This window comes from Pseudorca crassidens, chromosome 3 (genome assembly GCF_039906515.1).
Source record: "Pseudorca crassidens isolate mPseCra1 chromosome 3, mPseCra1.hap1, whole genome shotgun sequence".
NCBI classification, from domain to species: Eukaryota; Metazoa; Chordata; class Mammalia; order Artiodactyla; family Delphinidae; genus Pseudorca; species Pseudorca crassidens.
In genome coordinates, this window is record NC_090298.1 from 104698675 (window position 1) to 104816155 (window position 117481).

At 41.5% G+C, this 117481-nt stretch overlaps 3 protein-coding genes and 2 pseudogenes across 6 annotated transcripts; 4 read left to right on the forward strand and 1 right to left on the reverse strand.

The window, feature by feature from the left end:
• Positions 1-2277: 2277 nt before the first annotated feature.
• On the reverse strand, positions 2278-47689 carry ALDH7A1 (aldehyde dehydrogenase 7 family member A1). Of its 4 annotated transcripts, none has more exons than XM_067731604.1 (18): positions 47594-47689; positions 37410-37463; positions 36797-36862; positions 30253-30333; positions 29803-29926; positions 27049-27181; positions 25297-25341; positions 21597-21674; positions 19311-19408; positions 16803-16844; positions 14783-14877; positions 12733-12817; positions 11497-11603; positions 8990-9106; positions 7797-7894; positions 7103-7176; positions 4166-4241; positions 2278-2550 (listed from the first exon to the last, which is right to left on the reverse strand). In XM_067731604.1, exons 3-18 carry the CDS (start codon positions 36854-36856, stop codon positions 2496-2498), a joined length of 1368 nt encoding a protein of 455 aa, XP_067587705.1. In that variant the 5' UTR covers positions 36857-36862; positions 37410-37463; positions 47594-47689; the 3' UTR covers positions 2278-2495. The 4 variants fall into 4 exon arrangements, 3 of the variants coding, with proteins under 3 accessions (XP_067587705.1, XP_067587703.1, XP_067587704.1); XM_067731602.1 differs by lacking the exon at positions 47594-47689 and adding an exon at positions 38748-38978; XR_010942080.1 differs by lacking the exon at positions 47594-47689 and adding an exon at positions 38748-38979 and having other exon boundaries at positions 2487-2550; positions 7768-7894.
• Positions 40753-41242, forward strand: LOC137221615 (large ribosomal subunit protein uL14-like; annotated as a pseudogene).
• Positions 46765-61850, forward strand: PHAX (phosphorylated adaptor for RNA export). The gene is made up of 5 exons (XM_067731606.1): positions 46765-47408; positions 49261-49874; positions 52188-52308; positions 54933-55016; positions 60590-61850. The coding sequence occupies exons 1-5, from the start codon at positions 47313-47315 to the stop codon at positions 60857-60859; spliced, it is 1185 nt and encodes a 394-aa protein (XP_067587707.1). The 5' UTR covers positions 46765-47312; the 3' UTR covers positions 60860-61850.
• Positions 61851-62223: 373 nt separating this feature from the next.
• SPMIP10 (sperm microtubule inner protein 10) lies at positions 62224-67707 on the forward strand. Its single transcript, XM_067731607.1, has 3 exons — positions 62224-63468; positions 64049-64157; positions 66965-67707. The coding sequence occupies exons 1-3, from the start codon at positions 63383-63385 to the stop codon at positions 67172-67174; spliced, it is 405 nt and encodes a 134-aa protein (XP_067587708.1). The 5' UTR covers positions 62224-63382; the 3' UTR covers positions 67175-67707.
• A 4807-nt stretch (positions 67708-72514) lies between these two features.
• Positions 72515-72951, forward strand: LOC137220787 (large ribosomal subunit protein uL24-like; annotated as a pseudogene).
• Positions 72952-117481: the final 44530 nt, after the last annotated feature.

Sequence of the window (117481 nt, forward strand, 5' to 3'; positions counted from 1 at the left end):
TAACCAGCAGTACAGGACTCCCAGCACCTTAAATCACATGGCCAGCAATAACACACACAAATGTAAATTTTAACTTCTGTGGTTAAAAATACTAATAAGTAACTTTCATTAAGTCAGTAAAAAACAGAGGGACATGTAAGGCCAAAATTTTTTAATAAACATCATGACAAAAAATGTCCTTGTTGCTAGAAACATTTGTAGAAAACTTGTGAATTAGTTTCAATGAAAGCTTTCAGAATCAGTTTAACTTGACTTCCATACCTAAGATTAGAGTTGCCGGTCCCCCTCTCACCAGTGTACTAGAGATTATTCCATATTGGCCACCATGGCATGGCTTTAGCAAATACACAGGAGGATGGAGAGCCTCCTCATTGGAGAGAATACATACCTGATTGGAGAGAAATTATAAATGTAAAAATTGAAAAAACACCAACACAGCTCGTGTTTTGAAATACTTGTTAAAAAATAATATGCTTGGAAAAAACAGGATATAAAAAAATATTTCAATCGAAATTAATCTCTATTTCACAAAATGAAAATAGCCAATTACTACATGGTTTCTAAAAACGTTTTAAATAGTGCTTTACTATTTTCTTCAGACATTATTATAGACACTAAAGACAGGGCTACAATACCTAACATTGTGATGTACAAAGAAAAACCACAGCAAGGTTTTTTTAAACAAATGACCAAACTGCGTAATTTTCTTAGGCAACTGCTTGTATTAACCTTGTATTGATACACATATACTTTTAATCTATTTTGTACTTCAACACATGGAAGGAAACTTGGCACAATCCTTTCATGAGATATTTAAAGATCACAATCCTTTCATGAGATATTTAAAGAGTCCCTAGTTGAATAAGGGGAAGCTCACAAGTGTGCAGTTTGTGTGTGCTGGGGAGAGGGGTGGTGGAAAGGGGGTTAGGAAGCCTAGGATTCCAAGCACCTGATTCTCCGACATCATTTTTTTGTTGGTTTGAATTTTTAATCAAAGTTATACATTCTCTTGATTTAAAGTCAAATAGCTCTATAAGACTTGTTATGGAAGATAATCCCTCCTGTCTCCATGCCCCACCCCCCATTTACCCTCTCCTGAAGCAATGATATTTTCAGAATTTAGCTCCCTATCTTTTAAAAGCCTATGTTTCTATTTCTTGCTTTTGTAATTTTAGGCATTATTGATTTTCCACTACAGAACATAAACTGCCTGCATCTCTGACCTACCTCAAACCCTGAACTTTTCCTGCCAACATGCTCTCAGAAGGCCTATCGTCCATGTTTGGCTTAATATTCAAGGTTGACAACAGCATACCTGGGTGAACACTAGTCACAGCTGGGCCATGGAACATGTTATACCTTTCCTTCCCTGATAGATTTATAATTGCTTGGTTTTTTCATTTGCTTGCTTCTCTGCCATAACTCAACCCCAAATTCTTTGCCAGGTGTCTACATCTCTCCATATATCTTGACACATCAGGTCATCTACAGATGTCATCTTCTTGCAAGTCTTCTGTCCCAGTCCAGTCTGGCAGGAGTCGACGGGGTGGTGGCTGCTACCCATCAGGGGGGTGAAGGCTGCCAGGAAGACAGAACTGCAGGAGCCAGCGTGAGCTCGACAGGGCCCTGGGCTGAATCACTCCAGTAGCTCCCGGGCAGCTTCTGAAGAGAAGGAAGTGGACTCCCAGGAAAGAAAAAGTGAACTATGCCGAGTCCACTGCGAACACATGCTGCTACACACTTGGTTATTCTGATAACAAACCTAAGGGCAACTAAGGAAGCCTAACAGCTAAAGAAGACGGTCTGAGGTTGCATAAGAAATCCAGATGTGCTCTGCATAGAATTCCACACAGTCGTCCGCAGGTGCAGGTTCTAGGTAGGGCAGGAGCAAAATCTCCATCCACCCCCCAAATTTCTTCTGTGGTGACACAAGCCATCCTGAGCGAGAAGCTGTGATAATGATGAATGCCCTCAGACATCTTAAACAGCAAGTCGTTCCACAGGGATACTGTGCTACGCTCCTCCATAAACAAGGGACACTCCCTTCAATCACACCCTTTCCAACACCTGCTGAGGAGGGTGACATGAATCAATACTTGCTACCGATTTCTTTACTTGCTCAGGAGACGTTCCTGCACCTCCTGACAAGGCTTCTATTTTTTCCCCTATTATGTTCTGTACTTTTCCAATTCCTACCATGGCATGCATTATATTTTTCTAAATTATAAAAATAATGCTAAAGTTTAAAAAAATCAGTAACTACTAGTAACATAAAAATCCATCGAATCTATCTTTTATTACTTAAGGCTATGTCATGAAAATTTTTATTTTTTAAAAAAGTCTCTTGATTTAGGCTTCAGAAGCATAAGGGATTAACCACTGTCAAATTCAAAATGATCCATTGATTCAAGGCAAATAGTAATTTTCTTCGTCTTCTTCAGAAGAAAGAGATGCAACAATGCCTGAAACACTTGAAATGTCAATTGAAAGCAACTTTACTGAAACTTGATTCCTTGGGCCAAAGGCAGGTCCTTACTGTAGTTGATGGTACTAAGGGGGGGGGGAAAATGAACAAAATTAAATGGATAGTATACACGTAATAGAGGAAATTTTATGCCATTAAAAAAATGTGTCTGATCTGCATATATTAACAAGGTCAAATATTCAAGTTATAAGTTAATGAAGAAAAAAATTAGGATACAAAAAAACATTAGTATAGATCCAGTTTTATAAAAGGAAAAATACGAGAAATACAAAATTCTGGAAAGACACACAGCATATGTGTTAGTAACGGTTTTCAGGGCACAAGAATATGGGGATTATAACTTCATCTTCTTTATGTCTCTCAATAACTTGTACTGAATTAGGAGGAAAAATACAGATATTCCCATTCTGATAGAAATAAAATAAAACTATAATAATTTGGAAAATAAAAGATTCCCTCTTAGTCAGTCATCTGGCTTTTCTCCTGAGAGGAAGTGTCTCCGTCTGATGGATACCAAAAAGGCTGCAGCTACATGCTTGGTCCCCTAGATCTCAAGTACACAAGAAAAGTAAAAGGAACATAACTGACTTCAACAAATGGGAATCAGACAAAGAGCATGCATGTGTCTGAGAGTAAGCAAGCCACAGCCAAAGCAACTCAGAAACTCCTGATACATACTTGAAATTTGCTAGGAGTAGATCTTAAGCTCGCTCGCTCTCTCTCGCTCTCTCGCTCTCACTCTGACTCTCACACACACACACACACACACACACACACACTGTTGTGAGGTAAAGGATGTGCTAACTTGATTGTGGGAATCTTTTCACAATGTATGTGTATGTCAAATCATCATGCTGCACACTTTAAATATATTACGATTTAATTTGTCAATTATACCTCAATAAAGCTGGAGGGGAAAAAAAAATTCCTAACAGACATGAAGTTGCTGAGGAGACAATGAGCGAAGGTGTAGGAAACCCCCCTCCCCGAGAGGTTCCAGAGCCAGTGAGAAGCAGTAAATGAGACAGACGGTGTCCTGGGTTCCTCACCCTGTGCTCTTTCTACAACCTAACACGACATGGGCCTGACCCCACACACCATTTTACTGCTCTTGGATAAAGTGATTTCTACCCAAGAGGGAGGGAAAACAGAAAACAAATAAAAAGCAGCTCCTAGCCAGAACGTCCCAGCAACAGGTTCCCTTGCCAGCTACCCTTGGGCTGGGTGAACGTGCTAATCCACTTTCAAAGCTTGTGCTCACTATTCCCAGAGCTGTATCCCCCAGCTCGCTAGCCAGGCCCGCAGCCCACCTGCCCACTTCCATGTCCTACTGCCCTGGCAGCCTGCAGGGGTGGTAACTGTACCCAAGGAAAAAAACTGAAAGGACAGCCTCTTCCACGTTCTCCTGCTGGTTGACCCCAATTGTCCTGCTCCTGTGCTGTCTCTAGACAGGAACCACTACCGAGACGGTTTCACAGTCAGGCGCTGGGCACTAGCTGAAGCTGGAAAGATGGGTAGGAAAATAATAGCACCAAATAGATGCTCTGGGAGGGGAGAGCTGTGGAGTGTTAGAAACATAAAATCAAGAGAAACTGCACGAACAGAACAGACAGTAGGAGACTGTGGAAGCACATTCCAGAGGCTGTAAAGTCAAACCATTTTCCCAAAGCCTTTCCTTACCAAGTAGATCTTCTCATGTACTGTTTCCAGGCATCACTACCAGACTCCCTGCCACCGCCAGTGTGCTTCTCTCCTCCTAGAGAAATACACAAGCAGCTCATGAATCTTGCGCAGTGCCTCTGTGTGGGCTCCTACTCAGGATCACAGAAATGAAGACATCAGGAGACCAGAGCCACCTGACCAACAGGTAGCCAGAGTATCCCCTCTGCAAACAAATAGATAAAAGACAGAGACCAAACCAAATGGGAAAAAGGGAACTAGGTTGGAAAATAAAGTAAAAGGAATTAACCAAAAAAACAGAAATGTCAGGAAGCACCTTAAAAAAAAAACTTACCATTAGACCAAGGTGTTAAGAGTGGAAACCTCTGAATAGTGGAAATGTAATTTTATTTTCCCATTTATGCTTATCTGTATATTATTTTCTACATTATACATAAACTGATTTTATAATAAAAATGTTTAAATGTCATATTATTTTTAAAAGTTACAAAAAGGATAATGATTCCATAAAACAAGAAAAGGGTACTGTTTAAAAGCGTGCCTTCAAAGCACACTTAGTATCGTTTTTAGTAAGAGCAGAGGAGAAAAAAACAATAGAAGTGTTTTGAAGAAAAGTTTGAGGAAATCTCCCCAAAAGACTAACGAGATGGAAAATAAGAGGGGAAAAAATAACACAATTAGATAATTCTTCAACAGATAACATTCAAATACTAGTTCTAGAAATTAAAATACAGAAAAGTCAAAGGGAAAAAATTGTCAAAGAAACACTATCAAAACAAAATAAAACTATCAAAAACTTCCCAGAACTAAAAACTGTGAGTCCCAATGTTAAGGCCAATTACTGGCCCATTGACTGTCCAACAAAAATGTTTACCAAGATCTCCATTGAGGCATATTACTGAAGAATTTCAGAACATCAGACATAAATAACAGACCCCAAATTTTTTGAAATGGGGGAAAAAAAGACCAGAAATCAAAGTGGATTGGGCTTTTCAACCACAGTAATGGAAACCAGAAGACAAGTAAGTTATAGCTTCCAAAGGCTGAGAAAAACTTACAATCTGTGCAGAAAAGACATAGCAGGTCTGCTTACAATGTTGCTGGCATCTGGAAACTTGTAGGCTAAACAGTCCCCTACACTGTCTCATTGAGCAAACAATGTGGTTTATGTTAAATACCTGCTTTCCTCAGGGAGTCTGGAATTTGGGTGCTTAGGCAGAGGTTGCCTGTGTGACCGACCCCCAATAAAAGCCTTGGGTACTGAGTCTCTATGCTTTGCTGGTAGACAATGTTTCACATATGTTGTCACAATCCGATGAGGGAAGAATTAAGCACATCTTCTGTGACTACACTGGGAGAAGACTTAGGAGCCACTTAGTATCTCATTTTCTCTAGACCTCACCCTGTGCAATAACGGCTCACAGGAAAAGAGAGGGAGGGTTCAAGAAAGTTAATCTATGATAACAAAGGGTCAGTACATAATGTCTAAAGTTGTGAAAGAGCAGTTAAAGCACATTACTTAGAAAAACTGAAGTAAATTCAAAGGTCAATTTCCTTTTTCCTTCAGTAAGAATCTCAAAGTAGCTGCCTCCGGGAAAGGAGGAGGAAAAGCAAAGTATGGGGCAGAACTGCTTTTTCCATTAATGAGACTTTTTAAAAACTTTAGAAATGAACTGTAAAGGCTGAAATAAAAGAATCAATTGGAGAGAGAAGGCATGGGCGGCAAACAGGGATTGAGGGCCTACAGAAGGAGCAGACACTCACTTAATAGTGGAGCACAGAGATAAACGGCTAAGCTGAAATCAGGAACGTTTATCAATGTCTGTACGCTGGATAGTAATTGCCCTCTGCTTTAAAATGCATAAAAGAATGCTTCAAAAAAAATGCTTCTAATTATTTAAATTTTACAGGTATTAATGTATGTTTGTTTTACTTCTCTGTGTGTGTATATATATATAAATAATGCAATCTGTTTTTACTATATTTTGGATAATTTTTAATAAGTTAATACATGATTGTTGGGAAGGCCTCTTTAAAAAAAAAAAAAAAAAAAAAAACTTTTACTATTAGTACTAAGTTTAAGCATCAAGAGCCCCAGGCTCATTAAGAGAAAAGAGGAGCTGGGCCTAATGAAAAGAAACAACTCAATATTTTATCTAAGATAAAAGATAATGTATAATATTTACTATGCCCACTTTGCAAATAAAACCCAGAAATTTTCATGTGAAATTTTCTGGCTTTGAAGCAGAGGTTCTTAATCTTTTTGGGGTCTTCAAGCGTCTCCCAAGAAAACAGATGCCATTTCAGGAGTTCACATAATTCAGCTGAAGGGCCCCTGTTCTAACATGATGCTGCATCTGAGAATAAAATGTAGGACCTTGGACAATAACGCTGAATATAGAGTATAAGCTCTCTCGAGCATATCAGACCAGATAAGACTATTATTTCAGTGTCTTGGTCAAACTTTTCTAAAAGACTAGTGCTTTTTCTTTGCCACCTGTTATGGACTAAATTGTGTTCCCCTGCCCCAATTTCATAGGTTGAAGCCCCAACCTCCAATTCCTTAGAACGTGGCTAGCTGTATTTGGCAACAGGGCCCTTAAGGAGGCAATTAAGGTTAAATGAAGTCATAAAGGTGGGGTTTTAAGCCAATAAGACTAATGTCCTTATAAGAAGATAAAGAGACACCAGGGATGTACGTGCACAGAGAACAGGCCATGCAAGGACACAGGAGGAAGACGGCCATCTACAAGCCAGAAGAGAGGCCTCAGGAAAAACCAAACCTGCCAACACCTTGATTTTGGACTTCCAGCCTCCAAGAATGTGAGAAAACACATTTCTATTGTTTGAGCCACCCAGTCTGGTATTTTGTTATGGCAGCCCCGGCAGACTAATAAACTGGCCAACATGAAAAAGGAGAAAGGATTCTCTACGTACCAAATGCACCTCCAATCTCAGCCCCACTCGTTGGAATGTTGACGTTTACAATGCCACAGTCTGATCCTTTGGGGCTGTGTGTAAAAAGGGAGGCAAAGTGAAAGCAAAATATGTGAAAGTTAAAAATAAATAAATAAATAAAAAGGAAAAACACACACACACACACAAAACAAATTTACAGAAATGAATAAATAATCCAAACAAAACCTCTAAGACTCTCAATGCTAAACAATAAATAAATAAATAAAATAGGGGACTTCCCTGGTGGCGCAGCGGTTAAGAATCCGCCTGCCAGTGCAGGGGACATGGGTTCGATCCTTGGTCCAGGAAGATCCCACATGCCACGGAGCAACTAAGCCCGTGCACCACAACTACTGAGGCTACGCTCTAGAGTCCACGAGCCACAACTACTGAGCCCACGTGCGCCTAGAGCCCATGCTCCGCAACAAGAGAAGCCACCGCAATGAAAAGCCCATGCACCACAACCGCTATGAAGGGTAGCCCCCGCGCACTGCAACCAGAGAAAGCCCACGTGCAGCAACGAAGACCCAACGCAGCCAAAATTTAAAAATATAAATAAATAAATTTATTTAAAAAAATATTTTCACCTATGATGGTTTCATTTTCTTTTTTTATAGTCCATTCACCACATAAATCAGACTTACGTAAGTTTTCAAAATAGACAAAGTTATACCCAAGCCAGCGAAAGATTCTGCCCAAATCCTTGGTAAAGATGCTACTTGAAAGTCCCTGTTTTACTTCATTATTCCATGCAAAGACCTCGTCTTCATTCTAAAAGGACAGGCATTGGAAGCTGTTAGATGATACACACTGTTCTGGTCCAAACTGACTAATAGTAAACTCATTTCTGGTAAATTTCACTCATTTCGTGAAATTTACCAGTATAATTTTAGTGCACAAAAGGAAACTAAGGAGTCAACATCTTCCTAATTCTGTTTATCTTGTACAGTGCTTTGTGGGATTTTCCCCTTACCTGAACTTTGAGAAAAACATGAGTACATTCTTCCATTCAAGCCACTACGTATAAGAGCTGTTATTTACTGAGCTCTTACTATGTGCAACACACTGACCTAGGCACTGAGCATGCATTTATACATTTAATCCTCACCCAATGACACAGGCTCTGTATTATCCCTAATGTACAGATTAGGCAAGAGAGGCTAAATGACTTGCTCAGGAACTCACAGTCAAACACACAGACACAAGACAAAACATGAAATTACACTCTGTAGTCACATTATGTGAAACAATAATAGACAACTTAAAGCAAGATTGTAATTAGTGCAATCATATAATTGCAACAAAGTATAAATCTCATCATCCTTCAACTGTTAATCATGGCACAGCCAAGCCTTGATTCAATCTCTAGACATCTGCTGGCATGGTAGGGCCTGTCACGGGCTGGGAAGGAGACCCTCTAGTTACCTTTATCTGTTAAAACCTCCACAGCCTGTCCTCTGATACAAGTTGTAATTGTATGTCTACAAATTGCCCTTGTATCTTCTCATTTTGTCCACTGATACTTAGCACTCAGACTATCAAACTACCTCGTCCCTTTGGTGCAGAAGCTGACTTCATAGTCTATCAACACAGCTGATACAGGTAATGAGGGCAATGTTCTCCATAAATTTCAATGTTGGCCCTCTACTTGTCTTAATTCCCCTGGCAGCTAGCTTATGCTCTATTGTTGAAAGTGTTCATCTCATCATAGTTTGTCCTTAACCTTCAAATCTTTACTAATCGGAGTGACTTTCTAAAACCTCCCTAAAGGCCGACTGAAATTTAATATACCTTTATTTTCTCCTAGTCTTCTCACTTGTTTCAATGTTGAACTAGAGAAAAGAGAGAAGGAATCCAGTTTTTTACCTTGAATTTAAAGACATAAAGAATTGGGGCAAAAGTCTCTGTGTGTACAATGGACGCATTGTGGTCAAGGCCTGTCACAATTGTCGGTTCTACATAATTTCCCGGGCGATCCATAACCTGCAGTAGAGAAAGGAAATAAAAACAAGAGCATTTTGTTTTCTGGTTCCTGAAGTCAGAGGATACAATCTTTGTTTATAATTTTGAGAAAAAAAAAATAAACACCATTTATAAGTGAATTATTTCTCCAAAATAACCTCCCATCGTGAATGAAATTTTTCTCTGCCCCTTATTGGTTCTAACTTAGTTGGTTAGAAAAAAAATAGAATAAAGGAGTCAAGGATAGAGAGCTGTGCCGTGCATCATGACCAAGTTACAGGGAAAAAACGCTGGTGGTTATTTTTAACTTCACATAATTTTAAAAGAGGTAATCTATACCTGTTCTGTTACAAACTGTATTGTGCCCATACCCACACCCCCAAATTCTTATGTTGAAGCCTTAAACCCACCCCACTCCCATTACGACTAAATTTGGAGACAGAACCTTTAAGGAGGTAAAGTTAAATGAGGTCATGTGGGTGAGGCCCTAATCAGATAGAAATAATTCCTCATAAGAAGAGGAAGAGACACCAGGGACCTCCTCTCTCCAGGCAGGGAGGAAAGGCCATGTGAGGACATGGAGAGAAGGTGGCCGTCTGCAAGCCTGGGACAGAGGCCTCACCAGGAAGGATCAACCCGGCCAGCACCGTGATTTGGGACTCAGCTTCCAGAACTGTGAGACAAATTTGTTGTTTAAGCCACCCAGTCTGTGATATTTTGCTATGGCAGCCCTAGCAAACTAACATATTAATACAGAAATCAAAAGCTCTAAAAGGGTACACTATAGACACTCTCCTAACTAACCTCCACATAACCAAATTACTAGTTCATCTCCACTTAACTTCTATAAAATATTCTGATGCCTGCAGCAAGCTGCTTGGCTGGGGGTCAGCTCTCCAGGGTGACTGAGTAATTCTGCTCTCACCCTCTGAGCTGTACGTTTACCAAGAGTCATCTGTATTTACTCCCAACCCTGTATGTGGCGACTGTATTTGTTATTACAATACCATATTGCATTATGTAACTTAAGTAAATATTACACAAAGGGGAAAAAAGAGCTTCTAAACTTCTAAAGATTAAGTTAAATATTACACAAAGGGGAAAAAAGAGCTTCTAACTTCTAAAGATTAAGTTAAAATGCTTAAAAAAACTCAAGGTAAGTAACAAAAAGTACACATACACATCTCTATCCAATGAGATGTGGGTATGTCAACGTTGAGAGACTAGGGAGAAGGATTCTGCTTCTCAGAGAGCTTTGCCAAGAGACTCAGTTTTCAGTGATTTTTAAAGAAGTGAAAATAAATTGTAGATAATAAATTATATGTATAGCTTATTCAAGGATGAAGACAATTCCTATCATACACGAAGAAAACGCCTTGAATCTACATCTCAAGAATCAAACAAATATAGTGTGAAATGAAATTCATATTTTATGGGTAGACAAGAAAAATTTAAACATCAAAAACTTTCTCTGCCCTATGGCCTCCTCTCTCCCCTCAACTGTGCACTGTGTATCTGTATCATGCATCAACCAAACCTCCCCATTGGCAGAAATACCTGCTCAACCATAAACAGCAACATTCTCCTAGCACTACCAAGACAACTCCTTAAAAGACAACATTCCTTATATTGTAAGGGGCCATGATGATGCTTAGATGCTTAGATCTAGATTGTGTAAACTGTCAAAGATACGTCATTCAATGTACAGCCCTCTGTCTAAAAAACCTATATAACTGCCTTGACTTCTAACAGGTAGAACGGTTCTCGGAGCTTTCTGAGGTGCTGTTCCCGGGTTATAATCCTCGATTTGGCTCAAATAAAAATTTCCATTTCTTTCTTAAATCAACTAATTTTTCATCGACAATAGTAATATGTGTTAAAAATGCTTTTGGTATTTTTTTTTTTTGATTCCCTGCCTTAAATGACTTAATAATCACTACTAAATGTGGATTTTTGCAGTATGCGGGCCTCTCACCGCTGCGGCCTCTCCCGTTGCGGAGCACAGGCTCAGCGGCCATGGCCCACAGTGTGGGATCCTCCTGGACCGGGGCACGAACCCACGTCCCATGCATCGGCAGGCGGACCCTCAACCACTGCACCACCAGGGAAGCCCTATATGCGGATTTTAAATTGCACTAAATACAGTCTTCCATACCATGAAAAAGAGGTCTCCCTTCCATACAAATTCCCAGGGACTCAATTCATAGGCAACCCTGGCTCTGAGTTGTGTCTTTCCAGAAATTTTCCATTCACGTTACATTGTCATTCTTTAAAATATGTATTTCCCCGTTATAAAAGGGATGGAGAAAAGAAAAGTGGCAGTCAGGCACCCTTCATCAATTTACCCAGAGCCCTGCTTGTGCGAAAGGAAAAGAAAGAACCTGTCACTCCTGATCTCAAGTTGTCATTACCTTGCCACCATAGACCACGGTGCCACCTTCTTTCTTTGCTTCCTCCACTGCTCCAAGAAACATGCTCACTGCCTGTTTGGTGTGGAGTGGCCCATAGAGAACATTAGCTGGAAAGAAAAAGGAATGCTCTTCATTTCACCCTAACTGGCATCATTTTATAATTAAACAGCTTTCCCAATGAACAGACCAATCCCTTCATATATACCCTCAGTTGAGAGCAGGAGTCAGCAACCTTTCTCTGCAAAGAGCCGGACAGTAACTATTTAATACTTTGCATGTCATGTGGTCTCTGCCACGACCACTCAATTCCGCCAATGTAGTGCAAAAGCAGCCACAGAAGATATGCACAAAAGAAGGTATGGCTGGGTCCTCATAAGCTTTCTATACAGAAGCACGGAGGGCCAAATCTAGGGAAAGAGCTATCAATTCATCAGAGTCCTGCAGTAAAAATATAGGCTCTGCTTATTACAGGGTGATCATTCTCTAAGAACCTCACAGAACCAGCAGTCGGTGAACAATTTAAGGGGAAGAGGCTGATGCTCCCTCTGTATGGCTGTCAGAAACCAGAGCATTAAAGGTGACCGTGAGACAGAGTAAGAAGGAAGATATAGGTAGGCCTCAGTGAGGAGGTGGGAAGGACTGGGCAAAGAGCAGTTCCAGCAGGGCAGAGCCTGGAATGTCCAGAGCACTGAAAGAAGGTTGGAGAAGCTGGAGCTCCGGGAGCAATGGGGCAAATGGCGCACAGCGGGTCCAGAAGGGGACGCAGCCGGGGTCAAATCACAAAAGACTGTGAGCTTGCAAAAAGGGTCTTAAAAGGCATCCAAGTTTTAGTCAAACAGTGATGAGTGTTTTTAGCAAGAGAGTGAATTATTTAATTACATGTTTAAAAATTACTTTGGTTATGGTGGAAGACAGAAGTGGAAGCAGAAAAGTCAGGCAGGTGACTTGCAACCTTGCACGAGGGAGGATGGTGGTATCTGGAAGGAGGGAAGTGAAGAGGGAAAAGCTTCTCAAACTCATCCCATCTCAATACCATCTCCCAAGCTCACCCACCGGCCCACGTCAAGCACTGAGATCCTAAACTAGGAGCAGACGTGTCACCCCAAATGCAAAATACACTGCTTTGTAGTCCCTCGGGCCTCTCAGGAAAGGGAAAAAAATAAAAGTAGAAAATCAGAAACTCTTATAACACCATCTGTCAAAAAGAAACATCTTTGGAATCAACCAGATACTCACAGTCCCATGGGTTCCCAACACGGATCTGTGCATAGGCCTTTTTAAGTCTATTAACAACTTCATCATGAATGCTTTCATGTAAAAACTAAATGAAAAAGAAACAGTCAAGGGATTAGTACATATAAATGAACTATTAAATAGCACAAATAAATGTACGAAATTGTTAAAAATGCACAATTTTTTTTCCCCCAGCCTTTTTTTTTTTTTTTTTTTTTTGGCCGTGGTGCACAGCTTGTAGGTCTTAGTTCCCCAACCAGGAATTGAACCTGCACCCTCAGCAGTGAAAGCGCGGAGTCCTAACCACTGGACAAGCAGGGAATTCCCTCAATTTTTCTTAACAGTACTGATTTATACAGTTGACCCTTGAACAACATGGGTTTGAACTGCACGGGTCCACCTATATAAAAATATTTTTCGACAGTAAATGTTACAGGACTACATGGTTCCCAATTGGTTGGATCTGCAGATTTGGAAGAACCATGGATACAGAGGGCCAATGATAAATCACAGAGAGGTCCATAGTACTGGAATGGATTTTTCTGTACAGCACTACAGTCCCTACAAAAATTGATTTGGGTTATGACTAACAGGATCCTCCAATATTTGACACTAAATATAAAGCATGGCTATGTATATTTGCTCCAGAACACAAAGGAAAAATAAAGGTTGACCAAATAAAGAAATGCTTGACTTTAATGTAATTTCATAGTTTACCACGTAATTAAGATTATAATCTTTTGGAGTACCCCCATTTCCTTCTTAGCCTTAAGGTAATAAATGTTTAAGGTGAACAAATTCAATAAATTGTAAATACTTTACAAACATCGTAGCTTAGATATTCTATCGTAGTAGGCAGACAAGGTACTTTATTAACTGGTATAAGATGATGCCTTTAGAAAGTGCAGGCTCTGGGTTTCTGCCGGTTAAATCCGCAGAGCAACATTTAAATAAACAAATAAATAGAAAAAAGAAAAAAGTGCAGTAAGAGAACGTTAGAACTATCCCTGTAAAACAAGCAAGTTCATACCGCAATTCATACCACGTCAACTGAGTAATATAAAAAGAAAGGAAAGATATTCATTGTAAAATACAGGAAAAAGTGAATATGAAAAGTTATGGCAAAGGTAAAGGCTTAATTTCCCTATATTTTTTATCTATTCTAATTAATTTAGATTATGTCAACCTTATAAAGAATTCGTTCATACTCATTGTGGGTAAGAGGAAAAACCCAAAGCCAATTCCTCCATAATTCAATTGTAAACTGTTTATTTTTTTTATAATTACAGGAGGAAAACTCAACAATAATAATTTAAAAAGGCAATTGTAGCCAAATTTTCTACCTAATCAAAACTGGTTTGGCCCAGTTTTTCAATAGTATGAGTCATGAAAATCAAGGTTGTACCTCATACAAAAACATTTTAAAATCCAGCTCAAATCTAAGTGTGGAGATTAAACTTCCCGAACACTGAAGCGAAACCACTCTCCTCACATGCTCTTAATATTAATGTGTCCTATATATATCCATGCAGACTTATACACTTATATAGAGAACACACATATATTTACTTTCCAATAAACTACGTCACATCAAGTCAAATCTAAGACTTGACCTATAAGCCAAAATTTTTTAATTTTTAAAAATATTTTACTACTTAAAATGTTTTTACATGACAACTAAGACTGTCTACCTTTTAGCAAATAGTTGTGAATTTTTCAAATGTTTATCTTGTTTTATTCTCTAAGTGACAAGGGACTTTGTCCACATTGTTCTAGGTGTAGGACTGAAAGCAGGTCTCATCACCCACGTCCAACTCCAGTCAATGAGGACTGGACCACGTTCAGCTTGGGGAGGTAAGGCAGAGTCCCTCGCTGACCAGCAGCATCTGCCAGGAGCACAGAACAGAGCAGCAGGGCCACGTGCTTGCCAACCACATCCAGGGAATACACGTTTCTAGCAGTGTTTCTACTACACCTCCTTAACAGTACAATGTGTTGAAAAGCAGCACTGGAAGAGGAGGACACTCTCATGTGCCCACGCAGAAACACTCACCAGGCGCCTCGCAGTGGTACACCTCTGGCCGGCTGTCCCCACGGCTGCAAAGAGAGCTGAGGGAACGACTAAGCTGAGGTCCGAATCCTCAAAAGCTTAGGGAAGCAGAAACACATCCATCAGTGTTGTGAGGTAGGCAGACAAGGTACTTTACTAACTGGTATAAGATGATGCCTTTAGAAAGCGCAGTGAGAGAACGCCAGAACTATCCTTGTAAAATAAGCAAGTTCATACCGCAGAGGCAACTTTTCTCCCAAAGAAAATGATATGAGAAGAGAGCAATGAGCTCCCCCTCCTCTGACCTCTTCATCTTTCACCTCTCTGAAGTTTCTGGTGCTGACTGAGCCTTCTCTGCACTTTCATGTGGTCTCTTCTCTAAAAGCACCACTGTCTTTGTCAGTCTTACTTGCCTCCAGTCTCAACCCCACCACCCATTTAGATGGCAGCTTCCCTGGGCCCATAGAGAAGTCAGTGGGATCCTTCTGATTTATTACCGCCATCAAACCAAGCTCTCCAACAACCTCTGCACCCTCATCTGCATCAGTCCATTCCCTAAAATGCCTCTTGTTCTCCCTGCTACAGAAGCTTTTTCAAATGTCTCAAACCCCTCCAGCCCTTTAGTCCTGCTCCAGATGACTTCACCCTTTACTTCGAGGAAAATCTCAAAGTGATCACACACAAGGCCCTTTCCTGCTTCCTCTGCATCTCTGAAGAGATCAGTGCAAAATCACTTTCAGACTGCTCTCTACTTTTGTCTATTCCTTCCTGCTCCTCTTCTGCCCTCCAAAGAAAAAACTAGCATAGTCTTTACAAGGTTACCCGTCCATCGATCCATTGTATTACTTATAATTCCTTCCTTTCTATCCCTTCCAGAAACTTACAGTCCCAATTCCCTCTTACATCTTCAATTTTCCCCTGTCCAGTCTAAGAGCATTCTCAGACTAGCATGATGGTTAAGAAGGTGGATTACACAACCAAACAGACCGAAGCTCTTATCCATCACCACCACTTTTTCATCGTGTTATTTTAACTTTTTAAGCCTCAGTTTCCTTATCCATAAAATGGGATAACATTATCTGGGGTACTAACGGACGATAGTAAGGAGTTTTAGGAAGAGAGCTATGCTCTGGGGTCTGATTGCGAGGATACAAATGCTGGCTCAGGCACATAATCATTTTAAGCCTCAGGGTGTAACCTTCAAATGAGATTAATAAAGGTATCTACCTCATGGGATTACTGTAGGGATTAAATGACATATTGCACATGAAAAAACTGAGCACAGTGCCTGACACATACCCACTGATCAATAAACGCTAACTATATTTTCTAATCAACTCTCTTTTACGAAATCAGAAGTTCATCTAAAACAAACCCCTCACCATATAATTTTTATATTTCTGGTGTACCCCACAAACACATAAGCACTTAAACATGATGATAATGATGGCAATATACAATTAGCAAGTTTTTAGCATAAAATTCATGATTCTATGAAGTCTCAACCAACTGATGTTCATCATATTATCCAGAAGTTAGGCTGGTAGACTATTTCCTTTTGTGTCAAACCAGTGAAAAAGTGAATTAAATAATCTCCAAGACTATAGGTAAATGATAAAATGCCTTAAGGAAGTGTTCCTTCCCAATGTAAAAGCACTCAATACCCCACTGAAGACGAACTAATGTTTTTGGAAACAGCAGGTCACATAGAGTTACTTACTTATTTATTCTAGAGAAACATGTGGCCAGTTTTCAAAAAACAGAAGGAAAACAAGAAACAATGACACATTAGAAACTCTCATACACAGATTCTAAGCCCCAGGTAACATTTTCCAAACATGAACGCCTTTCCCTCCTAGTTATCTCTGCAAACCATGTGTCCTGTCTCACAAGGAAAGTTCCTAAGCATGGGACACACAACATAAAAGGGATGAGTTCTTACACAAGTTCTATACATACAGGATGGCTACTGAAGATATTCTAAATAGAAATCACGCAAACAAAGAAGAAAAGGCAGCCTTACCTATAATTGCATTGTTTCCTCCAAGTTCTAATAAACTTCTCCCTTTAACATATATAAACACAAATTAATTCCTATTTCATTGTTTAATGCACACAGCTACACGGCCTCAAATCATAGCCTATCCCAATTGTTTTAATTTATTTTCTGATTTAAAACAGCATGACAAAAAAAAAAAAAAAAAAACAGCATGACAATAAATAAACTGTAACTCTTAAAAAATTTTCAAGGGAAAAAAAAAGCATGAGCATCGCATCAATGTCTAGATTCCTGATTTTAATAATTGTATCATGGTTATATGATTGAATGTCCTTGTTCTTAGGAAGTACACAAAACACATTTAGTGGTAAAGGAATACAATGTCTTCAATTTTCTCAAAAGGTTCAAAAATATGCTCTCACAATATGTGTGTGTGTGTGTGTGTGTGTGTGTGTGTGTGTGTGTGTGTGTGTGTGTGTGTGTGTGTGTTGGTAGAGAGAAAGTGATTTTAAAAATGGTACAATTGGTAAAACTCATTAAAGGGAATATGGGAATTCCTTGAGTTAGTCTTGGAATTTCTCTAAGTTTAAAATTATATCCCCCAAAACTCCAGTTAGTATAAAATGGTGCAGTCACTTTGGAAAATTGTATGACAATTTCCCAATACAGTATAACCATAAGATCTGACAATTCCATCTGTACCTTCCATATCCTTCCAATTCTCTATGTGCTCCCTAACCATGTTCAAAACCACCAACCCCCTCCAGGAAAAGCACCTACAACTTAAGACAGGCAGATGCATCATTTAAAAATTGTAATCCTACTAATGGTACTACTTATAAGAGAACTACAAACTACCGCTTTGAGTTAAAAGGAGGCATAGGGAGAAGGACAGTATCTTCTAGTGGGAGAAGCAGGATTAACGATCTTAAGCACCACTGCACATACTTACTGGACATTTGTTTATCTTTGAAGAAATCATCTAATCAAATGCTTGCCCATTTTTTAATTGGGTTGTCTTTTATATTACTGAATTGTAAGAATTCTTTATGTATTCTAGACATAAATCCCTTATCAGATAAAGGATTTCTAAATATTTTCTCCCATTCTATAGGTTGTTCTTTTCACTTTTTTTTTTTTTTTGGGGGGGGGTACGCGGGCCTCTCACCGCTGCGGCCCCTCCCGCCGCGGAGCACAGGCTCCCGACGCGCAGGCCCAGCGGCCATGGCTCATGGGCCCAGCCGCTCTGTGGCATGTGGGATCCTCCCAGACCGGGGCACGAACCTGCGTCCCCTGCATCGGCAGGCGGACTGTCAACCACTGCGCCACCAGGGAAGCCCTCTTTTCACTTTTTTGATGGTGTGCCCTTTTTAAGTTTTTTTTTTTTTTTTTTAATGTGGACCATTTTTAAAGTCTTTATTGAATTTGTTACAATATTGCTTCTGTTTTATGTTTTGGTTTTTTGGCTGCGACGCATGTGGGATCTAAGCTCCCCGACCAGGGATCAAACCCGTGCCCCCTGCATTGGAAGGCGAAGTCTCAACCGCTGGACCGCCAGTGAAGTCCTGATCTTTTGAAACAGCTCTTCATTTCTACAAAGAAGCCAAGTGACATTTTGAAAGGGATTGCATTCAATCTGCAAATCACTTGGACAGTACTGATCTTGGGCAGTAATAATATTAAATTGTTTCCAAACAGTGAAAATGGGAGGTATTTACATTTATTTAGGTCTTTTAAAGTTTCTTGCAATGATGCTTTGTGGTACTCTGTGTGAAAGACTTATACTTCTTTTGTTAAATTTATTCCTAAGAATTTTATTCTTTCTGATGCTACTGTAAATGAAAGTTTTATGAATTTCATTTTCAGATTGCTCGTTGTTAATGTATAGAAATACAATTGATTTTTGTATCCTGCAACCTTGCCAACCATGTTTATTAGCTCTAATAGTTTGTAAACTTCCTTTATAAAAGCAATGCCCATATAGCAAAATAGCTGACAGATTAACTATTCGAATCTCACCTTATGCTAGGGTTAGTCTAAATCAGCAAAATAGGCAAAAATTGACCATAAATATTATCCCAGAAAACCTCTTTAATGAGCCATAAAGTAGAGCATACAAAGCTATGTCTTACAGCCCTTTTCAGTCATATATGCATGAAACAGAAATGAGAGAAAAACAGATGTAAGTCTTCTACACAACATTCATTCCAGGTCCTGTACTCTCACTGGTCCTGTTTAAATGTCAGTTTTCTTTTTTATTTGCCAAACCAGTCTGATAGAAATTGATAAGTACATTTGATATGATTCTACTATGGTCATTTAGGGAGGGAATGACATCCTTTTCCAAATTATGCTATTAAATCTGCTATCTCCCTAATATTAAGCCACTATTAACTGTACCCTTCCTTTCACTTGGACATTCAAATAAACACAGCTGGTGCCTCCATGGAAAGAGACAAGGAAAAAAACCCAACCTTTATTTCATATCCATACCTGAGGGAATTAAAAGCTCGATATAAAGCCAACACTTACCAAACCTCTCCTGCACCATAAGAGCCACTTGTTTTCCCACCCGAGTGCTCCCAGTGAAGGACAGCAGGTTCATTCGCTCATCTTTGGCCATGGCTGTGCTGCAAGGGGAAGAGACACGGTCACCCAAGCAGAGAAACCCAGCAATGGTGGCACTCGACGGTGCCAAGCCAGAAAATTCTGAAACCCCTGTCATGGAAAGACGTCAGTGAAAGACACAAGGATCGAAGCAGAAACTAACACACCATTGTAAGGCAATTATACTCCAATAAAGATGTTAAAAAAAAAAAAAAAAGACACAAGGATCTATCCCAAGGGAGCAAGGGAAGGTCTTCATGAAAATGATTTTCACAAGGAGAACCATACAGCAGAACAGACTAACCCGTTCTGGGAGCTCTCCGTAAACAGAAATCACCACAAGGATGTTGTTAAGGAAGATATTCCTTCTTGTACTGATGGGTGACTGGACAATACAACCGTAGCAGTTCCTCGACGAGCACCCCAGTTATTTTGCAGTCTCTTAAAACTGATTCCTAAAAGTTTAGGGACTTCCCCGGTGGTCCAGTAGTAAAGAAGCCGCCTTCCAATGCAGGGGATGTATGTGGGTTCAATCCTTGGTTGGGGAACTAAGATCCCACATGCCGCGGGGCAACTAAGCCCACGTGCCACAACTACTAAGCTCGTGTGCCTCAACGAGAAAGCCCATGTGCCACAACTACAGAGCCCACACGCTACAACTAGAGTGAGAACACTGCACGCCACAACTAGAGAGAATCCATGTGCCGCGATGAACAGCCTGCATGCCGTGACGAAGACCCAATGCGGCCAAAGATAAAAAATAAATTTTTAAAAAATACGCAAAAAAAGAAGACAATTTTAAAGACTGTAGGGAAATATCCTAAGTATCCTTCTTGGAAGCTGACTCAGAAAGGCTGTGCTATTTCCAGTTTCTAAGGAATGCAGACCAGACACTACTGATCTGAACCTTCTTGCTCATAGTGCAGGGTTTCAAAGGGCTTGGTGTGGGCCAAGCAAGGCAGCCACAGCATCAGACCAATGCAGGGCTGGAACTGTGTGATCAGACAGTGCATGTGGGCTTCCCAGGTCAGCCCAGCACATGTGAGCACTGACACTCAAGGGGGTTGCTGTGTAAAGCCCTTCTGCACACATTATTGTTATTATCTGAGCTATTCCAAGGCCAACGTGAAGGACTGCATGCCCAAAGTACAAGAAAAGAGCGGGTCAAAGGATAGACTATTTGTTTTAAATGACAATTTAGATAACACTTCACTATGCACTCTTTATGTGGGAGTTGTATTTTCTAAATAAAATTTTCTCACTTACCTAAAAAAAAGGAGTCATGTATTACAACTTTTTGAGACTGCCCATGAAGTACAATAGTGTGGTCAAAGTGCTAGAGGGGGACTAACACGTTCATCACACCTGTAAGGGTTCTAAGACCTGACTCCTATGAAACGCCATCTAATCAGTCAAGGCTACTAGAACCAGCTTCACCATGGTTCAGAGACAGTACAGTCCGTTCCAGCTGAAAAGATGCTATAACATTCTGCCAAGTGAAAGCAGCCGGATATAAAGGCCACATGATTCCATTTACCTGAAGCACCCCGAAGAGGCAAACCAACAGGCGTGAAGTCGATGAGGGGCTGCCAGGGGAAGGGGAGGGGGAAATGACTGCTAATGGGTACCAGGTCCCTTTGGGGGTAACAAAAATGTCTGGAATGAGGTAATGGGGATGGTTGCACAACACTGTGACTTACTATTCTAAAAACCACTGAATTGTACATTTTTAAGGAGAGAACTTTATGGTATGTGAATTACATGATGATTTTTAAAAAACAATAAATTAGAAGCTGTGTCTCCAGGGTTCCCTTTTTTGGTCAGCTGAAGAACCCAGAGAAGAGGCTAGGTCCTTGGTGGGGAGTGAGAAACCAGAGCACAATTCCACAGCTTTGCTTTGTAAGTGAGCACGTTGATAAATCAAGCGTTAGGAAGCCATGGGCTGCACAGTGGTACGGCAGGGTGTTATTTTAGGATATAAACACCTTACAGTAGTAGCTCTGGGCAATGAAAAAGACAGTTCTCACTCATCCTCCAACAGACGCTACACAGTAATGAAGTAAAGCCCAATGAGATCCGTAACAATAATGATTCCAAAAAACCACTCACCTCCTGAGCTATACCGAGTTTCGAAATTCTAGTAAAGATGATTCTAGTTGATCAACCCAAGCCCTTCAGCAGAAAGACACTCCGGGCCTACTATTGACCTACCCAATATCCGCTCCACCACAAGTCAAGGAACAAATCGCACCAGGCAGCTTGTTGTCCTCCAGAACCTTGGCTATTATCCTAGGGGAAAAAAGCAATTACTAAGGAAGGGAGTGATTTAATTTCTTACCATTTTTTGAAAAATGACAATAAATTCCAACTACGTGACTACTTTCTTTTTTCAACTTTCTCTCCCATCCCTCAAATATCTAGGCCTAGATTTCTCCTCACATACTACAAATGAGGTTTTCAAACACTTAAAAAGCAGGACTCTTTTTTTTTTTTCCTAAAAGAAACTTAAGAAGAAGACATGTGGGCTTCCCTGGTGGCGCAGTGGTTGGGAGTCCGCCTGCCGATGCAGGGGACACGGGTTCGTGCCCCGGTCCGGGAAGATCCCACATGCCGTGGAGCGGCTGGGCCCGTGAGCCATGGCCGCTGAGCTTGCGCGTCCGGAGCCTGTGCTCCGCAACGGGAGAGGCCACAACAGTGAGAGGCCCGCATACCGCAAAAAAAAAAAAAAGACGACGACATGCGAAATAAACAAAACACCTAAAGCACTGGTCAGGAAGTTCAAGTGATCACTGTTCTCAAGTATTTTCTGCCAAACTCTGAAGACATATCTGGTTCAAGATGGTAGCCTGATTGCAGGGCTTGTTTTGGCTTCTCACCACAAATCCACTAAAATGATGTTAAAGAAATAAAAAGGGAAATATGGAATAAAACCCACAAAGATGAAGAAAATGAAAGATAGCTCCCATTAGCAAATGAGAGGTTTTGACGCATCTCTCCCAAGCACAGCCAGCCAGAGAAGTGGTAAAGGGTGAAAAGGGAAAGAGGTTCGCCAAATCTAGACAGTATGCTGAGAAGACAGAGCAGAAGGCACTGGACCTGCCTGCAGAACCCCAGAGAAGTTCAGGACTAGTTTCCACTGGCTTCGCGCCAACCTCTTAGTCAGGAAATTGTGCCCTCCAGGCTAAAGTAAGGTGGACAAGCACAGCTTTTTCTCAATTAGTCTGCTTACAACTTAGGCTGTTAGAGTCAAAATGAGAAACACAGTTCAATGCTACTTAAATCTGATTTTAAGTTGTAAAAAATGGCTCCAGTAATTCTGATTTCTCTGGAACAGGGTTCTTTCATTGATTTTGAGCTTCCTGAGGAGCATGGGCCTAAATGGAGCAAAAGTTCTTTCGATCAATCATCCCAAGCTACTGGCTACGTTCTAATTTGCTTAACTTAAATTTCAAAAGGATCCAAATTCTGTACCCACTTCCATAAAAAAGATACCATTGTCATACCTAAGTAAATTCTCCAATTGTCCCCCAAAATGTCCTTTACAGCAGTTTTCTTTCCTCCACCCAATCAAGGACCACATACTGCCGTTGTCATGTCTGAGAGCAGGGGTCAGGCTGTACAATTCTCTCCAGGGACTCAGGGTGTATCTATTATCTGTACAAGTAGCTGACTGCTCCTGAAGGGCAGGTATTTTGCTTTGGCCTGTGGGTAAAGGTTAACCAAAACCTCTTCCCCTAATGCATGAGAATCTGACCTTGGGTTAACTCTTTAGTTTTGCTCCTCAAGTTACCTGATAAATGCCAGAGTATCAACAATGCTACCTAGACAGTATGGCTCATGGTAAAGATGACCCCTGACTGGTCAACTCAATCTAAACTGGAATAACGACCTGAGAACTACAACTGGAAACCTCATGCTTTTGCCCTTCTCTGAGCGCAGTGACTCCTATAACTGTATGTCCCTGGTGGGTGGTTGAAAGCCACGTGGATAGAATTGTTACAAGACATTTTAGCTCCTGTGGGGCATTAGGCTTTTAAGCCAGGGCAACCTCCACACCTGTCCAGTATAGATCTCATCTCCTTTGCCCTGAATAAACTGCTACAAAGACACTGAATCAAGAGGAATACCTGATGCTATCCTCCTAGCAAACTATGTTCCTGTCCTATATCCTTCTGAACATATAGAGGTACAATATGTGGTCATTTTATGAGTCTCAATATTAGCTGAATTTTAAAAACTCCCAGTGGACGTTGCAGCACCCTTGGTTAATTCCAGCACAATTTAGCATCATTTTACTTATTGTCTTACATTACAAAATCAGAGAATATTCTCAATTACCTAAAAAAAATCATCCATGTTCCTATGAACACCTCAAACCCTTCAAAGGTTTAATAAAGCAAATATTTAAAAGCACAAGGCAAAAATAACTTAGAACGAATATCAAAATTAATAATAATTTAACCAGCTACTAGTAACAATTGGCAAGTCAGTTTACTATGTCCACATTAATTTTTTTTTTTAAGGATTTTTTTTTTTTTTTTTTTGCGGTACGCGGGCCTCTCACTGTTGTGGCCTCTCCCATTGCGGAGCACAGGCTCTGGACGTGCAGGCTCAGTGGCCATGGCTCACGGGCCCAGCCGCTCCGCGGCATGTGGGATCTTCCCGGACCGGGGCACGAACCCGTGTCCCCTGCACTGGCAGGCGGACTCTCAACCACTGCGCCACCAGGGAAGCCCAAGGATTATTTTTAAAAATTGCCTGGGGAATCTCATCATTTTTATGTGCTTTGTATGTCAGTGTTCTTAATATTTAATTTGAACAACATTGCCTTGAAAGATATTGTTTTCTCAATATCACATATTCCTTTCAAGTAAACACTTAATACACGCTACTCTTTTTTTAGCCGACTTTTCACTTCCTAAGCCAGTGTTCCTAAAATGACCTTCCAACATTAAGGACCCTCTTATGTATAGAATCCATCACAAACTCTCTACCAACAATTCTTTAAATCAGAGAATGTAGACCACACAAATGATGGAACATCAAGGGCCCACTGTCACCCTACATGGGAAGGCACTCTCTTCTATACATTCTCTAAATTCTGGAATGATAAATTAGTAACACTGATTTTATGACCTAATCAGAGTTGTCATGTTTCCAAATAGGAATAAATAAAACAGTAATTTTTTTAACCGAAAGATGAAATACATTTTACATAGTGTCAGAAGAATCAGTGGAATAATATAATAACCCTTTCTTTCTGCTTTGCTAACTGTCTATTAAACAAAAGCAGTAAAAGTATCAGGTGAGTAGAAATCAAGACCATTAACATGCTGAATAGTTGTAGCATAAAGCCCCTAAACTGCAAGACTATTTCCTCTCTACTGGATTTGTTTTTATTTTGCAAGTGACAAAAAAAAAAAAATGTTTTAAGAGTTCAAGTTCAGGCTTCCCTGGTGGCGCAGTGGTTGAGAGTCCGCCTGCCGATGCAGGGGACACGGGTTCGTGCCCCGGTCCAGGAAGATCCCACATGCCGCGGAGCGGCTGGGCCTGTGAGCCATGGCCGCTGAGCCTGCGCGTCCAGAGCCTGTGCTCCGCAACGGGAGAGGCCACAACAGTGAGAGGCCCGCGTACCGGAAAATAAAAAGAAATAAAAAAAAAAAGAGTTCAAGTTCAACATTTATATCAGTATCTGGCATGTTTCCCAAGACTTAAATGTATAGCTCTGAAAAAGCTCTGTAAACGGCCTAACGATACAAAAATGTTATTACAACCAAAGAAGAAAGAGTTTATCCAAACTCCATGCTAAAATAAATATGACACTTTCATGTCATATTAAAAATTCAGTGCCTATCAATCACCCTTTTAAGATTCTTCCATACCCAGAGAGAACAAAGTCATACATACTTACTTTGTGACAGCTACACTAATGAGGGAAGTTGTTGGAGCTCCTTTCCTTATAAGGGTAAAAAAACAAAACAAAAAAAAGGCAGTTTAATTTGGTGGAAATCATAAATACCTTTTATTTTCAAGCAGAAGTCTTTGTGAGAAAAAGTTCTCTCCAATTAAGCAACTAAGCCTAGTAACTAAAAGAGAAATCTATCCTTCAGCTTGGTGCCTCTGGGACCTAAGGAACTAGAAAACTTTTATAAATAGAAAAATGGCACCAAGCAATTCTGAACCTGCCTGCTGCACTGATCACAGGAACTGTTACATTAACCTCTGCCAATTAAGGAAACTGAGTAAAACAGAAAATCAATCAACATGAACTTTCACTGGAAGGCTCAGAGGGCTGAGGAAGACTATACAACTAGCCTTTGGTAACATGGTGCCAGATCATTAATCCTCCCAACTATGCCCTTGCTTTCATACAGTCTTTGAATACCTTCAACTGAAAACAACACTAAGATCAGTACATATTAGCGGGACAGACAGAAAAGGAGCAAAGACAATTCTCCTGGTTTTCCCATCTAAGTTCCTCCATTGAACAGGAAAGCTAAAAACAAGCAACCGTTTTGTCATCTATAAATACTGACATTGTCCCAGCTAATTTTTTACTATCACAAATTTTATAGCGATGTAACATTTAATGCATCAATGGGAATATGGCCAAGTGCCTCAGAATCACTTTGGAATTCACTATCAAATTTTATTGAGTTGAAAAAAAGAATCGAATTTTTAAAAGAAGGTTGTGACGTATCACGAGTTATTTTTTTCCCTCCTATTTGTTCACTTAGTTTTCTGTTTGTTAGTATAGTATAATAAAGACTATCTGGTTTTCACTCCCAGTTTTCTAGCATACCCTGTTATCAACACCCCTTGGAATTTCCCGAGTGAGAGAAGTGTCTTTGTTATGCTAATTAGGTGACTAGTGGGCCCGCCCCCAAGATAGCGTCAGGATGGGTGCTGGTCATTGTTCACCAGAAAGATCAACCATGGGGAGGGGAGGAGGGATGAAGACTAAAGTTCAATCACTTGTACAATGATTTACTCAGTCGTGCCAACGTACTAAAACCCCCATAAAAATTCTGGACTCCAAAGCTCAGTGGAGCCTCCTGGTTGGGAAGGCGACGTGTCCTCCCCTCACAGGGAGAGAGCAGGGAAGCTCTGAGTCTGGGACCTTTCTAGACCATGCCCTATATGTATCCTTTAAAATAAAACTGCAATCATTAAATATTGCACTCTCTTGAGTTTTGTAGGCCATTCTAATGAATTACTGAAACCAATGGTTCACAGGAACCTCCAGCTTTGTAGATGGCTGGTCAGAACTACAGATGTCCCGGGGACTGGGAACATCTGCAGCTTGCATCTGAAGTAGGGGCAGTATTGTGGAAGACTGAGCCCTTAAACAGGTGGAGCCTGACACTGAGTACAGATAGTGTCAGAATTGAATTACAGTACACCTGCTTGGGGTGGAAATAACTGGAAGGAACAGGGGACAAGGCTGTGTCAAAAAAAAGGAGGTCAAAAAAAATAAATTTTACCAATGGTAAAATTTGTAATAATTAAAAATCAGCATTTCACAACTACCAGGTGTGACTTAGCTATGTTACTTGAAAGAGTAGTAGAAAACATTTCAATACATTTGCAATACTTTCAGTAGTACTTGAAAATAGCTAATTTTACTATCTAACTACTGGATAAGAAAATGAGCCGTTCTTACCAAAGGCAGGCATTCCCACAGATCATGGCGATGGCGTTGTTCCAGCCATACACCGCCACAGGGAAGTTGAACGCAGTTATGATTCCAACCAGGCCTACAGGATTCCACTGTTCAATGAGCGCATGGCCAGGTCCTGAGGAGAGGGAAAGCATGCAACATGCTTAAGCATGTTAATTTCATGCCTGTCAAGGTAATAAGAACAAAGTCTGCAATCTTTCATTTTCAGAACAAAGGTGCACCACACCAGGTGGCGACTCCAGATGCCTTGCAGCGGATCACTTAAACAGCTGTGGGATGTTGGTACATTAATGAGCATACAACAAAAGCTGTTATTACTACCACATTATCTTATAAACCATGAGGATATCCATTACGCCTCTGCTCATAGGAACTCGGTGTAGATCAGGCAGTTTCAGTCCCATCTGGGAGACAACGAAACTTCAGAGAGTAGATGAGACGTGTCCTAGGTGATGTGATTGCCAAGGTCAGGGCATGACCACAACACAGGAGTCATGACTCTCAGGGCCGTGTTCTTGATGTTCTGATGAAGCCCTCAGCTAACCTCTCTAAATTCAAAACAAAGTGGCTCATGTACAGGGGAAAAAGTTATAATAATTATAAAAGTCCTGAACGAATGAAGTGCACAAATAAAGCTTTACATACATACAGGAAAACTGAAAATACAAATTGAACCATTTGCATTTTATAGACAAACTTTAAAGACACCATAATCCCACAAGGGCCTTATTTTAATCAAAGGCAGCTGGAGCAGTGAAGAAGCAGAGCAAGGAGTGTGAAGGTTCACAAAACCTGGTTAAAAGCACTAGGAAGGTCACGCTCCCAGCCATCCACCTTTCTGGCCACGCTCATGCTGCTAGCAAAAACAGGGAACCCACCACTTGCTGCACCTCATTCCCAGGCCCTTCCTTAGTCTAGGAACCCTAATCTCCCTGGAGATGATGTGCTGGTACAGCCTCACAGGGCCTCTTCCTGCAGGGCCTGCCTCCTCTTCTCTGCCCCTCCCGTCTTTATCCTCCCCTCAAGTAGGCCAGGGGAGCTCTTATAACATCCCTCCGTAGCTTGCCACACTTAGGTGTCTGGATCAGTACTGCAGCTGCCCTCAGGGTAAAGTCCAAACTCCATGAAAAGTCCCTACCCAAGGTTCCCTCTCCACCCATCTCTCCCCCTCACACTGTGCTCTCCAGCAGTGCTGAAGTTAACACAGTTACTAATGGCTAAAGGCAATCGCTATTATGTATCTAATTAAAGCCAGTAACTGTACATTTGAAAAGAATCCCCTAACTTCCTACAAGCAGGGAATTTGCCCGATATTCTAAGAAAATATAGGAAAATACGATCTTTTTTTTTTTTTTCCGGTACGCAGGACTCTCACCGTTGTGGCCTCTCCCATTGCGGAGCACAGGCTCCGGACACACAGGCTCAGCGGCCGTGGCTCACGGGCCCAGTCACTCCGCAGCACGTGGGATCTTCCCGGACCGGGGCACGATCCCGTGTCCCCTGCATCGGCAGGCGGACTCTCAACCACTACACCACCAGGGAAGCCCAGGAAAATACGATTTTTTAAAAAATTTCTTTTCCTGATTATAAATGTAACACAATTCCCATTGTGGAAATTTTGGAAAATATAGAAAAATATAAAGAAGACAATAACAACCATCAATAATTCTGCCATTACTACTTTGGCAGACTTCCACCCTGGTACTTTTCCTTGTTCTCATCATTAAGTACAAGGTTGGTCCCCGCAGCACAGTTGAACAACCAAAGACTGAAAATACCCTAAATATCCATCTTTTAGGAACTGGCCATCCTTACAACAAACAGACAACCATAAAAAAAAGATGAAGGAAGTACCTTATTGGAATAATATGAAACAATTTCTAAGACACATTAAGTAGTAAAAACGTAGAGAACAGAACATACAGTTTGCTAACGTTTATGTTCCTAAAAGACATGTATTTGCCTGCACGTGAATAAAAGCTCTAAGAAGATACACAAGAAACCAGAAACATTCGATAATTCCATGGAAATACTATGGAGTATCCCGTGGGGAGGACAAAAACTTTTCATCCTTTACCCTTTTATTCCTTTTTAATTTTGTGATATGAATATATTACCTCTTCAAAAAAATAAAAATAATTCAAGAATAAGTAAATACAACTTTCTTATAAAATTTGGGGTTGGGGAAAGCAAACTTCATGATTTTTTTAATGCCTGCTAATAGACTACCAAAATTATTTACTCAACTTTTGTCATATGATTTGACATGTAGGCCATTTCTAATGTTTCCTATGAATAGGACAATGAACATCTTCACACATGAACCTCAGTCACATTTCAGATTATTTACTTCAATTAGATTCTGGAAACTGGTATTAAGTATTTAAGGCTCTTTGGAGAGATATTTTTCCAAATTGTTCCCCAGACAGACTGGTGATCCACATTGCCAAAAGTCCCCATAAAAGAGTGTCTGTCTCACCCATGGACTTGCCAATTAAAAAAATTTTTTTTTAAAGTTTAAGCATTTTAATCTGATGTCTTCATCTGTTTTAATTTGCCTTTCTTAGTAAAGAGATTAAAGTTATTATCATATCTATGTATTACCTGAAATTCCTTTTTTGCAAACTGTTCACAGCCAGAGAAATTTTTGGAGCTCTCTGTATTAGAGTATGAAACTCTTAAAAATAAATAAAATAAAATAAAAAATCTCTTAGCTGAACTGACTTCATTGCTTACTTTCAGAAGGCAGGATGGGTCCCCCAATCATCCGAGATAAGCCAACAGCATAATCACAAATATCCACGTACTCTTGAACTTCTCCCACACCTTCCACTAAGATCTTCCCCATCTCCAAAGACACCTAAAAATACAAAAGACCAAGCCGTATTTTTCCAAGAGAATTCATACTTTAAAGATTAAATTTATGGTGGGGAAATCAAAACATATTTTGTTTGTTTTGTGATGCTCATAAACTTCATCAAGTGTGTTCTTATTTTTCTGAAGAATTTTAAAACCCAAGAATTGTCTTCACTTTTTCCTGTCCATCTTGTTAATCTTCCCTCTAAAGAAAAGATTTTTGAAATATATAAATTACTCTTCTTAAAAATCACAATCTTATACACAGGAGGACAACATAGCCTTATTCCTCACTCGAAGGATTGTATATTTACTACAAGAATACTTTACCAAGCTTCCTAGTACTTGGATCTTCTCCCGCAAGGCATCACCAATCTGTCTCACTACTTCTCCTCGCTTTGGAGCAGGAATCTAAGAAAACAGTGGAATTTTAGTGTCTGATTCAAAGTGTAAGCTTGTGTCTATAACACAGTAAGTATTAGATAAATGTGCAATAAGAGAACAAAGTACAAGCACATCAAAGACAACTGTTTTGATCCCATCAAGACTGTGACATGGCAGGCCCCAAAACCCATACCACAGACCAAAAAAAAAATCCAGATGATACGTTCTTGGTGAGGCAAGGACTGTGCTAAGTACATAGAGAAATTCAGATTGAACACAACTTTTGGGGATGGCTCCAGAAAGCTCAGAATGCCTTACATACCTGTAACCCTTTATGATTCCCAGAGGTATTTTCATATGGGTCAAACTGACTGCATGCCCAGACCCTAAATTCAGCTTACTTACAAAGCTGGTATTCCATAATCCATTCAAATAGTACCACTCACTCACCAAATACTTCTAAGCACCTACATACTATGTGACAACAGCAGTACTAGGCACCGGGGCTAAAATAAGTGAGGCACTCATGGAGCTAATAATTCTTATCTAGCAGCAGTCATGGTACTAATAACAGGCGGGGGGAGGCAACAAATAATTACGAAGTGCCACAAGGGCTATAAAGACCAAGGAAATAAAGAGGTTTCTAAGACAGAGAAAACAGCAGGCTTGGAGGATAAACGGGTACATTACTTTACCTAAAAGGCTGTCAACCCAAATCTCCAAGGTGAGACTTAAGCTGAAACCTAAGGTTGGGAAAAGTCAACCATAGGAATATTCTTCCCAAGGAAAAGAAAAACGTGTAAGAGATCCATGGAAAATAAAAGCCTATCATATATGAGGGGCTGACTGAGGAGGACACTACGCCTACAGCTAGAAGGAGCTTTAAGGAGTCTGAATTTTACTCCAGGTGCAATGGGAAGTCTTTAATGGTTTTTAAGAGGCAGAATAAGATGATTCGCTTGAACTTTTCTAAGATCAGTGCCTTGATGGGTGTAGAATAAGTTGGAGGGGAAAAGAGTAGAAGCAGGGAGACCAACTAAGAACATGTTCTACTAGCCTAGGCAAAAAATACTGGTGACTGAGCCTTAAGATAGAAGCAAGGGAGACAAAAAGTGGATTCAGAATCTATTTTGGAAGTAGAATGGACAGAACGCACTAATGGAACAGGTATGGGAAATGAAAGCACTAAGGATGACTCCCAGGTCTCTGGCTTGAATAGCTAGGTAGATGGAAGTAGAATTACAGGGATGAAGATAACTCAGAAGAAGCATCAGGATTTTCTTTTGGAGGTGGAGTACAGGTTGGGCCATATTAAGTTTGAGATGTGATGCATGAATGGAGACATACTTTCGCCACCTACGATGTCACCCCTTCTCTCCCTTCCAGCTCTTCCTGATTTATTCCACCTCTCCCTTGAAAGGCAACTAACAGGACCATTCCCATCCCCCCAGGCTGCTGCCAGTCCCCCCATGCCCTCCTCACAGAGAGGCCTCCCAGAGCTTGACCGTGAGCTCAGGGCTCTTCTTCACTCTCTCTCCTTCCCAGATGTACTCCAAATGTCTTAGTATAGCTTTTCTCAAGGGTAGCTTGGTATTCTATTAACATTTAAAATGTCCCCTGCTTTGAATAGGCAGTTCTACTTCTGGAAATTGAGTATATACATAAGTGTGCAGAAGTAGAGGTACAACAGCATTTACTGCAGTGCTGTTTCCAGTAGAGAAAACAGAAACCAGCTAAATGTCCATCGGTATATGATTGGTTTATTATGGAATAGCCATAAAATGGAATGCTTGACACTCTCTAAGAAGAATAGATTTATAAGGACAAACTTTTAAAAGCCATAAAAATAGCAAGATAAGCAAAAGTTTACTTACCATATGCATTAAGTTTGAAGGAATATAAAAGATATTAACAGTTGTAATTTCTGGGAAATGGAATCATAAGAGACTTTCATTCTCCACATTTTGTATGCGGATATTTGCCATTTTTACGATACCTGCACACTTTCAGAAACAGTAAACAAAAATTATAACATTAAATGAAGTAGCACAGATCCTTTGTATTTTCTAAGGCATGGAATGGGTTTAATAATGTTTTGATCGAATTTAGCCCACACATTTATAAACTTAGCAAATTGGTTAATTTCAACTCAGAATGGCCAACTCAGTACACATAGCTATTCTAAGCACATCTATTCTATCAGTCTTTCGACCACCACTTACTGCACACGTTCTATGTGCCAGATATTGTGCTAACCCCCGGGATACTAGGGAAACAAGTCAGCTACGATTCATGCCCCCTAGAGCCAATGGTCGAGTGAGGGTGGTAGAAACAAAACAGGAGATTACAATTTCATGTGGTAAGCACCGTGATGGAGCTAGACTGCACAACTGGACCACCTATGAGTGTTAGCCTAGCATTACTTGCGGGCAAGGAGGTGGGGAGGAAGGAGGCTTTTTAAAGAAGTTTAGAGGGCTTCCCTGGTGGCGCAGTGGTTGAGAGTCTGCCTGCCGATGCAGGGGATGCGGGTTCGTGCCCCGGTCTGGGAAGATCCCACATGCCGCGGAGTGGCTGGGCCCGTGAGCCGTGGCCACTGAGCCTGCGCGTCTGGAGCCTGTGCTCCGCAACAGGAGAGGCCACAACAGTGAGAGGCCCGTGTACCGCAAAAAAAAAAAAAAGAATAAGTTTAGAGTTGAGACCTAAGACCTAAAGCATGACTGGTGTTCACCAGCTGAAGAGGTAGAGAAAGTATGGGGGAAAGGGAGCATAACATACGCAAAGGCTAAAAGACAAGAGAACACGGTGATTCTGGAAAACTATAAAGACTTCAAAGAGGTAGGAGAGGAATGTAGGGGCCACACTGCCAAGGACTATGTAAAGGATCCAAAGAGCAGTGGGGAAATCACTAGAGGGTTTTATATGGTGGGGAGAAAAATCACAGTGCTTTTTAAAATACCACTCTAAATGTGGTATAGAAAATGGATTGGAGGGAGAAAAGACTCAGGCAGGAAATGAGGCCAGACAAGAGATGGTGGCTGTCTGGACCACAAAAATAGCAATAGAGAGAAATAGAATTCAAAGTGTTTAAGGCTTGGTAATTGATCAAGTCTCAACCCTGGCTACATATTAGAACCACCACCCACGCTTTAAACTACATTCCATCCCAGACCACTCAAACCTGGCTTTTTTTTTCTTTTTCCTCCAGCTTCCAAGATGATTAGTAGGACAAGCAAGAGATGAGAAGAAAGGCAGGGTTAGGTGTGAGGTGAGGGATGTGAGGTGGGAGCGGGAAACCAGGAATACAGCCATATTCCCCGTGTGGGCTTGATCAGTCCCAGCGTGACGGGGCATCAATAACCTCAGACCCTCCTGAGATGGCAGACGAGAGCCCTTGTCCCTACACACCTCACCGTGAAGTAAGATTTAGAATGAGCATCAAAGGCAACCATAGGAGACAACTATGACCACTGAGGAAGTACCAGCTGAGCCCCTGGGGAAGTACTACAAAGATAGCCACCCATGTTAAAGAGTTACCAAGTATCTGGTATCCTTTTATTCAGCTAGAGGAGCCCCATTCACAGTTCCTGTCATCTCTGGCACCTCCTCACCAGAAATGGAGAAAATGATGACACACACAGCGGATGGAGAGAGGCAGAAACAGGTGACATTCAGACTAAACAGCTCATGAAAGAAAGCAAGAGTGAGAAGTCCCAACCAGGTTCCCTGTAGTTAGTTTTAGTTAAGAGAAAGAAATGTTTTTATAACTACTTTTTCATATTTTCATACTTTTTTTTTTTTTTTAAGGAAAAAGGAGACAAAGTTCCCTTTGAAAAATTCCAGGTTTAACACAAATGAACTAAACGAAACCGTGGTTTGTCCTCATAGGCAAGGTCATCCAGAAAGGTCAGGACCAAGCAGAAGTAGCCCCACATGAGTGAGCATCCAAGAGGAAAAGTGTATATACCAGGAGGGGATCAAGCTTTGGTCTGTTCTTGTTTGAGAACCAGCAGCCCTGCTGGCAGGAGTCCAGAGGCACAGTTAGGAAAGGCTCTGCTTCTTCCCTAAACTTTGGACTCAATTGCTTAACTCAAATTCTAACAAGTGGGATTCCCAACTGATTTTACCATCACCCAGGAAAGCCACCTGTTCCCACTTCGCACCCCGACTCTACTGAGAGGTCTAACAAGTAAAAGCAGAAATAGTAAGAATGTTAGGTGCAGAGGCTGGCCCAGTTGAGTAAAGGGCAGGCACCAAGTAAGAACCTGAATTCAAAAAGTAGCAACAACAACAAAGTACAGCACGATTTTAAAGAAAGAATCACAATGCCAGCTGCCACCCCCTCGGGCAAAGCCAAGACTAACCTAAAAGCCAGTTCAGGGAAAGAAAAGACCCTGAATTCACACAAATCTTTTTTCAAACAAGATTGTATTTACTGTGGGTAAAGACACACATATAATGGAAGTTTCTGGTCAAAAGTTTCACTAGCATTCAAAATAGTACATGCAAAGAGTGAATCCTAATGTGAATTATGGACTTGTTAATACTAATGTGTCCATATTGGCTCACCAATTAACATGTACCACACTAATGCAGGGTATTAATACAGGAAACTTGCAGAAGTGATGGAGAGTAAGGAACTCTACACTTACTGATCATCCTTCCGTTGAAGGGGTTCAAGCCACCCCACAATGGGCCCGTCTGGCATGTTCTTTGGCATTATTTTGAGCTAAAGGCAGTCAAAGCACAGTAGACTCGGAAAAGATTTCCAACACCTCCTTAACCGCCTACAAGAACTTAGAAAGTGGACCTATACCAGGAGCCATCGCCAGAGGTAACTTTTTATATCTGACTTATCTGCATGAGGGAAAACATTTGTTACCAAACACTTGCTCTTCTCACGTTCCTGAGATTTGTCCTCCTCTTCTTTGAAGCCCCAGGGCCCCCACCCCTTTCCTTAGATCAGGATGGTTATATAAGCCTCAACTGCCTAACTGCCTTTGGGTCTCATATCTTTGTGTCTCCCCCTCACACAAAATTAAAATTTGTTTTTCTCCTGTCAATCTGCTGTATGCTGATTTAATTATTAGAATAGCCAAAGAACCTAGCAGAGAATAAAAAATTTTCCTCCCCTATAGTTTCACCCTAAAACTGCTCTAAAATATAAAGTCTATTAAAAAAAAAAAAAGTACAATTGTCCTTCAGTATCCACAGGAGATTGGTTCCAGGACCCCCACGGATTCCAAAACTTGCAGATGCTCAAATCCCTTACATAGAGTGGCTGAGAACAGTCAGCACTCCGTATCTGCAGATGTGAGGCCCGCAGAGGTGGAACCGGCTGACTTAAAATAATTTGACACAGCTTTGGTCACAATTCTCTAACCTGCTAAGGCGAACTTTACTCAGCACACTGCTTACTTCTGGAAGTGGTATTTTCTTTGTTGAAGGATATTTTTGATTGTATATAATGGAACTCTGAGCATAACTTAGCCAGAATTAAAGAGATGTTCTTCCTACTTTGCACAGAGGTGGTCTCTTGGCTGACAATAACCCTGCATCCAACCCAGGGCTCTCCTGGAGAGTCTGCCCTTCCCCAACTCCCCACAGCAATCACAGATTCAGGAGAAAAACAAAAAACCACTGAGGCTCAGCAGTCACAAACCCAGCAGCACACGGTTCTAGAAATCAAGCTCACGGGTACGGAGGTTTGCCCCTATCTGCAAGCACTTTAAATGATTAATTCATTTAACCCTCACAATAACTGAAGAGGTAAGCACACCTGGTCTCCCCTTTTTACAAGACAAAGCACACTAAGGTGAAGTAAAATACCCAGGGGCTGAGCTGGGTTAACCGACCGGATATTCCTGCTGCTTCGGGCCTTCAGCTGAAGACCAAAAGGGATATTCAGGGTGGGGGAGGTGAGGGAGGCCTGAGAGATCCAGACTAGGCCAGTTCTTTACTCTCCCCTCCTCCAGACCTAGGCCCTTATCTAGTGATAGCTCACTGTGGCCCGGCCCAGCTCCAGTCAAAATCCCTACACCAGCTCACAGAACTCCTGGTGGAGACAGACAAAGAAGGCAGAACCGGCCTCAAAGCCTCATCAGACTGTTGAGGAACTGGAGCCTAGGCCCGGTAAGAGGGGCCACTGCCATTTGAGCCAGGAATGTCGACCTATTGCTAAGATACCCTCACTCCCGAAAAAACTGGCAGGGAGAAGGAGCATACAGGTATTTTTAGGATAGATATTCCTTTCTCTTTGCTTAATTATAAATTCAAGTAACTTCAGTTGGAGAGTAAAGTGTTCATAGATCAAATTTATGCTACATTAGTAGAGTTCTATTCCCTTTAAAATCACCAAATTACTGAAGGCAGAGGAGATAGTTGCAGCCCCCAGGAGCTCCTGTTTCAGCAAGGGGGCACTGGCCTGCTCATCAGATGTCTCTTATCTCACCGTCATTACAGTAGGTAATCGTGCCATGGCCTCCATACTTACATCCGCCCAGATTCTCCATGCTTCTCTTGCTTTCTTTACAGTTTCTTCATAGTCAGCCATGCTGGCCTAAATAAAGATTTGAAGGGAGACAAAGGGTAAAGGAAAGGGCAGTGATGATCTTCTAAGAACACAGATTTTTGGAAAAGAATTGTAAAATCTCTGGTTGACCCTAAGATTTGTGGTTTAAAATGATTTTCACAGCCTACACTTCCAAAAACTTGCTGGAATTCAGTAAGTCAGAATCTGTGCTTTTTAAAACCTTGCTTCTCAAAGCGAGGTCCAGGAGCCTCATCTGTGAGCAATACCTGACGTGTATTAGAAATTCAGAACCTCAGGCTCCAACCCAGATTCAAGAGGTCAAAACATTCATTCTAACAAAAGTACCCAGGTGATCCAGAAGCATGGCCTTCAATGGACCCCCTCCCGAGTCCTCTCTAGGGTTCACCTTTTCTGGGGCACACACACCCCCATCGACAGTCTGCCTCAGATATTCTTAAATGTTACATTAAAAAGAAACATTATTCTTTGACTTTGAAAAGTTGTATTGCTCGTCGTCACTGGCACAAACTCCCAGTGGGCATTCTGCATTTAAAAAAAAAACAAACCCACTTACCTGTCGGACTCTCGCTATCGGCTCATTGTTAGCAGGACAATAGGTGGTGATAACCTTAAAACAAAAAGACGACCACCATAAATAGAAAATGTAATCCCAAACTGGGGGAGCAGATCAAATGGGGGAAGAAAAAAAGGGGAAAAAAGAGGCTAAGACACAATATTCAAATTCAGAACCTTTACACTAACTTGTTACAAATAAGCGACTCTACAGAGCTTTCATTTCTGACCTGAACGTTCAGAACAACCTTTTCTGCAAAACCCACCTTCACCATTCTAAATACTAGGTATTTAAACAAAAGCCTAAATGTAATCCATTATTTTGCCTCTATTTCCATTAACAACAGAGCAAAGTTACAAGTTTAACTTATTCCCTCTCTCCCTTACTCTGCCCACCCTCTGGTAAGGGGTGAAATGGCCAAAGCTAGACAACCATGGGAAAGGCCTGTGTCCACACAAACTGGAGAGGTCAATTATAAAGAAAGAACCCAGGTGTAGCTTTAAAAAAGGCTTTCAGGAGAGGGTATTTATCCATGAATCTAATGATTGGATACCACAGGAAAAACAGGCTGAAACCACCAATGGGGGAGGGGGGATTTGGGGAACAATTAAAACCGCCTGCATCTCCTACAGTCACAGATAACTAAAAGATGTGTTTCCTCTAACAAAGCAGGTTCATTCAACAAACTATCAGAATGTTACATAACATTTTCTTATAAAAGCTTTCTTTTGTATGCAGCTCTCAAAAAAATCTAGGTGATAACAACCTAACCTTTCCATACTACTCTATAAAACATTTTATTGAACATTAACTGGGTGTCAAGCACGGTGTCAGGCTCTGGAAATAGAGAAACGCTGAAAACCCAGCCCTCAAGGAAGCTCAGAGCCCAATGAAAACATGATAGGATTTCAGCAAGTCCGAGCTTGCATTCCAAAGGATTTCAGAAAAGACAAGACAAAACTATACTGTAAAACAGTACCTGTGGCGCACCTCACATGTGAGGAGCCACAGTCAAGCACAAAATTCCGATAATTTCCACCGCTAAGCGTGTGGCAGTTCTCACTAGAGTGCCGAACTCTGCCGGCACGGTTTCAAGTATGCGGGGGAACTTCAACCCCAACCAGCTCCAAAATGAACTCGATTCTCCATAACACACGGGACCTAAAATCTAACGGTATTTTTAAGACATTCTACGTGAGGAAACTTTTACTGTGGACTTCAAAACTTCCCACCCAGTACAACCGCCGACAGCGTCCGTGGGGACTCGAGCTGGGCAGTGCGTGTCCGGCCTCCCGGGGCGAAGTGAGGCCGCAGAGATTGCCCGGGACACCCGCATACCTCTCCCCGGCCTCCCCAGCTTCCATTATACACGCCCTCGTTGTCCTCGCGGAGCCCCAGCTCCTTCAGCCAAGCATACTGGGGCTGATTGATGAGCAGAGTGGACATGAAGGCGGCAGGCCTGTTCAAAGGTCCCGTGAGCTTGCTCTTCCTTGGAACGTACACGCAGAGCAGACGGCGAACTCGCCACATACTGAACCAGGGAGGCGCACTGCGCCTGCGTTCGGAGGAGCAGCTGAAATAGGGCCCCGCCCCCCACCCGGAGGAACCCATTGGGCAGGTCCGGTCCCGCCCACAGGGTCCGCCCCCTCCCTCGGCGTCTCCCTGCCTATTTGGATCTTCCGCAAGAGCCCGGAGCTGTAACCTGTAGCTTAACACCGGCCTGAAACAGTGGGGCTGGGAGGAAGTGAACGGGCTACTGCCATCTGGTGAAAGAGACTGGCAACAGCGGCAGCAGCTAGAATTTTTTTTCAGCAAAATATTGGCTCTACAATACAGTAGGTTAGAGCAGGCCTTGTCAGACTGAAATGTGCAAGTAATCACCTGGCCATCGTGTTAAATGAACATTTTGATCTGGTGGGTCCAGAATGGGGTCTGAGAGTCGGTATTTCTTTTTTTTTTCCTGCTGTATTTTTTTAATCTTTATTGGAGTATAATTGCTTTACAATAGTGTGTTAGTTTCTGCTTTATAACAAACTGAATCAGCTATACATATACATATATCCCCATGCACCGAGCTGATCTCCCTGTGCTATGCGGCTGCATCCCACTAGCTATCTGTTTTACATTTGGTAGTGTATACATGTCCATGCCACTCTCTCACTTCGTCCCAGCATACCCTTCCCCCTTCCCATGTCCTCAAGTCCATTCTCTAGTCTGTGTCTTTATTCCTGTCCTGCCCCTAGGTTCTTCAGAACCTTTTTTTTTTTTTAGATTCCATATATATGTGTTAGCATACGGTATTTGTTTTTCTCTTTCTGACTTACTTCACTCTGTATGACAGACTCTAGGTCCATCCACCTCACTACAAATAACTCGATTTCATTTCTTTTTATGGATGAGTAATATTCCATTGTATATATGTGCCACATCTTCTTTTTTTTTGTGGTATGCGGGCTTCCCACTGTTGTGGCCTCTCCCGTTGCAGAGCACAGGCTCCAGACGCGCAGGCTCAGTGGCCATGGCTTACGGGCCCAGCTGCTCCGCGGCATGTGAGATCTTCCCGGACCAGGGCACGAACCCGTGTCTCCTACATCGGCAGGCGGACTCTCAACCACTGCGCCACCAGGGAAGCCCCACATCTTCTTTATCCATTCACCTGTCCATGGGCATTTAGGTTGTTTCCATGTCCTGGCTATTGTAAATAGAGCTACAATGAACATTGTGGTACATGACTCTTTTTGAATTATGGTTTTCTCTGGGTATATGCCCAGTAGTGGGATTGCTGAGTCGTATGATAGTTCTATTTTTAGTTTTTGAAGGAACCTCCATACTGTTCTCCATAGTGGCTGTATCAATTTACATTCGCACCAACAGTGCAAGAGGGTTCTCTTTTTTCCATACCCTCTCCAGCATTTATTGTTTGTAAATTTTTGATGATGGCCATTCTGACTGGTGTGAGGTGATAACTCATTGTAGTTTTGACTTGCATTGCTCTAATGATTAGTGATGTTGAGCATTCTTTCATGTGTTTGTTGGCAATCTGTATATCTTCTTTAGAGAAATGTCTATTTAGGTCTTCTGCCCATGTTTGGATTGGGTTGTTTATTTTTTGATATTGAGCTGCATGAGCTGCTTATATATTTTGGAGGTTAATCCTTTGTCAGTTGCTTCATTTGCAAATATTTTCTCCCATTCTGAGGGTTGTCTTTTCGTCTTGTTCATGGTTTCCTTTGCTGTGCAAAAGCTTTTAAGTTTCGACGTGACCAGATTGGGCAGGGCGTTGGAGTTGAGATCTCAGTGTCCTTTATACCTACTTCCTTTTTGTCCCTTTCCGGCGTTCAAGATGTCGAAGTGAGGACGTGGTGGGTCCTCTGGTGCGAAATTCCGGATTTCCTTGGGTCTTCCAGTTGGAGCCATGATCAACTGTGCTGACAACACAGGAGCCAAAAATCTGTATATCATCTCTGTGAAGGGGATCAAGGGACGACTGAATAGACTTCCTGCTGTTGGTGTGGGTAACATGGTGATGGCCACAGTCAAGAAAGGCAAACCAGAGCTCAGAAAGAAGGTACATCCAGCAGTGGTAATTCGACAACGAAAGTCATACCAGAGAATAGATGGTGTGTTTCTTTATTTTGAAGATAACGCAGGGGTCATAGTAAACAATAAAGGCGAGATGAAAGGTTCTGCCATCACAGGACCAGTTGCAAAGGAATGTGCAGACATGTGGCCCAGGATTGCGTCCAATGCTGACAGCATTGCATGACTCTTCGGTGTATTTGTAAAAGAAAAAAATGATAATAAAAATTATTTTCTCCAAAAAAAAAAAAAAAGCTTTTAAGTTTCATTAGGTCCCATTTGTTTATTTTTATTTCAATTTCTCTAGGAGGTGGGTCAGGAAGGATTCTGCTGTGAATCTCAACCACCGTAGTGCTCTCAACCACTGCGCCACCAGGGAAGCCCCCTCCCTGCTGTGATTTATGTCATAGAGTGTTCTGCCTATGTTTTCCTCTAAGAGTTTTATAGTGTCGGGCCTTACATTTAGGTCTTTAATCCATTTGGAGTTTATTTTTGTGTATGGTGTTAGGAAGTGTTCTAATTTCATTCTTTTTTTTTTTTAAGGGAATTCCTTTTATTTTTATTATTTATTTTTGGCTGTGTTGGGTCTTTGTTTCTGTGCAAGGGCTTTCTCTAGTTGCAGCAAGTGGGGGCCACTCTTCATCACGGTGCGTGGGCCTCTCACTATCGCGGCCTCTCTTGTGGAGCACAGGCTCCAGATGCGCAGGCTCAGTAGTTGTGGCTCACGGACCTTGTTGCTCCATGGCATGTGGGATCTTCCCAGACCAGGGCTCGAACCCGTGTCCCCTGCATTGGCAGGCAGATTCTCAACCACTGCACCACCAGGGTAGCCCCTAATTTCATTCTTTTACATGTAGCTTTCCAGTTTTCCTAGCACCACTTATTGAAGAGGATGTCTTTTCTCCACTGTATATTCTTGCCTCCTTTATAAAAAATAAGGTGACCATATGTGTGTGGGTTTATCTCTGGGCTTTCTATCCTGTTCCATTGATCTACATTTCTGTTTGCGTACCAGTACCATACTGTCTCGATTACTGTAGCTTTGTAGTATAGTCTGAAGTCTGGGAGCCTGATTCCTCCAGCTCCATTTTTCTTCCTCAAGATTGCTTTAGCTGGGCTTCCCTGGTGGCGCAGTGGTTGAGAGTCTGCCTGCTGATGCAGGGGACATGGGTTTGTGCCCTGGTCCAAGAGGATCCCACATGCCGCGGAGCGGCTAGGCCCGTGAGCCATGGCTGCTGAGCCTGCGCGCGTCCGGAGCCTGTGCTCCGCAACGGGAGAGGCTACAACAGTGAGAGGCCCGCGTACCGCAAAAAACAAAAAAAATTGCTTTGGCTATTTGGGGTCTTTGTGTTTCCAAACAAATTGTGAAATTTTTTTGTTCTAGCTCTGTGAAAAATGCCATTGGTAGTTTGATAGGGATTGCATTGAATCTGTAGATTGCTTTGGGTACTTTAGTCATTTTCACAATGTTGATTCTTCCAATCCAAGAACATCTGTTTGTATCATCTTTAATTTCTTCCGTCAGTGTCTTATAGTTTTCTGCATACAGGTCTTTTGTCTCCTTTGGTAGGTTTATTCCCAGGTATTTTATTCTTTTTGTTGCAATGGTAAATGGGAGAGTTTCCTTAATTTCTCTTTCAGATTTTTCATCATTAGTGTATAGGAATGCAAGAGATTTCTGTGCATTAATTTTGTACCCTGCTACTTTACCAAATTCATTGATTAGCTCTAGTAGTTTTCTGGTAGCAGCTTTAGGATTCTCTATGTATAGTATCATGTCATCTGCAAACAGTGACAGCTTTACTTCTTTTCTGATTTGGATTCATTTCTTTTTCTTCTCTGATTGCTGTGGCTAAAACTTCCAGAAGTATGTTGAATAATAGTGGTGAGAGTGGGCAACTTTTTCTTCTTCCTGATCTTAGTGGAAATGGTTTCAGTTTTTCACCATTGAGAACGATGTTGGCTGTGGGTTTGTCATATATTGCCTTTATTATGTTGAGGTAAGTTGAGAGTCGGTATTTCTAACCAGTTCCCAAAGTGATGGTGACTGCTGTTTCCTGGAGTAGCCAAAGGAGGAGGGTTTTTGGTGGAGGAGAGAGGATTTTTTGTTTTCGCCACTTTGTTAAATTATAAATTAGAGTTTTCTAAAGAATGAAAAATATTAAATTGTGGCATTTCCCTTTAAATATCCTGCCTGGGCATATTCTTGCTTTTGAAGAACAAAGACAGTTTTGATCAATTTCCTTTATTCTCCATTTCTTCTATCTTCCTGCAACTTTTTTTGGGGGGGGGTTACTTTTTTTTTTTTTAACAGCAGGTTCTTATTAGCTATCCATTTTATATATATTAGTGTATATATGTCAATCCCAATCTCCCAATTCATCCCACCTCTTCCTGCAATATTCTTTCCACCCCAACCCCACCCCTCCACCATCCCATCTTCCATCTAATTCCACAATAACTGGGCTTACTCTATATAAGGGAAATAGCACCATCTCAGTCAGCATGATTTAGGCATGAGTTAAAAATATACACACACTCTCAAATCAATTGAATTAATAAGGTGTCTCAGTGATTCCAAGTGGACTTGCCTTGTGGCCTTCCACACTGCAACCAGACAGTCATTGTATGTTTCTATACAAAGCCTGTGTTTTCCTCTCAGTGTCTTTGCCCTTGCTGTTCTCTCTACCTGTAAAACCCTTCCTTCCATCTCTGCATTCACGCTTGAGCTTTATCTGTTCCATCCTTATGACACAAATGATTTCAACAAACCATGTTGAAATCGGCATGTATCAAGCACCTATCAGAAACTGTAGTTAAGTGCTGGAGATACCTGAATGATGCTTCCATTTGAAAATGTTATATTTTTCCCCATTAAGGCAAGGACCATCTCTGACTCATCCTTGCATGGCTCCACAATTCCCAGCATCCTACCAGGCTCACATACATTTACATCAACGAAAAAATGAAACTATAAACACACCTCTGTGGTACAAAGCAAGGATACCCTGTCCAGCATTGGTAACCTCTATCAACAACCCAGCTACTGTTTTCCATCCACCCCTAGGACTGAAGAACTAATTTCCTTCATTTTAATTCCCAAACATTTTAATGGAGAATTTAATTCTCCTCACTTTCTGGGCTGCCAGTAAGATTCTTTGTACACGTATCCTAACACCACATCCTTCCATTCTCTTCCCCTCCATTTGATTCAAAAAATGAAAAGGCATTTACAGATGCACTAAATTTTAGAAGCAACACATAAATGCTCTCAAGGAATGTTAACTTCCTTCTCTTCACTAAGAAGAGAGGTTCATGGCTGTCTCTCTAAACCAGTTCTGGGATGATAGACACCAGCAACTGCCTATATGGAAAATAGGGATTGCATCTCTCTTCTACCTTCTTTTTTCAAAACTCACTTAGCCTGCCAATAAGAGGTCAGGAAAAATCACCATCGATGAATTTTGATGGGGCAAAGCACGAAGAGATAGAATTAAATGAATCATATGAAAGCATATTTCCTACTTGAAAAAGAATTAAATGGATCGTACATGAAAGTATATGTAAAAACTGCAAAGCCCTATAGAAATTTAAATGTACTGACTAAACTCAGGACACCTTGATCCAATTCTCTATGAAAAGTGGAGAAGTTAGCAAATGGCCAATTCTGCTTTTCAAATGACTTATCAAAGGCATCATAGGGTGGTTATAACAAAGACTTTGGAGTCACAGCATAAGTACAAATGACCTGTGCTTGGGAAGTCTTCATGAATACTAGCTGTCTTTGTTCTTCAACAATAGCTGGCCAGAAGGCGGAGGGATTTGATCTGATAATGCATGCTTGCCCCAAGGCAGCAGTAAAGTGGAGAAATCACATAAAATTTCATTATTGTAAACTCAGAATCTGATTTAACAGAGCATGAGTGAATGACACTAACTATTGCTCTGGGCAGGCTCATATTAATCAAGCTAACCAAAAAATGATGCTGCAACTAAAATGCTGGCTTATTACTTGATGGGGAAAATTATTCTCAGAAAGGACCAACCATTCACATCCTCTAATCACTGCATTCTCTCCCAGGGTATATACTACCTATCTAGTGGTTTAGGAGCCCAGAATTTAGAAGAAGAAGAGTTATTGATTAGCAGTATATGATTCCTGCATTCAATGGCATCAGGCTAAGATAGTCTCCCCAATGTCCAAATTAAACTGTAGATTCAATGCAATCCCAACCAAGATACCAGAATCGGCAAGCAGAGTCTAAAGTTTAAATGGAAGGGCAAAGGATCTAGAATAGCCAAAACAGTTCTGGAAAAAAAAAGAACAAATTTACATTACCTAATTTTAACAACTATTATAACAATTTTACAATTGTTATAAAGCTACAGTAATCAAGAAAGTGTCACATTGGTGTAAAGATAGACATAAAGATCAATGGAACAGAATAGGGTACTCAAAAATAAACCTTCATATATATAGTCGATTTTCAATGAAGGTGTCAAAGAAATTCAAGGGAGAAAGAATAGTCTTTTCAACAGATAGTGCTATATTATTTGGATATTCAGGCACACACACACAAAAAGGAACCTTGACTTTTACTTCCCGCTAGATAATAAGAATTAAGTCAAAATGGACCATAGGCCTAAAGGTAAGAACTAAAACTCTTCTGGTGGAAAACACTGGAGAAAGTCTCTAGTGTGAGGGGCTGGCTATTGTATGCATTCTACGGTATTTAGCTGCCTCCCATACCACATAGTAAAATGTTAATAATAACATGAAAATGTACTCCTACCTCACACCACGCACAAAAATCAGTTGTAGGGGGATTGTAATTCTATGCAGAAAAGGTAAAATAATAAAGTTGTCTAAGAATTAGGAGACCTGGAATCAAGACGCAGGTCTTCACTAGCTTAGCTGTGTAAACTCTCTTCAGTTGTCAAAATAAATTGGACCAGGTGACTTCTAAATTCCTTTATAGGTATTAAATTCACATTTCAAAAATCTAAATTCATTTTTTTCCATACAGTCTAGAGACATATCCTAAGGAAATAATAAAACAAGTTTGTAAAAAGACACGTTCATTGCAAAACACAACCATCAGAGACTAAAAAATGAGGCTACCTTCATGCAATGGAAAACTAGGGAGTCATTAAAATGAAGGAGCTAGATCTTTATATTCTGGTATAGAAAGGTGTCCAGATAAACTTCTATATTGTTTTTTTTGGCCGCGCCTCGCGACTTGCAGGATTTTATCTCCAGACCGGGGATCGAACCCAGCCTCCAGCAGTGGAAGCGCGGAGTCCCAACCTCTGGACCCCAATATTGTTTCTTTTTTAAAGTAGATAGCAGAATAGGAAAAGGTACAAATAACAGATCCCCTTTGCGCAAACAAACAAACAAAAAAATCAAATATTTCTTGACCATCTTTACGTACAAGAAGTCATGTATGTTCGCAGGTAGAAACAACAGCGAATAAAACTGACATTTTAGTGGGGAGCTCAGACAAAAAATTTTTAAAATACACATATGACTATTGATGCCATGAGGGAAAAAAAACGGTTTGAGAGTGACAGGAGAGACCCTGTTTTAGTGAGGGTGGTTGAAGAAGACCTCTCTGAGAAGGTGGCATTTAATCAGAATCCTGAATCATGAGACAGCATAACCTGTGCAACAACGGGGTGTCGGGTGTTGGAGAGTCAGCCAGGCAGAGGGAACAGCAACTGCAAAGCCCTTGGGCCGGGAAAGGACAAAGGGTGCCAGAGGAACAACGTGAGCAGCGCCAGCGTGGCAGGAGAGCCGGAGGGGGACACGAGACAGGCACACACCCGCAGCTCTGCTGGCAGTGCTGAGAACTCAAGCCTTATCGTGCGGAGGAAAGCCCTGGAAAGTCTGAGCAGGGCGGTGACCTCACGTCCCGTCTGGATGGTTCCCCGGGAAGCTACATGCACGGTGGATCACAGAGGAGCAAGAATGGAAGCAGGAAGGCCTGCCCAGAGCATCCAGGCGAGGGTTGTGAGGCCGAGGGAGAAATCCCTCATGGCTGCCATCCATGCGCATCTTTAGGTTTGCCGGAAACAGGTCGGTAGGGAACGCGCCAGAGTGCTGCAGCAGAAGAGGACTCATTCTCCCAGAATAGCGTTAAGCGAGCGGGTTGCAATGATGACGCAACATCTGCGAGCCTCGACCCAGGCGCCTGGGTCCACCGGCCGCCGGGGCGGGAGCAGCCCCCCTCGCGGGGGCGCCCGACCAGTCAGAGCCAGCCGGACCAGCCCGCCGCCCCGCCGGAAGTGCCCTCTCGGCCCGCTGCACCGCGCCGCGGGAAGATGGCGCAGGAGGCAGGCGACATGGAAGATGGGCAACTTTCTGACTCGGATTCCGACATGACGGTGGCACCCAGCGACAGGCCGCTGCAGGTGCCGGTGAGTGCGGAGGGGGGGGCGGGTGACTCTGGGCCGGGAGCGCGGAGCGCGGGCTGCGATGAGGGGTGGTCGTCCCCGGGCCCGGCGCGCGAGCCGGTGCGGTGGAGAGGGTGAGGGGCGGGCGGGCGTCCCGCGGCCCGGCGCGCGGAGCGAGGGAGGTTGCGGGGATAGGAGGCCGTACGAACCTAGCCCGGCGTCTCGCTGCGAAGCGGGTTCCGCGAGGCGGGCTGTCTCCCGGAGGCGGGCTTGCGGCTGCCTCTTCCCCGCCTCCAGTGCTCCGCTCCTCGTTTTCTAAACCTACGGGCTTCCCCACTTCGGCGCCGCTAGGTTGTCTCGGAAGGGCATTTTTTTTGCCGAAAATGTAGAACCTGGGGACCTCTGCCCGCAAACAGCCTGTGGCGCTCATGTGCACGCTGAGCAGAAAGGGAGTGAGGACCAGGGATGAAGTTCATCACTTGCTCAGAGGCCTGGTCTTCCATATTCCCCTGGAACCTAGCTTCGTCATGCCATAATGTGGCACTGGGTTTTGTGTTAGCTTCCCAGGTTTCTAAGTAGGCGTTTGTCTTGGCTGCCCTACTGAGTAGCAAGCTCTTTTGAGAAGGCTTTAGTGCCAGTCTACCCGCGTTCGAATCCTGGCGCCGCCACTGTGTGACCTCTGACAGGTCATTTAGCCTGGTGTCCCCATCTTAGAATAGGAATGATAATAGTACGACAGTAATAGGGTGGCTGTCAGGATTCAGTGGAGACTGAGTAATGGCTGACAAGTGTTAGTGCCATTATTATTTCAAAATAGGAAGACTTACCTTCTAGACTTAAAATACCCCACCCCCATTTCTAGCACATATTAGGAACTTAACAAATACTTTGTTCAGTGTTTAGTTGAAAAAGCGAAGGTGATTCCTTTTGCATAGAAATTTCTTAGGAAATCGGTACCAAACTATTTTGTTTTTCAGTCTTTTTCAGTTTGTTTTACATAGATTGACCCATGACTTGGTAAACTTAATGCCACGGACTCTGCAGTTTTAAAAGTAATTTGTCGGAGATTCTTACACATAGGAGTTTACTGTCTAGTCTAAAAGGAACATAGTCACAAAACCATATAAAGGCAGTTGATGTAATCAAATGCATGGCAGGCATCTTTGGAAAGGAAGAAAACAAGTTCTGTTTTAACTGCTAGTAACATCGTGTATGTCATTTTCAAACATTCTGACAATAACTTAAAAGATTGAAAATCTTCTAAAGGTGAGAATTAAAAGCTTTGGAAAATTTTTAAAAGGGGTCTTAGAACTAAGTGCTGTATTAGCTATATAGAAATATGAATTTGTGGCTTTTAAAATGGAAATTCCAGGGAGTTCCCTGGTGGTCTAGTGGTTAGAATTTGGCGCTTTCACTGCCCGCCCGGGTTCGATCCCTGGTCAGGGAACAGGGATCCTGTAAGACGCACGGCGCAGGCAAAAAAAAAGGAAATTCCATGTAGACCTTTAGAAATGCAGGGCCTCAGTTGGTTTCAGAGATCTTTGAAGATCATTTCTCCTTCAAAATGGTCCAGCTGAATCCCTAAATAATTTTTTAAAAAGCACATGGTGGGGCTTCCCTGGTGGCGCAGTGGTTGAGAGTCCGCCTGTCGATGCAGGGGACACGGGTTCGTGCCCCAGTTCGGGAAGATCCCACGTGCCGCGGAGCAGCTAGGCCCGTCAGCCATGGCTGCTGAGCCTGCGCGTCCGGAGCCTGTGCTCCGCAACGGGAGAGGCCACAACAGTGAGAGGCCCGCGTACCGCAAAAAAAAAAAAAGCACATGGTGTGTGGAGTTAATGTGTTTTATGGAATTGATTGTATTTTCTTTCACTTGCAGAAAGCACTAGGTGGGGACTGTGCAGTGAGGCCCTTCCAGAGTACTGCAACAGTGTGTGCTCCGGTATCACATTATCGGACTGTTAAAAGTGTGGATTCAAGTGAGGAGAGTTTTTCGGATTCAGATGATGATAGCTCTCTCTGGAAGCGCAAACGACAAAAATGTTTTAACACTCCTCCCAAACCAGAGCCTTTTCAGTTTGGCCAGAGCAGCCAGAAACCGCCTATTGCTGGAGGGAAGAAGGTTAACAACATATGGGGTGCTGTGCTGCAGGAACAGAATCAAGATGCAGTGGCCACTGAACTTGGTATCTTGGGAATGGAGGGCACTATTGACAGAAGCAGAGAATCCGAGACGTACAATTATTTGCTTGCTAAGAAACTTAAGAGGGAATCCCAAGAGCATACAAAAGAATTAGACAAAGAGCTAGATGAATATATGCATGGTGGCAAAAAAACAGGATCAAAGGAGGAGGAAAATGGGCAAGGTCATCTCAAAAGGAAACGACCTGTCAAAGACAGACTAGGAGACAGACTAGAAATGAACTATAAAGGCCGATATGAGATCACAGAGGACGATTCTCAAGAGAAAGTGGCTGATGAAATATCTTTTAGGTGAGTATTTAAATTTGTCTACAAGTGAGCACTCGACCAATTGTCTTCCATTTATGAGAAATAACACAGATTCCAAATACACTGACAATGGTGTTCCTTTTTGAAATTTTTAAATTCAAGGCATGAACTCTAGGCTTATGTGGTTATATGAATATAGCTGGGTGTTCTTAAATTTGGGCAGACCGGATGGAATAATTTTGCAGATTTTTATGAACTTTTGAGTAACTCTTTCCATTTAGTGCTATAGAACTCTTTAGGTAAAAACATATCCTTTTAAATCATGTAGGTTTTTTGGAGTGCTTTCAAGCATTCATGATTTTTTTTTTTTTACAATTTTATTGAGGCATGGTATACATGTGGTAAAATTCATCCATTTCAAGTGTTGATTTTTTTAGTAAGTTTATCAGTTGTACAACGATTACCATAAAGCACTTTTAAAACATTTCCATCACCCTATAAGATCCCTCATACCATGTGCCCATTTAAAGTTAGTTCCTGTTCCTATTCCCACGTAACTGCTAATCTACTTTCTGTTGCTATCAATTTGCATTTTTGGAAATTTCATGTTAATGGAATCACAGTATGGGGTCTCTTGTGCCTGGCTATTTTCACTTACTGCAGTGTTTTTCAGATTCGTCCATGTTGTAGCAGGAATCAACAGTTTGTTTATTTACACACACACGCATATGCACGCACACATCCATATCGGCTGTTACCCTTTTGGGAAATTATGAATAATGCTGTTATGAACTTTCACGTACACATCTTTGGACACAGATTTTCATTTCTTTTGGATAAATAGGAGTAGAGTTGCTTGATGTATGGTAAATTTACATTTCATGTATTTTTTATTTATTTATTATTTTTTGGCGGTACACGGGCCTCTCACTGCTGTGGCCTCTCCCGCTGCGGAGCACAGGCTCCGGACGCGCAGGCTCAGCGGCCATGGCTCACGGGCCCAGCTGCTCCGCGGCACGTGGGATTTTCCTGGACCGGGGCACAAACCCGTGTCCCCTGCATCGGTAGACGGACTCTCAACCACTGCGCCACCAGGGAAGCCCATTTCATGTATTTTTAACAAGAAATACTAAAAGTTAAAATTTTGGGAGTTCTCTGGCAGTACAGTGGTTAGGACTTGGCACTTTCATTGCCATGGGCCCGGGTTTGATCCCTGGTCGGCGAACTAAGATCCTGCAAGCCGCCCGGGGAGGTCAATAAATAAATAAAAAGTTGAAATTTTGTTTACTTTTTTATTAGCTCTAAATCACTAGTGAACAGTGTCACAAATCTGAGAACAGGTAAGGTTCAAGAGTAATATAGCTAGTAGGAAAACAAGTATTTACTTTCCAGGCAAGCCTGTCAATACTCATACTGGATTTTTTTAAAATACTGAGGGAGTTTGGAATTTGAGTTCTGGAAAGGAACTTCGAGATTTTGTAAACCAAAGCCTTTACTTTACAAATAGGAAACTGAGACCCAGTAGTTGTGTGGCTTGCTCAAAGTCACAAATTTAATAAGTGTCAGACCTGGAACTAAAGTCTAACCCCTTTGTTCCTAGTCTACTGCTCTTTCCACAACAGAGAAGAAACAAAAGAAGCCAGGGCTGGTTAGGGAACTGGTAAGACTTCTGTAATATTAATGCTCCTTCATCTCTATAGAGTATGGGCTCTGATGTCAGAAGTGCTACCTACTTAGGCTCCCTGTGTTTTTACCTCTCAGTGGTAAAATGAAAATAACAATATCTGCTTCATAAGGTTGTTGAGAGAATTAACTGAGATACAAGGCATATATAGTTCTTAGGATTGTGCTTATCCCATAATAAGCCTTTGGTAAATATTAGCTATTTCCTTGTTCTGAGGCAGGGAGCCCATGAGGGAAAAATCCAATCCATTTTAAAGCTTTTAGACGTCTCTAGAGTTAGGAGAGCTAACTTTTAGAAAGCATGGTATATGTTTGCTATTTGTTTTGATGAGAGTAGACTGGTTGTATCTTCTTTTGCTTTTAGGCTTGCATTCCCCTTGCTATGTGTGCATGTTTCTTTTGAAATATGCCATAATCCAATAAGGCAAAGTGAAGATGCCAGTTATGAGACTTGAGGTGGATCCTGGAGGTTATGATCTCCTTGGGTGACCCAAGATAGGAATGTTTCCATGTCAGTGATTCCAAGGTTAAATATTGGGGATTTTGGAAAGCAAATGTTATTAGAATGAGAAGTTAATTCTAACTAGGAACTAAATTGGAGACTAAGGTAGATTTCCTCAACTTTTTGCAACAAATAAAAAGTTTAATATTACTTCATTTGTTCCTCATCAGGTTGCAGGAACCAAAGAAAGATTTGATAGCCCGAGTAGTGAGGATAATTGGGAACAAAAAGGCAATTGAACTTCTGATGGAAACTGCTGAAGTTGAACAAAATGGTGGCCTTTTTATAATGGTAAGACTAACTGCTTCATTCTTTCTGCTTTTGTATTATTTCATGTGATTTTTTAATAAAATGCCCTTGTCTCTGATTGTTGGTTCTCTTATTTATAAATTATTACAGTGTGTTTCAGACTTTAAAAAACCTTCATTAATAATTTAAAAATTCAGGGCTTCCCTGGTGGCGCAGTGGTTAAGAATCCACCTGCCAATGCAGGCGGCAAGGGTTCGAGCCCTGGTTGGGGAAGATCTCACATGATGCAGAGCAACTAAGGCTATGCGCCACAACTACTGAAGCCCGCGTGCCTAGAGCCTGTGCTCCACAGCAAGAGAAGCCACCACAATGAGAAGCCTGCGCACCACAGCAAAGAGTAGCCCCCGCTCGCTGCAACTAGAGAAAGCCCACACACAGCAGCAAAGACCCAACACAGCCAAAAATAAATAAAAAACAAATGTATAAAAAAAAATTTAAAAGTTCAGTATGGTCAGTTTTTGCAATTAATACTTTACTTATAAAAAATATACCTAAATTGTAGCCTGTTAGTGTGCAGTCAGCAACAGATCTCTTATAGGATTCATTAAGGCTGAAATTTTAAGAAAAAGGTCTGGAGGGGGGAACTGGAAGCTCAGATTTTGAGAATATGGGTTTTGGAATTTGGGGTACCTGGTTTTGAATTTTGGGTATGCAGCTTACTAGATGTGACATTTGGCTAAATTATCGATACTTCTCAGATCTCAGTCTCAGCTATAAAATGGGATTAATCCTCTGTTATAAGGATTAAATGAGATAATGCATATACTTACCACAGTGCCCGGAATTTAGTTAGTGGTGGTGAGCAGAAATGTTACTTTTGGGGCTTCCCTGGTGGCTCAGTGGTTAAGAATCTGCCTGGTAATGCAGGGGACACGGGTTCGAGCCCTGGTCCGGGAAGATCCCACATGCTGCAGAGCAACTAAGCCCATGCACCACAACTACTGAAGCCCACATGCCCTAGAGCCCGTGCTTTGCAACAAGAGAAGCCACCACAATGAGAAGCCTGCGCACCACCACAAAGAGTAGCCCCCGCTCGCCACAACTAGAGAAAGCCCGCACGCAGCAACGAAGACCCAATGCAGCCATAAATAAATAAATAAATTTATTTTTTTTAAAAAAAAGAAATGTTACTTTTGGCTCATTTAATTCATGCATTTTTTTTTTAATTTATGGCTGTGTTGGGTCTTCGTTTCTGTGTGAGGGCTTTCTCTAGTTGCAGCAAGTGGGGGCCACTCTTCTTTGCAGTGCGCGGGCCTCTCACTATCGCGGCCTCTCTCGTTGCAGAGCACAGGCTCCAGACGCGCAGGCTCAGTAATTGTGGCTCACAGGCCTAGTTGCTCCGCGGCATGGGGGATCTTCCCAGACCAGGGCTCGAACCCATGTCCCCTGCATTGGCAGGCAGATTCTCAACCACTGCACCACCAGTGAAGCCCAATTCATGCATTCTTGGAAACTGGTTCTTGGGGGTAAAAAAACCAAAAATCTTGTTATGTAAAAAGCACAGATAAATATAAAGTATATCTGTGAGTATTAAAATCTCATGGGTGGTAGGCGTGAATAGGAAACAAAATGTCTAAAGAGGCTTCTGGGGTTGAGGAAGCAAAAATGAAAAAACAGTTAAAAAATACTTCATTGCTCCAGAATGGCATAAAGAGCACTTCTCTGGTTGGGGCCAGATCACAAGCAGTAGCAGTTTATCCCATAGAATGAATGGTTTTGCAGATCTCATTTAATTGAGCTTTCAGCACAGGGGGAGGATGAAGATTGAATGGCTTCCTTCTTATTTGTTCCTCGTGAATTTGAATAATAACATCACAAGAGACTAAATATTATGCTGTGGAAATAGAGAGAAAAGAAACCAGTTAGAAGTGATAGCACTGGGTGAGGAAACAGCCTGTGAACATAGGTTCCAGAAGTTAACAACAAAACAAATTATAATAATCATGATGTACTGGCATCCCTGTTTGTGTCACTGTTTAAGGTACCTAGATTTTCATTCAGTTGAGCACGAAGTTATAGATTATATCAATATTTTACTTTAAAAAAATTTTTTTTTAATTTCTTGCTGTGCCACACAGCTTGTGGAATACTAGTTCACCAACCAGGGATCAAATCCAGGCCCCCTGCAGTGAAACCACCAAGTCCTAACCACTGGACTGCCAGGGAATTCCCTATATCAAAATTTTAATACTGTAGTAATAATACAGTAGTAATAAAACCAGTGAGCTAATGGAAATCTACTGAATGTTGGGAAGATGCAAGTCCAAATTCACTTTCTTTTGGTGCATGCATTCTTTCCTTGTACAGTTCTTTATTGCTGTGTGCCAGGCACTGTTCTAGACACAGGAAGCTTATGTTGTAGTAGGGGGTGGGAGGGAAACAGTCTGTAAAGAATAAATGTAGTATCTTCAAGTATGCCAAGAAGTGATACATGCCATGGGAAAAGAAATAGAGCAAATGGAAGTCTGGAGAGGAGAGAAGCACACTGCAGTTAAACTGGAGTGGTACTGTAGACCTTAATATCTCCTTAGGAATGTCTCTAAAAGTTGCTTTGACCATTCACTGGAAGAGTCTTCACAGGATCATTTTTCTGTTCCTTTTTGTAGAATGGTAGTCGAAGAAGAACACCAGGTGGAGTTTTCCTGAATCTCCTGAAGAACACTCCTAGTATCAGTGAGGAACAAATTAAGGTAGAAGCAATAATGTCCTTGACTTTTGAGATCCATCATAATTTAACTCCCACTCAGCCTCTAGCTTCATTTTCTACTGATCTCTGTTACCTGCTCTGCCTTGTACTGACCAATTTTTCATTGTCTCATTTCAAGTAAACCTTGTGCCTTTGGTAAAGCTCTGCCTCCTCATTTTCTTCCCTTTCAGAGCCAAGGTCAAGATTTCTTTTATGGCAATTTTTCCTGGTCTCTTAGCATGTAATTATTTTTTTCTACTCCTACAACTTTTTATTAATGAAAAATTTCAAACGTGGAATAGATGAAAAAGCAACAGGATGAATACCCATATATCCTTCACCTAGGTTCAGGGGGGGTTAACATGTTGACATTCTTACTTTACCTATACAATTTTTTTTCTGTACCATTGGGAAATAAGGAGCAAACATCATGACATTCAGCCCTAATTACTTCAACAAGCATCTCCCAATATCCTACACAGCCACACCTAAGAAAAATAAGAACAGTTTCATAGCATCATCCCAGTATCTATCTAGCCCTTATTCCAATTTCCTGAATTGTCCCAAGAATGTATTTTCTAGCTTTTTTCCTCCCCAAATCAGGATCCTATCTAGATTTCCACATCCCATTTGTTATATGTCTTTTGATCTGTTTAATCCTACATTTTTCTCCATGATTTAGACCTTTTGATGAGTCCAATATGGCTCTCTTATAGAATATACTACATTCTGTTGTCTGCTCACACATTTGTTTTGTTCATTCCTCACAAACTGGAAGCCAGGCATTTTAGTATCATTTTTGTATTACCAGAATGTCATATGGGAAATCTTATACACTGTGGGTTTTTCACAGCTCAGAATTCAGTTACCTTTTAATTTATTAATTAAGGAACATGACTCGCATTTAGCACATGTGATCAAAATTGAGAACTGTCTTTTGCATAGGAAGGAGATGGTACACATGTGCAACACAGCTACAATATTTGAGAAATTTTGTATTCTCTTTATTATAACAGTGGGTGATAAAGGTCATAGGAATGTGCTTTAGCCGTACTAATGTAATGCTGATGATGACAGAAAAATAAAAACCTTTTCTCTTGAGCTGATGCTACATGTGAGCATATTTTGCATCTGCTCAATGTTTTTTTCTTTTTTCTGGCTATTCACTTTTAGTCATTTTTTTAAAAATCTGTTACTGAAATTCCTACAGGAAATGTTACTGTTGTTGCACGTTTGAAATCTCTACTGTGTAACTACTTTTTTCCTCATTGGAACAATTATTTTGATAATAAATTTATAACAATGTGAATTTCCTTGGGAACACAACTTTTGAGTGGTAGAACAGAGCTTATACCTTAATGATGTTCTCCCTCCTCCCCCAGTATAACCCCTGATCAGAGTGTGTACTTAGAAGGAACATTCTTCTTGGGTCTTTGTTAGATAGCAAAATGTGACTCTTTTCAAAGATATAGCATGATGTGATGAAAAGAATTCTCTAAGATTCAAAATCTAGGTTTTAATCTTAATTTTGCCATTTAGTGATTATATGACTATGAACAGATTGCTTATTCTCCCTCAGCCTTGATTTTCTCATCTATAAAGTGAGGACTTTAATATGTGTCCTGCCTATTTAATATTGCTATAAAGGAGTTAAATAAAGTGATGTCTAGAAAAGCTGTTTGTCAACTAAACTTGCACAATTTCCAGAAGCGGGAGAGAAGAAAATAACATTTATTCACCATCAGCCTGGCACTGTTTATCATTGGGTATTACCCTGATATGCAAATGCAGAGCAATAAAAAGGATAGGTCTGAGATCACACAGGAAGGACTCTGACTTCAAACCCATGCTGTTTTCATTGAATCACCTATCTTTTTTTTTTTTTTTTTTGTGGTACGCGGGCCTCTCACTGCTGTGGCCTCTCCCTGTTGCGGAGCACAGGCTCCGGACGCGCAGGCTTAGCGGCCATGGCTCACAGGCCCAGCCGCTCCGCGGCATGTGGGATCCTCCCGGACTGGGCACGAACCCCTGTCCCCTGCATCGGCAGGCAGACCCTCAACCACGGCGCCACCAGGGAAGACCTGAATCACCTATCTTTGAAATTCATTTCTTCTAACACATTGTGGAGAAGGAGATTTAATGTTAGTAGATTTTTATCTTGAACAACCAGAAACATTGCATTATAATAAACAGAAACGTTTGTAGTATCTAATAATAGGGGAATGTTGACTAATAGGGACATTCATAAAACAACTATCCTGTAGCCTCTATTTTTGTGAAACAATTTTAAGAAAATTAGAAAATGCAATAATAACTGAATTTTTTAAAACGACAAGGTACAAATTTATAGAGAAAAAGAGGCATGGGACAATAGACTGGCAGTTAAAGCACCAAAATATTACCAATGATTTGGTCTCTTGTGAGGGATTATAAATGTTTTGTCTTTTAAGATTTTTCTGGGTTTTTTTTTACCAAATTTTCTGTATGTGCGTGGATTGACTATCTTTGTTACTAGAGGGAAAAGCCTAAGACAGATATAATTTTATTATAGGTAATTTCATGTGCCATCCAAATAATGGTGTTATAATTATTCTTTCAGTCACTGTATTGCTAACAATCACAGTCTGTAGAACTTGGAAGCCAAAACTGAACTGAGTGGGCTTGTTTTCAACTTTTTCTCATTTGATTTTGTTTCGGTATATGGCCTTATAATTTGTTTTAGACAATACAAAGTTGGTGAAGAAAGAAAAAGTAAGAATAGTTAGAAGTTAATTTGCGAAGCGGGGACCCCTGGGGTGCCTGGCCAAGGCCCCCTCGCCCACGCCCACCCCATCACCGACCCCCTGGGAAGACCTCAGCCCCCAGACGAGCACCTCTCCGGGACGCTTGTCCCCAGATTTTGCTGAGGAGCTGAGGTCCTCAGAGCCATCTCTGAGCCCCGGTCTTCTGGAGGAGGATGGAGAGGTGGCCGTGGTGCTTCTGGGCAGGCCCTCTGCCGGCGCCGCGGACCCTGAGGAGGTGGTGCTGTGCAGCAGCTGCTGCGCCGTGCGGCTGCGGCGCCGGGGCCTGGCCCAGTGCCCTCCTAGAGGGTCGGGGTGCTTCCCCCGACTTGGTGTGGGGGCCCCGCCACCTGGCTGTCAGCATTTTAAAGAGGTCCCCCCCTCAGGAGTTCTGGCTGCCAGCTAACTGCCCCCTCCCCAGCCAGGACCTCCTGGCAAGACTGTAGCTAGTGGTGTTTTTACAACCAAAGACTCTATTTTGTGGTTTAAGGAGAATAAAATTGACTATGTTTAAAAGAAAAAAAAAAGTTAATAAGTCCACCTATAACGTTCTCCCTCTGAAAATAGTATGCACTTCAGGTTCTTAACTTGCAGAGTTAATTATACAAAGAGATGGATGGGAGAAAAAAGTTGCTCTCAGATTATCTGTTGTCTGCATTTGTTGTAACAACATTAATAATATGCTACAAAGACATTTCTTTGGGTCATCCCAGTTCTGTTTAAATTCGTAACCCATGAGAATGACATTCCTTTTTAATAAGGATTGCCATATTTGGAGGGAAAAGGGGAACTTCGTAATTTTATTTAGTGTTGCCAAGCGTTGTACTAGTTAGAATTGTTTTTATCAAGATGTTTGGATGTGCTTCCATATAAAATGAAAATACTTCTACTATTGCTCCACTTGAAGGTAAGTAGACTCTTGAAAAAATTGTGAATTATCACACTCTTGCGAAGGTTTAAGGTTTAAGAATATGGATTTGAAGAAATCATTTATGAGTTTAGACTTTATACCTTTACCTGTTGGCTCTAATCTTGAGCCTCACTTTCCTCATCTGAAAACAAGTATAATCCCCACCTCATAAGGTTCTTGTGTGAATGAAAAGAGTTCACACCTGTGTCAAGTTCTCAGCGTAATGCCTGGCACATAAAAGTGCTCATTCAGGAATTGGTAGCTGGCCTCATTTTCCTCTGAATTCACCCTTTTTGTCCTTCCTGCGCTTTTTTCTCACATATGTACCCTCCTTCTCCACCCCCATCCTCATTTCTTTAGCAAACACTTTCATTCCTTCTCTTCATCAAAGCTCTCATATTCTGACGCTTTCCCTTATTGCATTCATTTCGGGGTTCCTTACTCCTTCCTCTGCTAATTCCATGTGCTGCTTTTACTATTTAGCGAAGCAGAGGGCCCCCTTTATCTCACCATCCTCCATAATGTTTTTTATAAACAAGAAGGGATTTACACTTTATGCACTTTAAGAATGTAATAGGAACTGACTTGGCTACAGCTTCTTTTTTTTACGGTACGCAGGCCTCTCACTGTTGTGGCCTCTTCTGTTGCGGAGCACAGGCTCTGGACGCGCAGGCTCCGGACGCGCAGGCTCAGCGGCCATGGCTCACAGGCCCAGCCGCTCCGCGGCATGTGGGATCTTCCCGGACCGGGGCATGAACCCGTGTCCCCTGCATCGGCAGGCGGACTCTCAACCACTGCGCCACCAGGGAAGCCCTTGGCTACAGCTTTTAAGAGTCACTTCCTAGAATATAATAGGATGTCGAAAAGTGTGTCCTGCCTGTACTAGCTTCTCTTTTAAATCTTTGAATCTTTTTTGTATTAGCATCATCATTTTTGCCTTCTCTTTAGATCCCTGCCCTTTTTTTTTTGTACCCTCTAAAATTATATTTATCTATCTGTATCAAGGTTCCCAGAAGTTATTTTGTTTTTCCATGTAGTGTTTTAATGGAAATGTATTTTCTACTTGAACCGTTCTCATTCACTGGCAGTTTTGCCTCTCAGAGGATATTTGGCAATGTCTAGGGGTATTTTTTGGTTGTCACCGTTTGGTGGTGGGGTGGGTGTGCTAGTGGGTAGAGGCCAGGTAGGCTGCTGAACATCCTGCAATGCACACAGCAGACTGCTACACAAAGAATTCCTTGGTTTGCAGTTTTAGTAGTGCCATACTTGAAAAACCCTGTAGTAGAAGATTCTCATATTTTCATACTATAAAATCCTTTTTCTGGCACCCTGGAATCCAAGTGCTGACTATATCTTTTTATGCCTTGTGATAAAAGTTTTTGGCAGAGAGTTACAGTCTCACATGTTAATTACAGCAGTGTTTAAGGGCTGGAATTTTTCTTGCGTTGTGTAGGTTACATGATCATATTTAGTCACACAGTTCGGGCCTGGCCAGTTTCTTAGCATATAACATGTGGTTATGATGACATTTCAGAGTTAGTAAATTATTATACCAAAGACTTTGTTTTGTTGTGATAAAATATATTTTATTTAAATCCTAAACAATATGATTTTTCTACTGTATATTTCTATTTAGAAAACCTTTATAGATTGATGTATATGGTATAATAAGCATGGACCCTAGACCTAACACTAGGCTGAGTTTGAATCATAGCTTCATCCTCTCAACTTGCAATGAGGATTTATTAAATATCTTGGACTCTGTGTTCAATTATGAATCTAATATTTTTTGTGTGTGGAAAATGGAGATAATATAAAGAGTCTGCCTTACAACAGGCTTTCAATAAATGGTAGTTCTTGTTTACTAAAGTTGTTCCTTTATTGTAGGACATTTTCTACATTGAAAATCAAAAGGAATATGAAAATAAAAAAGCTGCTAAGAAGAGAAGAACACAAGTGTTGGGAAAAAAGATGAAACAAGCTATTAAAAGCCTAAATTTTCTAGAAGATGATGATACATCACGAGAGACTTTTGCAAGTGACACAAATGAGGCCCTGGCCTCTCTTGATGAATCACAGGAAGGACACGGAGAAACAAAGTTGGATGCAGAGGAGGCCATTGAGGTTGATCATTCTCATGATTTGGACATCTTTTAGGACATTTTGAGAAATAAGCCTTTCTAAGATAACATTGTAATAAACCATTTCTACTGAGATTGCTTTATTTTACTTTGCACTGATAAACCCAAAAATCTGGAGAGAACTGTTGTTTTAAATAAAATTGAATATGTGGGAGATGAATGCAATAAGAACATTTAAAACTTTCTCATGTCTGACAAAAGTATATAGCAGAGGATTTAATTTCTCAGTCTATTGCATGTGCTAATCATTACTAGTTGATAATCAGTTTTGTCCAGGTCATTATAACATAGCATTCAAAAGTTTGTTTTCTTTTTCTGATTTATCTTTGCAGTGAATTATGATTGGTTTCAAACATTCCATTAAAAGATCCTAAGACCTAAATCGTTAAGCTATTACAAATGCATTCAAATTTAGTTTTTCTGTGTTCTAAGAACTCTTAAGCAGTTTTAATAATAGAGACTAAAAATAGGTTTATACTAGTGGCTCTTCCCACTTAAGTTGTTTGTGCAGAAGTAAATAAACATCAGAAGCTTTTCAAAGAAGTATCTGTGCTTAACTTTAACTTTGTTTTTGATCTCTTATTAGTTACCTTGGTCATATGTTAAATACTGAATATGATCCATACCTGCATAATTATCATGACATTTAAAAAATTCCCAGTGACAGCCTGCCTAAGACTGTTTTACCTTATGTTAAGGAAGTTAGGTATTAAAAATGTTTCATCTGCATGATGTTTAAAATTATTCATTTTTATTTAAGGAAATAAAGGTAGTTTACTTAAGATGTTCCAGGAGTTGACTACAGTTTACAAAATAAGCAAAAATATGTAGGGAGCAATTATTAGCTATTCTTTGCAGCAGTGTACTTGAAGTCTTTCAGTAGTTTCTGAAATACATGATCATTGATGTTGGAGCTAAGTAAGCAGGGAAAGAAAAGGAAATGGTAATTGGTTACGTTTTTTTCATAAAGAATGCAAAAATAAAAGTGGAGTTCTGGCAGTCCTTAATGAGTTTCAAGTGATTTTATTTTTTAATTTCAAATGTTCTTTCATAAAATTGCTATAACCTAGGAAAGAAACATTTTAAATAGGTAAGTATTTAAACATTATCCCTGAGATTTTTTAACCATTTATTTATTTATTTAAAGAATTTTTTTAAATTGAAGTATAATTGATTTAAAATATTACGTTAGTTTCAGGTATACAACATAGTGATTCAGTATTTTTATGCCTTGTAAAATGATCACCACAGTCCCTGAGATTATTTTATGTAAGGTGATTTTAAAGGTATAGTAGGGCTTCCCTGATGGCCCAGTGGTTGGGAGTCTGCCTGCCGATGCAGGGGACGCGGGTTCGTGCCCCGGTCCGGGGGGATCCCACATGCCCATGCCGCGGAGCAGCTGGTCCCGTGAACCATGGCCGCTGAGCCTGCGTGTCCAGAGCCTGTGCTCCGCAGCAGGAGAGGCCACAACAGTGAGAGGCCCGCGTACCGCAAAAAAAAAAAAAAAAAAAAGGTATAGTATATCAGGAAAGATAATCAACATTCAGAAATCTAAATGCCACTTACTCATGTAACTGCTAATTTTTCTAGTGAAAGTTACAGTTTTTGAGGGACATTAATGCCTCAGGCTACTTCATCTTCAATGGATTGCTCCTCCCTCATTCCCCCCTTCCCGGATTGTTTTCATCAATTGTTATCTCCTTAACATTTGCAAACCAGATTTCTGGATTGTAGTACATCCTAATGTTATATATAGAAACCAGTGCTTCAGTTTTTAAGGTTCTGTAAAGTTTTGTGTATTAACATTACTCTTCTCTAAACCTTTCTGACTATCCAGATCTAGAAAGTTCTCTCCAGACTGTTGCCGGATGTGTATTCAGTTAATACTCTCACCAAGGCAGTGTACATTGCAGTCATTCTTCCTGCTCAGCCTAACATTTTTCCTCCTTCTGGCTAGGAGTATTAGCAGTAATAACCCTCCATGTCTCTGGCCTAGTAATTTAGGTGCTCATCCTCACTCATAACCTTTCTTTATTAAAATGAGTTTTGTTACCTAAAATACTCTGCGATATAACTCAAATCTTAGGAGATAAGATGGGTTGGATTGGTTTGGGTTTAGGCAAGTTTGATTTACACCTTGAAGTGTGTCTAAGTAATGGTGAAACAAATGGGACACATATCAACCACGTGCAGTATGTAAAGAGGAAAATCAGCTAAGGGTAAATAGTGTTAATTTGAAGTGATTATTTGTGAATAATAATTCTTTAGTCCAGTATATTTTCTAGTATCTGTCAAATTTGTAATATATCTGCAAGCATCCTTATTTTTTAAGTGTTCGTGATAAGAATGATGGTGTACTCAAGGTGTACTAAAACACCGAAAATAGCTCTAAGTGCCACACTCTTAACTTCTAAAGTAACTGCGATGGATTGCTATGAAATTAGCAAAACATTGTGAGATCTGAGGCAGCAATGACATCATAATTAGACTAGTAGACTAGTGAAGTTCTAGATGAGAATTCCTGTCACTACTGGCAGTGATGGCTTCAGGCAAAGACACTTGTCCTATCTTACCTAAACTCACCAACAACTGTTCTAATGAGAATTCATCTAAGCCTGCTAATAAGTGAGGACTTAAGGGTTCTGGGTTTTGGGGTGGTTTCTTTGTTTGTTTTTTGTTTCTTTGTCTTCAATCTGGGAGCTACATAGATGAGGACGCTAATTCTGTGCTTCCCCTTGGCATCTATATAGAAAGCTTTATGTTCCAGAACAAAACAATGTGTGTGCAGAGAAAGCAAGTCTGACCTGAGTGTAGGGCATGTACTAAATTCAGAAGCTAAATTCGTTACTGGTTTTTGTGAGTGGCCAGTGATTCCTTTAGGTAATGAGTAGGCCTGAGGTAGGTCATGGTGTGCTGTCTTCCCCCATAAAGTCAGGCCAAAATGAACATCATGAGCAAATTGTAAAGGACAGCGTGCAGTTAGAGCTACAGATACCCAGGCCAGACTCTTGATCTTGGTGATACTCGGGGATTTAATGGCTTGGTTATCTACTAGGTGAGCCTCAAACAGTGACACAGCTCTGTGCTGCATCTGCGAGGGTTCAAACCTCACAGACACAGCTGCTTCCATTCCGTAAAATGAAGCTAAAATAATTGAATTTAGCTCACAATATATCCTTTCTTCTTGCTTTTTCCTAATCTTCAGGTGTGGTGAGATTCATTTGCCACGGTTTTCATTAAAGCATGGGATGATCCCAAGACGTTATGTAATGCCTTGGAAACAGAACATGAAATTCAGGAATGTGAATCTGAAGGTATTTTCCTATAGGTATTTATAATAAAAAACCTATACTATTTAATATATCTGTGAATAGACATATATAACTCTACAAAAGCTGCTTTGAAATTTATTTTTCATTTTTTCAGCTTTATTGAGGAATAATAGACAAATATGATTGTGTACCTTTAAAGTATACAACGTGATGCTTTGCTATACATTGTGGAGTGATTACCAAGATCAAGATAACACATTCATCACTTTACATTGTTGACTCTTTTTTTCTTGCAGTGAGAATGCTTCAGGTCTACTCTCAGCAGCTTTCAAGTATATAATACCGTATTATTAACTATAGTCACTGTGCTGAACATTAGACCGTTAGAACTTATTCTTCTTAAAACTGAAAATTTGTACCCTTTGTCTCATTTCTTCCTTCTCCCAGGCCCCGACAACCACCATTCTGTTCTGACAAAAACTATTTGATGCGCCTTCACATAAACTTGCAAACAAAAGTTAAATAGCAATATCTATTCAAATAACCCAATTACAAACTTAAAATAGATAAACCAAAAGATTTCATAAATATGTGTCTACCTTTTTCTCTACATAATGGCAACTCACAGCTGTTAAGTTCATCAGAAGTAGGCGCCATTAACATTAAAGCTACCGTACAGAGCATGTATTTTTTTTTAATTGAAGTATAGTTGATTTACAGTGTGTTAATTTCTGCTGTACAGCAAAGTGATTCAGTTATACATATATATATGTATATTTTATATTCTTTTCCATTGTGGTTTATCACAGGATACTGAATATAGTTCCCTGTGCTATACGGTAGGACCGTGTTTATCAATTCTATATATAATAGTTTGTATCTGCTAACCCCAAACTCCCAATCCAACTCTCCCCCATCCACCCTCCCCCTTGACAACCACAAGTCTGTTCTTTACAGAGCGTGTATTTTTACAGTTGTACTGCACACTCAGGTTGAGAGCTATGGGAACAGTTTGGCTAGATTTACAGATAAGACTCCTTGCTCACTCAATGCTCTGATTCGGTAGTCAATAGTTTCAAAACATTTTCCAAATTCAGATTGATTGACCATTCACTTGTGAAAACGTAAGTTGTTTCTTTAAAGGAGATTATAATATTTTGTAAGAATCAGACAGTAAGAGATTTCATGTTAGGATTCCTAGGAAGAAATGTGTTTATATAACTAATTTCCAAATTTCTAAAGGATAAGCAATTAATGTTGAATAAGAATGTACTTTGTGAAGACAGATATTACAAAATATGAATATTATATGATATACAAAATATAAAAATATGGCTCAATTATTTTCTTATAAAATGCATACATACAATGTAATAAATGAGGCTGCCATTTGCCTTGAGATGATTATTTTATATGTATTTTTATCTGATATTTTGAAAACAAATATGAAACTAAGGAAATCACGATTCAAATACCAGACTTAAACATCAAATTTGTATGGTTATTAAGACTTTCTAATATCTTAATATTGGGCTGTATTTCATGTAACTTAGTGGCTTATCAAGTCATTTTCAATGTCCTAAGTAGCTTTAGCATGGTGACAATATTAGTACTGACTTTATATTTTTCATTTACTAGAACTATCGGGTATAAACTTAGAGTTGAAGTCAATAATGAAGAACTGTTTTGAATGCATCAAAGCATTTCTGTTAGTCTTGCCCTTACTCTTTAGAGCTATAAGTCAGCATAATTCTTTCATTGTTATTTCACTTCTCCAATTTAGTTGACAGTGTTCCTAACAATCTAAAAAATATAATTAGCGACTGGTGTATGGAATATTCTACCATACAGAGTAAAAGTGAAAATTAAATGAGAATTACAGTGAAGTGAATGTGCACTGAATAAATGCTAGCTATGCTTTCTTTTCATTTTACCATTTTTCCTGATGATATAGCTCTTTAACAACATAAAAACAAGAACACAGCATAGGAGAGAGGGAGCGGCACCCCAAGACCAGGCCAGACTGCTGTTCAGCAGTATCAAAGAATCAGAAATAGATGTACAACTAAGAGAATCTTAAGTAGCTGTTATCTATCCAGCAGCAGGGTGCAGCAGCAGCTGCATACTGTGTAGCTCTTTTACTTAGTAGTTGGCGAAAGTTTTTTCATTCACATAGAATGTTTTATTCAACACTCAAAGAATCCTTTAATAATTCCCATTTTATGTTTGAGGAAACTGAGTCTCACGGTAGGTAAATGACTTGTACAAGAACACAAAACTAGTGAAGTTAAAAGTCAGTGATCTGACTCCAAGTTTATAGTCTGCAGCCCACACCACTGGCTCTTCCTGTTGGTCGGAAGACACAAGTGAGAGAGCACTGCTTTTGAAAAAGGGATATTGCTCTGCCCACTAGACCTTCCTTCTCAACAGGAACAGTTAGAAAAACTATTGGGCAACTTCCATCTCAATCTAATAAAGTGGGTTTTTTAAAAATTAATTAATTTATTTTTCTCTGCGTTGGGTCCTCATCGTCGCACGAGGGTCCTCTCCATTTGCAGCAAGTGAATGGGGGCCACTCTTTGCTGTGGTGCGCGGGCTTCTCATTGCGGTGGCTTCTCTTGTTGCGGAGCGCGGGCCTCAGCAGTTGTGGCACGCGGGCTCTAGAGCGCAGGCTCAGTAGTTGTGGTGCACAGGGCCAGTTGCTCCGCGGCATGTGGGATCTTCCTGGACCAGGAATTGAACCCGTGTCCCCTGCATTGGCAGGCGGATTCTTAACCACTGCACCACCAGGGAAGTCCCTAATAAAGTGATTTTTGGTGTGATATAGAGCATATTTTTTTTTCTTTTAGCATGCAGAAGCATGTGGGATCCATGCTGGCCCTTTGGAAGACTCTCTGTTTTTGAATCACAGTGAAAGGCTTTGCCATGGGGAAGATCGTAAAGTTGTCTTGAAGAAAATCCCACCAGAAATAAAAATTGCAGATATGCCTCTGCATTCACCTCTCTCCAAGTACCAAAGCACTGTGATTTCCCATGGCTTCAGGAGGCGACTGATCTGATGAAAGAAGAATAAAATGATAAAGTATTTCAGTCTCTCCCTCTCTCTCTCTCCCATAATGTTTAAGTCCTTGTACATTTGTATTTTGCCTATAGGTTCAATTTGTTCAAAGGCTATAAGTCAACTGCATACTCTTTAAATTATACTAGCTTAGAAAGGAAATAGGCTGTGAGAATATCTGAGATGACGTGGGGAACAAGGAAAACTGTCTCACTGAAATTAATTTCACACCAAGTAGTTAAGAAACAGCAGACGGATCCAGTCCTACCATCTAACCTTACCACACTCCTCTACCTTTCTCTCCTTCTTATTCCACCCTTATTATTCATTCCCTCCAAAACTCAGTGTCAAGAAAGCCAAACTGAAATAGAGTTGCAGGATGTGGAATTATTTTTGCTTCTTTTCTGACTGCTCCAACACCCTTCCTTCCGCTCCACTACACCACACACACACCCCTAAGGCTATAGAGACCGGCAGCTAATCAGCATGGTTATTAGAAGTGTTAGTAGACAACTCTGTGATACATCATACAATTTTAGCTGAGACATATGTTTCCATATTGGTTCAGTGTATCCAAGTATCAATTTCCTATAGTGAAGGATTGATTCACATAACTTAAGACATAATAATCACTGTATGCAAAAATGATGCACCACTGTGGAAGACAGTATGGTGGTTTCTCAAACAATTACACTCAGAATTACCTTATGATCCAGCAATTTCACTTCTAGGCATATGCCCAGAAGAATTGAAAGCAGGGATTTGAACAGATATTTGTACACCAATGTTCATAGCAGCATTATTTATAATATCCAAATGGTGGAAACAAGTCAAATGTCCATCAACAGATGAATGGATTGTTGGGGAGGAAGAAATTTTCCTCTACCCTTCTAGGTTCTTCTGACTGGCTTAAGAATTGAATTGACATGAGACAGATTAACAGGAGAAAGTCAAACAAAAGTTAAATAACATGTATACATGGGAGAGGCCCAGGAAAACTGAGTAACTCACCCAAATGACTGAAACCCTCACTTTGTTTTTAAATTGTATTTATTTATTTATGGCTGCGTTGGGTCTTCCTTGCTGCGTGCGGGCTTTTCTCTGGTTGTGTGGTGAGCGGGGGCTACTGTTTGTTGCGGTGTGTGGGCTTCTCATTGCAATGGCTTCTCTTATTGCAGAGCAAGGGCTCTAGGAGCACGGGCTCAGTAGTTGTGACACACAGGCTCAGTAGTTGTGGAGCACGGGCTTAGTTGCTCTGCAGCACGTGGGATCTTCCTGGACCAAGGCTCGAACCTGTCTCCCCTGCATTGGCAGGCGGATTCCCAACCACTGAGCCATCAGGGAAGTCCCTGAAACCCTCACTTTAAATACCACCTTCAGCTAAAGACAGAAGAGGATTTGGGAATAGTGATTTGGGACTTCAAAGGGAGGAAGGCAATTGACATGGAGATGGAAAAGTAAACGTTTGGTAAATGTTTTCTGAGCCTGCAGAGACAGTGGGACACAGGGTGGCCTGTGATCTCTAAAAGTTTCCCCCACCACATCTAGCTCATGTTCTTTGCAGACATCTCTGGTGATAGCTCTATTCCAGTAATCGGCCCTCTATCTAAATTCCTTTAGGCACTTAGGGGGAAGGTCAAAAATTCTTCCTGAGTCTTCTGGGCCTTGATTGTTTTCAGCTTGAAATGATCCACATGCCAGAGACATTTTAGGGTGGCAAATTTTGTTTCCCTACAGATAAACAAAATATGGTATATGAATGTAATGGAGTGGATTATTAGTCAGCCATAAAATGAAGTTCTGTTACATGTTCTAACATGGGGAACCTTGACAACAGGCTAAGTGAATAAATAAGACATAAAAAGACAAATATTGTGTGATTTCACTTATATGAGATACCTAGAGTAGTCAGATTCTTAGAGATAGAAAATAGAATGGTAGTTAGTTACCAAGGGCTACAGAAGAGGGGAGAATGGGGAGTTATCATTTAAAGGGTAAAGAGTTTCAGTTTGACATGAAAAGTTCTGTAGATGGATGGTTACACGACAGGGTGAATGTATTTAACGCCACTGAATTGTACACTCAAAAAGGGTAAAAATCATTAATTTTATGTCATATATATTTTACCAGAATTTCTTTTTTTAAAAAGACCATAGTGGGTCTAAGCTATGCTTCATTCAGCCAAGTGTTCATATCTGATAACAGCACCGAGGAAACTATTACAGAAAAAGATAGAGCTGTCCATCTAATAACAACTTAAAAATCAGCAAAGAAAGCATCAATAAATTATTAAGGAAGATAATTTAAGTGATACTGAACTGAAGCAGGGTCCACTTGACAATTTACTGACACTGGGTTGTGGTGAAGGAAAATACAGCATTTATTGTAGGCACCAAGCAAGGAGAATGGGCAGCTCATGCTCAAAAGAACGAAACTCCCTGATAGCTTTCAGGGAAAGGTTTTTAAAGGCAACATTCAGGGTGAGGGTTGCAGTGGGTATGACTTTCTTCTGATTGGTTGGTGGTTGTTAACAGGGTGGTGTTTCAGGAATCTTATTCACCAACCTGGTTCCAACCAGTATGGGGTCTCTATGCTTGTGGTCAGCATGTAGTCACCATCCTCAGCCTGGGTGGGAGTCTTTGTCCCTGCAGAACAACTCAAAGATATGTGTCAGATTGTTGTATATATCCCTTGAGGAGGAAGTAGGCCTCTGTTTTACTGCTGAACTATTGTTTCTTGACTGCTTTTCCTGTGTTTCTGCATTCCCTCACTTCCCTAATTAATAACTGCTTGTGCCTGCTCTTTGGAACTTTGGGAAGGCCTAGGAGACCAAAGCCTTTTTCTACAAGCAAGAAATGGGAGACACAGAGGGGCTTTTGTACCTAGGAAGGCTCTGCAGGGTCCTGCTTGGTTTCAGCTTCAGGTCTTCTCAGCTTGTCTCTCCCAGTGTGGAACCACCACCTTATGATCTGGGACAAGGAGAATTAGGGCCCCAGTATTCTCAGAGCCTCTATGCCCAAGGCAGAGCTTCCATCCCATGAATTGGGGCTGAGCAGAAAAAAAAAGGAGTCCCCCACCTTTTGGCCACACTTGCATAGAACTTAGCTTCAGAATCAGGTAGCCGGGGTCAGGATGAGAAATGCTGATATCCTGCCCTGCCTAGGAAGACAGCCCTCTGCCTGGGATCTGTGGGGAGAGGAACCCTGTGCTCTTGGCTGCACCAGTCTGCAGTAGAGTTTCCACTATGGTGAGCTGGGAGGGGAGAGGGGAGAAGTGGGTCCTGGATCAAACACCTCAGGGTTCACTGAGCTTTAGGAGATTTCATTAAATAAATATTTCTTCATTTGCTGTATGCACCCAGGACCACGTCCAGAGACTTTAAATGGCTGTCCTTTTGTAATTATTACTGATTTTTTTTTGGTAGTGAGTCTGAAGAGCTCCTCACATTGTCATGCTGGAAATGAAACTCTAGCCTTTTAAAAATTGTTCTAAGGAATCCCGTAGTCCTTTAGATCCAAGTTCTCAAGAGAACATAAAGCCCAGTCCGAAGAACTAGAAGAGATACTAGAATATATCTGTCTTGGACTTCCCTGGTGCACAGTGCTTAAGAATTCGCCTGCCAATGCAGGGGACACAGGTTCGATCTCTGGTCCGGGAAGATCCCACATGCCGTGGAGCAACTAAGCCTGGGTGCCATAAGTACCGAGCTTGCACAATAGAGCCCATGAGCCATAACTACTGAGCCTGCATGCCACAACTACTGAAATCCACGTACTAGAGCCCATGCTCTGCAACAAGAGAAGCCATCGCAATGAGAAGCCCGTGCGCCACAACGAAGAGTAGCCCCCACTCACCGCAACTAGAGAAAGCCTGCAGGCAGCAACGAAGACCCAACACAGCCAAAAATAAATAAGCAAATAAATTGAAAACAAAAACAAAACAAAAAGAATATATCTGTCTCCTCAACTGACAAGTACTAGAGCCTAAATAAAGGTATGTGAGGAAGAAAACTGTGAAATATAATTTATATAATTATGTCATTCTACCCACACTTCAGTCCAAACTTGAGAAATTGCCAGGAGGACAATTTATACGTCTAATTTAAGAAAAAAAGAAAAAAGCAGTTCTGAATTTTAAAAGCTATTTAGGATAAATTGAAGATTTTTGCTTCCTGTAATTCCCTACTTTGCCTCTAAAATAGACCTGAGCCAACTAACCCACTTCTTCTCAAGAGTAAGCATTGACAGGACTATGTTCCTGTCAAGTATTTCTCCATTATTTTCTCTTCCATTGAAAACAAAAGAAAATTTGGCTGGTGGTGGGATAATTATCAGCAAGATCTTTAAGTTAAAATTCGAGATACTTCTCTGTGTTTATACCACTCAACTAGAATTTAAAATCCAAGGTGACACCTGAGGCTCAATTTCACAGCAATGAGGAATAGGAATGCTGCAGGACATCCTGAAGAGGTTCACCTCTCTATGAAGGGGTGCCTAGAACTGCAGAAGCTCATTTGAGTAGGGTCTTTGTACATCTCGAGGAATAAACTGAAAAAAAAACCCTTCAACAAAAGAGTTGCACTGAGCAATGTACAGTGCTTGGTTCTTGCCTCATGAAAACACCTGAGTATATTGTTCTCATCCAATTGTGCTAATTGTGAGGTCTGGCCCAGTGACAGTCTCCTCACCCTATGGTATCAATTATTCTGTCCTACTTAATTTTCTCTAATTTTGTGTGACCCCTAAGTTATGTCCCAGGAAGTGATTCTCTTTCAGATTATTCCTCATCTAATGTCACTCTCTTAAATGTAAATTCTAATTTGTACCTTTGGCTTCCTCCTTTCAAAACTCCCCATTCCACTGTGGTTTAGTTTAAAACTGTAAATTTCCTTGCAAGAGAGCAGATTATGATGCTGCATCTTGGCCCAGGTGGGTTAGTCCCAGTGACTGGGAAATCTCTGGGATTTCCAGGGTCAAAAATGCCAATGGATATATTTTTCACATACTGAGAATATAGGTGATCATATTTGGCCTTTACTGATTAGCTTCCGTCAGCCTGAGGGGCCACCAAGAGCAGGTGAATAGGTGTACCCCACACAAGGGCGTCTGGCAGAGAAGGTGAGCAGCGGCTAGAATGGAGCCAGCACTACACTCCCCAAGCTGTGTGCATCTCAGTGCATAACTGGGACCCCAGCAACATGGGGACCAGTACAAAAGTCTTCACTGAAACTTCTCTGGCTTTTATGCGATTTACCAATAAAAGCCTTGCTGTCAGAAAACATCTTTCTTCTTTTAAGAATGTGACCAAAACAGTGACCATTGCTGAAGTACCAGCAGCCAAGATGAAGTTCAATCCCTTTGTGGCTTCTGATCAAAGCAAGAACCAGAAAAGGCACATCAATGTACCTTCCCACATTCACAGGAAGATTATGTCTTCCCCCTCTTTCCAAAGAGCTGAGACAGAAGTACAGTATTCGATCCATGCGTATCCAAAAGGATGAGGAAGTTCAGATTACGCGAGGGCACTGCAAAGGGCAGCAAATTGGCAATGTAGCCCAGGCTTACGGGAAGAAGTATGTCACCTATACTGACTGAGTGCAGCGAGAGGAGGCTAATGGCACTGTCCATGTGGGCATTCACCCCAGCAAGGTGCTTGTCACTAGACTAAAACTGGACAAAGACCACAAAAAAGATCCTTGAACGTAAAGTCAAATCTCTCCAGGTAGGAAAGGAAAAGGGCAGACATAAGAAAGAAACAATTGAGAAGATGCAAGAATAAAGTAATCTATATAACTTTCATTAAAAACTGTTAAAATGAAAAAAAGGAGAATGTGGCAAAATGTGTGTGATAGAACACTAGATGAAAAGTCAAGGTGTACCCAGTGTGAATAAAAAGAATGCATATGACCAGAAAACAATGCTGGAAGCCAGTGCATCAAAATGTTTACAATATTAGTTTTGGATCGTGGAGTTATAAATGATTCTTAATTACATCCTCGTATCTTTGTAAATTACAGCAAACATGTATTTTTCTCCACATGTGTGGAAAGCACTCCTCTCTGTTCTGCTGTCAGAGTTTTATATCCAACATAACTATCAACTCTTCTATGAAACCTATCTCATATCCTATTTTCTCCTGTACCAGTTCTCTCCACCTTAACGTTTTCCAAGTTGGTTCTCTGCCTAAGACTTCTCCTTCTTGACCAGAAGAGGTCTCTGCTGCGTCACTCAAAAAAAGACAAAGCTTTCTTTCTTTTTTTTCTTTTTTTAAAATGTTTTGTTGGTTTGCGCTTTTTTAAAAAGGTAAAAATTCTTCAGTGCCTCTGAAACTAACAAAATTTTCAAAGAGAGCATTTTATCAACGAAGGGGAGCTTAAACCCTTTGGGTACCGTCATCAGTGCCTTGCATTTTACTGAGCCACAGAGCAATTTCATCTGATATGTAAAAATTTGAAAACTAAAAAAGAGAAAACAAGGGAGAACACATTTAAACAGGAAAACATATCTTTTCTAGGGACAAATTAAAAGCCATCAGTAAAGCACTTCCGAGAGCATGGACTTCAGTTAGCCTGACCTGGCTTTGAATTCTGACTTCACTACTAACTGTGTGGCTTCAAGCAGCTCCACGCACCATATTCCTCTCTCTCGGTTTGTCATCTGGAAAATGAGGCTACAGATAGCTCATTCATAGAGTTGTAAATAGTCTGTTAGGGAACAGAAAAGCGCTTAGCGTAACACTCAATAATGATGTTTAGATTCTTATTAGGCCTGTGGATGGACATATGGATTGGGTTGGGAGTTAAATTTTAGCCATACCATGGCTAACTCAGTTGCAAAGTAGCTTTTTCCCGAGAGGAAGAATATAGGAATAGCAGGAAATAGGAGATCCCCTCAAATGGGAAGAGGAACGCTTTTCATCAACCATCTTTGCTTCAAATATCACCACTAAGAAAAAAAACCAAAAATTCATATCTCTAATTTCTTTTAGGGGCTAGGCTAGAATTTCTGTTCCAAGCTGCATCTTTCAAATAATTGTCTCACCAGGAGCCTCACATTCATCAGATGAGCTCCTCATCTTCCCCACTCTTCTTTTCAGGCCTACTGTTTTCTCCTGACTTAACTATTTGTACAAGTTGTCTAACATTGGTAAATACCATCACCTAATAGCGTCCTATGTTCTGGGTGCTCTGGGTCTCAGAAATCACATTAGATCCCGTCTGCTCCCCTTTCCCCTTCCCCACAAAGCCATTCAATCATACCTGTTCCTTGTAGGTAGATGGTAGTACCTTTAAGAGCTGTCTCCTCTTTCATTGCCCATGAAGAGTTACTCTCCTCCTTGAACCACATTTCTTACGGTTCTGAGATGGGGCCCCCAGATTTGCATTTTTAACAAGCTTCCAGGTGAGGCTTATGTGTGGACCACACTCTAAGTACTGTCAACATGTCTAGGAAGTGCCGCTATGCAAGAAGCATATATAGAACTTCCTTAAACATTGTAGTTTGTCCAAAGGTAATCAAAGCCACAGCCCATGTAGCTGATACAGATTAAAGAATCTGGATCACAGGTAAATGGTTTTCACCACCTATAAGCCGCTTTGGTGCTGCTGCTATTTCATCAATTCAGGCTGTTCCTTTTTATTGCTGAATATTATTTCATTGTATGAATGTACCACAATTTATTTATTTATTTATTTATTTATTGGCTGCATTGGGTTTTCGTTGCTGCGCAGGGGCTTTCTCTAGTTGCGGTGAGCGGGGGTTACTCTTGGTTGAGGTGAGCGGGCTTCTCATTGCGGTGGCTTCTCTTGTTGCGGAGCACGGGCTCGAGGCACGTGGGCTTCAGTAGTTGTGGCTCACAGGCTCTAGAGCGCAGGTTCAATAGTTGTGACACACAGGCTTAGTTGCTCCACGGCATGTGGGATCTTCCTGGACCAGGGATCGAACCTGTGTCCCCTGCGTTGGCAGGTGGATTCTTAACCACTTCACCACCAGGGAAGTCCCCACAATTTGTTTATTCATTCACTCATTGAAGCTCATTTGCCTTTTGTGTTAGAGGTCCCCAAGACCACTTCCAGTTTCAATAATTCACTAGGAGGACACGCAAGACTCAGCATGTAGTCATACTCATGGCTATGATTTATTACAACAAATGGATATGTTACCAGATCAAACTTGGATCCACTTGCTGGCCAATCTACTGACAGGTCAATCTACTGACACTGGGTTGTGGTGAAGGAAAGTGCAGCGTTTACTGCAGGCCAACCAAAGAGTTCAGGCAGCTGGTGTTTAAAAGTCCCAAACTCCTTGAAGGCTTTCAGGGAAAGGTTTTTAAAGGCAGGGTGAGGGCCAGGGTCGTGGGGTGTGTGATCAGTTTGCTGACATTCTTCTGATTGTTTCATGGTGAGGCAACAGGGAGTCAACATCATCAACATTCTGGTTCCAACAAGTCTGGGGTCTACATGCTTGTGGGCAGCACACAGTTAACTTCTTCCACCTGGTGGAGGTTTCAGGCTCTGCAAAACAGCTCAAAGGACATGGCTCAGAATATTATCTATAGCCCTTGCCCTTGGTTTAATGGCTAAAATATTATTGTTTTTTCTTGCTTGACTCTTTTCCTTTCTTTCTGCATTTTCTCACTTCTCTGGTTAAATTTACTCTTTAGAATTTGGGGAAGGCCTAAGAGGCTAAAGTTTTTCTACAGACAAGAGGAAGGCAGGGGACATGTCGGGGTGGGCGGGTTCTGTTCTGGAAGGGCCCCCTAGGGTTCTTCTCCGTTACAGATACAGAGCAAAATTAGCAAAGGAAAAAGGCACATGAAGTCCAAGGGACAGAGAGCACTAATTTCCAAGAGTCCTCTCTCAGGGGGAGTCGAACAGGGCAGACAGACTTAATTCCCCCAACAATGAGCTGTGACAACTCTGTTTTTAATTTGATCAGGAAACGTAACTTGTTCATCCTTTGGTCTTTCTGGAGATTTAAGAGAATACTTTGCAGATACAGCAAGGTTCATTGTCATCCAGGTATTGCAAGACAAAAGTCATGTTTGCATTACAGTTTTCTCAAGCAATCGCAGGTGCATTTTATCCTAAGTGATTATTAGAAGATCAGTCCTCGACTGATGCTACCTTCCAGAAGAGAGCTAAGCTTTAGAGAGTCAACGAAGTCACGGTGGTTTCCGGGAGGATGCAGATCTGAGCGACGGGTACGATGTGAGCCAATGAGAGCTAGAAAGGACTTTCTACACACGGGAAAAGCATAAATAGAGGAGATGAGGAAGGGAAAAGCCACTGCATTTACAGAATGGTGAGAACATCCTGGGCAGAGAAAAGTTTCCTGGTGGGAAATAAAAGAAGGTAATCTTAGGAAAAGGGATCCAGCTTATCGAGGACTTTCAATCCCCAAATTAGTGATTGAAATAGATTACTATATAGAGAGTTATGTTAATGATCATGACAGAGTTTGAGAAAAATTAATCTGGCAACACTTCAAAGGATGGATTGGAGATTAAGCGATGAATAAACTTGTTTGAAAATAAACCCAGGTGAGAAGCCCCGATTAGGATCAAAGATATGTGGATGGGGAACAGAGGGCTCCCTCGAGACAGTTTATATTGGGGTGAATGAAGCACACGAGCAAGGCTTGAGCACATGGAAATAAGGTCAGCCTATCCTGGAGAGGAGTTTAGTTGCACTTGGTAAGTTACCTTTATAAATGAGGTCAGTAAGGCACTATAGAGCCTTTTTTTTTTTTTTTTTGCTGAGGCTGCTTGTGGGATCTTAGTTCCCTGACCAGGGATTGAACCCCGGCCCTCGGCAGTGAAAGCACAGAGTCCTAACCACTGGACAGCCAGGGAATTACCTATTAGAGCCATTTTAACCTCCAAGAAAAGGTATAAAACACTTTCTACTAGAAAGACAGATGATAATGCAGAGGGGGAAAAATCAATGTGTGGTATAGAAGTAGCAAGAGGTGCAGCGTTTTTTTCATCGTGAAGTATTTTAAGAAAGCCATTTAGCGTGACTAATCTGTTTTCCCTTTCAAAGGTAGTTCATTTCAGTATAGCCTAATTAGGAAGGAATAAATAAGGCACCCGAGGTCAAGATTGGACCTGCTTTGTTAACTTATAAAAATTCAAGAAAGCAGTAATATCTAAGAGCTCATACATTCATATCTGAGATCTGATACATTCGGAATGAGCTATGAGCTGATGTGGGGCTGTATATTTTTAACAAAAGCTGAAATGACATTTTTAAAAAATTTTATTTTATTGAAGTATAGTTGATTTACAATGTTGTGTTAATTTCTGCTATATAGCAAAGTGATTCAGTTATACATACATACACATCCTTTTTCATGTTCTTTTCCATTATGGTTTATCACAGGATATTGAATACAGTTCCCTGTGTTATACAGTAGAGCCTTGTTGTTTATCCATCCTCTATACAATAGTTTGCATCTGCTAACCCCAAGTTCCCAATCCATCCCACTCCCTCCCCGCTCCTCCTTGGCAACCACAAGTCTGTTCACTATGTCTGTGAGTCTGTTTCTGTTTTGTAAATAAGTTCATTTGTGTCATACTTTAGATTCCACATATAAGTGATATCATATGGTATTTGTCTTTCTTTTCCTGACTTTGCTTAGTATGATAATCTCTAGGTCCATCCATATTGCTGAAAATGGCATTTCATTCTAAGTAGTAAGGAATAACATTTCTAATCATGCCACCAACTCAAATTTTCTCAGTGCAAAAACAACATTAACATGCTTTGAAGATGTACAGTGTCTTGAAGAAGTGGTAGAGTAAAAGCCAGCTGCTGCCTGTGTCATGCTGCTCTGTCAGATTCACAAGCTCAGTTTCTCCCTTCCTCTCCTCCTTCACCCCATTCCCCTGGCAATGGCCTTCCTTCTGCACTTCAAACATGCTAAGTTAGTCCCCATCTCAGAACTACCTGCAGTGTTCCTCCCAAGATTTTCCCGTGGCTGCCTCTTTCTCATCGTTCAGTTTTGTTTGTTTTTTTAAATACATTTATTTATTTTTGGCTGCGTTGGGTCTTCGTTGCTGCGCGTGGGCTTCTCCCTAGTTGCGGAGAGCGGGGGCTACTCTTGGTTGCGGTGCATGGGCTTCTCATTGCGGTGGCTTCTCTTGTTGCGGGGCACAGGCTCTAGGCGCGTGGGCTCAGTAGTTGTGGGTCGTGGGCTCAGTAGTCGTGGCTCACAGGCTCTAGAGCGCAGGCTCAGTAGTTGTGGCACATGGGTTTAGCTGCTCCGCGGCATGTGGGATCTTCCCGGACCAGGGCTCGAAGCCGTGTCCCCTGCATTGGCAGGCAGATTCTTAACCACTATGCCACCAGGGAAGCCCCATCATTCAGTTTTTAAACGCTATCCTCTCCTCAGGGAGGGATAGCAGATGCTGTTGGGAGCCCTGCCCATAGGCTCTTCACAGGCTGTGCATTCATCCCCCAGATGCTGTGGGTATTGGCTGCTCATGACTCAAGCCTTTGTCCTTTTATGGGGAATTGCTCTTGGCCGGCAGGAGCCTCCTCACTTGGCAGTGGTCCCGGAGATAATGGCGGTAAGTTACCTCCCCCACCCAGGGGAGGGCGGTGGACGAAGGCTAAGTGATGAAAGGATGTAGCAGCCTCCTCACCTCTGGGTGGCACAACTTCTGTGGTGCAATTCACGATTCAGGGCTTCCCATGGGATCAGGCTGAGACTAGACTCTTCCTAAAGCCATATCTTTGCTGAACTTCATCCCCTGCTGTCCCCTACTTTTTTCACCTAATAGGTTTCTCTTTAAGATCATTTAAGCAGGAATTCCTATCTTAGGTTCTGTTCACAAGAAAGACAGCTGGTGAGAGAAGTGGTCCTAGGAAGCCAACTGGATCTAGATTTGGCGTTGGATAACTCATCCACTAGATGGCAATGAGAACCCTGTCATTGGTAGTGAGTGAACTATTGTTAGTGCTTGACTTGCTGTAGGGGTGCAGTTGCTAAGATTTTCACCTGCAGAGGACTAGGACAAAATATAGGTAGAAGAAGCTGCATTAAATTGTGCAATGGCTCTGGTATTTAACATGTATCAGGAAAACAGGGGAAAGCTTGGTACACAGGAATGCTTGGACTATTTTTGCCACTTCTTGGGAGTCTGTAGTTATTTCAAAACAAAAAGTTAAAAATGAAAACCAACAAACAGCAATAATGTAAAAATAATATTATATCCTAGGTGGAATGGTAAACATTAGTACCATCATTAAGGACTTCAGGGATACACAAACAATGGTTCCCATATACCCCCATTTGATTCAATAGCTTGACCTCTTCAAAAACCAAATTAATTGTGGCAGATGACATGGACTACCTGAAACTCAACCAAATAACCCCAATTGATGCCACTTCATTGAATGTGGTACCTTTATTAGAATAGATTAACATAGACTTTGGTATGTGGTGTAAAGCCCTAACTGACATCTATATCCTTTTCTATACCCATCAGAAAGGTGAATCAGTAAAAGTTTGCATTCACAAGGAATGGATAATAGTATATACAGTCACAGCTTTGCCTTAGGGCTACTTTAACTCTCCTACTCTCTGTCATAATGTAGTCCAAAGGGATCTGGATCATGTGGACATTCCACAGAATTTTACATTGGTCAACTATATTGATAGCATGATGTTAAGTGAACCTGATAAGAAGGAAATGGCAAGTGCTCTGGGATGCTGAAGTACACTTCAGAAGGTGGAAACAAAAATCCTAAAAAAAATAAAGGAGACTACCACATTGGCAAGGTTTCTAAGGGCACAGTGTTCTGGTACATCCTAGGACATCTCCTCTCTGGTAAAGGACAAGTCACTGCACCTTGCGACTCCTGCCACCAAGAGAAAAGCACAGAGCATCGTAGGCATTTTGGAGACAGTATTTATGACACTTGGGAACACTGCTCCAAGCTATTTAGTGGGTGATGAGGAAGTTTACCAGTTTAAGTGGGACTCAGAGTAGAAAAGGGCTCTGTAGTGGATCTAGGTTATGGTATAAGAAACACTGCCTCTTGGGCCACATGACCCCAAAGATTCTAGGGTACTCGATGTATCTCTGGTAGATAAAGATGCTGTGTGGAATACTTGGGAAGCCCAAATATGAGAATTGCAGGGCAGATGTCTAGGGTTCTTGGGCAAGGCCTTGTTACTTGTAGGAGAGAACTATACACCATTCACAAAACAGCTTCTGACACACTATTGGGACCTGGAAGAGACTATCTGATTACGAGACATCAAATGACTACGAAACTAGAGTTGTTCGCCACAAGCTGGGTTTGGTCAGACCTACCAAGTCATAAGATTGGGTACACCAGCAACATCCATCATAAGCTGGAAACAGTATATCTGAAACTGGGCTCAAGCAGATCCCCAAAGCATAATAAAGCTGTGCAAACAAGTAGATCAGAACAACTACTACTTTCATTACTCTTACATAAACACTTTTCCTTCAGCTCATAGCTGTAGCCTCTTAAAGTTTTCCTAGGACCAGCTGATAGAGGAGGAAAAGTCTTCTTCTTGGTATATGAATACATGTTGAAAATAGACTACTCGTACGCTACAGCCCACTCGTGCTGAAAGACGGTGGTGGAGGAAAATTATCTCAGTGGGTAGAGTTTCAGATGGTTCTCCTGGTTATCTACTTCGTGTGGAGAGAAAACGGGCCCCCAGAAAAGTTATTCACAGATTCATGGGCACTAGCAAATGGCCTGGCTGGTCAGTCAGTGGCTGGGAAAGAGCAAGACTGGAAAATCATAGAGCAAGTGTGGAGAGAACTTGTGAGTGGATCAGTGGGAGTGAGCAAGAAGCCCTGGTTAATGTCCACCAGGGAGTGTCGGCTGCAGGTGAGGCACTAGCCAACCAAGGCACAGGAAGAGTCACCCAACAGATGTCAGCCAGCTTCTATCCTCAGCCCCACCAGTCCTTTCACAGTTGGCTTATGAACAGAACAGGCATCGATGTGGGTTATGCATGAGTTCACCAGCATGGGCTCTTGCTCCACAAAGCTGATCTAGCTACTGCTGCTGCTGCATATCCAACCACCAGTAACGAAGAGCAATGCCGAGTCCCCCAGACAGCCCAACCTCTTGAGAAAGCCAGCTAGCTATATCAGACACCCTTCATGCTGGGAAAGAACAACAATTCATGGTGGTATTATCATACCCTGAGGACCACCTGCAACAGTCAGAGTTATAATTTGTTCCAGTAACCCTTCTCTTATAAATACCAGAAATTGCACCAACCAGAATGTTGGAGGACCTGCGACCAGATGGAGTGACATTACCATGAAAAACAAGTGGCTCTGAGTGGTACAAAGTGTAGACTGTAGCAGATGCAGCTGGTGCCTTCCTAAATCCCCCTTACAGTCTGGTGTGCCAGTGTTGGCTGCTAATGGCTCACACCTGCGCTCTGCCCCAGGGGCTTGCATTTGGCTGAAGGGAGGTGCCTCAGTCAGAGATGACTCTTCCTTCCACAGTGTACAGAGACATCTGTCTAGCCATGACTACATTTCCCAGCTTCTCTTGCAACTAGATGGGGACATGTGAATAGTTCTCACTGAGAACTATTGAGGTGAATTCTCTCAAGGCCAAGATTGAGAAGCTTTCTCCATTTGTTCTTTCCCCTTCCTCCTCCTGCATGCAAAGGGCATGAAAACCCTGGCAAGAGGAGGCCACAAGATAAAAGGAGCCTGGGTTCCTGAGTCACCATGTGGAAGCTGCCACCAATCAGGAACACATGTATTGTTAAATGACTGTGGGTTCTTTTGTTACAGCAGCTGCATTACTCTAATATCCTCTACCTGTGAACTCTAACGGGATTCCTGACATACTATGAAGTGGGACTGGATGCTTCTGAAGGCCCCTTCTGATACAGATTCTCTGATACATTTCTTCTGAAATTTATGAATTATTGTACTTGAAGGTTATGTTGTTAAATAGTATCATTTAATTATCCTATAGTAAACATAGTAAAGTTTAAAACCACTGAGTCAGAAGAACTGGATTCCAGCTCTGGCTCCTCTACCAGCCTGTTATAGAGTCTGGAAAATATAACCTTACCTCTCTGAGCCTCAGTTTCATCAACTGTAAAATGCAAATAAAATGCAATGTGAAAGGGACAATATGACCTCTAAGGTCCTTTCTAGCTCTTGTAGTCCTTGCTTCTCTGTATAGTATTAAAATAAATCTCTTCAAAGAATGTACAGCAACAGCTCTTTATAGCCTGGGAGAAGTGGGAGCACAGCACTTTAGCGCATTATATACTGCACTAAACTTAACCTATAATAAACCCTTTCATCACAGTTATCTTTTATTATCGGACTTCAAAATTTGGAGGTGAGTCAAAGACTGGGTTCTTTGCTTTTGGCTCTAGGTATAGTCAAATTGTCTCGAACAGCTCAAATACTCCATTCAATTGAGGCAGTAATTGGGGATGATTTGTATCAGAAGTAGGAAATAGGGCCAAGTGAGTCCAGTGGGAAATGGCTGTTTGACAATGCCAAGGAAACACTCCAGGGCACTGGGCCATGACCATGTCAGTGACACAGCCCGCACTGACAATGAATCCAACAGTAAACCGTAAGCTGATTGAAGTTTTGTTTCCTTTATAAACAAATAGGCGTGGCTGTGTTCCAATAAAACATTGTTTACTGGTTTCGGTTATTATTATTTTTTAATTAACAAACATAAAGAAGTCATTTAGAACAGGGGTCCCCAACCCCCGGGGGGCGGACCGGTACCAGTCCGCAGCCTGTTAGGCACTGGGCTGCACACACAGCAGGAGGTGAGCGGCAGGCGAGCAAGTAAAGCTTCATCTGCCGCTCCTCATCCCTCTCCATCACTGGCATTACCGCCTGAACCATCTGCCCCCCAACCCCCATCCGTGGAAAAATTGCCTTCCACGAAACTGGTCCCTGGTGCCAAAAAGGTTGGGGACCACTGATTTATTTATTTAAATTAAAAAAAAATTTTTTTAATTTATTTTTTTTAATTTTTAAAAAAATTTTTTAAAATTTATTTATTTTACTTCTGGCTGCGTTGGGTCTTCATTGCTGCACGTGGGCTTTCTCTAGTTGCAGAGAGCGGGGGCTACCCTTCATTGCGGTGTGCAGGCTTCTCATTGCAGTGGCTTCTCTTGTTGCAGAGCACAGGCTCTAAGCACACGGGCTTCAGTAGTTGTGGCTCGCGGGCTCTAGAGCGCAGACTCAGTAGTTGTGGCACACAGGTTTAGTTACTCCATGGCATGTGGGATCTTCCCGGACCAGGGCTCAAACCCGTGTCCCCTGCATTGGCGGGTGGATTCTTAACCACTGCTCCACCAGAGAAGTCCCAGGACCACTGATTTAGAAGGCACAAAATTATTAAAGAAAAAGTTCTGGAAGCTACTACAGATAAATCTGTTTCCTTAGTAACTATCAAGTCTTCTGACATTCTGTGTCTCTGAACCACATAGTTTTGTTTTGTTTGTACTGGACGGAGCATTTAACTAATCTCCTGGTGTTTGCGTAAGGAGCCTGGGCCAACTGTAGATAAAGAAGGGATTGGAAAATATCTGGGGCTTTCTCTGACCTTTTTCTGGGCTGCCTTGTGTCTTACCCACTGTAGAATATGCTGATTTCCTCACACGTGAGGATGATGAGCAATTCTCAGAGGTTGAAAGAGCTGCTGCATTTAATCTAGGTTGTTGGATTATATCTCCCTGAATGGCCATGCACATTTTTGTCAACTTCTAGGGGTAAGATGCAGCTCCAGCAGTGATATCTGGTAAAGCACCTCAAGGGACAGAAAAGGCAGATGATCTCCTCAGCCGCTTCACCAAGCATCTGGCTCTGTTCAGCTCCGCCACAAGCCTGGCTCCCAGTGTTGGGCTGTCCTTGCACTTCTAATATTAGTGTAAAGAGGATGGCTATTTCCTTAAGCACTGAGAGCTAAGGCATTGCTGGCTTTCACTGCTGAGGATCTGTGGACAAGTCTGATGTCTCCTTACATACAAATACATCAGACCACGAGAGGACATATTGAAGGATCTATAAGGTGTCTCGGACATGCTGTGAGGACCACCCAGACTTAAAATCTGAGCACCGTCAGTCCCCACCCCGTGACTGCCTTTTACCTTCTATAGCTAATCATTTGCCAATTTATGTTTATTCAACATACACAAGGTCTTTCATTCCTTTCTAGGGCTACTCTCACTTACTTCAGGCCCTCTCACTGACACTGTAATATTAAATTCTAAACTGCATTTCCAGCCCCAATACATCTTAGACATGCTAGCGGACTAAGCATTTGAAACCCGATTCCCATCATGTTAATTTCTGCTCAATCTTTCTCAGTGGTTTCCTGTTGTATATATAATTATGGGTAACCTCAGCCCGGCATCTCTTAAAATTAAGCTCAAATTTGCATTTTCCAGCCTTTATTTCCTAGTACCTATTTCACACATCCAACTCTAACGTAACTACCCGGAAAAGCTGAAACTTTCTTACATATGCACCATTTTTCATATTATGCCTCAGTTCTCCTTTGAAACTTTCTCCATGTGAGTAGGAGCTGGTTTTGTTTTCCTTCACAACCTCCACTACTCCAAGTGCAGAGTCATTTACATAGCTAGTTTTCAGTATACTTTTGTGGAACTGAATTAGAAAATGAAGTTCTTCAGGTACAATCCAAGATCCATTCTCTCATAGTTATGTGTCAGGTATTGTTCTAGGGCTAGGGATAAAAAAACTGAACACAACAACGGGAGTAAATTTATGCACTCATGAAGCTCAAATGGGGGAAGCAGGGGTAGGAAATGAAGACATTAAACAAATAAATAAGCAACATGCTTAAAATGTCATATGAAATGTGAGCTATAGAGAAAAGTGGAGTTGGGAGGGCGATGGGAAGTACCAGAAGTGACTGGGTTGGGGGGAGAAATTTTAAATGATGGTGATCACAGAGGGTCTTTCTGAGAAAGTGACATTTGAACAAAATACTTAAAGGGTAGGAACTCGTGGCTACTGAGGGAAAAAAGCATTCTAAAGATAGACACAAGACAGGCAGAGGCCCTGAGGCAGGAACTTTTGGTGTTCTAGTAATAGGTAGCAAGGAGAGCGGAGTGAGCCCGGAAGCGTGTGGTAGATGAGGGTGAGGGTCTCAGTGGACCGTAAGTTATTATGAAGACTTTGACTTTTACCCTAAGTCAAATGCAGAGACTTTGCTGGGCACTGAGCAGAGGAGTTCCCTGATCTAAACTGATAGGCCAGCGTAGAAGCAGAAAAACCACTTAGGAGCATCTATGATAAGCTAAGATGGTGGCTTGGACTAGGGTGGTGGTGAAGGGTTTGAAAGGAGGTCAGATTCTAGAGGTATTTTTAAAATAGAGCTGATAAGAACTGCTGATGGTTTGAATGTGGGATGTGAGAGAAAGAGAGAACCAAGGATAATTCCAACATTATCCCTGAGTAAGTAGAAGGAAGTTGGCATTATCGATATGGAATAAACTATGAAAGGAACAAATTTTAGAGTAGGATGGAGGGCAGATCAAGATTTTTCTTAGTTTATCAGTGATAATTTAAGGTAGTTCTGGTCTTCTCCAAAGTTTTAATTAGAATGTTCCTTTCTAGCACACCCTGAATTTTATCTCAAAACCTTTTTTTCCTAGTACTCTTATAACACAAATTCCAAAAACCATAGTTGACTGACAAATTAAATTACGTTTTAAAAGTTAGTATGGCAAAAACTACCAAAAGCAAAGTCTACATAAAAATGACAAACCATGAAACAATATTTGTAGCTCATATTATAATCCTAGGTTTCCTAATATATAAAGAACTCCTACAAGTATATAAGAAACAACAATAACAACCCCAAAGGAAAAATGGACAATGGATATGAACAGATCGTTCATGGAAAAAAATGCCTTTTAAGCATAAGACACTCAATGTCACTCATTTAAAGCTATAATAAGATAACTTCTTCCCTATAAGATTGATAAAGATCAAAAAGGTTAATAACTCAAGATATTGGTTAGTGTATAAGCAAATAAGCGTTCTCGTATATCAGCTTCTATGGAGGACAATTTGGCAACAGCTGTCAATTTTTTAAATGCATATACTCCGACTAAGCAATCTGACTTCTAGCTAGGCATGATAGAGGTGTAGTCACATATTTCTGAAAATACACACACACGAGGTTATGAATTACAACATGGTATGTAATTTAAAAAGATTCAACACAACTTACATATACAATAATAATAGAGTAATGGTTAAATAAACTGTGATATATCCATTGTAAACATCCATTAAAAATAATAAGGCAGCTTTGCAAAACATATTATTAAGAGATAAATGTACAATTAAAAGAAAAGAGCAGGGCTTCCCTGGTGGCGCAGTGGTTGAGAGTCCGCCTGCCGATGCAGGGGACACGGGTTCGTGCCCTGGTCTGGGAGGATCCCACGTGCTGCGGAGCGGCTGGGCCCGTGAGCCATGGCCGCTGAGCCTGCGCGTCCGGAGCCTGTGCTCCGCGATGGAGGAGGCCGCAGCAGTGAGAGGCCCGCATGCCGCAAAAAAAAAAAAAAAAGAAAAGAGCAAAGTGAAGAATGGTTTGTGTAGTAAGCTACCATAGGTTTTCAAAAATATGAGCGGGACAGAATGTACACACGTATGTTTATAACGGCATGGAATATCTCTGCACGTATATATGGCAAACTGATAAATATGATTGCTCCTGGAAAGCAACTGGGGGGCTGGGCAATGAAGGTGGGAAGAAAGTTACTTTTTTAACCAGCTGTTTTAGATCAAGTTTTTTGGAAACAGACATAGACAACAATGAGCAGAGAAGGTTTATTGGGGAGTGAGCTCAAGAGTTACACCGGCAAGGGAGACATTGACCCACAATGCAGTTGCAGCGGGGATCTCCGCCCGTCCTACAGTCTTGTGGTGAACTCTGGAGCCGGATGGTCCTTACTCATTGTCCCAAACCGAAGCAAGGAAACCAGGACTTTGCACCCCTGCCTCAGCCAGTCGTTGGCCTAGGGCTGCCCTCTGGGAGGGATGGAGTCTTGGGAGAGCAGCTCCCAGCAGCTTGTGCCAGTTCCCACCAATATTGCCAGCAGCAGAACCATGGGTTCCTGAGCCTTGACGACAGGATTGGGGTAACGTATATTTGAATTTCTTCCAAAATAACTAGATAGAATAGCTTGGGTGGGGCAAGCGAGGAGCCAGTACTCTACTCTGAAATTATAGGAGGCTAGCACTGCAAGTCCCCCACTGAAACTGTCTTTGGAGGCTGGCAGCACTCTTTTTATTTTTTATTTATTTATTTTTATTTTATTTATTTATTTTTTTGCGGTACGCGGGCCTCTCACTGTTGTGGCCTCTCCCGTTGCGGAGCACAGGTTCCGGACGTGCAGGCTCAGCGGCCGTGGCTCACGGGCCCAGCCGCTCCGCGGCATGTGGGATCTTCCCAGACCGGGACACAAACCCGTGTCCCCTGCATCGGCAGGTGGACTCTCAACCACTGCGCCACCAGGGAAGTCCGGCAGCACTCTTTTTAAATTGATGACTCTGACATCTGTTTGACCTCCTAATCCTCCCATCTCATCCAAGAGGGTCCTTATGTTCCTTTAGTGCACGCATCCTCCTTCAGGTGACAGCGGAGGAAAGAGAAATAAGCAAAGCAATCGTGACTTGAGAAAGTAATTTACAACTCTATTTTAAATGAAAAATGCCATATTTTATTTCCCTGTCTAATTTTAGACAGAGATTCTTAGCTACATCTAATTTGAAACCATTACATTTTAAAATAGGTTTCGCATCGGACTTCCCTGGTGGTCCAGTGGTTAAGATTCCACACTTCCCATGCAAAGGGGCACAGGTTCGATGCCTGGTCGGGGAACTAAGATCCTACATGCCCTGTGGCATGGCCAGAAAATTAAAAGTAGGTTTGGCATCCTTATCTTTTTCTTGTGCCTCTTTATTATGAAATTAAAATATTCATATATTACCTAAGTTTGTCAAAAAAAAAAAAAAAGAGATTGAAAGAGACTTAAGAGATAAAATCAGTGGAACTTATTTCAATCTTGAGGGGGATAAAAAAAGACCAGTGCAAATGAATAGTTTTGACACAATCAGGGCAAGTTGTACATGGACTGGATATTAGATTATACCAAGAAATTATTGACAATTGGATATAATTTTAAGAGTCTTTATTATCAATTCATGTTGAATTATTTGTGAGTGAAATAATGTCTGGGATTTGTTTTAAATACTGCAGCTAAAAAGAGGGGCAGAAAGGTGACAGGATAGATGAAAAAATATTGGTAAAACATTAGTAATTGTTGAAACCAAGCATGGGCACCTGGGGTTTAATGTGCTACACTTTTTACTTTTGTTTTATTTGACGATTTCCATAATGAAAATGACAAAAATTCATGTATCTAAATACACATATGAACTGTGTCATCTCCCTAAACTGTATCATTTAAAAAAAGAAAACCAACACCTATAAAAATGATAATTCTCCTTTGGTTTGACGTAATTGGTGGGATCATCAGGCCTTTAATTGTTCACACGTCACTGGCTGTATTAGGCTATAACCTGACCATTCCACCATTGTAATTTCCTGCACACAAGCATTACATAGATGACAGTCTAGTCTAATGACTGTAGCTGTGAAAAACAAGACAAAAGATAGGTTAGTGTTTCCCAGTACTTGTCAGAGTGAAGCCACATCATATGCTTTTTATTCTATGGCAGAGTCCCATGTACTGACATATAAATTTGTCCCACTGAATTAATTTATTAATTAATTTGGGCAAGTTTCAGCTGCAGGAATGTGTGCCCACTCTCTACTGGTTTGTATATTCCATGAACAAAACAAAACATTGCTTGAAGCTCATTGCTAAATTATTTCTAACAATAATTATGTTCCGGTATTAAGTCCTCTGTGGTTTCTGACTTCAGGTCAGTTATACTATTAAATGGTGCTTCTCAAACTGTTTGTCTTTTGGAACCCTTTACATTCTTAAAAATTATTTTTTAATTTTATTTTAAAATTTATTTTATTTTTTAGTTTATTATTATATATATTTTTTGGCTGCATTTGGTCTTTGTTGCTGCACGTGGGCTTTTCCCTAGTTGCGGCAAGTGGGGGCTATTCTTCATTGCGGTGCAGGCTTCTCATTGCAGTGGCTTCTCTTGTTGCAGAGCTCGGGCTCTAGGCACGCGGGTTTCAGTAGTTGTGGCTCACAGGCTCAGTAGTTGTGGCTCGCAGGATCTAGAGTGCAGGCTCAGTAGTTGTGGCACATGGGCTTAGTTGCTCCGCGGCATGTGGGATCTTCCCAGACCAGGGATCGAACCTGTGTCCCCTGCATTGGCAGGCGGATTCTTAACCACTGCACCACCAGGGAAGTCCCTTAAAAATTATTGAGGACCTCAAAAGAGTTTTTGTTTATGTGGGTTTTATCTATTGATATTTACTATGTTAGACATTGGAACCAAAATGAAAAATTAATTAAATAATAATAAACTCATATGTTAACATAATGTTTTTAAGAAAAATAACTATTTTTCTTAAATATGAGATAGGGACCAAATCTGCACATCTTGTTAATGTCTTGTTTAATTGAAGGCAGCTGGAGTCTCATTACTTCTGCATTGACACTGTTACCATATCTCCTAACACGCAGCCTTCAGAAAACTCCATGGTACACTAGTGCAAAAATGAGAAGGAAAAAGTCAAAGAACGTCTTATTATTATGCAGATAGATTTGACTTCCTACATCCTCCCCAAAAGGTCTTAGGGAGCCTCAGGTGGCCCAGGATCCCACTTTGAGAATGGCTGCCAGATAATGTGTGTGTATTTGGGAAAGCTTGCCCACATGTGAAAGTGAGAGAGTGGACCCACCTGACTCAGAAGCATGGAGACGCAGCGACCTCAGGCGACTGGCCAGTACTACAACCCACAAAGTTTACAACTACCCCAGAAAGGGTTCCTCAGAAACTGATCTAAAGAGAAAAATTTTACCCTTGCCATCTTAGTCTGTTCAGGCTGCTCTAACAGAATTCCATTGATTGGGTGAGTTAGAAACAAGAGAAATTTATTTCCCACAGTTCTGGAGGCTGAGAAGACCAAGATCAAGGCACCGGCAGATTTGGTATCTGGTGAGAGCCTGCTTCCTGTTTCACGTCAGAAGTCTTTTCCCTGTGTCCTCACACTGAGAAAGGGGTAGGGAGCTCTCTGGGGTCTCTTTTATAAAGGCACTAATCTCACTCATGAGGGCTCCCCCCCCAAGGCCTAATCACCTCCCCAAACCGGCCCCCCCCCACCCGGCCAAATGCCTTCCACATTGGTTAATTCACATTTAGCACATCCATTGGGGCTGGGGGACACAAACATTCAGTCTATAGACCTTACCTAAAAAAATATTCTGCCTGAAGTTTTAAAAGGTTTTAAAAGAGAGATTTAATGTGCTCTCATGACACAGAGTCTTTTGGAAATTTAAACAATATTTAATAGTAAAGTTTTTGTTTAAGGCTCCATTTATCACTTTTTTTTTTTTTTTTTTTTTTTTTTGCGGTACGCAGGCCTCTCACTGTTGTGGCCTCTCCCGTTGTGGAGCACAGGCTCCGGACGCGCAAGCTCAGCAGCCATGGCTCGCGGGCTTAGCTGTTCCGCGGCATGTGGGATTTTCCCGGACCGGGGCACGAACCCGTGTCCCCTGCATCAGCAGGCGGACTGTCAACCACTGCGCCACCAGGGAAGTCCCCATTTATGACTTTTATTGTCATATATTTTATTTGTTCAACATCTAAAACTTTTATTTTCCCAGGTAATGCTTGGCATAGTTTGTGGTATTAATCTTTCCAATGCATTATTTTTTCTGCACTTCTTATTATGGGGTGGTATTTGTTTCCATTCAGTAAGACATGTTTAAACAAGCAGCTTTGGTCAACATTCCACTACTAATGCATTATATTTTTAAAGTAACTTTTATTTATTTATTTCTAATTATAAAAGTAAAACATACTCATTGAAAAAAATTTAGAAAAAGAAAAAAAACAGAAAAATATAAAGTGTAAAATAAAGATCACATATAATCCCAGCTTCCAGAGACAACTACTGACAATATTTTGTGGTCTAGCCCTCCAGATTTTATTCTATACGTCACATCAATTTGTCATCACAGTACATAGGTAGATGTCTGAAAATCAGATGTAGCAAATAATTAAAATGTGGCCCATTTGCTTTAATATTTGGCGTAAATTGAACAATGATGGTGACAGACTGCAAAAATACAGGGCTTTCGTTTATACTAAAAGAGCATCTTGTGAATCTAGGCACTTAGTCCCGCTGTGGAGCACAGGCTCCGGACGCGCAGGCTCAGCAGTCATGGCTCACGGGCCCAGCCGCTACCGCGGCATGTGGTATCCTCCCAGACCAGGGCACGAACCCGTGTCCGCTGCATCGGCAGGCGGACTCTCAACCACTGCGCCACCAGGGAAGCCCCTGAATCTAGGCACTTAGTGCCGGAATATATTTTTCGTAATTTACTAAGGCTAGGAAGAGTTCATTTATTGATGTTACTAATCTATCTAGATTTTGGTCTCAAGATCATATTCTTCCTTATGGACAGATAAGCCAGAGTTTAACAATTTGTTGGCAAGACTGTAATTTTGTAAATTATGGGGCCTGATAGAACATCACATAATTTTACACAGATGCTTCAGTAAAAGAAGCATCTGATGAGACCTTCCGAATTAACCAAATATGTTCTTGTATGTCTCACTGTTGTTTCGCTTACCACGTTAATTACCCTTTTCATATATTTACTCTGAGGTGTTCATCCAGTTATTTTCTGAACAGATGGTCCCCAGAAGTTACCTCATTCAGAATAGGGTAATTAAGCATGAAAATTATGATACGAAGTATAGTCCCGTTTTCCACAGAAAATGCTACACAATCCTGCAGACGGGGTGGATTTAAACAAAGCATCTTCAGGTGCTGTGCTTAGAGCAGAGAGCGAAGAAGGCCCATACTTGGGTAAAACAGGTTACAAGAAGAATAGAAGCTGTTGTTCAGGTATTTCCAGTTAGTAAGGGAAGAACTCTCAGAGCTCACTGGCTATCCAACTCCCTGAGGTTTTTAGTGGTAAATCCCAGGTGAATATGTCAGGTTTTTCTGGGGCTTGATCTTTCTGCATGAAACTTTTGAATTACAGGACAGTTATCAAGTATTTTTTGCTTTGGTATATTAAATGTCTGGTTTTAATTCAGACATTTGGAAATTGTATGAAATCTTCAAGATGTAAAGTTTAGTCCAGTCTAGTGGATGATCTATATAGTGATGGTTAACAGGTCTAAACCCCTATCCTAAAGTATGTTTTGGAAATTTGTGGGGCTATTTTTATCCCTCACAATGATTGGAGGATGCAACACTAGCATTTAAAGAGTGGGGACCAGGAATGCTAAACCACCTGCAGTGTGGAAGTATCTCCCACAACAAAGAATTATCCTTGTTTTGCACAACTGTCCAGTGTCCCACCAGACTAAACCCACTACAAATATAAATCAATGGTAATTTGGTAGATTTTAATAATGAAGAGCTTGTTGCTGTTATTGTTGTTTTTACTTTTACAAGAAGTTACAAAAAATACCGTGTAATTTAGGGGAAGTTGGTGTGAAGAAGGAAACATGAACGGATGAAAGACATAGTCTTTGAATAATTTACCAACTCTGATCTTCCTTTCTACGTGATGCATGATTATAGTTCTAAAAAGAATTGACAGTAAATAAACTGGAAAGGGAGCTGCTAGTACTGATTGAATAATTTCCATTTTTAAAGACATTTTGAAAACTTGGTAGGCATCCCAATGTGTCGCTTGTAGTAGTGTTGAAATTATGTAATGGCATGAAAAGCTGTTTAGCAAATCTGTAAATTTAAAAGTCTGATAGCCCTGGTGGGGTGTGACTATTAATACCATTTGTGGGAGTAACCAACCTCCTCATTTTCTCCACTAAGATTGTATGTTGTGTTGGCACATGATCCTTAAATTTCCTTCTCTGATCATCTACAAATATAGACCCCATTTGTTCCCCTGCTCTTTCATTTTCGACTTTTCTTTTATGGAATATCTTCTGAACCTCTTCCTTCCCTTAAATGCAGTCCTATTGATTACAAGGAGTTGCAAGGATCTGACTATTTCATGTCTTTCGGTGCTTCACCACTACTCAAAAGTACGGTCCAAGGACAAGCAGCATCAGCCTCACCTGGGAGCTTGCTGGAATTGCAGAATCTCAGGTCCTTCCAGAACTACTGAATCAGGATCTGTGTTTTTTTTACAAGATCTCCAGGGCAATCGTATGCATGACTAAAGTTTGAGAAGCACTGTGAGAGTGTAGCCACGCCCGATGGTTCACTTATTGAAATAGCGAAAAATTGCATAGTATTTTGTTATAAATTATGTTATAGGCTGAATTGTGTCCCCTTAAAATTCCCCCTCAGAATGTGACTGTATTTGGAGACAGAGCCTTTACAGAGGTGATTAAGTTAGAATGAGGCCCTTAGCATGGGACTTAATTCAATCTGAATGAGATCAAAACAGTATGGTACTGGCATAAAAACAGACACATTGATCAGTGGAGCAGAAAGAAGCCCTAGAAGTAAACTCACGCATATATGGTAAATTAATTTATGACAAAGGAGCCAAGAATATACAAAGGGGAAAGGATAGTCTCTTTAATAAATAGTGTTGGGAAAACTGGACAGCTATACGCAAAAGATGAAACTGTACCCCTATCTTATACCATACACAAAAATCAACTCAAAATGGATTAAAGACTTGAACATAAGACTTGAAACTATAAAACTCCTAGAAGCAAACACGGGGGTAAGTTCCTTGACACTGGTTTATATTGCACCTTTCTCTTCTACTGGTTTAGAAAATATACATGCAATTTATTCTTCTCATTGGTAATTCCTAAAATTTAAATATATTATTTGACAAAGTAAAAAACTGATGATTTTGTTCTCTCCTTGAACAATTCAAGAATTTCAGTGTACTTTAACTTTGAGAGCACCACTCTCACCTTTACTTCTTTTGGTTGCCTAGTATTTTAGTATATGGCTCTTGATCTAAGAGTTACATGAGAGAATTTGTTTTCTCTATTTTTGTGTAGAAGGGCCTTTATTTTGTGATAATGTTAGTAAGTCTAGTTTTACTATATTGTGATTAGGGAATGTGGCCTGTATTATTACTGTTCAAAATTTGTTCAGGTTTTTTTGTGGACCAGTGTATGGTCAATTTTCAATGGACACTTGAAAATGAAGTGTATTATCTATCTTAAGGAAACACAGTATACCATGTTTTGTTGAATCTAGTCACAATTTCTTTCTTTTACATTTTAAAATCCCTGCATGAGATTCATCTTTCCATTTTGGCACCTTATAATTACTTTTGGCCAGATGGCATTTATAATGCAGTTCGTATTGCTGGCACTGTCATAAACTTGGTCACCGCTATTTACATCATTGACACTTCAACTGAGTTATGTTTACATTGCTGGATCTATACATGTTGGGTTTAATTACCATTGAAAATGTGGTTGAAAAGATTACAGTGTATTTTGGCATTGAAACTAAAAGTTATTGGGTACATAGAAAGGTTTGGAAAGGTATAAATTTGATATTAGTAAAGCAAATATTATTGATGGAAGTATTACTATAATTCCACATTTTCTTGCAAAAAACAACCAAAGACTATACAGAACCTTGAAACAATAAAGGACAATAACCGTGAGTAGATGAATCTGTGGGGCATTTTGTTCCTGAGGCAAACACGAGAGGAAACCTATTGCACACCAAGTAAATCAACTGAGTTTAGGAGAAATTGCCAAATCTGTCAAAATAGATGAAATAAGTTTCATAACAAGCAGAGAACAGTGAGACTTCATGCATTTTGCAGGTCATAGGCATGTGTCAAAGTTTAACTGATAGCATTTATTTTCTTGGTGCTCTATTAAAAAATGACATGTTTTACAGTTGACTGCATCTTACATTCAGTGAAATGTGATATATTGACCAGTTCTACCTTATCATGTTGCTTATGTTGTCTATATCCTCACATCATTTTAAAAATGTCTGTGATCTGCCTTGGACCAAGAGATGCAAATGAAAGTCTCCAAATATAAGTGTTATCTATTTCCCCTTGTTATATCCTGTAATTTTTGCTCTTTGAATATTGCTACCATGCTTTAATTGCATGTATATCACAACTGTTATATCATCATTATCATTTAAATCTTCTAAGTTCATATTATAAGTTGCCCTACTTGGTCTCATTTTATGGTTTTTTGGTATGAATTTCTATTGCCTGATATTAAGATCGCAAATCCTGCTTTCTTTTTATTTGCATTTGCCTAGTTTAGTTTTGCTAATCCTCTTATTTTCAACCTTGTGAATCACTTTGTTCTAGGTGTGTTTCTTTTATATACTATAAAGTTTGGATTCTTGCCTTGTGCTCTAGTCTGAAAGTCTGCATATTTCTAAAAGATAAATAAGCACATTTTAAAAAATTTGACATATTTGTCTTTTTTCTGTTTTTTTAATAAGTTTTAAATTCTTTCATGATGTAATCTGTTTTCTTTGCCTTTTTGATAATCTGATATTTGGAGAAGTTCATGGCTTTGTGGCCTTTATAATTTAAAATTGTTACTCAAGAAAATATATGCTTTTCAAATAATGCATCTGATAAAGGAATTATATCCAGAATATATTAAAGACTCTTACAAAGCAATAATAATAGACAAAAACTCAATTTTAAAATGGACAAAGTATTTGAACAGATATTTCCCCAAAGAAGATAAACACATGAAAAGATGCTCGGTATCATTAGTATTAGGGAAATGCAAATCAAATCCACAGAGATACTACTTTATATTCCCTATGTTATGGACCGAATGTTTCTACCCTACCAAAATTCATGTTTAAGATCTAACCCCCATGTGTCTAAATGTGGAAATAGAGCCTGTGGATGTGGAACCAGGGGTATGGAGGAAAGGCGGATACAAAGGGCTGACTATAAGGTACATGCAGATTTTTGACTGGGAGGGGTGGCGCTGCACCCCCTAACACCTGCATTGTTCAAAGGTCAATTGTACTATTCAGAGAAAATTAAGGAAATGGGGAAAAAAGGTAATGAATAAAGCTAGGGTAGTGGAATGGAGGTGGGGCAGGGAGGAATGCTATATAGGAAAGGGAGAACATTCATTCATTCATTGTATATCACCTAGCTCAGCTGTGAATAGTGTTTACATAGTCATTATAATGAAATTCTGATTATTTATATAAGCAATCTTACAGTATAACTCTGGAGACAAGGGGGATGAGAAATTGTGTGTGTGTGTGTGTCTGTGAGAGAGAGAGAGATACAGAGATAGATATACAGAGACAGAACTAGAAGTCATGTCAATCCCTTATCTCCCCACGGTGTGAAATCAATAGATAATGCCTAAAATTGGGAATTCAAGAAGTGATATTATAAGCACATTATTTAGAGACACAGAGGTTAACTATCAAAAGAATGAGCAAAAATAGTTAAAAAACATTACTCTGGGAAATGGGAAACAGAAGTGGGATGTTGCAGGGATGACACATTGGGGGGTGGGGAATAGCTGGGATTTTTAAAATAATAAACCTTATAAAAATATTTGACTCTACACTGTATACATATAACTTTTTGTAAAATAAGAATGTATGGGGACTTCCCTGGTGGCGCAGTGGTTAAGAATCTACCTGCCCGTGCAGGGGACATGGGTTCGAGCCCTGGTCTGGGAAGATCTCACATGCTGTGGAGCAACTAAGCCCGGGTGGTACAACTACTGGGCCTGCGCTCTAGAGCCTGCGAGCCACAACTACTGGAGCCCAAGTGCCACAATTACTGAAGCCTGCGCACCTAGAGCCCGTGCTCCACAACAAGAGAAGCCACCGCAATGAGAAGCCCATGCATGGTAACAAAGAGTAGCCCCTGCTCGCAGAAACTAGAGAAAGCCCGCAGTGCAGCAACGAAGACCCAACACAGCCAAAAAAAAAAAAAAAAAGAATGTACAGTAGTCAACTGTGTTGAATGTCACCAAAAACAAACACACACACACACACAGATTCACTAACAGGAATTAAAAAAATAGATATTAATAACACTTGCCAACATTAATTTTCCTAAGAATTGCATATGTTTTGTTATCTTTTTTCCTAAGAATTGCATATGTTTTGTTATCTTCTTTTTTATGTGCTTTCCCTCATTTTATTTCTGTATAGAACCTAGAGGAACTACCCATATAAATATTTTTAGTTCATTATGAATTACAGGTTATCCATTGCCATTCTCTCTAAAATCATTTGGTTGTAGGAAACTTCAAAGGATAAATAATGTGTAATCTCCATCCCTTCCCACCCAAGGGGCTCTCACTGCAATTCTTCACCTGTACCTTGAGGGCCCCTCCCATCAGCTAGATATGAGTCATTCTTGCTTCGGGGCAGGGGTTCCATTATTGGCACGTTAAAGTTATAAAGCCACTGGTTGAGGTGAAGACTGAAAAATTCAGATACACATTTACAGTTTCCTACCCACCTCTCCCCACCCACCCCTTCTGACCTTCTGACCAAGTTACGATTCCACTGGAGGAAAGAAGAGAAAGAGGGGAGAGACCACACAGGAAGAGGTGGATGGAGAAAGGCATCAGTGTTCAGCCTGAACAAGGAGGCCCAGTGTCAGTGGCCGGTCAGCTCCCAGAGGCCATCCAGTCTCTAGACACGTGAGGATGGTTCATTGCTCTGCTGTGTTGCCGTGTTAATTATCCTCGTCTTGTCACTCTCCTTCCCGTCTCTGACACCCAGAGCAGTCAGCATGCCACACACTGCTTGTCTGTCAGCAATGACCAGCCTCTTTCCCAACAGAGGCTTTGCCACCTCCCACCCCACGGGCTCCATGCGTTCAGCTGGCCTTTCTGTAGCCATCATTGACAGCCCTCATCTAAGCAAGACTGGACCAAATACAAGGCAGGAGCCTTCTCCAACTGAGTGGGGTGTTGGGGAAACACTCCCCATTGCATCCCTAACTGGGTTTGGGCCATCTGGAGGGGGCAGAACTTAAGGACAGGGAAGGATGGAGGGGGTCTGCATTTACTTCTCAGCTCACATTTCAAAGACCACCAGCTAACTTTGCAAACTCTACCTCCAGAGATGCCACCCAGGACCCTGCTCTCCAGGTAAGGTGGGGAGGAATGGCCAGTGCTGGATATACCCTGTCTATCTGCATGTCAGTGAGTAAAACAGTTGTCTTCTTGTACGGTGGCTAATTTAACATCAATAGTTTTGTTCTATTATTCAGTAATTTTTAAAGAAGTTTTCAAATGAAACCCTTTGCCTTTCTCTACTTTGAGCAAAATGAAATATTTCAAGTATCAAAACACCAAAGCTGGCCCCCCAAATTCTGTAATCTTCCCTTTATGGCATTACATGTTGGATAAGGTTATGATTAGCTTGAGGCCAAATGTGATTTAAAGTACCAAAGAATGATGAAGTATGAAGTAATTTGTTTTGAACTAATAAACTAGTTTCAGCTGAATTAGTAGTAAGATTTTTTTTTTTAATGACCCAAATAGGCTTTTAAAAAACCTAGAAACTCGCATACTTGTTAGAACTTGACAAATTCCACTTCCTATGCTAGACAGATATGCAAGCACTGGCAGTTCTGAGCACCGTAATCTCAGCACTGACACTTTGCTCGTGCAACATTGATTTCTGAGGTTTTAAACACTTATCGAAGCTAAACTTAAAAGGGCAACAATTTAGTGCTTTGAAAAATCCGATAAGGTTTCTTACACATTGCTGACTCTTACTTTAATTTTAATCTTTTTCAATGCCTTAAAGACTAAAAGCTGGGGCCTTCCCTGGTGGTGCAGTGGCTAAGAATCTGCCTCCCAATGCAGGAGACACGGGTTTGAGCCCTGGTCTGGGAAGATCGTACAAGCTCTGTGAAGCAATGAAGCCCGTGTGCCACAACTACTGAGCCTGCACTCTAGAGCCCACGAGCCACAACTACTGAAGACTGTATGTCCAGAGCCGGTGCTCCACAACAAGAGAAGCCACCACCAGGAGAAGCCTGCACACCACAATGAAGAGTAGCCCACGCTCTCTGCAACTAGAGAAAGCCCATGCACAGCAACGAAGACCCAACGCAGCCAAAAGTAACTAACTAACTAAATAAAAAATCCTAAAAGCTGAACTATAATTTCATATTTTGAGTTAGACTTTGTAATCAGAAAAGTAGCTATTTCCCTAACAGGATCTCAAGTATTAGTCTTTAAGCTTAATATAAATTTTCTACTATATTCTCCTAAGAATCTATTGTTCTCAGAACTGAAATACTAAAGATATTTCTAAATTGAATCTAAATTGGGGATTTTCCCGGTGGTCCAGTGGGTAAGACTCCATGCTCCCAATTCAGGGGGCCTGGGTTCGATCCCTGGTTGGGGAACTAGATCCCACATGCATGCCGCAACTAAAGATCCTGCATGCTGCAACGAAGATCCCATGTGCTGCAACTAAGACCTGGTGCAGCCCAAATAAATAATAAATGAATACATAAATAAATATATTTTAAAAAATAAATTGAATCTAAATTTTATGTGAAAACCAAAAAATGGCTATAACTCTTATGCTGTTTCCACATTTGCACAGCAAGGCGTAATAATTGCTAAAACATTAGAGAAACTGCCATTCTCCCTGTCATTTTAAAAGGTACTTAATCATTCTTTTGTGAAAGGATACAACTCGTGACTGAAAACGTTAGATTATTTTGAATCTGGAGACACAGATTTAATAATATTGGATGGACTATTTCCTCTGTTGCTGGAACTTACCCCTAAGGGCATTTGAGTCTCACAAGAGTACAGCAGCTGCCTTGAGCAAAGCAAAGCAAAAGCAGGGTTTAGCAGTAGCTCATGTGAAAATGATTTAGGGAATGCAGGCAGCATTTATATCAGTATACACCCATTTTGAGGTTTCCACCAAAAAAGCGACTATGATCTTGGTCTGCATTAAGAGAAAAGCAGTGGTGACAGTTGCTCTCTCTCTACCCCAGAAACATGACATTCAGTTCTGGATGTTGCGTCTCATAAGGAAAAGAGACAACTGCAAAGTTCTCAGAGAAATCAGGAGCACAAAGGGCCCTGACACATGTTACACAAAGAACAGTTGCACAAACAACCTTAGCGTGTTTAGCCTTGAAAAGTGATGTATCAGGCTGACTGCCTTTAAATTTTTGACAGGTATTTTGTGGGGGATGGATTAGATAAGTCTAACCCTTACTGCCTCAGGTTGTAGAACCAAAGAGTGAACATTACACGGAGACAAATTCAGGCTTAATCTTCAAGATACTATTTTATTAATGTTTCCAAACATAGAATGAGGTGCTTCAGAAAAGAGTGAATCCCAGTCTTGAGCTCTGTTGAAATAGGTTGGACAACTCCTGGCAAGAAGCTTTAAATACTGGGTGTATCGTTAATAAGCCAATCTTTAAAGTCATCTCCAAAGTCCAAAGTGTAGATTCCAGGACCTCAGCACAACAGTATAAATGCCCAGTTCTCTTCAAAATGTAACTGAGGGGGCTTCCCTGGTGGCACAGTGTTTAGGAATCCGCCTGCCAATTTAGGGGACATGGGTTTGATCCCTGGTCTGGGAAGATCCCACATCCCGTGAAGCAACGAAGCCCATGCGTCACAACTACTGAGCCTGCGCTCTAGAGCCCGAGCCACGACTACTGAGGCCTGTGCTCCTAGAGCCCATGGCCGTCAACAAGAGAAGCCATTGCAATGAGAAGCCCGTGCACCACAACAAAGAGTAGCCCCCGCTCACCACTAGAGAAAGCCCCACGCAGTAACGAAGACCCAACGCAGCCAAAAAATAAATAAATAAATAAATAAAAATGGAACTGAGATTACATGTGATGATTTGGGGGTGCAATCAATGCTTCCCACTTGCATATATCCTCAGATTATCAGCAAGGTCAATTTCTTTTTTTTTAATTTTTATTGGAGTATAGTTGATTTACAGTGTTGTGTTAGTTTCAGGTGTACAACTGTAAGCTCAATTTCTATCCCTCGGCCCCCATGCCCCCAACCCCATTATGTTTGGGAGCCTCTCAAAGTGCTGTTACCAAAACGAGTTTGTTTTGCCTGGCGCCCAGCAAGCCAAATGCTGCGACACCAAAGTTTGAAGCAAATAGAGGGTTTATTCACAAGGCAGCCAAACAAGGAGAAGGGAAAACAAGTCTCAGATCGGCCTCTCCAAAGCCAAGGGGCTGGGGTACTTATGGGACAAAAAATACAGCAGCAGGGTGGTCTGAGGCAAAAGCAGAGGAGTATAGCAAAAGGTGATTGGGAAAAGGCGTGTAATCGTCGTTCTGAACAGGGGTAATTCATCTCCAGGTCTCTGCATGTTAAAAATGGAGGCACTTAGCACGCTTTGAGGGTGGAGTTTTGGCCCTCTGATGTCAAAAGGTCACTGAGCGGACACCTGCGCATGCTCAGTGCTAAGGGGCAGTCCTAGCCCCTTACCCAGCTCAGCTGGAAGTAGACACAGCTGACTCCAAATTCCTGGACAACAACTCGGGCAAACATCTTTAGGCTATGTGCTGCTTGGAGGACACGCAAGTCTTAAAACGACCTTGATTAGTGAAGGCAGGTGAAACGGACTTGACGCAGGGTTTCAGTGCTTCTTCATTTCACGGGGCAGTCCTCCTTGCTCATGTATCACTGCTGGGTCAAAACTCAGATGCCCGCCCTCCACTCCCCTCTTGTGAGCCTTGGAGACTTCCACATCTGAAGACAGTTGCTCTAGAGTAGAAGGAGCCTCCATGCTGCTGTTGCCGTAGCCAGAGGGAAGTGGTGTCCCAGCGGAAACCTAGGTAATCAAAGAGCTCTCTACTTACATCTGTTGCCATCACATGCCATTGCTAATCGTGTCCAAAGCAACATGGCTGAAACTGTGGCTCACTAACACAGACCCTTCTCACACTCTTGGCAGTTCTGCAAGATGTGTTTTTTTTTTTTTTTTTTTTTTGGTACGCGGGCCTCTCACTGTTGCGGCCTCTCCCGTTGCGGAGCAACAGGCTCCGGACGCACAGGCTCAGCGGCCATGGCTCACGGGCCCAGCCGCTCCGCGGCATGTGGGATCTTCCCAGACCGGGGCACGAACCCGTGTCCCCTGCATCGGCAGGCGGACTCTCAACCACTGCGCCACCAGGGAAGCCGTCTGCAAGGTGTTTTAAAGAGCGAGGAGGGGGCTTTCCTGGTGGCGCAGTGGTTAAGAATCCGCCTGCATGTGCAGGAGACACGGGTTCAAGCCCTGGTCTGGGAAGATACCACATGACACAGAGCAACTAAGCCTGTGACCCACAACTATTGAGCCACAACTCCTGAAGCCCATGCACCTAGAGCCCGTGCTCCACAACAAGAGAAGCCACCACCAGGAGAAGCCTGCACACCACAATGAAGAGTAGCCCCAGCTCGCCGCAACTAGAGAAAGCCCATGCACAGCAACGAAGACCCAGTGCAGCCAAAAATAAGTTAATTAATTAATTTAAAACAAAACAAAAACCCCAAATGTTTCTCGAGAAGATTCGCTGTGCTGAGAATCCTAAGATTCCCAGGTACAACCTGGGAATACTTGAACAGAAGGCTCTCTGCTAAAAACTTACATTAGTAATTTAGGGAGTCATTTTCTACATTATCTAGTTATTTCCTTTTTCTTACTAACATCTTTTGGACTGTACTTCTTCCTTAGACTTATCTTTAGTATACCTGTACTCAGATATCCTTGTACCCATAACAAGACTGCTGAATTCACAGGGGAAACAAAGCTTAAGATAGATCATCTTTGAAAAGCTTTTTTGGATTTGATCCAGTACTTGAACCAGACCTCTCCTGATAGGTCCCTCCCTGTCCCAATTCCCCCTTCAAGTGTAATCTGTGTACCCTGGAATTCCCTGGCCAAATTGCCTCAAGAAGCTCATTTTCTGAGACCTGACTGACTCGGCCCCATCTTTGGTCCATTCTCCCAAGAACGGGCCACATCACTGGTGTGCTTGCTCTTAGCCCGGAGGGGTGGGCAAGCATGTGGAAAGAGCTTGGACATGAGGATGACACGTTCCCACAGGTGCATACAACCCCCTATGGCCAGAATAGAGCTGGGAGGAGGGAGGGAAAGTAGATGGGCCATGCAGGGCCCAGAGCTGGGGCTGGACTGGCTCTTCCTCTTTCTCTAAGCTGGGGAGAGGAGGAAAAGGAGGAGGAAGATGGAGAAAAGAGGAGTAGGGGCAAACGGAGAAGAAAGAGAAAGTACTTTCCTACTTAAAAGACAGGCTACTTGTTATCCATTGGGGCCAGGTCTATTGTCTATTCTCTTGTCTATTTTCTTCCCTTTACACACACAAGTCTTTGTTTTCAGCCCTGGTTATTTTCTTAGGCCAAATCCCCAGAAGTAAACTGCTGAGACAAGGGTAAGAACATTTGTTAAGCCTTTTAAGATAAAAGATATATTATCAAGTTCTCCCGCTGCAGCTCCTGTGACCTGGTATGTGGTACTCTCTCCTAGACTTGATTCAGGCCTTCTACTGGCCACTCAGCTTGCCTTGCCCGTGCCCTGTTCACAAGACTTTCGTGAGATAAAAGCTGTTCCCTGACACCTTCTCCCTAAAACAATCTAGAGACTCCTGTGGTAGATGAGCATAGAGATCACCTTGCCGTATTGCTGGCCTTAATGGGATTGTTTTCTGATGTTTTACCATTAAATAGAATGTTGACTTTTGGTTTGAGATATACACTTTTTTTTTTTTTCCCTGTGGTACGCGGGCCTCTCACTGTTGTGGCCTCTCCCATTGAGGAGCACAGGCTCCGGAGGCGCAGGCTCAGCGGCCATGGCTGATGGGCCCAGCCGCTCCACAGCATGTGGGATCTTCCCGGACCGGGGCATGAACCCGTGTCCCCTGCATCGGCAGGTGGACTCTCAACCACTGTGCCACCAGGGAAGCCCGAGGTATACACTTTTTAAGTCAGGTCAAGAATATATTCATCTTGGACTAGTCAAAATTCTTGGTTTCAAAATCCCAAATAGAATCTGGGTAACTTATGGGAAGAAAATTTTGGAAGCCTATTTGACAGCCCATGGAATCTCTGGGACAGCTGAAGTTCCAAACTTGGCTCATAAGAACAAGAAAGATTAAGAATTATAAAACTGGGGGTTCTTTTGAAATTTTGGGTTTTGTTTATTTCTGGACTGAGAAATATCCAGTAATAAATTTCCAGTTTGCAAATATGAGTTCGTCTGGTCCAAGTATCCATATGATATTTGACTCTTCACTGCAACATTCCTATCAAGGGAAGATCAATTAGCCTCTGTCTAAATGCCAATAATTGTCTTGCCAAATTTTTTAGACTTCCTATAGCATTTACCCATCGTTACTAGTTTTTTTTTTTTTTTTTTTGCAGTACGCGGACCTCTCACTGTTGTGGTTTCTCCCGTTGCGGAGCACAGGCTCCGGACGCACAGGCTCAGCGGCCATGGCTCACAGGCCCAGCCGCTCCGTGGCATGTGGGATCTTCCTGGACCAGGGCACGAACCTGTGACCCCTGCATCGGCAGGCGGACTCTCAACCACTGCGCCACCAGGGAAGCCCTCGTTACTAGTTTTATGTCTTGGGTTATCGGAACAAACCCAATGCATTCTGTTCCCTCTACCAAGAATGCTTTTTTCCCACCTTCAAAAGAAACAATAATACTGATCTTTTAAATGTAAAATAAAATTATATCTGTTCTAAAAGAAAAAAAAAATGCTGGGAAGCCAGACTGCAGACAAAATTAGGCCCCAAGAGGAGTCAGGTTGAGACTGCCTCCTGCCACCTGTACTTCTTTGCATTACCCACTTCTGACTCAGTACCAGGTGAGGGTCTCTGGTTGACCAGGTTTGGGTTGGTGCTTGCACTGTGTCTCCCAGGGTCAGGAAAAGCAAGTGCCTGGCTTTTCTAGTGGGACCCCGTGTCCCACCAAGATTCACACAAACTCCATAACCCAGAATAGGAAGCTGATGCTGGTTAGCTAAAAATATAAATGACATGTGTCTACCACTCATCTATTCTGACTTTACTAAAAAATTTCACCAGGACTCAATACTGATTACCTTTCCAGCATTTGAAATGACCATATGATGTTTTTGCTTCAGACCTGTTACTATAGTAAATATATTAATAGATTTCACTGAACTATCTTTCCAATTTTGGAATAAAGCCCACTTAGTTGTGATATTGTATTCTTTTAATATACAGCTGGATTCTATTTGCTAATATTTCCTTTAGTATTTCATGGTTAATTCATAGGTGAGGTTGGTGTGCATAATCCTTTTCAGGATTTGATATTCATGTTTTGATTCCATTATAAAGTACTTTGCATGATTTCCCTCTCTATCCTCTGGAACAGTTTAAGTACTTGCAAACACTTATATATTACATACCATGTACTTCTAAGTGTGTTACGTGTATTAATTAATTTAATCTCTGCAACAACCATATGAAGTAAGTACTGTTATTTCCATTTTACACAAGGAAAAATTGGGAGAGTGATTTAGTAACTTGCCCAAGGCCACAATGGTAATCAGCATCAGGATGACATGTTCATTGAAAATTAGAAAGATTTTACCTGTAAGATATATCCAGGAACGGTATTTACTTGGATAAGGAGCTCTTTTAAAATTTAAAAAATAAATTCCAAAACAGGGGGTCTCACAGTGTGGTCTTCAGACCAGCAGCATCAACGTCACTTAGAAAGAGATCTGCTGAATCAGAAACACTGGGGTGGTCCCCAGCAATCTGTGTTTTAACAAGCTCTCCAGATGTTTCTGATACATGTTAAAGCTTAAGAACCAATGAGCCAGAAATATAACCATATTAGTCAAACGTTCAGTGGAACATGGCTGAACCAAAAGGTAAGGGCAGATCTGAATTTGGAATCTTCAGGAATGTCTTTTGGTTTTGTCTATGTAAAAAGCTCTTCCTTTGCGGAACTCGTTCTCTCCCACAGCAATGCAATCGTGTGATTTTGGTGGGGCTGCTAAAACCAGGACCCTTTTCCACAGTGGGCACAGAACATTCCTGATATCCTGCTTACCTGGCTTTAGTAGGCAAAGGCATGCAACCCAAGCCAGGCCAATGAAAATCCCTCCGGGATTTTACATTTAGAGTTGGAGGGGAAAGTGCTTTGCTTTTCGCATTGTGGAGGTGGGGGCAGATGTTAACTGGGGGACATTGTCTGATAATTTGCCTGCCATGTGGAAAAAGCCCACCTGCACAGAAGAGAATAGGTCGAGAACAGTGAAAAAGCATAGTTGAGAGACCTAACAAGTTCATCCGAGATCTTGGATCTGTCATCCTGAAGCCAGCCATAACCCGAAATTACCAGTTACAGTAAACTTACCAGTAAGTTTTTTTATTTACTGGTAATACCAGAAATTACCAGTAAACTCTCTTATGCTCAGACAATTTTACATTGGGTTTCTGTCACTTGCAAGGGAAAGCATTCTGCTTAGTACACTAGAGGCAGGGAGTGTATGGAGGGTGTAAACGTATTTCATAATCACAATATTTTAATTTTCAAATCTACTAGTATTTTAGTAACACCAAAGGGCTTATCTAAATTATGCTTTTATGCTACTTCCTACCTTAAGCATTGTGTAACTAAGGTAATTTGCTTTTTGTATATTGTTGGTCCATAAACTTGCAATTTTTTTTGAACCCAAGCCATTACTGCCATCTGTCACCAGTGAGCTATGACACTTTATTTCCCTGCAGCTGGCAGCTGCTACAGAAAACATCAAGTCTAAACTGTGGACTCCTTTGGGAGTTTGTTCACTTGGAAGAAAACTGAACAGGGCAAACCTTGGCAGCTCTCTTTCCTCTGTTTGGCTTAACCAAAAAGAAACCCTAACACATAGGAAGCGCTCAATAAATATTTATTGAATACATGAAATAGAACCCGGTAGAAACGTAACAATTTAAAATGAAAAACACTGCAGCTAAATTTAGTATCCATGCATGAATTTAGGAAATTTATTCACTTCGGCAAATGTTAAGTATCAGGGGTGAGTGTAGTTACAGTAACAGAGATTGGATCATGGTGTCTTGAAGCCTTAGACAGGAACAACCAGGACACCTGCACTTCACAGCCCGGTGTCTGGGCTTGTCAGGTGGGAGGTGAACTATAAACATTCAGCGGGAGCTGCTTATCTCTGACCCAACTTCACCCTCACAGCTGTCCAAGTGGATTACTGTATTGTCTTGGCTCCTAGCCGAGGCTGGCTTAGATGTGTATTTTTGAAATCTTTATAGCTGGTGAGATTCCAGCCTGAGTGGTGCTAAGCATTTACTCCGCTGAGATATCATTCCTAATGGGATATACATTCCAGTGAAAAGGAAGCTCAGGGAGAGCTATTCATTCCCATTGGAGTACTAGAAAGATTCCCTTCACAGTTGTGGTTTTCTTTGGGTTTCTGGCATTTTTGAAAATTGGCCTTGTTAACAATTAAGTCTCCTGGCAAATTCATTTGTTTTTTTCCTAAAAGCAAATTTATTTAACCTCCAAATATGAGTATCCTTTGGCTACCTGAGTCTAAAAAGTAGATGCTTTAAGAAATGAGCCCTTTGGGCTTCCCTGGTGGCGCAGTGGTTGAGAGTCCGCCTGCCGATGCAGGGGACACGGGTTCGTGCCCCGGTCTGGGAAGATCCCACATGCCGCGGAGCGGCTGGGCCCGTGAGCCATGGCCGCTGAGCCTGCGCGTCCGGAGCCTGTGCTCCACAACGGGAGAGGCCACAACAGTGAGAGGCCCGCGTACCGCAAAAAAAAAAAAGAAAAAAAAAGAGCCCTTTGAAAAAATCCGTAACTGAAACTTTTATGTATCCCAGCTGTAATTTGCTAATCCTTTCTGGGCATTCTGGACATTCATAGAAAAGAAAAGAATATGCCTCATGTTTTGAATCAATCTGTTTTTTAAAAATTTTGATGCACTGATGCTGCCACTAAATCAACACTTTAGTCTGCTTTTGATGTTTCCTTTGGGTTATTCCTTTAAATATCCTAAGGTTTTGATTCTAAATGGATTTAATTAACTGAAAGATTCCAAATATTTAAAACGTGAAACCTAGCCAATATTCTTCTAGAGTTTTCATTGGATATCATAACTGTAATGGTCCATATAGTAGACCCTCAATATTTGCAGAGTCGGTCCAATTTCTTTTTTTTTAAATACATTTATTTATTTATGGCTGTGTTGGGTCTTTGTTGCTGTGTGCGGGCTTTCTCTAGTTGCAGCGAGCGGGGGCTACTCTTTGATGCGGTGTGTGGGCTTCTCATTGTGTGGCTTCCCTTGTTGCAGAGCATGGGCTCTAGGTGCCTGGGCTTCAGTAGCTGTGGCACGTGGGCTCAGTAGTTGTGGCTCAAGGGCTCTAGAGCGCAGGCTCAGTAGTTGTGGTACACAGGCTTAGTTGCTCCACGGCATGTAGGATCTTCCCGGACCAGGGCTCAAACCCGTGTCCCCTGCATTAGCAGGAGGATTCTTAACCATTGTGCCACCAGGGAAGTCCAAATTCTTGACTCAAGCAGATTATACAAGTGGCTATGTTTGAGGGATTTTCTGTAAATCCCACCTCAACACAACCAAATTGATACAGCTCTCTGATGACATTTATCTTTTGTTAAGATATTAAAAAATAATCCTGTAGATCTGTTTCTGCAGATTGGATTTTGTTTGATTTTGGGGAGTAGACAATTTCACCTTTCTTTAAGTAGTTGAGAAACAAACAGAATCACATTATTTATCATGGAAATATACAAGCTCTAATTTGCCAAAATAAAGTGTCTGACACATACCGGGGAGGTTTTGGCATGCCCAAAACCATATGATCATGGGTGTCTTCTGAACCATGTCACAGGCACTCCCTTTTGGGCATGGAAAGCTTTGGGAACATAAACTAAGAAAACAAAAACAACACCTCTTCTTACAGAGTATTTTACATAGATATGTACTATTACAAAATAGAAGTCAGTTCCTTTTTAAAACTTTGTCACATAATACCAAGGATGATGACAAAGTTAAAAGATTTTTAAGAAAAAAATTTTACTTCAAATACAAATATCCAATAGACGCACTTCTTTAATTATGTATACTAGCTGTCAAGTTGAGTTCAAGAGCTTTAAACCTACATAAACACTATTTTTCCAAACTTATTAGAAGTTACTGACTCAATCAGCTCTCTCAAATAATTGAATCTAATTCTTTTTTGGTTTATCAGAGCCACTTGCCTCTGCTCCATTCTACCCTATGTTTTGTGACATTGACCTCAAAACCTCTTTTAAACTTTCTTATTCTTCCTATGTGTTCTATTCTGGAACATTCCAAAGCATTCAGCCGGACCAAGCAACATTCTATTAGTAGAATGTAAAGCTCTGCTTTAGGCAATTACTAAAGCCTCTGAAATTGCTCCAGAAGTTTCTCATTCCTCTGCTGTATTCGATGCGTTCCTTATTCTTACCTTCTCTGGCATCTGACTTCCCTGGCTCTGCACCTCTCCCAGTTCCTGTCTCGGGCCACTTGCTCGCTCTGATAATTCATTTTAGACACACCTTCCCGGATGGTGCTCTCTTGGAGGGACTGGGTCCATACACTGTAGCTGGGGGTGAAAAGTGCTCATCCCCAACCTGACCCTGAGACCAGCAGGACCAGAAGTTTCAACAGATCAGCCCTGCCCAGCTCTATTGGGTGTTCCGCCTTTGCTCTTAGCTGTTTCTAATGAACACTGTCAGGCTCTTTGTGAGTGAATAACTCAGACCTGACCTTTTAAAAAGTAAGATAGGGCTTCTCTGGTGGCGCAGTGGTTGAGAGTCCGCCTGCCGATGTAGGGGACACGGGTTTGTGCTCCGGTCCGGGAGCACGCGGAGTAGCTGGGCCCGTGAGCCATGGCCGCTGAGCCTGCGCGTCCGGAGCCTGTGCTCCGCAACGGGAGAGGCCCCCGGGGCCCGCGTACGGCAAAAAAAAAAAAATCAGACTAGGTACTTTGGGCAGAAATTCCACAGATTTCTCAGTGCACTATATCAGGAAGCACATGATGTCAATTTGTTCTCTACCTAATGATTTTAACTTTTATCCCTGGATAAGAAGCTTTTTGCCAGTTTTCTCCACTGTAAGGTAACTAATTTTTCTCTTAGTAATTAAGAAGCATATTGTAGGGACCTACGTGTCTCAACCGCCAAGCCCAAGCTCGTCTTGGGCCAGGTGGGAAGCGTAAGGGTGCATAGGGGGCCGCTCCCGCAGCTCACCTGCTTCTCTGCCCCACCCAGCCTGCGCCAGCAGGTCTCAGCCTCGCCCGCCCTTCCCCCGCGGCTACGCCCTCAGGGTCCACCACCTTCCTTAGCTTTCAAGGCGCTCTGCTTCTCCACGCTGCCCCGGCCTGTGCTGTCATTTGTCCTTCTGTAAATGGTTGCATAACGGTCAGTAGACTGCTCACTTCTTGGGGGCAGGATTGGGTTTTATTTATTTTTGTGTCTTGGAATGCGTTAATTTGTTGCTTTTTTCAATGAATGGGTGTTTAGGTAGGGAGAGACCCAGGAAAAGTGATTTGCTTGGCTTTGAGTGCTCGTGTCATGTCACTGGGCTTCTAGACTTACTGAATAGTGAAATGTGAAAGCAGCTCTTTTGAAAGATAACAATAAAGATGTAAATGACTCTTGCTTTTAAATCAAACAATTTACTTCTTGTAAAGACCTAGGTGACCAGATATTCCAATCCTGGAGTTTTTTTTTTTTTTTTTTACAAAGGCGTAGAGAGGTTAAAGGATCCCCAAGATGAAGCACAGCTGGCACTATAAACTCAAGATTCTGAGTCCAGGACTTCCTCACAGTGCTAAATTCCTTTTGGTCTTGTCCAGCCCTTTACAGACACAAAGTAGGATGGACAAATTTCATGACCCTGGAAAGATTTTAACAGCAAATTAAGGTTGCTCCACTCTTTTTTTTTTTTTGGCCACACCGCCCCACGTGTGGGATCTTATTTCCCAGACCAAGGATCGAACCCGTGACCCCTGCAGTGGAAGTGCAGAATCTTAACCACTGGAGAGCCAGGGAAGTACCCCCCCACACTTTTTTTTTAAATTGGGGTAAAATTCACATAACATAAACTTAATTATTAACGATTTTAAAGTGTACAGTTCAGTGGCATTTGCTGTATTAGGTTTTTGTTTCTTGTTTTCTTACTTAAAAAATATCACATGTGAGATCCCATTAGACCTGGTCCCACTTAAACTTCAGATAGTTATTTTCAGAGGCAGATTAGTGAAAGCTTGTGTAGAGAAGGAATGAAGTCAGTACTCCTGCTGCCCCCCTCCTCTCACACAAACTACAGGGCGGGAGAGACGCTGAGTTAAACCCTTCAGTAGACACTTGCCAAAGACAATAAATGTCATTCCTACGAGCGCACTGTTTTATTATGAAGGGTTTGGGTTTTGTTTTTTTGTTTTTGTTTTTTGTCTTTTTATTCTCCCTGTTATGCCTTAGGTGCAAAAAGAACAGAGGGAAAAATCCTAGCAGCTTTGATGACAGTTTTGGTTTGACTCATCATCCAACAGACGAGAGTGGGGTGGTGACTATTTATGAAGCTCTGTGGAGGTGGGAGTGGTCTGACTCTCATCCAGTCACTGCAGTTCCAGTGGGTTCCACCTCTCACCTGAGGCTTTCCTCGAAATCTCCAGCCCCACCACCCCTTCTCTGGGGACTACCCATCTGGTTCCAAGTGCAGAGCTCTGAGTTTTTGAGTGGTCTTTTTATATACCTTGTTCAGGTGCTGCAGTTTGACTGAAGACTCTATTTTTGAAATCTCTTTGTATTTGCCAAACTTACTACTTTTCCTTTTTAAAAAAATTTTATTTATTTTTGGCTGCGTTGGGTCTTCGTTGCTGCACGCGGGCTTTCTCTAGTTGCCGCGAGCGGGGGCTACTCTTTGTTGCAGTGTGCGGGCTTCTCATTGCAGTGACTTCTTTCGTTGCGGAGCACAAGATCTAGGCGTGCGGGCTTCAGTAGTTGCGGCACGCAGGCTCGGTAGTTATGGTTTGTGGGCTCTAGAGCACAGGCTCAGTAGTTGTGACGCATGGGCTTAGTTGCTCTGAGCATGTGGGATCTTCGCGGACCAGGGATCGAACCCATGTCCCCTGCATTGGCAGGTGGATTCTTAACCACTGCACCACCAGGGAAGTCCTAGGTTTTCTTTAATTTGATAAATATGTGTTGCGATATGTCTTAAGTTCTTTCCCTGGGCATGAAATTTGTCTGTATTGCATGGAATCTAAAGTATAAGTCCACATGGTTCTTACTCCTTTTGAGAACTAAATTCTAATAGGAAAGATGAATAAGATATGTTCATTTGACAAATATTTATTGAGCTTCCTTCCTAATAGCCCACATGATGGCAGGTGCCAGGGATGCAAAGATGAATTGAATGGCACTCAAGGACTCATTCACAGCGTGATGAGAATTGGCAGTTTGGGCTGACAATAAGTTCACTCCTGAACTTAACCAGGGGACCCCTAGGACATGTTTGAATTTCTCATTTAGACCAGGGAAGGTGTAGTCTTATAAGACATCTTCACAAAAAGGTAGGCCTAAGAATTATTTTAATATCTTCTCTTATAAACAATTACTTGAGTGATAAAGAACCTTAATGAACTGGTGGGAGGGGTCAGGGTCAATAAAAGGATGTTCTAGTTAGGGACAGATTAGAACTCTAACTCAAATCACCGTGTCTAATCTTACCCAACACTGCCCCCAGGGCTTCCCTGGTGGCGCAGTGGTTGAGAGTCCGCCTGCCGATGCAGGGAACACAGGTTTGTGCCCCGGTCCGGGAAGATCCCACATGCCGCGGAGCGGCTGGGCCCGTGAGCCATGGCCGCTGAGCCTGCGCATCCGGAGCCTGTGCTCTGCACCGGGAGAGGCCACAACAGTGAGAGGCCCGCGTACCACAAAAAAAAACCAAAACACTGCCCCCAGTTTTAGGCCATTTATTTTTGGGCAAAAAAGGAGATCAGATAAATTCTATGAGGCCTACTTGTGCCCTCAATGGAGATTTTTCAGGTATAGATAGATAGTGCTGCTTCCAGAAGAAAGGGGTGGGCCTGGGAGGAGCAGAACCGTGCAATTAGTTTTCATGAGAGAGATCCTGAAGAAGAACCCAGAGCTGCTTGCTCTGATTTTAGTTTAACTGGAAACACACCCTGAATGTTAGACAAAACCAAAATGGTTCTTTCATCTGACCTTGAGAAGAATTAAAGACTCTGGGTTTAATTACACTGCCCACACCCACACTAAACAATATGCACCTATTAATTCTTCCAGAGTTAACTGGGCCTATGAAACAATATAATCCAACCCAGTGAATGTGGCAGAACAGGATACTATGTATTTTGTGGCTGCAACTGTAGTCTGCATGTGTTGGTAAGAGTTCTGCTCTATTTCCTGCTTTTTAAAATTTTTTTTGAAACGTCACTGCCATGTAATGACTTAAGATTTTTAAATCCTGAGTAGGCGAGCAAGGACATTTATATCTGGTGCTTAAGCCAAAACAAAGACCCTCCTTTGGTTATAGGAAATTGAATAGCTTTTAGTGATAGTCCACAAATAGTCTTCTGTGTAATGCTGGGGTTCTGAAAGGAAGTCTAACAGACCTTTTTATTTTTTTAAAGTTAGTGTTCAAGTTAACAAGCCCCACATTTCCCCACAAATTCCTTAAATCATTTTCTCTCATACTGTTTTAACCTACTTCAAATAATTTGGGGTTTTCAGAAAGGACAGTGTCAGGTAGTGTCAGTGTCAGATGGAAGATGAGTCTATGATCTTCATTCTACCATAAACCATAAATTCCAGGTTAGCACTGAAATAATGTCATATTACGTATGTGTGTTGTGTTGTGTTAAATTGAATTTCCTCTGTTTACAAGTGAGCAAAAACAAAGAGAACTTGAGCAAAAAAGTCCTGAAGGGTGGAGGCCCTTGTGGGAGAATACTCGAGCATGGCCTTGAATGCAGGGAAGAGTGGGTAGCAGCATAACCAGGGCATCTCTGGGGACCTCGGTGAACCCAGACACAGTGAGAGACTTTCTCCTTAGAGGGCTTGCTGCTTCAAACACTTCTTGGTCAAAATGTACTTCCTGGAGAACAGAAGCTGATTGTCCCTCTTTGCTCAGGGTTCTGCTCTGGACTGGTCAACTATTCTCGTAGGACAGAACCACACAGCAGAAACAAGACTTAGGATAACCCACTCATCTGGAGACAGTGGGAAGTTCTTTTTTTTTTTAATTGTTTATTTTATTTATTTTGGCTGCGTTGGGTCTTCATTGCTTTGCGTGGGCCTTCTCTAGTTGCAGCGAGTGGGGGCTACTCTTTGTTGCAGTGCACGGGTTTCTCTTTCCGGTGGCTTCTCTTGTTGCAGAGCACAGGCTCTAGGCATGCAGGCTTCAGTAGTTGTGGTGCACGGGCTTCAGTAGTTGTGGTGCATGGGCTTCAGTAGTTGTGGCTCACGGGCTCTAGAGAGCAGGCGCAGTAGTTGTGGCGCACGGGCTTAGTTGTCCCATGGCATGTGGGATCTTCCCGGACCAGGGCTCGAACCCATGTCCCCTGCATTGGCAGGCGGATTCTTAACCACTGCGCCACCAGGGAAGCCCAAGTGGGAAGTTCTTAAGGAGAATGGTGGTGAGGGAGGCAGGGACGGGGGGTAGGGAGGGGTGGGGAGCAGTCCACTGCTCCCCACACATGGAGTTTAATACAATAACCATGTATTACAATTAAAAGCAAGCTTTGTTTATTTTCCATAGCAGAGGGATGAACACATTAAATGATCTGTTCTTTCCTAATACTCTATTTTCAAGACTTTACAAAATTAAGGCTTAGTGCAGTGATGTGAGTCAGAGGCGTGACCCATGAAAAATAGAGGATGAGTCTGGCATCTTGATATGCAGTGGAAGATATGTGAGAGGTAAACAGCTTGCAGTTATTACTATAAATGTACAATCAAAAACAGATCTCTTATTTAATTAGCTTTTTAAAAAAAATTGTATTATTATTTGGCTGCTTCGGGTCTTAGTTGCGGCACGTGGGATCTTCGCTGTGGCATGCGGGGGGCGGGGATCTTTCACTGCGCCACGTGGGTTCTTCATTGCGGCACGTGGGCTTCTCTAACTGCGGCATGGGCTTCTCTCTAGTTGTGGTGCAGGGGTTCTAGAGTGCATGGGCTCAGTAGTTGTGGTGCACGAGCTTAGTTGCCCTGTGGCATGTGGGATCTTCCCCGACCAGGGATGGAACCTGCGTCCCCTGCATTGGAAGGCAGATTCTTAACCACTGGACCACCAGGGAAGTCCCTAATTAGCTTTTAAAATAGAATTAAAAAAATTTTTTAAAGGTCTAAAATGTATCATTATTGTTCTATGCCACAGATGTTAATTGGCTTCTATTCTTGAATATGTATATATATATATAGACATATGTACATATATTTTAACATCACTGTCCTTCATCACACCCAAAAATTATGCTATGGGCTTCCCTGGTGGTGCAGAGGTTAAGAATCCGCCTGCCAGTTCAGGGGATATGGGTTCGGGCCCTGGTCGGGGAAGATCCCACATGCCGCGGAGCAACTAAGCCCATGCACCACAACTACTGAGCCTGCTCTCTAGAGTCTGTGAGCCACAACTACTGAGCCCACGTGCCACAACTACTGAAGCCCACGAACCTAGAACCCACGCTCCGCAACAAGAGAAGCCACGGCAATGAGAAGCCCACTCACCGCAAGGAGGAGTAGTCCCTGCTCGCCGCAACTAGAGAAAGCCTGTGCGCAGCAATGAAGACCCAACATAGGCAAAAATAAATAAATTAAAAAAATAAATTTATTAAAAAAACACACAAAAATTATGCTATTACAGTCTTTTTAAATATACAGATGGAAAACCATAATTAACAATGCCTATATTATGTACATGTAAATGTAGCTGTTGGAGTCACTAGTTTGGTAGCCTGTGCTTGTTTAAAGGCTCATTTTTTTTTGTCTCACACAAATGTCCTAAGTCGGTTTCCCATAGCTATATGATACATTGGACATGATACACCTAACGCAAGTCCTGAGGTGAAAAGACTGTCAAAATGTTTTTCTGGAAATCCAGAGAACAGCTCAGCATGCCTGCAATGACCCCAGATTTGAACACTTCATTACTAGGAACGGGGTTGTGTCAGCCCCGGTCCATCCCCAGTTCCTGGTTCCATTAGAAACTGTGAAGGAGGCCAAGAATGCAAATATAACTTCCTGCTTGGTTAATAAGTTGTCTTCATTTCTAGAGACACATATAAGAAAATGTTTCTCCCTCTCCCAGAACTTAATATACATGGGAGTCCTGGAAATCCTCACTCCAGACGGCAACGAAGACTATATTTCACATAAATAAATGAAGATGTCGTTTCTTGAACTATTTATCTCATCATTGCATTCGCTGGGATTTTTTTTTTATAGTTCTCTAGAAAAATTAACTTTGGGGTTTTTTCCTTTTTCTTCCATTATTTAGTAATAGAAAAGGTACCTATTTTATTCCCTCTGTCAACCTCAAACCACAGATGGTGAAAACACATTAGTCACGCAATTTACACCTCTGAAGGAAAACAAAACACCAAATAGAAAAAGGAAAAATCTATCAAAGCAAATTCAATGATTCTTAGATCATCAGATTTTTCCAAACAAAGTTGACATGTTTGTACCTCAACCGCCAGACTGAAATCCCAGTAATCTGGGGTAACAAAGCAAAAGAAACTGACCCATGCTCTCATTGGAATCTGCAGTGTTCACGGGGAAAGCTCAGTCTTGGAGTCTTTAGCTCCTACGTATAGCTCCCAGGTTCCCCAGGGAAGCAAGGTTAATTTCTCCCGCAGGCCTTATTTCTGCCCTTTGTTCTTGCAGTATTTTCCAGGAGGGCCTACAAAGAAACTGGGGTTTTCAGTCAAGCAGGCCTGGATTCCAATTGCCCCTCACACCCCCTGATGTGAGGCTCTGACTGTCCTGTCTTTAATATTTGCTTCTTCCTTAAACTGGAAATAGCAATATTTGGTCCAGGACTGTGGCAGGATGGTAAGCAATAGTGTCAGTGGCACCGGGAAGGAATGCTGGAAGT

Excerpts from the sequence above, each read along its gene's own strand:
- ALDH7A1 (XM_067731602.1), bottom strand. The coding sequence starts at position 38,939 with ATGTGGCGAGTTCGCCGTCTGCTCTGCGTGTACGTTCCAAGGAAGAGC. Across the intron at positions 25,342-27,048 it reads TGTGGGAATGCCTGCCTTTG|GAAAGGAGCTCCAACAACTT; the intron begins GTAAGAACGGCT and ends TACCCTTATAAG. Across the intron at positions 12,818-14,782 it reads GTACCACTGCGAGGCGCCTG|TTTTTACATGAAAGCATTCA; the intron begins GTGAGTGTTTCT and ends TTTTTCATTTAG.
- PHAX (XM_067731606.1), top strand. The coding sequence starts at position 47,313 with ATGGCGCAGGAGGCAGGCGACATGGAAGATGGGCAACTTTCTGACTCG. Across the intron at positions 49,875-52,187 it reads GCTGATGAAATATCTTTTAG|GTTGCAGGAACCAAAGAAAG; the intron begins GTGAGTATTTAA and ends GTTCCTCATCAG. Across the intron at positions 52,309-54,932 it reads ATGGTGGCCTTTTTATAATG|AATGGTAGTCGAAGAAGAAC; the intron begins GTAAGACTAACT and ends TCCTTTTTGTAG.
- SPMIP10 (XM_067731607.1), top strand. The coding sequence starts at position 63,383 with ATGGCTTCAGGCAAAGACACTTGTCCTATCTTACCTAAACTCACCAAC. Across the intron at positions 63,469-64,048 it reads TCATCTAAGCCTGCTAATAA|GTGTGGTGAGATTCATTTGC; the intron begins GTGAGGACTTAA and ends CCTAATCTTCAG. Across the intron at positions 64,158-66,964 it reads TCAGGAATGTGAATCTGAAG|CATGCAGAAGCATGTGGGAT; the intron begins GTATTTTCCTAT and ends TTTTTCTTTTAG.